Genomic DNA, 131,001 nt, shown 5'->3' with positions numbered 1-131,001 from the left:
CTATTTTTCAGACTCAAAGACCGTGGAATATAGAAGTTATATTATGGAAGTCTGTAGCTGCCATATTGGAAGTATGGAATCGAGTGTAATATCAAACTTTCATCTCGTTTCTCTAATTCCTCAACTTTTCGTCGCTGTAATCGAAGCTCGGAATTATACGTTCCAAATCCTGGATGCCAGTGTTTTGACGACCTCACTAAGAACTCTGCCCTGGGAAGGTTGCCAAAGAGGTCATTGATAACAAAATATGGCAACCTGTGAAACATCGGAGAATTGCGTTTTACACGCGATTATAAGTTACCAATCTCTTACAATACATTTTGAGTATAACCGATTCAGAATTCTCACGATTCTCCATCATTTAAACCCAATTTTATAGTTGACCAGTGTTCCTCTAAAAGTGCAAAAGTGTTATATAGGATGAATAAAGAAAAAAATGTGTTGATTTTTGTATCATTTCATTCGAATGAAGCGTTTATATAAATGTTGCTCAGACCCAGAAACACCTTTTATAGATCAGATACACAAAACGGTATCGGGTAATTCCTTGTCTTAAAATCCCCTATTTAAAAAAAAAGCAAAAAAAAAAAATAATAATCACCTTGCAAACGGTTCGAACTCACACCGCCTCCCTGTGACTGTCACGCCACCTACACTCAGCCTCCGCGCTCCGCGCTCCCCCCTCTTCGATCGAAGCTGCAGAGCAAGTAGCACTCAGCAAGGCCTTCTGCGCCACTTCCGCTACCAAATGGAACTGCAGTCACAACTTGTTGACAGACTTCATCCGGGTAATCCCACGGTGCTCTCCAGCTTCAGGAAAACCAGAAACGATCATGTTCCTGGCACTCGCAGCGACCCGAAGCCCGAGTCGAACCTTTTTTTTTTTTTTAAATCACTCGTAAGAGAGATTTCAGTTTTCGTTGTCGGAAATTGTGTTCAGAGTCCATTTGCAGGGTTCAGCTACCGTTCCGGATTTTTAAAACACCCTCGGGAAGGCATTATCAGCTGGTCAAACAAGCTGTATACATGGCGATTCTAGTTTATTTTTCTTCGGTTTTTGGCGTATTAAATACTGCTGTGTTACTCAACGCGGCCACATTCTCGGCGGTTGAGTTCTTTTAAGCAAATTTTATCAACGGTGTGAAAAAATAAGTTCTTTTTAATGAGATAGGAATATTTATTTTTACATTATTTCTCTGAACAAGAGGCGATCTCGAAGCATAAATACAACTTCACAAGCATGATGCCTGCGTTCGCGTGTACATATATATATAGAAAGAGTGAGAGAGGCAAGGATGAAAAGAGATAGAAAGGGGTAGGAAACAAATGTAAAATGGAGATCTCACAAAAACAACATCAACAAAAACTGTAGTGTCCTTTTTTTCTTCAGAATGTTCTAATCTGTTTTGAAGTACATGTACACATTTTTTTTACAGGCCACAGGAAGATTTTAAATAAAAGTTTGTGGGGTGCGGGATGGTGTTATGTTCCTTTTATTTCTAATAGTATCATTGCTGGAAAAAGTTTTTGGTGCTAGATTTATTTCCCACGGAAAGAAACTTCCTTAAACTAGTGAGCAAAGTATGAACTGTTCAAACTGTTGTTGGTGTCGTCTGCTAGTCATCCCTGACCCGGCCGTCAGTCTTCTTTCATTCTACTCCATGCCGAGCCTCCGCGAGGAGGTGAAAGGCTGATTCCAGACACATCTTGACGCCATCTTGTTTTGCATGGAAAAAATTCTTCCACACTTGTCAATTAGTCATTGGTGTGTACAGAAGTGACAGAAGAAACGGTGGGCAATCTTTTCATAAGCTTTTCTATTACAGAGAGTCTTAAATTCTTTTTTAGTCGCGAATTTTAATAAACCACTTCCGTAGCTTGGTTAAAGTTTATAGAACGGCTTTTTGTTCAACCTGCAGACTAAAAACTCTTCTCTTTCGAAGTACAAATACGATAAGCTTTTCTCTATGATGCCTGGTCCGTATTCACTTCATGCTGGAACTGACAGTCTTGAACCAGAAGCACCGGGGCCTTCCTGTGGAGAAACCATCGGGTGTCAACAGAATTCTGCAACGGGCTATCAGCTCTGACGCCAACCGTCAATAAACTTACATCATCTTTGTCCCTCTCTGACGCTCGATGCAGACTAATGTCAAAGGTCATTAAACTTCTGCCACCTTTAGGTTTTCAGTAGACATGTGATAGTCTTGCAATAACTGGACTGTCTTTATGTTTGTGTACCAACCTTGTCGTTGTCAGCAACAGAAAGACATCCCTCTTTGCACGGTGTGACTCAGAAGGGCAAAAAAAAAAAAAAATGTCCAGCGTTGACATCCAGTGGAGAACAGGCTGTGGGATTTTTCTCACCTGAAGTGTAGAAGCATCATCAGTTATCTGATATTCGTGATACTGATTTGTTAATAGTACTACTCATTAAAATACTGCAGATGCTTCTAATGACAGTTAAAATTAAGGTGAAGTCGACACCTTACATCTGTGACTTTTGCTGCTGCTGCTGCTGCTGCTGCTGCTAGTACCGATCGCTGATCTATTTCTAGTACTTCTTTTCTCTTATTTTCTACTACTGCTGAACTGCTACTATCACACATTTTAACTGCTCCTGACACGTGGTGCGTTTGACCCTGCCTAAGGGTATGGACCCATTTTCAGTCATCACGAGGTGATGTACCCAGTTTGAACTCGGCAAACGATCACGCTCCCATCCTGTGAGATCTCCTAAGGCAGGACAGATTTGACAGCGACCTAAGACAGTCCCCCAATGTGAGGGGTGGGGGATCTGTGAGGGCCAAAATGCCATGGCCACAAGCCAGTAATGAAGTCGGGCGAATGTCTGATCACCGCTTGAACTACTGCTGACGGTCACCCCATGGTCTCTGACCGTTATTGATTGTCTCCCCTGGAAGGGAGGTGTGTGTGTGTGTGTTTTGGGGGGGGAGAAGAAGAGGATGGTTGACAAAGTACCTCTGCATTAAACAAACCTCAGTCTCATCGACATCCTCAGTCCGAGGTCACCAGGATGGTGATTATGCGGGTATAGAGGTTTCCTCGCTCTCTCTGATGCTGCTTGGCGGTCAGCGGTTAGAACCTCTCCGATGATTGTTCCACACTCCCCCTTCCAAAAAAGAAAAAAAAACGGTAGCAACTAATTGATGTGATTTAGTCGAGGGTTTGGCTAATGTGACTCGTAGCAATTGACAATGGGATGTCGGCTGACTGGCGTGATAGGGTTTAATTTGTTGGGTACGATTATACTAGTCCTGTTGCAAAATCCACCCTTTTTTATATGATAAGAAAGGTGATAAGGAAAGGGAAAATCATCCCACAGTTATTTGTTCAGGAAAAGTAACTGTCTTCCCTACTAATGAATCGACCTTAGAGCAGAAATTAGGTTTACTGTTTTCAATGAAGCATGACATTATTCGATTGAGTTAGCATAATCTGAAGCAAATGGGTTTAATTCCTCATTGTATACCTTCTTTGTCTGTTGCTATTGTCTGCCTTCCGGTAAGAAAGACGAGTTGTTGGTGACTGAGTCGTGGAAATCTTCGCTTCGTTCTCGCTTTTTTAATTGCGCAAATATGCAGTACAAGAGAAACATATATATATATATACACACATACATTATTTAGATATAGTTATACGTATACACATGAGTCTCAGGTAGGCGATGTAGTGTAGCAATGATGGCAACTGATACCACAACTGTGTATCATTGCAGGAGGACGAAGCTCACAGCATTCTCCCGACCATCCCAATAAATTTTTGTTTGCACGACACCCGACTTAGTGAATCGTTCTCCAGAGTTGCCCTTGACTGTGCAGACGACAGGTATCCTGGCCGGTTGGATGGCTGCATGTTAGTCTGATGGATCATTGTATCACACACTGACACACACACACACCGACATCAGGCCCTGTGCACATACAGCAACCAGCTGCACGACAAAAGCACTTTACACTCAATTCCCTCCTCTTATCTCCATGTCCTCGGATATTTAGCACTGGATCACCGTGTCCACCTTATCTCTAGCATATTTGAAATTCTCTCCGAAAATCAATTTATTGTAGTATCAAGTGACCTTTCTTCTTTCACAAGCCAAACGCTGGTAGAAAAGCATGATAAACAGCTACCGATTTTGTTTCCTACTCCCCTGCTTTCGTGATTTCCCCCGCTCTTCCACAGAAATTGTCCTTGCTGTCGTTCAGTCTTTCATTTCAAAGACAAGAACCAAAGGGATGAGACGACAGAGTGGGAGGAAAGTCTCCACGATGTCGATGACCACCTTTTTTTTTTTAAATCCCGAAAACTACGGGAAATTTTTACAAAACAAAGACGCACAAAATGAGCTTGAAGAGTCAATTTTGCTGATGTGCCCTTCTAAGGGGAAATAACCTCTGCCTCTTTGATCTCTCATCGGTAGCCACGATGGCGGAAAGAGGCCGGAAGTGAGCCTGACAGCGTTTTGTCATGGAGCATTTCCTAGGTAGCCGTTCTCCCCGGCTGCAGAGGAGGGGAAGCCTCTATAGACGAGAGGTCGGCCGAGGAGGACTTACAGACAAGTGTGGGATGAAAGTGCATTCACTCCATGGATCGATAATTGAATCTTGTCTCAGACTCGAGATTTAGAGCCCTCGACTGCAAACGCACATCTTTATTACACGGTAATATGAAGATATCGCTTAGAAGTTGAACAAGGACCGGTCTAAGCTCTTCTGGGTATTAGCTCTTCTGAAGATTCTTTGACACAGGCTACATCTTGTTTAGGATTCGAGGAAGAAGAGTGAACAAGGCGAAAGTGAACAAGGATTCCAAATATCTCTCTTGGTGTTATGCAGGAAACACAAGTCTTAGATCTTTATCTGAACGGAAAGGAGTGGAGGAACAGGGTGTACAAAATATATAATAGGAAGTGATGAGAACGACACACAGGAAATGAAAGGAAATGCGTCGTCGGAATTTTGACAGGTGTTATTGAAAGTAGGAAAAATGTAGCCAAAAAAATAATAAAAATAAAATAAAAAAACAGGGAGGTCAGGGGTGAATTTTAGTCAGAGTATATTTGTGCCATAGCAGATTTTTTTTTTAAAGGAGTGAGAAGCTAATAGATTAATACAATCGAAGGTGAGATCAAAGAATTATGTAACATTGGTGACATTTGAAACTATTTTAACCCCAGAAACTTAAAAAAACAGGGTTAAAGAGAAACAGAAAATGAAACCCGCACACATGCTTAGACATTGTGGCGTGTGTTGACTTTTACAGGTCAAGCAGGTCAGGTCACTCGACTTGGCTGAATCTGTCAACTAGAGAGATAAAAAGTTGTGAAAACGTGGAAGTAACATCTTCTTGAGAATATTTTATAGTCTGCTGAACTTATGTACAGACTGTCTTAGAATACTGTCTCTTAGAGGAAAGTGGGTTTATCTTTCCGCTGTCTGATTTATCCTCCCCTGAAAGCCACACAAGTTACAAAAGTATGACAGTATGTTCCAGTTTCGACCTTCAGCCTCTTCGTATAAAACATTTCAGAAGTAAGACGGCATTGTATTCTTTGTTTGAACTTGCAAAGAAGTCACCAAGATTGTTTCTAGAAAGTTTTGCTGCCCTGACAGACCTGCCCAGACTTCCAGATAAAGATTCACAAATAATCATCATCATCATCATCATCTATATTGCTGGTGACGTCAGCCGACCGGCCAGCGCAGAAATAGCGACCCAACACGAGGCATGTAAACTGTTTTGCTCTTTCACCTTCCAAACTTCTGCAACCCCCCTTTGCCCACCTCCACCTTTCTTGCAGCCTTTCCCGAGCTACGACGTTCATGCAGTTTGTTTCTTCTCACGCGCACCGAACTGTACGCTTTGAAGCGCGTGCGTAAATTCTATCTTGTCGGCGGTTCATGAGCTGAAAATAATGTTCGACGTGGTTTTTTTAGCGTTGGATGCCCTGGAAAGCTGAGAAGAGAAGCGAACTTGGCGCTTGGGAACAGGAGAATGGGGAACAGTACATCTCTCAAGCGCAGTGGAAAGACGAACCTCGGGGAACAAGCGCGCGTGCGCGCGAGAACGAGCCTGAGAGGAGGATGAAAGCAGGCAGAGGACACACAGCACGCGGAAGGGACAAGGACCCAGTAATCAGGAAGCTTGTGATGGAAATATGTTTCGACACTTGCCGGCGTCCGGCGGAGGCTGGAACCGCTGGCTGTAACTAAAACAAGCAGCCCGCACGTGCTGCTAACGAACGCTGCGAGGACAGATGCTATGTCTGCAGCACGTGCAGTATGCTTTACGCACGCGGCCAAGGATTCACGCTGACATCATCGTCCATTCGCGGAGGACTTTTGTCCAAGGGGTTTTTTTTTCCTCCTCCTCTCCCTTTGCGGGATTGCGACTTGCACCCTATCTCTGTTTTCCTAATAGCCGCATTATCCAGTGCAGTGAAGCGTGGACTGCTAGCTGCTTCAGCTAATCACGTGTCGGCTGACAGTCATCGCCAAACTCCGTTGTCGTCGTCATCATCACCTCATCATTGTCGTCGTTGTCATCATCATCATCATTGTCATCGTCATTAAAATTCGTTATTTTTATATTTTTTATATTAATTTTTTTCTTTAATTCTCATTTTGCTACTTTTTCCTCGCTCTACCCTTCGTCACTGATATGTATGCTTTCTGTTGCTTATTTCATTGTTGTTCTTCTTTATATATTCAACTGTTTACTGACAGTTGGGCTCGCATTCTGACGGGGAAATAAGGAGAATAATAATATAATTTTTTTGGCTGCAGTTTAGCATCATAATAGTCATTTTTATATTCAAAATTATGTAAAGAGGTATCGTGGTTGTAATCATTGTGAAATCTCTAATACACTTGCTGTGGGCTGTGTCGACTAATAACAGATGTACCAGGTCTCCAATTTAACATATTTTTCACTTTTATCTAACTGCTGTCCTACCCTGGATGACATCCGAGCCAGAGTGCTTCTGCATGACACATTCTCTTTCTCTCTCTCTGTCTCGTTAAACGTCAAAAGCCTTGAAATCTTCCATCCATCTCTCTGTAGGCAAGCCGTCAACACAGCGCCATCAAGAGGACGCGCATTACAAGTATTATCTTTCATCTGACAAAATAATCTGGAACAACTGCCCAGCGTTCCCTGTCCGAACGCTCACACTTGCGGGTCAGAGGTCAGCCGCGCTTGCAGGGGGAGGCTAACGAGAATGGCACGATGGCCGCCAGCAGTAATCGAGGGGCGGGGCGGAGCTATTCAAATCCGCACGTGCCGATGACGTCGTGCCTGGCTATTGATTGGCCCAGGTGCAGGCGCCTGATTGCAAGCGGCACGCGAAGGCAGTTTCCTTGTCGTCTGAACAAACTTTTCTCGGGGTGAAGGGTTGACAATGGAAGAAAGAGCCGTTTCACTGACCCATAAAAAATGTCCCCTTACAGTTCCAGATCAAGTAGAAATATCTCATTACGCCTCCCACAGAAGACGAATGTGGCGAATAAATAAATACTTTTTACAGGTTTTTTTTTTTCTTTCCTACATACGGGTATCTAAGTTTATTTACTCTCGCCTTATACATGTGAAAAGAGTTCGGCTTGTTTATGTCGAAATCCAGCATCGTGTTCGATACAAGAATTTTTTTTTTTTTTTTTTTTTTGCCTCTCGTTTTCCTGCATGTTTGTTGTTTTCAATAGAAACGACGCTGGTCTCGCTTTCTTTTTGGTTCTAGCGTAATGTCACGTGACGCCAGTCAACAAAATGCCGGTCCACTTTCTAACCCTTTCTTTCACTTTATAGATTAGTTGTCAATAGTTGTGATTACAGTTTATTGACTAGTCCGCCTGGTCGTCTTCCTCTGCAGATTTATGACACTCTCCGTCCTGACTGTTTGTTCCCTGATCCCTCTTTGCGTCTTCAGTGTTTGTCTTTTATTACTTGTCTGCACGGTTGTTTCTCCTTCCGTCCTTTGTATGCTGTCCATCTTTCCTTCTTGTGTGCAGCGCTGAGAGCTTGCTCCTTCGTGAGAATGATCATGGGCTATATAAATCACACGTTTTATTGATATTATTATTAGTATTATTATTATTGTTGTTTTACTCCTGGAGCAGAATTTATAAAGCGATGACCAGGTGTTCAAAGATAAACAAACATAAGGTGGTATCCGGGTGGTCTACCTGAACACCGCTTTATAACTTTGGATACAAGGCGCTTCTCCTTGAGTTCCCCATTTTGCCCTGTGGGCAAGACTTACTCTCGTTTCAGAACTACGACCCCTGATGTCTGAGAATGTGTCATATTCGTCCGGAAGTATGTCTATCTTCATGCAAGCTTCAATCTTATACGTCCATCTGTTTGAAAATGGACGAAATTGAGGAAGTCATACAACATAAACTCGATACATGGTGGCGCCGTTTTAGCCAGTCTCCATTTCCATGTGTCATCCTCCTCCATTCTGTTCCACACACCCTTGCATGGTTGAAGGTGGAAATCAATAAGGTAAAAGCTTTTGAGATTTCAGTTTAGAAGCAAAACTAAGGGAGAAAATGATAAGCCTCTGGCCGAACTATTTTCGCAATCTGAGAATGGTTTCTGGAGTGCGTCGCAACATTAGGGATAAAAATGAGCATCTCTGCTTTATTTTAACTTATTTTTGTTTAATCTTTGACTTTGAGGCTTACTAAACATAAAAAGCTAACTGTGCACATTTTCGTATTTCGCGGAAACTTTTTAAAAGTTTCCTGTATGGGAGCAACAGGAAACCATTTTCTCTTGAACACTTTTTTGTTTGTTTCTATTCTTTCTTCTTTATTACATTTCGTCTTCGCCTCGTATCTCTTTCTTGCGATATTCCTGAGTTTTGCGACAAACGCGGATACTGGCCTGGGGGAACTGGACCCGGGGTGACAGTCAGGGTTCAACTCCTGTCACCCACGTCAACAGAATCTTGCAGGGGAGCAATATGTGAAATAATCACTTCTCAGTCGCTCTCAATTTCCACTACACAGTTCACGAGCCCCCGTCCCTGCTCTTTCCTGAACAAAAGACTTAACGACTTTTGATTTAAAGTAGAATGATAAATGTTTATTTAACACAAAAAACAGGCAACTGCATAGAATAAAAATGACTCATCTAGAGGGTGTCCCAGTGCTGTCCAGGTTAATCGTCCTTCCAATGTTACAGTGATGTTAATTCCCGTTAAAACTACCACTCGCTATCACAAGCAAGCGCGGGGGTGAGGCGGGGACAATACTCCAGTCGACAGTCGCGACAGCCGATGATTCCTCGAAGTGCTCGTCCGCCTGTTCGTCGTCACTTTCCAACCACGTCAGTGAGCGACGACTGCTCTCCCGGCGACACAGATTCGAGCTCTGTCCTGGTCCAGGGACACACACGTGATGTCTTCCACGACTGCATCGTAGACAGCTAGAGGACGACATAATACAAACTCGTATCATAAGCTTTGACTATTTTTATGTGTGGCCCCTTAGAACCGTAAGACGGCTTAATCACTGATTTACATTTATGATCGCTGGCCATGTCTGCGAGTGACTTCATGCCGCCATCTTTCTCGCGAAGTCTCGGCCATTTGCATACCATAATATCTCGCCGCTTTCACAGCCGACGGTGCGTCTATTCGACCGAATAGTTTCGTGCTTAATTAGCTTCAGCGACCGGCATAGCGCTGAAATGGCTTCATTAACTAAGAAAAACATCGAGTACTTTAGGATTCCAGCTCTTGTGCACTCGGCCTTCTCGTAACAGCCGCACCGACATCTCGTGAAGCAAGGAATACTTTAAATACAATAGGTCTAAGTATCTTTTTTCTCAATTAGAATAAATTTATGTGCATGACTCTTAAACAGTCGATGATTGAAAGACGAATGACGAATTTTCAGATGATTTCAAGCGGATTTTGTTTTCAAAGCATGCCCGAGGCAAACATGACAAACAAAACACAGTGTTGTCGTTAGTTCGTTAAAATGACAATGTTTTGTGTATTTTAATCGATTTTTTAAAATGAAATAGAGGGGTTGACCTAAATTTTAACAGAAGACATCGCTTAAGGCCGCAAACAATTGGGAGATTTTTGAGCTTATATGATAATGAACCCTTCTCCGATCAGAACGCCTTCTTTCTTGTTTTCACAGAGGTCTTGACCGCTTGCTAAAGTCCAGGGGAGAGCACAGCAATCTGCACAGGCCTCTACTGAGGCTTTCACTGGGTAATATTATCTTATAATAAATTAAACGAACTTATTTGAAAATAATGTTGACGAGGTGACATTTAAAAGCCCGTCAAGCCTCTTCCTTTAATAGCCACACGTTCCGCTCAGTAGAACATGTCCATGGTTTCTATTCTGAGACTTTTTACAAAGTGAAAATTTGAAAGAAATAAACAGAAAATTATTATAAAAAAACTTGTCATTTTCTATTACCCTAGATACATTATCATTTGCTCGATCGTCTTGTAACAGGCTTACTTAACTATCGTAAATGTTAAGAATACCTTGCTTACATTTCTCCTCAATGTATTCATCGTGCCAAATATTTGCTGTTAAAAATTTTGTCAACACAAAGAAAAACAAACTGTCGTTTAGCTATAAATCCCTCAACAAAAAGAACTTTGTGCATAATGATTTCGCAGTACAAATTAAAGGGGTAAAAATTACAAGTTCGTCGATATTTCAATACTTTCCCAGGATACGCGATCGCGCAGGACCGGGTGCGTGTGAAACTTAGGCCACATCTCCGATGTTTCCCACAAGCTGTCCCCACCCGGCACCGTGCCGAAAAGCAATTTCAGTACGTCCTAAAAAAAGAAAATTTAAAAAAAAACGTGTGCACTGCACGCGCCTGTACATGCACGTGCCGGCGCGGATAGTTCTCATTCTCGCCGCCGCAGCGAGGCCAGGACAGAAGAAAACAACTTGAAGACCTTCGCAAGCGCGACCGAGTCAAATATTTTCATTTCAATAACTGGGCTTCCCTAATGAAGCCTAGCCCCTTCCCCCCTGTCCCCCTAACCTCCCGCATCGCAGTGCCCTGGGCATTGTTAATCCAGCAAGCACTTTTGTTGCTCCTGTTTTTACCACTTAAAAGGAGCCAGCGAAAATATCGATGACCCTCGTCTCGCCTCGTGAAACCTCCCCCTAGGTTCTCGTGGGATCCCGCGAGAGCCAGCGTGTCAAGAGCGCCAGCGCACGGCAATATGGAACCAAGGGAGACAAAGCTGGTGGTCGGGGTTGGGGAGGGGAGACAATGGCGGTGTTTGGCAAGTCAAGCCCTTGGCATCGATCCGTGCATTGCTTCCCACGGTTACGGCCCCCAGGAACTTGTTGCGTGCGTTCGATAGATCGATGGCGGCCGGTGTCTGGGTACATTTAACCGGGGTGTCGAGCGTCATTAACCCTTTACTCTCAGGCACACCTGTGAATCACTAGAGAAGTCGGACTCAATGCAGCACAAGCGCTCGTCTTCAGGACCGCCACCCTGAACTTCTGCTGCCAAGTACCCGGCCACTCGATTCTGGCGTCAGCCTGATCACGAGCGATTAAGCATACGAAGCTCGGACAAACGAGGCTGCTGTGAGAGAATAATTAATGCGGGTAGACCGTGAGAACCGTTTTCTCTTGCTTCGGAAAAAAAAAAGTTGCACTGAATTTTCGAGCCACCGACGCAAGCTAATGTATTTTGCCATCTCTGTCTTCATGGTCGGGTCTTGCACGGAGACATTGATCCTGTGTTCTGAATGAAAACGCTTAATATTTCCAGGAAAAAAAGCACTTACTATAAGATGCGGACTGATCCATTAGCGATTACTGTTACTAAATTTTGTATAAGTGTAAATATTGAAAACGAGGCATTTCTAGGAATAGCATCTTTTGAAAAGGAGTCTGTTAGTGAGTGCTCTGTATTGTAGAGTAAAAGGTCCCTGGTTCGAGGCTAGGTCGGGTCTGCGGCTAGAAATTTTCTTTCCACACAGCAGCTGCTTGGAGGAAAGAGGGGAGGGCACCTGTCTGAGCAAGTCAAGAGGGCAGGAGGAGATAACTGTGCACTATATACAGTGAACCCCTGGCGTTCATAATCACTAGGATAAAAGAATCTTTAATGTATAAGGAAAAGGAAAATTATTTCCAGTCCGTGTGTGCGTAATCTTCGGCGTGTATGTGTGCGTGCGTGTGTGTGTGTGTTTTAAAGTGGGGCTTGCCTTTTTTTTTTTTTTTTGATCATGATAATAAATCTCGTTCACACAATGTCCTCTCTCGCTGACGAGGGTACTCAAGGAGAAAATTTCTTCCTTGTGTTGGTAGCATTCTTTCTACAAAGCCTCTTAGCATCTCTACATCTGAAGAGAATTAATATTTCGGACAATATGATATACTTCTTATTTATTTAATTACTTAACTTTTGATCATTGACTCCATTATCAACTCTAACCCTAACCCTTCATCTAGCACACCGCCGACCAAAACAAAAAGATAAAATAAACGCAACGGCCTCTTTCTCTGTGTCTACCCCACTGCACAATTCTTAAAGAGTGTTCTCCCACCCTGCAGCCCCATCCATCGGGGTGCGCGCGCATCGCAGCACGCGGACAGCGTGAACAGACGGTAATTAGGGTCCTTTGAAGGAGGACAGTAGCCGATGGCGGCGGTGGTTAATAACGGTGGTCTGTCCCTGATGCGTTATCCTCTACATCCGGGCCCCGAGTTCCCTGCCAGGAACCTTGCTTTGGGTCAACGTTCAGTTTCCCCCCACCATCTTCCCCCTCATGTCATCCGTGTCCCTACTATTCCCCCAAACCATTAACCCGCCATCAAACCTTCTTTTAACTCTCCTCCCGACATACTATCTATTCAAGAAGCCGCTTTTTAGAGCAGGGTTAGCAGACACAGGAGTAATGACAGCAACAACGAGCGGCAGTAGTAGCAACGGTGGTGGTGGTGGTGGTACGACATGCTGAAAAGAGGAGGCGGTCTATCAGCAAGGTGTCTAAAATCTTCAGATCCAATCATTTCCGGTCTGAACCTGGTTCGGGGGGATCGGCGATCAGCCTCGATCCCAGTTTCGTTCTTACCTTTGCAGAACAGGCGATCCAAATTTCCGTTGGATGATAACGGCGAACAAGGTTCAAGTTTCAAAAGGGCTCTGACAGCGTTAAAAAATAAAAAAACTTAAATTTTTTGTCTAAACAAACGAAAAATAATTTCCAAATATATTCATTTAGCTAAACATTACATCGGCAGCAGCATTGTTTCAAGTCGAATTTTGCGAAAGAATGACAGGTGACAACATTGATTAGTATCAACAAATTAAACACGTTTGATAAAATGTCAATGTACAGTAACCAGAATATTGCAATGTCAATAACAATGATGATGCAATGTTAGAGTCCAACTTACCATTTGTCTTGTGTTTACCTTTAAGATAGTAATGTTTTTAAGACAGTAATGTTTTTCAAGAAGTAATGTTTTTCAGACGGTAATTTTGTTCGATGATGTTTCCTGTTCCTTTAGTTTACAGCTGGTCAGAAAGTCGAGCGCATGTTGGGGGCAACCATTTTCCATGCTTTGGAGAAAATTAACAAACGAACCCTAGGTTACCAATCGGACATAAAACAAGTTCATCGGTAATCGATTGTAAATTAAGAAGAAACTTTAGACTGCCTGAACCAGGCGCAAACCGGAAATGATCGCAATATTAAGATGCAACTGTACAAATACCTGGTTCGGCGACGACAGTCCGGCAACGGGTTTCAAAGCCTTTCATCGTGTTTTGACTCGAGGATGACATCGAAGTACAAGGTCCTTAAGAGGACAAATGTCATCGAAAATAGCGAACGTTCGGGATTTTCGAACTTTAATCAAATTTCTTTGCTAATTAATTGAGACTTTGAGGCATATTAGAAGTTTTACTCTGGACACATATTGTCGGAAAGGCAGGTGAGAAAAGATAGTGTGGATGACAAGGACGTGTAAAGACATCAAAGGAATCGGTCACATGGTTAGCCATCGTCGGGGGGACACAATGAGATGTAGGAGTGGCAAAGGCATACCATCGGGGACGATCTCAAGCACCTGTACGTAGTTCCCCCTTTTGATGTCCTGACCATTTTTAATGCTTCCTAGTTAATTGTTAGTTTGTTTGCCATAACATCGTCCTCCTTCCACGCACCCCTGTCACACCGTCTGTGGCAAGCTGTCGATCCGAGCGACAACCAAACCAGTTTGCCGCTCCACTGTTGTGAGTAGGGTTCGTGGTGTCCTGTGTGTGTAACCGTGTGTTATGTTCTCTGTATGAGATCTGGAGTACCTTTCTCGTGCACTTGTTCTTAATGTCTACATTCCTTTCTCCATGTCGACAAGCAGTCCATGTTTCCTATCCATCCATCAGGATTGGCAGTAAGAGGAACTTACATAGATCATACTTGGTGGTCAGCCTGGTGTTATGGTTGTGCCAGGTTCTGTCCAGCCTGCCCGTTGCCGCTGTTGCTGATGTGGTGGATCTGCCATCTTTAGATGAGAGTAGCTAATGAACCGTTACCCAGTCGGTGTCGTTGCAGGAAATGCGGTCTGTCGAGCTTTTTTCCAAAACTCAGATGAGAGATGCAATGCTCAAAGCCTTGGAAATTGAGAACGGAACAGATTTTTTAATTGCTCAGATTTGGGAATTAGTGTCTTTAAATAGACCGAGCTCATTGATTTGAGCTCTGATTAACCTTTTAAATGTCAAGAAGAATGTCAACTATTGCTGGACTGACAAGGTCGGACGAGTGTCACTGACTTGATGTATCTTTGCTGTATGATCATCATTAACACTATCCTCAACCCTCCAGTATAAGTCAAGACGGGTCCGTAACATTCCTCCCCAAAAATTAAAAAAACTAAACTAGGGCAATCACCCACTTTTTTTTACATCGTTTGGTGACATGCATTAAACAATGAGTCTTATCGATGTCTTCATCATCGCCATCCAGTCTCACCCCTCCAGACTCTAGTATTAGTCATTGGAAGGGGGTAAGAAAGTCTCAGCTTCTCACGGTGACTGTCTTATTTCTCTCTTTCTTTCTCTCTCTCAAACACCGCCACCATTATCACCACCACCACCGAGAGAGAGAGAGAGACTGCATTAGTAAACAATATTAGACAAAGAACTTTAAGGTAAACAGGATATAAGATACTAAACCCATCCTGGTTCACTTCTTCGTTCAGGCAATGTGAACACATCACTACAAGAAGAGAAAAGGGAAAAGGACAGAAAAAAAAATGTGTGAGAGAGAGAGAGAGCATTGAAGTACCGTTACCCCCGCTCTGTCGGCCATCAGTTACTGCTGTCGCTAACGGTAATGGTGGAAGTTGGGGACCGGCGCACACGTGGAATGGCAGCGGCACACGTCAGGGAACACGCGGGAGGGAACCCTGACGAGATTCCCAGCGGCGATGGACACGGCTGGCTGTGCGCCGCCTGAAACTCAGCCCCGCCATGGCCGGGTGGTGTGTGTGGGGTGGGGGATGTTTGGGGGGCGGGGGAGGGGCCAGATAGCCATCGCTCCGTGTCGCTTCACGCTACGTTTGGCCGCAGGAAAGAGAAAGCAAGAGCTCGGCGGGGACGGACGGACGGACGGACGGGGGAAAAGGGGAAAGGCTGAGAGGTTGAGGTAGGGGCGGAGAGCGCGGCTGGGAGGTAGAGAAGGAAGGAGGAGGAGGGAGGAAACAGGGAGGGAAGCAAGCTCGCGGCGGGCGTCGCGGTGAATGTACAGTGACGCGTTCAGGCACGCGGCCGCCACGCGCCGCTACTGTCGCTACTCCCTTCCCTTCCTACTCCGCCTCCTCCCTCCCATCGTCCCCACACGCACGCGCTGCGCCGCTAAGATCTCCCAGCCCGCCTTTTCGTCTGCGCACGCTCCCCGGACGTGGAGGAGGTAGCCTTGTAATCAGACATTGATCAATGTGTTTTCACTGTGCGACGGGATCATCAGCTACAAACAGTGGAAGCCTGGGTTGTTGGGTGGTTTTTTTTTGGAGGGGGAGACCAGGAATAACTTGGACATTACGTCATTTTATTCAGGGGTCAAAGGGTACTGGAAACGATCATTTCAGTTCTTATACATTTCTTACCCTTAGCAAGCACCTGTAGATGCGGGGGGAGAGGAGGGAAGTCGAACATCTTACCCTATCGAGCTTGGCAGATTACTTTAGTCACAAGCTTAATGATAATAATAATACAAAATAATAATACAAAAGAGAAGAAAAATGTGTGGAGCGTATTTCCTCATATAAATGCGACTTAATGCGCTGTGCACGAAAGACCACAAACGAACTGACAGTTACCCATACAACAAAGAAACAACCAACAGCAAACGGAGGACACAATGGCAAAGACGAGCGAATTCATGAATAAAGATCTCGAGTGTTTTGAGCTTACAATTAGCATATATTCTGTAAAGACTGACAAAGACAGATTGCAGAACAGTTCTTTTTCTTTTACAACGATTTTGAACTCCGTTGAAATGTTTCCTTAACTTGACATCAGAAGATCTTTGAAGGTTTCTTTTCACTTCAGGTGTGAACTAAATGACAAGAAAATCACCGTGTGTGTCCCTGACATCTATACACCACCTTCCAGAATGTGTCTTATAATCGCCATCTGGCAGCTGTTCAAAAGTCGCAAGGAAGTATAAATATTGTCAATATTTACTGTAGCCTGGTGATATTGGTAACTTTGCTACTTTGCTACAAATAAAACTGAAGCTTTCGATGTTATTTATAATAGGTTTCAAAAATGTCATGGGAGGCTATAATAGTTCTAAATGTCTTTTGATGCTGATATCACTTTTGTTTTACAAGATCCAAGCAAAGGAAATGGAAGAATTTTTAAAACGCAATCACTCGGGTAGATTCTCTAAACCTCATACCTCTTCACCAGCCGTAAAAGTGTCCGTAAGTTTACGAACAAATAGGTGATGAATCATCGGTCAACATCCGTAGACTGTTAATGTATTTATAATGGCCTAGCTCGGAAAGGGTGATTTTTGTTTCACACACACATATCGCAACCCCTAGAAAGAGTAATTATCAAAAATCATCATAGGAAAATATTCGTTCATTGTGCTAGCTTTTACGATCTGTCAGCAACTCCATGATACCAGGGAGAAATAATTATGTTGGTAAGCTTGCAAACTCTTTCGGGGTTCTTTTTTGGGGTGGTGGTGGTGGGGTGGGGTGTTTTTTATATGAAAATAAACGACGTGTAGTGAAGCATAAGAACTTGCTCGTGCAGAAAGTGCAACCGTAAAGGGGTCTCGGCTTAACTGGAAGTTCTTCTCTTTCTCAATCTGTCTTCCTCTCGACCAACAGGCTTTCACGCGCTCGCCTAAACTTTCTCAGTTTGAGGATTAGTTTTCAAGGGTACAAGCCATGGTGTTCAGGACACGCAAACCTACTTGCCCCTGTGATATTAATTACTTTTTGACTTTCTTAGCAGGGGAGGCAACTCACGGTGGCGACGACTCGGACACACGCAGCTCACTTAAAAGCCTGGGCGAAGTGAGAGTTCGAATCTCCTAAAACACGTCCATTTGTGAGGTGACGTCATTCATTTTAATCATCCATCAACCGCCATCTGTCAACTCACCCATTAACAAGTCCAAGTACGTAGGGTTGTGCTAGATTTAAGGCCCCTGGAACACGAAAGCCGCATTACAACCTTTTTTTTTTCCACCTTGGACTCCAAGTGCCAACGAACTTCAGTTGCGGTTTTTACGAAGGCAAAGGAAAGGGGTTAGTGGGAAAGCCGAAGCTTCCTAGAATTCTACAGTGCAATTAGCTGTTGGTGATCAGAGATGAGACGTTGGAATGTGAAAAGAAGAGGGCGTAGGGGTTCCCCTGCCATCGTACCTCCCACCATAAAGACTCGACACTCCCACCTTTCCGCAACGCGTGTTTCCACAGGCTTTCCTGTTCAAAATGGATGGTGAACAGAACCGTTCTTAGTGATCAAATCCTTTTCTTATTCTTGTCCCCTAGGTAAAAATGTACGAAAGGAATTGTTGTTGTTGTTGTTGTTGTTGTTGTTGTTGTTGTTGTTGTTGTTTGTTTTTTTCTGTCTGTTACTCGCGATTATTTGCTTGTACGTGTGAGTAGTGTAGTTAGCCGTACTTGTACTCTCAGCAGTGTGTGTAGACCTCATCTTTGGGGTAGTGCTGCCTTCTTTGGTCTTACTTTCCACAAGTTCGTCCAGGATGGAGAAAGAGTCAGCTTCATCTTCTGGCATTGCGTGGTGATCTCTCTTTGCTGGTGTCATCGTATCTGACACCGTTGTTGGACTGGTCCTTACTGGCGCCGTCCTCGTTCCTAGAAATGCCACCGTATACTGGGATCCCTTGAGGACAACTCTTCTTTTGTGGTTAGAAAATCTATCATGGAGTAGAATTTACCCATAAATGAAGACATCACGAGCGTGTATATAAAACCACAGGAAACATGGGGCTTTCTTTTATCTTTACATTAAGAAGAGACAGACTCGTGTTGAGGAGGGCTGAGAGGTGAGCTGAAAATTTGTAGAAGCTTAAGGTAACCATTTTGGTTTTGTTTCAAACTTGAAATACCTGCAAAACCTCCACGATCATAAGTTCAGTAATAAATCTCCACGATCATAAATTCACAGAAGAAAGGACATCGTTTCACACTTTAGCCTTTCTGGTCCTCAACACTAAACATCACACATTTCCTTCCATTTCCTCAGTAAACGATAAAGGTATGTTAACATCTGCTTTATCGTGAATCTAGATGCTGTTTGTTTAAAGACAATGTTATTTTCAATCAAAATATTTTTCCTCGACGAATGACATTGGATGTCATATTTTTTTCATTCTACAAGCACAAAAATTACGAAAGAACTTGCATAAGGGCAGATAAAAGTGTAAACAAATAAACTTACTTGCTGCCATGCCAAACAGGTAATTCAAGGATAATTTCCACAAATATTGAATTAAACTAAACAACATTAACACTAATTTGAGGTAGTAAAATAAAGTTCTCTTGCTTATCATTGCTACAATACAAAATTGTGATCATTAAAACTCTGATACCTACATTTCTTTGAGAATAGTCCGGTTTTCTTGTTGTATATACACCCTTCCTCTTGTTAATTCTGGGAAGTCTTACATTTTCATTTTTACCTTCAGCAGCAGCCCTCGACTACTGATGATAATGGCGACAGTGATATTACATCAAGATGTCCCTGAGCATAAACAAACACTTGATGGAACTTTATTCAAAACCGACACCCAGCAAGTGATCAATACTGGAAGCTAAAGAAACCCAACCACAGCTCCCTGCTAAGCCATTCTTGTTAAGAGACCCTTTCTCTGGTGATAAATGCACACCTGAATGACATGAATTTCGCGTTTTTAAAAAAAAATCTTTGCTTTGATTGTCTTTTATTGGCGACATCGATCGTCACCTACAGACCCAGGCATCGAAAGGGCCTCAGCGCATGAGGCTGCATTGTTGTGAGAACGATTCATTCTAAACATTGGATGTTCTGACAATGTTGTGTGGAGGGTATTGTGGGGCTGCAAGGTGAGAGAAGTGGGAAAGCCGTGCACACCAGCTCTGCTACCTTCCTATACCTACAAGGAACCATTTGTATTCTAATTTTAGTTTTCATTGGGTTCAATCATAGCTTATTAGGCTGTATGGTGCATTGCTTTCAGGTAACTCACATTCAGTAAAAATAAATAAAGATATAAAAGCTGAGGACGAGAAAAATTTGCATTAAGTGCAATAATTACTTCTAGGTAACCAATAATAGTAACAACAACAAATTACCTTGACACCTAGTTGTAGCAGTGTATGTATGCAGCGAAGGATTTTGGGTGAGAGGGATCACACTTACATACACACATGAAAACACATACACATATAAGCTCACACTCAAAGAGAGGATTTTACCAAAGGACACTGCGACTAGCAGGCCAAGGAAAACGTGCTTTTATGCTCAGAACGCAACATGAAGAAAGAAAGGAAGACTGAATGAATGCAAGCACGCATGAAGGAAGAAAGAGAGTAGCGGTGATGACATCACAGAGGTTTTGAATGGTTCATTCAGCAGGGAATAGGGCACGAAGGAGAGGATGGAGTGCACACTGTACAACACTGCGTAAACTGCTACACCGCCGTGTTTGCACGCGGTCGATCAGTTGTCTGACCAAGAAAGCTCCTGTTGGGAACACTTGGAGGAACGAGTTCCCATGAACCGATCGTGTTGCTCCAGCACTCGTCAACAGACAATGGATGTTGACACGCTAAACGCTCGGACAAAAGCTACGTCTCCCCGAGCAATTCATGACCTGGAGAACCGGTGTGTGTGTGTGCGCGCGTGCGTACGCGCGAATAGAAGTTCCGTGTTCTCCTATTAAGTACTGTTACTGTGAAGAAGAAGAAGAAGACTCCAGGCGGGTGGAGTAGAAAAGGCCTTCATCGTATGATTCCCGAATGTGGAACAGCGTTTTCATCATTTGTATGTAAATGCTGTATGTTCGCTCTCTGAAATGTATATATACTCATACATGTATGGATACAAATTGTCACACAATCGCCCTCCGAGGCGCTGGAAACAGTCTGACACCACGAGATGTGGAGGGATTGAAAACCAAAAAAAAAAATAAATAAATAAAAAAAACTCGCTTCTGGAAAAAAGCCGCAAAGCTTGGTGGTCTTATAATCATGTAAAGATGATTGTCATCAATTATCACAGAGAAGCCTTCGATCGGCAGAGGTTTTTTTTTCTACTCTCCCTCTCGTGTTTTGTATTTTTGTTTGTTTTTTTAAGTCGGTAACTTCGTTCAGTGTTCGAGTTCTACCAGCCTGAACTGTGTGTCCGGCTGGTGGCGCAACGGTTAGTGGATGTCACCATAAAAAAGGATTGGCTGTCCGGAGTTCAGATCTCGTCTCGGGCACGCTGTTCTTTTTCTGCGTGTCCTACCTGTTTACCGGGCCTGCTGATTGGCCGTAATATAACATAAGTTGCTGACGGTGTAAAACAGCGATCCCGCCCGAACTTTTTCCATGTTGCACATTATAATATGTTCTCCTGAGTTATATCATTCTTCTGGATATTTCATCACTGAAGAATCTTTTCCCAAAATGTTGCATTTCCTTCTGTTTGCTAAAGGGAATCAGCATCATGTTTCTCAAATGTTATTGCCTCGTTATCCCATCTGTATTGTTGTTTAAACTTTAAAGGGTCGCGGTTGGTGACGCTGTGGTTGAAGTGCTTGTCGCCATATGACAGTGAGAATCAGGGTTTGCGAGTTCGTATCTCGGCATCGACGTACTTCTCTGTTGCGGCTTTCTCCAGATTCTGTGGGTGGCGGGGAGAGAGGGAAAAACAGAGACAAAAATAGTTATGATTTGAATTATGGTAAATGAATTTGTAAGAATGATTTGTGTGTGCTCGTCTGACTTTATGTGTGTAAGCACATCGAGTCTCCCCTTGTTTGTGGGATAAGGCGCTCTATGACTAACCAATTATTACTATTATTAATGCAAAGTGTTTGCTTGGTATTCTGTGTTTCCTTACAAATACTATCTGATCATTGCTTATGTGCCAGGGCCTGAGCAGGGTTTTCTCCAAATGCTCTAGTTTCCTGCCAGCCTACCCAACCCCACCCCATTATTCGTTATATCACACGAAATGACTGTTAAGTGGGAGTACTTTCTTAAAAAAGATCATCAAACCAGCTAACACTGCTTCTTCTTCTTTCCTTTAAGATGGCGCCATTCCTGATTCTTGACATTAAAGGTCGCATTCAGATTTCGTTCATTAAAGTATATAATTTCAGTCAATACCTTTGATCTCTCAGAGATGCTTATTTTTATATTTTTTAATATGTTTCTTACACCTGTCAAGCATCAAGATTTTAAAAATACGTTTTCATAAAATATAAAGATTTCCAAGATGATGATGGTGATGATGATCATCTTTACATCAAACTATGTACAATGACACAATACAATTAATAAAGTGACATAACGGATACTGGCAGCACAGTAAGCTATTAACCTACTAAATAATTGTTCATTTGTACTCAAGATACAAACCTATAAACAGAATAAGTGCACAGAATAAAAAAGTCAAAATCATGATTACTTTAGTAGACCTTTAACTAATAAACACCTAAAAATGTTTTCTCTCAACACTGGTGAGCAGTACACAAAGGAAACAACAAAACTTTTCAGCTTTGGTATTAAAACTGGTTACTAAACTGACATCCCCAGTTAGTGAAAAGTAAAAAACAATCTCTGTAAATTTCCAATATAAAACAAAGTTTAACAGATGTATGGACCCTTAATACTGCTGCATCTTTTGCAGCCAATTCACAAACAAATGTTGCTCCTGTACGCTAATTTTGAACGCACATTTCTGCAACTGTGCCATGCATATTCATATTTCCATATTAGTATAAAAATGCGGGAAATGCAAAAATAGTTTTAAAATAATATCATTCAAAATTGTCTTACACTTTGACAACCCTGCTGTAAAGCATACTTTTGAGCTCTCAACCATAGACTGTCAGCTAAAAATGTCTGACTGGAAAGTTAGGGTGAGTGAACATCCAGCTGTGTTCACCAAAGTACATATATACAGAATCTGTTCTTTCAGCCCTGAATTTATGCCACAGTCACATGCCTGCAAGTGTATACTATGCACATCAAAGAAACCAGCATAGAAGCCTCATTTATTGCCATTTTTGTTAGTTTTACTGCAGCTGGAAATAGCGGAACACCTGAAAACAAAGAAATGAGATATATAACAGGTGCCAGACATCAGTTTGTAACTAATCTTGTTCTTGTTCTTGTTATTTGGTTCCTTTTTGTGTTTTCTGTGTTTGATTTTATTCTTCATTAGTACTGTTGTTTATATGTTGTTTTCCTGTCCCTCGTATACTGTTCATGTTTCATTCTTGGTCTTAAGAGATGAGCATGCTTCTTAGGAGTGTGAGTATGCGCTTTATAAATTTTGCATTTTTTTAATTATTATTATTATTAACAGAAAAGAATCTTCCAGAGATGTATGACTCTTTGCTCATTTAACACCTCATTTAACATTGTGAGTAAACTAAGAAAAAAGGTTTTGTAATTCAAATACACAAGAGGAAATCTTTCTGAAAGCGATTCATTTGCCACTGATGGTGCAAGAATTTAATGTAGCTAAGTTACCTTTATTTCATGGTCCTCTGAACCAGAAAGAACATAGTTGCCACAAAGTGCCAAGGTGTTCACTTGACCTTGGTGTCGAGACAAAGTCTGAATGGGAAGCATTGTCTCCAAGTTCCAGATCTGAGTAAATAAATGTATGAAAAGCTAAATTTCCTTAAGATTACTTTTTTGTAGTCTTAAAAAAATTTTGAAATATAACGAAACTGTGAAAACTCTTATTACTGTATAACAGATGCTTATAGCAATAAAAACATGGGGAAATGTAATCATTATATAAGAATACAAAGAAATGAAATATAGAATAAAGAGAAAGATGTTCCTTTCTGGTCATTTTCAGTTTCTCTAACATTGATTAATAATTCCTTCTGTTCTCAATGTTTAATTTTGTAAACAAAACAGCATACCATGATATTACTGTCCTGAGAAGCAGAAAACAGAAATCGCCCTGACAAAGATGTGACCAGTGAAGTAACGGTGCCTATATGGCTACTCAGATGTGTGACAAACTCGTGTGTTGAGGCACTGAACACATGGATATTGCGGTTGTATGTACCTGTCAGCACAGTATATATGTATATAAATGCAAAGCAGTTCAAATACAAATCCAAAATACATCCATATACATTGTATGCCCATCCACACGCTCTCTTTCTCGACCACCCACACACACACATATGCCTGTGTGCATGCTTGCTTATTAGCTTTTATCAACCGCTTGACAAATCTTTTAAGCAGAGATGACATTTTATCAACATTAGAAAAAGTGAACACTGTGGTGGAGGGAAAGCAAAAACTGGTACATTCACCTTCGGTTGAGATAAACTAATCGATGGCTGCAATAGCCACAATCCAAATGGTTAGCATACAGCAGACAGCTAAACTATTTATAAAATATTAGCAAATTAACTGCAGTCTAGGCATTAGCCCAGCTTGCACTATTTATTATGCAGCTGGGTCCCTGGTTGCTAGCAACGGAGCATCCACTAAAGACTTCTACAATTAAATTTTGGCACAACTACTACTACTACTAATAATAATAATAGAAAAAAGAAGAAACACTGCTTGAAAGTGCACCTGAGCAAAAATGCAGCATGAGAAAATAGCAGAACAGTTGCAAACTACAAATGGATAGCAATAGATAGGTGGGTGAGAAAAGGTGAAAAAAGAATACAGGTTACTGGGGGTATACAGGAATGTGATAGAAAAGCTTCGAAGGTGGTCACAGGGGCCATGCATTCCACATACAGGTGCCAGAGAAGGAAAAGGAGTAGCTCCCAAAAGTTTCTTGTAGAAGACCAGAAGTGACTGACTTGTCCAATAGAAGACCATGATTACTGACTTGTCTGGTAAGGTTTTAACATCTCAAGCAGGTCTCTTTAAACCAAATCACAAAGGAGATAAAAGCAAACGATTGTAGCTAAGGCGATTCTAATTTGGCAGCCTGTGCAGTTCATGAAGGAATGGTGAAGAATGGTCAGTTTTGTGCAGTTAAGCAGGGACAGAACAGACGCAGACATGAGTTTTTCAGTAGATGCAGAGCTCAAGATAGACATGCTGAATTTAGTAATTCACCAGAGAGGGTGGTGCATTGATCATCACACCAAGATTTGTCTGGGAGAGTGAGACACACACCAGAGAATGTAAGAGTGGCGGATCATGGGACCCATTTCAGTTACAGTTGAAAGATATAATTTACCATAACCATGCAGTTTAAAAAAACCATTTTGTACCCTTTTTGAAACTATTAAAGAATATCCTCTTTAAAGGATAACAAAGGATAATAGATCAAAAGGATAACAAAAGTTTTACATAGATAAAAAATGCAATGAACAAATAATAGGGGTATGGAAAGTGTGCTCCAAAATATAATGTGAAGCAGAACTTTCTAGACAAGCAAAGAGGGCCTACCTGAATTACCTGCTATGACATATAACCTGGTAACTGCCAGTGAGTACACTGAGCCAGCATCATGACTGATTGTGCCCAGGGACTCAAAGCTGCCCGATGCTTCCCATATGTTGATGGCATTGTGTGAACCACTGTACAGCCTGTCCTATTAGCAAAGGAGACCATCAGAGCAAAAGAGAAGCAACTGCGCAGATGAATCTGCACAATGCATTGAGTAATGTCCCTTTGTCGTTGAAAGTCAATTTTACTCAACACGGGAATAAGCAGCGTAGCTCAATGATCATAATATGCATACAGCATGTTCTTTCACAACATCTGCCACATACTGTAATTACATTTAGACATAATTCTAATGTCAAATGTTTATAAAAATTTATTATTAATACTGATGATGATGATTTGAGGCAATACCCACCTTAGAAGGGCTTAGTACCAAGGCTCGCACCCAGTGATTAAGATCTCCCATTGTGTGTATCAGACTCAAATTCTCAATTTTCCATACCTGTGAAACAGTGTTGCTTTTGTTATTTTATTTGTGTGCCTAAGGAAACTTTGCAACAGCAACATTAATATGAGTGCCGTGTACAAGAGAAGTGACTATCAAGCCACTATGCCTAGGCATAATGGGCTGCCATAGCAGAATGGTGGAGCTCAATTTACATCCACTGTTTTCCCCTGTAGTTAACCTGGGGACTGATAAGTTAAAATTCCTCATTGATGAGAATCATCAAAGATGTCTACTATTTATAGAAGCCATTTTGATTCGTCCACTTAAGTCCATCACTCAGTGGTTGTTGCACATTATTTTGGCAAGATAAATTTGCTTTTCAAGTGCTTTTTACCTTGTTGCAAGGAATAAGTAAATCATTAATTGTTAAAAAAATTAACACAAACAGGTGAGGTAAAGCTATATCTGAATTTAAAGCACTTGTAGAAACAAGAACTGTCATCAAAATAGCCTAAAACATTTATTGAAAATAATATGTATTATCATCTTAAAGTGTGTATGAATTTAAATGTTAAATTTGCAAAATTACTGAAAATAATTTTTGTCAAATTAATTGAGTAAAGATGGTGATACCTTTATCACAGACAAAGAAGAAGTGAAGATAAAATCCCCTGTGATAGCCATTGCACAAATGATATTGTCATGGCCACCCTGTAAACAAAAAGTTATTCATGCTATGACGAATATCTGCACGTATTTCTGCTCCAACCTTTTAAAGATAAATTGTTCTAGTTTACGATTAAGTTTATTAGAGCACTGGCTGTCCGTAAAAGTATACCTATTCTTTTCACACCTGCTCACACTAAATCAGGTGTTTACGATAGCATTACTAAGCCAAAGATACTGTTTACCATAAACTTATAAGCATTACAAATGCTGATTTCACTAGTGTAATTGAGGAAAAAGAAACCTGAACTTTTCCATACCTCTCGAGTTTCTATCTGATCACCAGTTTCTGTGTCCCAGCATCGTATGGTGTAATCTGCGCCTGCTGTAAACAGCTTGCTTCCATATTTTGCCATGCAGAGTATCTGCAGTAATGAAGTACTCCTTTTGGTAAATGAATGCATCAGTTAAGTTACAACACATGCTAAAGAAAATAAAAAATTTAGATAAGCAAATAATTACATCCAGACCTAAATTTACAAATTTTTGTTTGTAAAATTGCTAGCATCTTACCCTGTCTGTGTGCCCATGAAAGCTACCCACACAGCCCTTAGCCAGTTGATCCAGGTTCCACACTTTGATAACGCAGTCACCACCTGCACTGAACAGTCTGCCTCGAAATGCACACAGGCACCACACTGCATCTTGATGTCCTCTGCACAATCAACAACTATGAATGTCCAAGAATACAATGCATGCATGCAAAAGGTGCTTACATAAAATACAAGATTTCAACAAACCACTTATCATCATTGCATTTGTTCAAATTGCAATTTTTTCTCTGATGCCAGGTTCTTATTTTATTCACAATAAAAACATGTCACTGGAAAAGTTGGAAAAATGTTTATAAAACGGAGTCAGTTGAATCTGGATTGCCATTATATGTGCTGTAAAATTCTACACAGAAAGGCACCTGGATCTTTTTACAAAATGGTCATTCAGCAAAAGTGTAAGATAACATATAGTTGATCTTAAGCATTTGTGAACATTGAAACTAGAAAATAAATAAGTAAATACATACATTTAAATCATCCACATAAATATTCCATATAAATATAGTAGATATTACACTTCACCTATGAACAATAAATGCAGGAACAACGGCACAAATCTGTCATCTTACTGACCTCAGTGTTCCAATGCACTTGAACTGAAAAGGCATTTCCCATCTCTCAGACACACCTGAAGGACTGGAGGATCTTCGAGCATGATGAGGCTTAAAGGACACCCCTTTTTAATAATGAAAATAGAACAGTATTACTCATACCACAGAAAATCTTGCATTTCTAGAGCTGAGCTGAAGCAATGTAAACTTTTGTTATTTCGCTCGGTTTCTTCTCCCAAAAGTACAAAGTACATATTTTCTATATTTTCATAAAGTAGTTTTCTACTAGTGTTTCTGCTTTCAAGAATATAAAAAGGGAATTAAAAGTGTTCGTTAATTACCATTTGTCAGCAAATCATACAAGCTTTATGAAATATGGGCTTCAGTATTATCCAATTTCCTATTTTTTATGCCAAAATAAAGTTTAATCAGAAAAACTTCCCGTGGTTGTCTTATGAAGACTATCCACAAATGTGTGTTATGTGTATGTATGTGCATGTGTGTTAATACTTGCCAGTAATTTCACTTTGAGAAGATATTGAAGGAGAGCGATGATGATGCTGAGGATTGCTGCTGAGTGCCTGGGGTAATCGAGAGGTTAACTGGTCAATCTGTTGTTGAAGACTTATCAGTAAGCTGTAAAATGAAGCCACAATAAGTCAGCTTCATGTATTTTGTGTGTGTTTGTGTATGTATGCACCTGCATGAACATAGTCTGCCACATCTAAAGCATAGCATGTAGAAATTGGAACCCAACGCTCACCTTCTACAGTTTGATCAATCATAGGAGACCACTATATGTAGTTTATGCATGCCTTATCTGGAAGCCATTGAAATATTCTGACCAGTTCAGTGCAGGAATTTCAACAATAATGTTATGACCATGTGAAGTACTTATTCATATAATTATTATGTATCAGATACAAACAATGGCATGAACACACACACAACCCTACCTTGTGGTCTTTTCAAGCTGTCTATTTGCATCCTGTTTAAATTTTTCCAGTTCATATACTCTTTCATTTAGCATCTTCATCTGGGACTTCAAAGAATCATTCTCCTTGGATATGATGTTAATCTTAAATGGAATATTATCAGAATTAGTAATTACTGACATACAAACTAATAACAAATTTCAAACAAAGATGACAAATGAGAATGTATATTTATCTACTTTGATGGATAAATTAATTTTACTCTCATCATCTTTACATCTATTACAGCAAACAACAGATTGAATGATCACAATGACTGATAGAAAAAACAGGTATATCAGATTTATGCAAAATTATACTCTGATAATAAGACCAATTTCTATTTAACCAGGGCTTCTACTAAGGCTAAATTCTTTGGGGTCCCAGGGACCCCTTCTTCAGATTTTTAAGGGGTCCCTGTTCTTCATCCAACTTTGGAGGGGACCCCATTGACAAAAATTGAAGAGGTCCTCCGAACTTTTAATGCGTACTGTACGCAATTTTTTGCGTAAGCAGAAGCCCTGATTTAACATTAAAAGATATTCTTTTTGGACAATCTTTGTAATGTCACCAGTTTCTAAATATGTGCACTTGTAGCAGTAATACTTCTTACCTCCTCTGTCACAGAGTCTGATAATGAGCCTCTATGGTAACATGTTAAAAGGTGCTCGTCAACCTCATTCTGGGCTCCCACAAATTCACAGCCTGTATGTACGATACATTGTAATGCTTTAAATGCAGTAATTAAAGTACAATTAAACTGTTGCTCTTTACTTTGTTATTTGCAATGCAAATTCTGCTGACAAATTTTTTTAAATGTAACATTCAGTGAAGGAAATGATAATATTAATATATATAATATATATAAAATTTCTGTAGTCCTAAAGCTAAAATGAACCCACTGAGAAAACATCCATGACACAGGTTAATAACAGAATGTGACATCTGAGATCTTGCTGAATGACAATATGAACTACATGAGACACCAGATATAATCACCTTTCTTTTTATGTGCACAAGCAATAAAAGTACACTGTGTGAGATGGAGATCCAGGTCTTTGTGCCTGATCCTACCACAGTTGGCTCCATTGGGGCAGGAAACGTATGCATATGGACAGGAACCCTCATGCACTGCTCTGTCCCCTGATATGGAATTCGGGAATTGAAGAATAATGCATAATTTCAAAGACATTCATGCACAACGTAAACAGTGCAGCACAAGTAATTACACCACTGATAAAACCTCATTATATATGAGATATATATATCATATACCCAATGTGGTAATCTCTGGACAACCAGTAGAATCAGCTATGAGTTCACCATTCTTCTTGATGACACCATGTTTGCAGTATATCTGAAGGCTCTCTATTTGTCCAACTACCAACCTGGAAAAATTAATTTTGTGTTTTAATTTTATTGTAAGCAATCAATTCTAATTTAGGTCGCTTTATTCAGGATGTAAAATATTTTTCTACACTTCATGGAAGTTCTCTTAAGAGAAATCTATATCCCTAATGACATACAAATGGAAGAACAATTTGCTGATGACACTGTGTTATATCCTATATCTGCTAAATGTAAAGCTGATCAGCCTCTTTCTGTAACCAGACCGATCCAGTTTAAAGAACTGATTTGCGGAGAACAGACTGGACACATTCTGTTTATTGATTCAGGGTTAGAATATTTGGATAATCAAGTGAATATATTATATGAAAATTAGTACATAGTTCTTATCAAAATGATAATTGTGGTTGTAGCTATATAAAGTCTCATATTGCTGTGATAATCAAAACTCAAGTTTACAAAATTACTTGTAGCTGATCACTTCAAAAAAGAACGTGAAATGTAACACTGCAGTAACAACTTTAAGTAATAACAGGTAATATTTATTTAAATTATTTTTAAAACTTTTTGGGGAATTTTTCTCCTGGTATACAGTGAACAGTAAAACTTTATCAATGTTTACATACATAGTATCTGCAAGTTCTGAAATGTTAACATTGATGTTTTAAAATGTTTACATTGATGAAATGATCAAGTCATTTACATCTGCATGTTAGAATTTCTTTTGCCCTGTTGACAACACATGTTTGCATTGTTCAAGGAATGAAATAATAATTTTTTAGCTAATGCATTTTGTTCGGCTTGTTCAGCTTCCATAATAAAAATTCCTGGTTCTAGTTTTCATGTATTAGCAGGTTCCCTTTTGAAATATTTTACAGTGAGTATATATGTAGTACTCATGTCCATTAAATAGAATACCAAATGGAATGTAGGTGATTTTTTTTTTAAAGTTGTGAAGCAGTAATTAATAACAGATGATTCAAGAAAAGTAAGCAGGAAATTTCAAGTTTCATATTATGCAAAGGCACTGTGATATTTCACTTATAGCAAGCAAACTAGACTTTCTGTCTCCCGTATTTAAGGAAACTAATGAGATATGTATAAGAGCAAAGGGCAATTTAATATATAGTTGTGGCACTGCAGTAAACTGAAAAATAGTGAGGAGTTGAATTAAAATTCTTAAAAACATGTGAAATACTCACTTACAAGGAAGAGTTTTTAAGTGCCGTAAAAATATAAATTCAATTTCCTTATTCATTATAATGTGATTTTAAACTTTGCTAGGTCTGATTGCATGGATGCATAGTTGGTTATTTCCCACATGTCAGTAATTAGATGAGCAGATCGATATACATGTATAACAGAGCTAATTCTCTCTCTCAACAGGTGCCAGATGCTGTTTGGAAAAAAAAACGGCTTTGAACAAAGATTAAAAATATAAGTTTGATGCACATACTGTACTTTTCTTATAAGCGTTTGGTAATGGCCGGTGTGTAATTGCTGTACAATATATCTTGACACTAGAACTCCATATATATATATGTGTGTGTTCTTCAAGTGGATATCAAATATTAAAGTCTGATTTATTTACCATTTACTGGGGAATTAATTTATAATCTTTTATGGAATAATTCAATTGTCCAAGGTTGAATCATCTCAAATACAACGTCATATTGGTACAGTTCCACACACAAATCTCTGTACTGATATCTATATATATATAGTTATAACGTATAGTATAGCAGTGACTGCATGTGTATCATATAGTCTGTAGTCTGTAATCGTCAGAATACCAGCAGAAATATCCTCCCTAAACCAGGATAAAATAATCAGCATTCCAACCGCGTAAGTAAATTGTTTCTCCGTTAAACTTTAATATTAATGTAAGTAATAACGATCGAGTGGCTAATTCTCCGTCATCTGCAAGTCTTATCAAATATGCTTTTTATTATGTGTATAAGTATAGTAAAGCAAGGGCAGTGGGGTAGGGTAAACCCACAATTCTCTGTCACTTGAGTGTCCAACAACCACAAAAAAGATCATTATGATTGTGGCGGAAATGCAGTTTCACTAACGATCGGACCGTTTGCTGTCCTCCACATGTTTTGCTGACGTCAGCAATTCCGCGTGGAGGTATACGCTGTCGATCTGTGTTTGTGAGTCACTGTCTACATATGCACATGCATACACAAAAATTTGTAAATACATAAATACACGCACATCCAGGCGCAAACACGTTAGACTATATCTTTCTCTCACTCCTTCCCTGTTAACTGTGCCTACCTTGTAACCTTTGACCCCCCACTTTCTTCGTATTCTCTCGAAACAAGGCATCTTATACACTCTTTTTACCTGTTTACAACAAGCTGGGTGTTGTCACATTGCACTGTGTCCACAGGGCAGTGTGTAATTGATGAAACACACTGGCGACAAAAAGTGTGTCCGCACTTGCTGATCACCGGGTCCCTGTAAACCTTCTGACATACCGGACACCTTAGGTAAGGGCTGACTTCTTCCACAAATTTAGTTATCCCCTCGACCTCTTCCATGTTGGTAGCATGATTTACACGGTATTGTCCACGATGTTCCACTGCATTTTCGGTGCACTGACTGTCTTATTATTTGTTTGAATGTGAATCTTCACTTTCAACCGGACGTATATACGACTTATGCTGCAAGTGTTTTGTCCTACTTTTAACAAGGAAGTGATCCAGCTAACCAAGGGTTTCTAACGGGATGGTTACTTGATGACTATTGTCTGTGCCCGAGCAGCCAAAAGTCCAAGAAAAATAACTCTTTCATTGTAGCAAAGACCGTAGATTATCTTTGTAGCAAAACACATTTTGACCACACTTTCCATGGCTAGTGAGCCTGTCTGTATAACCACGCGCATGCTCGCTCTGTCGTCACTAGCTGGAACCGTGTCGGGTATTTCAATGTTTAATGTACCCTATCAATGGCCGTGACAAAGCATATATTGCAATGGGATGGGTTGCATTGCCTCTCACCCCTTAACACGCACACACGCCGGCGAAAATACGGACAGATCATCAGCTCTTGACTGCAAATGAGCCGCTAAGGTTAATCAACCTTCAGAGTTTAATGATCGAATGAACATATATAGGTGCATAGAGCACACAGATATATCGAGAACAGTTTAAGTGCTGGCCGGTTTCCTCCCAATCCCTCCATTATTCCTTTATTCCTCTCATCATAGTGTGAAATCATCTATATAGGTGGAAGCACTTTCCTACCAAACCAACCCACCATGTAAAAGAAACCCCACTCCATGAGAAACTGATCATGAGGTGACAGTCATTGAAAGATACTTGGCTGTGCACAAAACTGGTGAATAAATTAAAGAATAATGATACAAGTTAAAAGAGCAATAGTGGGTTTTGCTTTTCTGTGTTTTTGACTTTGATTCTGTTTGTGTTGGTGGGGGGAAGGAATAATAATTATGTTCTAAATAATGCAGTAATGGTGAAGGCAAAGACACTAATGAGAATTCAGTGATCATCTCCATGCCTAGAAATTATATTATTCATGAAATAGGGTTGTTAACAATTAACACCAACTGAAAGCAGAATATACATACAAACAAGGGATATTTCATCGTCACAGCACGAACTAATATATATACACGTCCTTGGTTACAGAGACTGCCATGCTGAAACCCCGAACTTGTATTACTGTACTGCTGAAACACGATGTTATTTCAGAAACTACTAAAACGAGGCAAGTGTGTACAAAGCTTCCGGTTTAGTAACATTGATTGTTTAGGCTCGCCGAGACTAACAGTGGAGAACTTCGCAAGAGGCTAAGTGTTGGTCTCGGCAGACAGCAATCCACCTGTACATGTGATGAAACTATGTCAAACCCCGGTTTCCAAACTTGGTACACGTACCGCAACTGGTATGTGAAGGATTGGCAGGTGGTGCGCGAGCCCCATGCGCCAAAATAAAAGAATGCATATATATATATTACTTGGGCTGTATGTTCGCTGTTATTGCTGCGGATGGAGCCTTGCATATGGCAATCCAGAAGCAGGAATATCTTGGTGTCAGGCGCCAAGAATATTGGGAACCAGACCCATGTAATCCACACTGACAACACTCTGCATGTTTACTACGTTTATCCCGCGGGTAGGTGCGAGGGGTCTGAGGGTGTTGTGACAGCCGGGTCGCCAGGAGTAAAAAGTTTAATTGTCAGACGCGGACAGGCCTGACGCAGGCCTGACGAGAGGGGGGGACAGGGGGTCTGGTGTACCCGGGCCCGCGGCTGTCAAGGGACCCGGCCTTGGTCAGTGGATTTTTTTTTCTTCTTCTCCTTTTCTTTTTCTTTTAAAGAAAGGTCTAAGGACTGAACACCCAAGCATTACACATGCAGAAGTTGAGTTTCAAGTCTGTAGAATTGTAAACATACATTATATACTGGGAAAATAATTTACGATTACAAGTACAAGGGGCCCGGAGAGGTCTGTCCCGGGGCCCGGGCTGGCTCTCGGCGGCCCTGGCCTGACGAGAGGGGGGGACAGGGGGGTCAGAGCCACAAGTGTAGACTATATACTGTACATGGACATGTGGTCATGTTTCAAAATAACAATAGATGAATAAGTTCATGTATAAAGTGAAACCGTACAAGTGTGCTAGCAGCTCAGAGATAAAAGAGAGCGATATCGAGCAGACGTTACCACAATGATCAAAGGGTCATCAAGTTAAAAGTGCATCATGTATATCAATTCCAAGTTTTATTATTTGTCATTGAATTGTTATTTCCCCATGTGGGGAGTAAATCGATGCTGGCCGTGCTAAATACGAGGCCGACCAGTGAGAGAAGTGGGGTCAATGCCCTTGACGCTACGAGATGGTCTTCATCAGTCTAGATCCGAAGTCCAAGTGGACAACTTATCAGATCTTACATACACCGACTAGACCACGACAGCCATGTGTGTTGATCTGGCAGTCACGTTCACAACAGTATAGTCTGGCTTTTCGTGATATTCGGGTTGAGCAGCATAGCATGCAGTGTAAGTAGCTTTTAGTGTATAAAATTGCAAGTTTTGTAAGATTTTTCTTAATAATCTAATTACACATTTTTTAAAATGTCTTACCATATTTTTACATTTGTTTGTCACTAAGAAAACAGAAGAAACATCGTAATTAAAACGGTACTTATCTTTTCTGAGCATAAACAAGGGAAACAACCCTGCCCTCAGTAGCTTTAGTACTTATTAACTAGACACAAACGAGAACTTTTAGGAAAGCTAGGCTGTCACCTATAGTGCGCAGTCTATAGCTGTACTAAGCTGGTTGTCTTTGGCATGGCGCTCCTTGATCGTGGGTCGTGCAGATGGTGGGACTTGAGGGTTGAGAGGAGCTCGGGTTGTCTCCATTGAACGTATGTGGTCGTGTGGGTCAGGGTGGCGCGGTCGTTGTCTGCATTGGACTTACCGGTCACCTTCTGATTTGTTTCTTTGCTCTAGGCCAGTCTAGGAGATGTGCTCGTGAAGTTCTGTAGGCACACCTTGAACTTTTAGTGTGCGTGTACGGTTCTTTTATAAAGTTTGCTAAATAGTCAGCATTTGCTTACGGCCATACCAAGTTGAACACCGTACGATCACCGAAGTTAAGCAACGTCGGGCCCGGTTAGTACTTGGATGGGTCACCGGGTGCTGTAGGCAATCTTTTACCATTCTGTATCATACTTCTACATCATAGGCTGCATTTACTAAGACTTGGAGCATTCAGCTAGGTATAGTATTTTAACCTTCTGCCGTAATGAGAATAACATGCCTGCCACTTGGTTTTATTGACATTAGTGGGTGAAGGAGCTTCCGATTCTTTCTCTGCCAGGTCCGTCTCTGGCACAGGTGACGTTAAACAAGAATATAAGAATAACAAATATTCTAGGTTTCGACCTGTATGCGAAGACGATGATCAGAGAATGCCAGGACGTGTACAAGACATTTATTTAGTCACTTTTGCAAGGAATAGCGTGAACGCTGTCCGCCTTACTAATAAATTACACACTCGTCCCCCACATTTGGGATGATCGCAAGGGTCAATCCGCCCGAAGAGCAGGCCTCGTCCAAGGTTGTTGTTTGTTTTTTTTTAAATTGGTTTTGGTTTTGTTTTGTTGTGTTTTTTTGTTTTTGTTTTTTTTTAAATATTCTTGCAGGAGACTTTAACGGCATCACTAACTCTAAACTAGACAATATTGGAGGAAACCCACACAAAGGAAAAGCCTGTCAGGCCGAACTATCGAACTATCATATGCGGGGCCGAGCAGGCCTGACGAGAGGGGGGGACAGGGGGTCTGGTGTACCCGGGCCCGCGGCTGTCAAGGGGGCCCGGCCTTGGTCAGTGGATTTTCTTTTCTTTTTCTTTTAAAGAAAGGTCTAAGGACAGAACACCCAAGCATTACACATGCAGAAGTTGAGTTTCAAGTCTTATCCGTTTAATTATTTTTGTCTGCTTGGAATGAAATGGGTGATAGTCCATTATTTTAAGAATGTTAAATTAAGATTGTTAAATGAAACACTTTTGTGACTTTTAATAAAGAATCAAAGCAAAGAGATAACAACACAAGATTCAAGGAGAGTTTTGTTAGTCTAAAAGGTAATAAACTTGAACAGTTTGCAGTGAACTGTTTTATTACTTATCTGAAAACAATGAAGCTAAATTTAATTTTATGGTTAACTCTGCAATGATCTGTATAGCTTGTTTTTTAGTTGCCACATTTATGCTGTTTGTCTCTCACTTGTACATACAAATCACTCACACAACACACACTTGTTGATAGAAACACACAGATCTTCGTGAAGATATTCATTTACACATATAGATGTTTGTCAATTGTTTTTTTCAGTTGATACTTGTATTGCTATACTAAATACCAGCAAACCTAAGACTAAGTCATAGACTAGTATATATATATGTAGAGGGTAGGATTGGGAGGTGATACTCGGTCAATTCAAATTTTTGAAGTGGTACTTGTCTGGAAAACTCTGAAAACTAGGGATATAAAGAACTCAACTATTATTGAAACATGCCTTTTTATTTTTCCCACGTAAGCGAGGCAAAGGACTATTAATAACCAAATCATTAACTTTTTTTTTTTTTTGGTTATACAACCAAAACATGACAATTAAGTGTATCCTATTTATGCACACAAAAGCCACCTGCATTATGCACCATTATTTTCTTTTAGAGAAATAAAATACGCACTTCCATTCTCTGGTCAGAAATACACATGTAAAGTTCCTTCACCTAGACACTCATTTTTCTTACTCTTCACATTTTATGTGTCTTGCGGTCATTGTGTAAATACACTTACATATGCATTCACACACACTCTCACACAATCATCTTACAGTTCCAAAAGTTTTTTAAAAAATCATACCGATAGTAGATGAACACATATAGTTATATATGTTCATGTACACACAATTCCACCATATTCCACCACACTTTGTCACAGCAGTCCACCTCATTTACAAACCATTGATATAAATTATGAAAAAAAGCTCCATCACAATAAGATGCCAGTAACAACAGCATGTTAATACCTATCCAACCAAAAATTTATAAAGGAGACACATTCTGAGGCAGTTTATCAAACTGCACATTGTTGCATAGCTTCCCCATTATACTGCAGTCAAAATCTGAGATGATTCTCTGTATAAATAAAAACAAAATCTTAAACTTTATAACAGATACAGGAATGCTAAAACAACGCTTTGGAACAGTACAAGTTTTGTCTAAGCTAAAAGACTTTCTTTTAACAGCTGTGGCATTGTGTGCGTTGGGCTGGAGGTAGATGGCTAATTCACCAAACTAGAATTTCAGTAAGCAGAAACCAGTAATGCTATTTTTTTAGTTGGATCATCATATCTCTTTGGAAATGTCCGCTGCACAAATTTGCATGCAGTGTTGTAAGTTTTCTTGGTGCACCAATATCCCACTGGCTTCATTGCACAAAAAATTTATAAACAACCTCTAAAGCAATAGATATGAAACGCTAATTATTATAATTTTTTTGTAAAGCGCCATGAGCTTGCCTATTGGTTCAGATATGGTGCTATATTACTTATTATTAATATTATTAGGAGTTAAATGTCATCCACCATCTAATAAAGCAGTCTATTTGTGAAATCATTAAATCCCCTTAACGAAGGGGTGAGTAAGATGAGTTTGTGGAAACTTTGAAATGGTTTTCTGTCAATAAATCACCTAAACATTCCCAAAATTTGCTATCAAAACAGATTCTATTTTTGTGGAAGTATCTAATTTGTTATCAATAAATATAAATAGAAGAGTTCAGGTGTTTTTTTAATTAAATATTTAAATACTATATTCAATGCTATAATTACTGACTGAAAAGACTTTCGAACAAGGCAATTATCCACAGATCACCCCAAGTTAACACCTCACAAGCCATAACAAGAAATTCAACAGCAAAGGAAAGAAATATGAAAAAACACCAACTAAAATAATTTTATCATGAAATAAGACATCCTTAAAACCATTTCTGAGTTTTTAACCAATCTAACTCCCAGCACCTCTTTTATACTTCAGGCTCTTCACAGATATCTTTACCAAACACCATAATTTAGACACATTTTGAAAAAACCCTACACATAACACTTAGCTCATACAAATGGCACAGTAAACAACGACATCATACATACAAGCTAAAGCCCACAAGCTCCATATCTTACAATCAGCTCTGTCTCAAGGATCATGGGACTGGTTGCATTGTTAAAATTATTCCTTTCTTTTGGGCAGGCAACAGACTGAAGAAGTTCCAAAGCAAACCCTTAGACTACCACAAAAACGTTCTTTTCTACAAGGCATGTAAAAAATGTTCAGACTACTCTGAAGGGCACCCTAAGCAAGTAATAACTTCCAAACATTTTTCTACCTATGGGATCTTGTCTGTCAGCTGCTTCTCCATATCTGCTAAATATCGATATGTTGGGTTTTAAGTATATACAAGGAATGGGGTGAAGATGTTTCCTCACAGCTACTAGATTTGTATAAATAGGTATAAAGTCTACTGTTCTTTTTCTCTGAAGTTATGATACAGATATTTTTAATATGAATATGTACATACATTACACAACTGTGAATGTTTGTTGCATGAAGTGTTTACATTCTTCTCACATGTTAACTCTCAGAATACAAAAATATTTAGTTAGGATTGTTTGCATAAATTTAAGAAATTCTGCTCCAACCATTTTATTTCAAAAGCTAGTTAACAAGGAAAAAAATAGCTGTTGCCACGATGGAATGATAGTGCTGCTATAGGATATTCTTTCTTCACACCTTTTCAGATGAGAACTGTATCCTACCACTTACACCCACTTTGCAAGAGTAATATGCAATCATTTGAGACCATATTGGTCCCTATATAAAGCACGCAGATGCGTCAAAGAGTCTTGGAGATTTAAATCATGTTCGAACAACTAGAGTCTCTTTCTCTGTGTTTCAAGTCTCTGAAGATCTTATCTCTCTTTATTATCTTTTTTTGTATTGCTGTCTGCATAACCATAAAACAAATGAGCAAAATAGAAGTTACTCTTTACTTCCAGAAATACAGGATTTAGAGTCTTGTGTCTGTGCTCGCTCACATCAATCTGTACAAGAAGTAGCTTTCATCATCCACTTATTTACAAATGAAACATATTTACATTTTTCCTGGTCCTGGATCTGAGGCCTTTACCTCTCAAAGAAGTCTACAGAATGGCATCCTTCTTTGGGGTGTAACACAAGCTTTCATCTTTTGAAATTTCTAAGAAAGACTTGCAACTCTCATGGTCTCAAACTTAGAATATCCTTCAAAGAGACCTACAGATGAAGCTTTCTCTCCTTCTTTTGGCTGCTTTTGATTACAGGTTGCTGTTTCTCACAAAAATCTGTGGGCAACATAAATTTAATATCCTTCCTGGATTTTATGTTTGGCGATTTGTCCATTTTGTGTTCGTTGCACAAAACATTAGAAGCTCAACCACTTTTGATCTTATAATTTCAAACGCTTTATGTCTTCTCCTCTGAAGTCTATCCTGTAAAAGACCAAATCCCAGATTCAAATAAGCAATAAGCCTGTTTGCCTCAGCTATGCACTAAATAATGTGGCATTCCATATGTGACACAAGTTTACCGTCTACTAAAAATATATTTCTGTAAGATTTTTATTTAATAATTTGACATACATTTTCTTTCTCTTGAAAGGTCCTGACTTTATTCTGCAGTCAAATCACTGCAGTCTGACATTTGTGACATACAAATAACCAACCTCAGGGTCAGTGTCTGCCTCACTTCAGTAGGGGTAAGCCGCCATGTCAACGGTCCAGAGTTCTGTCCCCAGTAGTCCATTATCTCTGACACCTAGCATAACAAGCACCAAGTATTCAGTGTGATTACTGGAATAACATTTACTTTATTTTGTCATTTTTTCTGACAAAGAAACATTTGCTACTTTCTGTTTCAAAAAAAGTGTCTCAGTCTGTTTCTATTTTATGGACTAGTACAGGATGAAAGGTGAATTCTCTCATTTTCTTTTATTCTTTCTTTTGATTTCTGTTGGGATCATTCACAGTATAATCACCATAATCTAAATGGAAATTTGAGTAACACAAACCCGTTCAAGATTTAAGATGGTGGCCATCTGAGTGAGGCGTGCAAACTTATCCCGAATTGTCCAAGTGGTGACTGACGACAGATAACCAACCAGCCCTCTTAGTTCTTTGTCAAACTGCAGGCCACCAAGCTGAAAGAGACGACTTCATTGAAAATAGCAGTTTCAGTACTTCATGACAACTCTCATGTCCCTGTTATCACCTTAAATCATTTTTTTAAAACCACTCTTGTTCCACAAACTTTTCACAAGACAAATGTTTGTCTTTCTACAATAAAAGCTTGGTTGTAACTGTATTGTACCTATTTCTCTGGATGATTATTTTGGGGGGAAGAAAACCTCGGTGAAAAGTTCTACGATGATGTTTTAAGGTAAGAGTAAAAATGTAACCAAAACAAGTGATCATACTGATTACTATTTTTTAAACAGCTTTTCAGATGCGTTTAAACATAGACTTACTCTGTTAAAAGTAGTCTTACCCACAGCTTTCTCAAGCTGTGCAGTGACTTCTGTAGTAACCAAGCTCACAAATGCCTCGTAGTTTGCACTTGTCAATGAGTTCTGAAACAGTGTTTAAAAAAATGATTTTGAGCAGCATCTGTCTTAAAGAACATTTATTTTTTTGGTTCTGACATGACTTCACTCCTCAGCTCTCACTTATTCCTGAAATATTCCTCAAATAAGGCTTACCAAGAACTTACTTTGAAAGTACTCAGCATGTTGTCAAGAGTTACTATGCTGTTTTGCACCCATGGATCATTGGCCTCATAATTAGAAAAATCTTCCTGCAAAAAAAGTATATGTATATATAGACAAAATAAAATTACAAATTAAAACCAGATATCTTTCTAAATTCTTTTTTAGGTTCCCTTCAAATGACATAATCTTTGAGGTGTCATCACTTGTGACATAATCTTTAGTCACTTTGCCTAGTACCAAATTGTTTCACAATATTTTTCCATAAAGAGATCACTCAGTTCAACTAAAGCTTTATGACATACGGAAAACATTTTAATGTTTTAATCTTGAGTAAATAATATCAATAAATTTCATTAGTGTCATGCTGTTTAAAACTGTTTACAGAACTTTTTGTACATCTAATCTGATTCTTGCTACCTTAATTGAACATTTATACTTTGTGATATCTTCAGAATAAAGGAAAGCTAACCTCTGTGATATTATGGCTAGTGGACAGGAAGGCATCTGCTACTGGTTTAATCCGAGGCTTGATGGCACTGGTTGTTAGCTGAGAGAAGCCAAAATCCACTACATCTTTGAACCGACCTGACACTGTGCCAAGGTCTCCAAGACAACTCTGAAACATAAAAGCACTTATAAGTTCAAGGAGCACTCAAAAGACAACTAATGAAAACCAAACATTTGGTTATCACTTTTAAACACAACATTTATAAATACTTCCAATTAACTTATTTCAGTTTTTTTTTGTGCAAGGGGGTAAAAAGGCAAACTGACTAAAAGAAGAGTAAGGGCATTTCCTAAACATGTCCCTTTCTAAATTGAGATTTACTCAATGATGTGGACTTTATTTAGTCAACAGCATATTCATTCTGTGATGCAGTACAATGCCTTATATTCTTACCTCCAGTTTTGCTTTGCTTTGTTCTGAGCACTGGGTAAACAGTTTTGACACCTCATCCTGAAAACAAATTTAAAAAATAAAACGTTATAAAAAGTAATAATTCTAATAATTCTGCAAACACACAGAGATGATTTGTAACCTGTACATAACATTATGTGAGCCTGCTAATAATTGAAGTTCTCAACTGATAATTTAATTCTTTGGGGAAGCATTTAATTTTAAAACTACATAATTATTTATGCATTTAATGACATATTATTAAAAGATTTTCATTACTTCTATAAGCTTACTTCAAGATTATCTTTCAGTGCCTTGCAGTAATCACAGGTAACCTCTGCATTGTTCAAGGACATCTGTTTAGACAACGATAAAACAAAAGAAACATATTTTTCCATTTCACATATTACATATTACAGCAGATATAAGTATCAGGATAAAAAACACACACCAATCAGATGATGTTTGATTGCAGACTGATTAAAAATATTCAATAACATCAGTAAAAGATATGCAAATAAAACACTGGAGTTATATTGTGAGGGACAACTCTTTGGGGGTGGGTATGGACTATTTGTGCACTGTCAGCATGTCCTTCAAAAAAATTCACATCCCTATAAATGCCACCATTTCAAGCTCCAAGCAAAATTATTACTGATATTCTATTAGTGGTTAGTCTAAAAGATTTATTAGTTTAGTAGACTTACCAGAAAGTTAGCACGAGCCTTGACCTTCTCAGCATCAGAGCTTTGTAGTTTTCCCTGGGTGATGCTGGCCTGAACAATATTGTAGGCATGCTGTAAATCAAATCCTGATGGAAACCCTGCACGAAGACGAGAGTACAGCACTTCACGGAAATCCTGCTCCAAGACTGTGCATGCATGGTTGATCATGGCGCACACTCCATCTATATTTGAACTGGATATGGCTCTTCTGCAGTTAAAATATAAATATACATCAAGACCATGTATCATATTAAGAACAAAATTTTTAACTTAAAACCTAAAGCATCTTATTACTTCTGATAGGATTTTTTGTCTTTGTTTTATTGGAAGGTAATACTATTTTGAATAAAGAAGAAGATTGTTTTGACTCTTGACAAAACTGTTTTGACTCATAAATTATATTCATCCAACACACAAAGCAATAATGTGTCTCTACCTAACAGATTTCTTGACAATGAAAAAGGTGTCATCCACCATGCTGGAGGTTTGCTGACCCTCTTCTGAAGAGTCCATGCTGACTGCCTGCACAAAATTACTCATAATGATTGCATGAAATTTCTCACTACACCTTAGCTTTGTCATTTCCACATTCTTACTGCTTTTGTCTTTTTCCTCCTTGAGACTATGTATGAAAAAAGTAAGCAGCAGAGTATTCAAGAAGTTCAGAAATTTTAAATTTATTAAAGCAGAACTAATCTTTACTTCTCTGGCCATGTCTGCTAATCATTAGAAGAGGTTAAAATTAAGAAAGTCAAAATATTTTTTCCCAGTCCTAGAATGAATTCGCAGGTTACAGGACCATGGAATATATTTAAATACATAGCTGGATTCTTTCAAGTTCTTGATGAAAAAAGCCTTTGAGAATGATGAGTAAAGTATCAACTCCATACCTTTAGGATCATCTCACGCATGAAATACTCCTCCATCATGATGTACACATTGATTAGCTCCTGCACCAAGCGACTCAGCTCACAACCATTCCAGAACTTCTCAACTTCAGCCACTGTACCTACAGATAAAAACTGTGTCAAGTTCTAACAGGTCCTTGATATCTCAAATTACAATATTATAAACAAAACTTCTAAACAAGCTAGTACAACATGTTTAATGGATTCCATGCTTCCAACTACAAGTATGACTGCTAAAAGCAGGTTTTATACGCTATCAAGTCCTGATGACTTTGACAGGTGTTTGTATAGATATATATGCTCTTACTAGAAGCACATTACCCTTGGTCCAAAGAATGTGTACTTAAGCAAAATTATCTTCACTTTTCATGAAATATTCCTAATAACGAGACTAAAAGTTACTATTTGGTTCATTCACTTACTTTTACGATTCTCGACTTCTTGTATTGCAAGCTCAACATCTCCCTGTAACATAATAAATTTTTAAAAAAGACCTAAAAGTAGACTCCATTATCGTATCTTACAATCATCTCATTTAATGCCACTATATGTCAAGCATATGCACTTTAGTGTACTTCAGTAACAATAAAACATTTTCTTACTAGGGCTCGTCGTCGCATAAAGCGCATGTACAGCTCTGCTCGAGCACTAATAAGGGCAATTTCTGACAATATGACATCAAGCTCCCGTGGATCTAGCCTGCACAAGACACAATGAATTAACATAAAAACAAATAAAAAATGTAAATATTTTTAAGGATATCACAAAAGTCTCTAAAGAACAAATTATCATCTCAAAACAGAACAGCAAGCATGAAAATAAGTTAAATATCTACAGGCAAAATGCCTATTTTCACACATTCAAACTCTATATTAATTTAATGAAATTTTTATAGTATATTCTCTTTCTTTGAGACTTGGGACTATGTAAAATGCCCCACACACCAATCACATGCTAGCCTGCTGTCAGGGAGTCAACTTTTCATGGTTTAAGTGTAGCCTACTGTCTCCCATGTCATCTGGTAAAGTCAAAGAAGAAATGCCTCATGTGAACATCAAAGAGTGTAAGTACACAGCTGTTTATTATCATTATCAAGTATTCTGCAATACACACAATTGTATGTGCTATACTAGGTTTGTTTACACCAGTAGTATTATTATAAGGACCCACCCTTGCACATACTGGCTGTTGTTGAGTGAAATATCCTAACGTGGAAAAGTTCAGTACATTACATTTACAAAATCAGGGAGTAAATGTATGATGCTTCCAACATAGATACCTTTCTCCAGCAGTTTGTTTTTGTTGCAGTAACATGCTTTGCTGGACCTGCCTCACCTGAAATATGACAACAGTCTTTAGAGTTTCACTTTAAATCATCAATGTCATGTATCTGGGGTTAGATAAACAGTCACCTGAGCAAATATGTTAAAGAACTACAGGTGAGAATCACTTCTTCCCATGAATCAGTTTAGCTCACCTTAAGATGTTCATTCTTAAAATATGAGAAAATAACCCTCTTTTTATTAGTGAGATACAAGCTTTTTAACATCATCATACTCAAAAAAGAGGTAAAATCTCTGACAGCATTTGAAAATATAACTGTATTCATGGCTTGAAGCCCCACAACTGGGTGTATATGATAATTAGGCATATCCATGTTTAGGCATGTATCTTCTACACAGAAAGGATTATTCAGTCAGGTCTGACTGATTGGTATCCTGTAATGAACGAACACCAGTCATTTGAATAAACATTTTTCTCACATGTTTTGGTTTGTGAAGAAACAGTAAATAAGGGATATTTATGATTATTTACTTGTTTCCAAGAAAACTTAGGAAAAACTAATGCAGGTAATAGAAAAAAAGCTAGGTGTAAGGTCACCCACCAAAGCATCATATTTGCGCTGGGATTTAAATTCCTCAATAACTTTTCTGGCTTGCCGATCACATTCTTTCTGAAGAATTTGCAGCATTCCAAACAGTCGACCTGGCCCTGTTGACATTAATAGATTTCTGTGACTCAACTGTAATTTTGAAATGTCAAAACCGGATAGTAAGTGCTATATTATTTTAATTCTTACAAATGATGATCACTTGATTTGAGTAAAATAAGCAACTGCTTGACTAATAAAATAAAATGACGAAACGTTCCAAAACCTTTTCTTTGTTAAATATTAAATTTCTACAAGAATCTATTATTTCAGGACCAAATTACTGCAATCTTGTTGAAAATAAGTGCAGCAGACTGATTTACTGGAACTGTTATAAAAATGGACAAATGTTAACTGGGTTTGAGCAACAAAAAAAAAACCAACATTCAGACATAAAGTAAGCAAGCTACCCTTTGTCTACAAATATTTTACACACAGAACCTACCATAATAAGTCTCAACCAAAGGTTGGTGAATCTCAACAACACGAGCAATGCCTTCAAACAGTAATGTAATGGTATCAGCAAATAATACTGCCGCTCGTTTGTCATTTTCAGGAGTGTGCAAAGCTAATTTCAGATTGTTGTCTGCTTTTTCTGAGATCTAAAGCCAAAAAAACATTATCAGTGGGACAGTAAAATTTTCACAGCAAAGAAAACTGTACCAATAATCAAGACTGAAAATGAATACTAATAATAAATGTATATTTGTATAGCATTCTACAACAACATTAGGTCATGTTCTAAGCTTGTCAGGTGAAGTCAGTAATCAGAAATTAGTTACAATTTCATATATTATTATTTCATAAAATAATGTCAATAATTTGAAATGATGAACTATTAAATATTAACCAGTCATTTTTAAAAACATTTATTCCCTCCTTATTTGGACACACACCCTCTCTATATATACATATGGGAAGCTACTTATTCACCTGGGCTGCAAGATATTTTCCAAACTTTGTAATCCCTTCATTGTGCATGGCAAGAAGAGGAAATATTTTGAAAAACCGCTCAACTGAAGCAACATCTTGGCAATGAACAGCTGCATCAAATTTACTGTGTACAATGTTTTTGAGCTTCTCCTCTGACTCGTACAACTGCTTGAAAGATGTATCAAGTGTTCCACCAGGTACTAGAAAATAGAAAAAAACTTGGAAAATAGCAAATATGTTGCTGGTTTGTATTGAATCTTGAATGTATCTGATTTAACTGAAAAATAAATGTAACTACTTCTTATATATGTAATGTAAAAAAAAACAACTTGAATCTGGCTAAAAAGTCAAAATGAAATACAGTGTAGGGCCATTAAGCCACGATTCAGTAATCCGCTTAATCCCTTTTTTTTTTACACTATGGATCATAGGGACCTGGACATGGCCTCTCAAATACTCAAGACAGGTGTTGACAGCTGTCATTTTGGCATTTCGAATGTCCACGATTAACATGCTATGCACTATCATGCATTAAATATTTAAATGCTGGCTTATAACTTCAAAGAGGTATTTATAGAAGATTACTCTTTTATTTATCAATAAACAATAAAATAACTTACAATAAAATTCAAATATTAATCTGTATTATCCACACTGAGTGTAAGTGTTATGGAGGCCTCAATTATAACCAATCCACACCTTACAATGCTACGAAATGAAGAGAAAGGATTATGATAAAAAAACATTTATTTTTCATTATTTATTGCCATTTATGCATTATAAAAATATATTTAAGCCATGGACCACCTAAGCAGCGGTTAAGTAGTTTGGACCCCAATCATGGTTGCAGGAGACATACTGCTGGGACAAAAATCTGTAAAAGCTGTGATTACAAATAGGTGATTTTTAAACGTATGCACAGCTTAAAAAAAAATTAATACAAAAGCAGAAAATACCTTCGTTAGTCTCTGCACTGATTCGAATTACAGTCTCATCCAAGTTTCGAAAACGATGGACATGACCTGCAGCCTGGAAAATAATCATTTTACTAACTTAAGAATTTATCATTATTTGCATTATGTAACCAAATGACCATACAGCCAAGAAAAATTTTATTTTTAACTAAAATGGTCTAGAGAGCAAAAAAAAAAATTTCTTATAAAAGCTGATCACTTGACTTGCGCACAAGAGGAATAAATGTACTCACCTTTTCATAGTCTTCATTCTGAAGAGCTATTTGCACTCCATCTGTACAAAATTTAAGATCCAAAATGTCTTCAACTCGCTGGGAGCATTCAACAACACGACTCTGTAAAACAGAAGTCAAATCCCTGCCACCAGTCTGTTTGTCATTTGTACATGTTTACCTCTCTATATAATTAGCTCTGCTTTAAAATACTTTGATATGCTTTTAAAAAAAAGCAAACGAGGTTCCTACCCCCCCCCCCCCAAAAAAAAAAGATTTTAAGAACCCACAAAATCTTATCAGATCACATTGTCAAACACTGAGCCAACAATTTTATGATACAAAACAAAAGCAGTCAGCAGGGAAAAAAACATACCTTTGCTAAATCCAATTTGCGCACTTTACCACTAACATTTTCTGCTAAAGTGGAAGTAAAGGAGATCATGCTAGTCAGCTGTCTGGAATCTGTCTCTAGGATTTGCAGGTTTGGTCTGTAAGCAAAGTAAAACAAATGTGAATAAAACATGGTGAATTTCAGCTCTCTTAAAAATACATCATATCGTAAAGTTAGAGGTATAGTCAAAGAGGTACGATCACAAAAATTGTTGGTATCTCAATAATAGACCTCAACTAGAAACCTGGCATTTACTTGACAAGCTGTTGATGCTAACTACACTCTTGGACCAGAACTAAGGGAAGGGTGACGGAGAGTGTAGACAAGATAATGCTGTGCTACCATGCACTTTCTCTCTGAAATTATGTGATTGTCAAAACTTTTTCTGCATACAGCTTTCTAGTTTAGAACTACTTTAAGATCTTATAAGAATTAAAATAATAAAATAAATAAATACATGAACCCATCATAAGCCTATGACCTTCATGTAGAGGAAAATCTGCATAGGTTATGATGAAAAATGTGGATTTGAATAAATAGCAATGTAATGCATTTTCACAGCACTCTGTTTTATTTAGAAAAACAGAACTATAAAACTTTTGAAAACTGTAAAATAGTTTAAAGATATAAATATTATACATGTTTCATCCAGTGTAAGCACTCTCTCTCTCTCACACACGCAAACATGAATTCAACAAATTGGCTATCCTCCCAGCGAAAAAGATTGTGTTTATGCATACACCTTGTTTTAATAAAAAAGTAAGTCTCCACATCCCTATTTCACTAACTGCATTGGCCAAACATGATGGCCAATGCAAAGTACAGAATTTATTACGTATCACTGCATTTTTTTACATTTACCCATCAATCTGCATTTATTTATTTGGATATCAGCTATAACACACCTCTATGACAATTGCTTGCTGAACTCTTAATGGTTTTGTCCATGGACTCCAGTTTCCTCCAATATCATGTGCACGTTTGTGTTTGGGAAGGAAAAAAGGAAATCATAGTGACTTTGACTTGATGCCTGTTTCCTGTGCTATGTACTTATATACCTTTGCCTATGTAAATTAAAAAACCATAACAAGTTAAGTCTGCATTTATGATTGGGAAAAGATACTGTTTAAATAAAAACATATTTGGAACTCCTCCCCCTCCCCTTAAGATACTGGCATAAAAACACCAACATGCATAAAAAAGGTAATTATCTTTACAAAATAAATGTACCTGGATGTGTTTAGTTTACACTGTAGACCACAGGCAATGGGAGACCATATGCTAATTAGATTATCTGTGCACAATCATGTCACCAATGTGTTAGCTAAGTGTATCCAGGGACAATCATTATGCTGCAGATGCTATTTAGATATATCCAGTCAATCATTGTATCACGGATATAACCTAGCTATCTCAGCTTGATGGTATTTGGTATAACACTACTGTGTGTGAACAAATTTAGATCATGTGTGAGTCTGAATTGTGGTTGTATAACAATCTGCCAGGTTGTGGAGGTATGAATGTGTGATGGCTCTGTTGATTGTTGTAAATGGTCAATGGTTTTAACCATTCCTTCTTTATACATCTACTTATTTCCCACTAAGATAAATCTATGATAAAGTGGTATGTTATTTTAAAGACTTATTGATTAAAGTAGTTTTATTTTCTCCTGAAAATGCTAAATAACAGTTACAAAGATAATCTGTCAAGCAGATGTTAACTGTTAACTCTTTGAAAATGGACCATCATGTAACCACCATTAATGATCAAGAGCACAAAATAAAATCATGCAAAAGTAATGCTATTTGTTGTAACACTATATTAAGGATTATCAATCTGCAATCATTAACAACAGCTAAGGTGAAATGGTAATAAACATAGCCTCTGCAAATTATATATCATTGCATTAGATTATGGTTCATATTATGGAATAGAGACATTGAAGCTAACATTATTTATTTCAGTGGTGCATTAACCCTTTACAAAGAGCATTAAAAATGTCAGACAAATAAACTACATCATTATGTACATAACTGTTGATACTAAAATTTAAAACAATATGATAAAACCCAGCAGGTAAATAAAAAGGTATTTAAATGAAAAACTGACAGCATCTTGTGAAGTCCATTCATCTTGCTCTCCAAGGTATCCTGATGTTCAAGTAATGCTTTAAGCTCCTGTTCCACATGTTCCTGTGATAATAACATGAAATGATGTTAAACACAAAATCTCTGTTCAAAAGATCATGGTTGTTATTATAGGTATGTATCAAGTACACACACAAAACGAACTGTCATTATAGTAAGGTTTATTTCAGTTATATACCGTAAACTAATGCTGCTTTATCATCCTTATTTTCTGCAAGTCACCCCAAATAAATTTCTGCTCTCAAGTTTTATTGGGAGTGCGATTTTGCGGGGTTTAAAACCTGAGGGACTCCATGAAACGGTATATTGTGTACAGATGTAACGTCCCAAAATTTAACCACCCATTGATTGAATTTTAAATTCAGTCTCATCAAACTAGTGGTTTTCAACTGTTTCCAAACTATTTTCTGACATTTCTTTTCTAATAAAAATGACTTGGACAGAAAACATGGCTTAGGGATCACAACTCTCACGGTATAATCGACGACTGTACGTACGATTGACAATCGTCAACATACACTAAATTTAAAATTCTGGGATGATTTGAATCCCGTATGGGAGAACTGTGCAATCAATGAATAACCAAATATCACCTCCTGTTTTCCAAGTTGTTCTAAAGCCTTTTTAATTTCATCAAGTTCTGTAAGATTCTCTATGGAATCCATAGACGCCGAAGACGTGGCATCGACTATGGACGTCGCCATCTTGCCCGCGGCGTTGAACTATGGGAAACAGGAAGTAGGTTATGGTAGCGTTGAGGCGGGAGGTTCTTATGCGAGAGTCGATTATGGCCTGAAATCCAGAACATCACCGTCAGCTGCAAAATTTGTAAATACATATTCTATTTTATTTTTCTCTGCACTTCTTAAAATAATGTTTTATGTATTTAGTTTTAAGCAGTATTCGGTGTTTGTGTAGATTTTCTTCGTTCATGGAGACTTGTCTCTCTTTTTTTGGTTTTCTTGAAGTTATAGATGTCCCTACCAATAAATTGGCGTTTTACGAGTGAATAATAAAAAAGCATTGAAATTTATCATATTCCGTTCAGTCTCTCAATATTTTAAACACGCTTTTCCTAATGCAGCAGATTGAATTTTAATCAACATGTAATTTCACAGTTGGAGTTTGGTCCCTTTGTTGCGAGCTACTAATTCCAACGTTGACAGAATTCTCTTGTCCTGCTTGAGATCTTATGAAAAGTTTTTATGTGCTCTGCTTTATTTTTTGAATACTAAAGGTGACAAAATGTTTACATAGCGTTATGTCATTAGGAAATTTGCAAGATTTAATGGCACTAATTATGTCTGTAGTGCAGAGAACCTTAAGACAGCACTAGAGGTGGTTCATTTTAATTACTTATGTATTATATTTATACATTTAGTGTATAAATTATTCAATTTGTGTATTACATATATACGTTTATCTATTTATATGTAATATATGTTAACATTCATGTACATTTTTTTGCAGCCAAATCACAACCATGTATTTATACAACCTAACACTTCAGAGATCTACAGGGATTGTAATTGCTATTCACGGCAATTTTTCGGGGTCCAAATTACAAGAAATTGTTGTATCACGTGGTAAGATCTTGGAACTATTACGCCATGACCCCAACACAGGAAAAATTTATCCAGTTCTCTCTGTTGAAGTGTTTGGAGTCATTCGATCACTTACACCTTTCCGGCTTACAGGAGGCACCAAAGGTCAGTGCTATTTTATTTGCAAAAACAGTTTCTGTTTGAATGCTGCACACACAAATGAAACTTAATGCCAGTAATTCGTTTCTAACATTTGATGAATTCATTATGGATAGGTTTTTCAAAATGTAATTTTGTAAAATGTCTTTTTTCAGTTAAAATAACTATTATATAATAGCTAACAGTAGGATTTATTATACCACATTTCCTCACACAGAGTCAAGCTCAATGCACTTTACAAGGGAAAGAGTAGGTAATGATGCCATATGACATCACAATCAGGCAAACACACAAGAACTGTGAACATTGTCAGGAACATGAAGCATAATTTTTATATGTTTTTAAAAAAATTTGAAAGGTGGGTGTTATTTTTTGCGCTAATTTTTGTATCGGATGTGAGCACTGCATTTGCTTTTGTATCCTTTTGCAGAATATTGTTAATGTGTTTATAAGATAAATATTTGAATGGCTTAACCAGTGTATTCCTTTGAGTAACAAGCTCCTACATTCTCTCCCCCCCACTCTCACTTTTTCAAATTTTAGATTATGTTGTGGTTGGCTCTGATTCTGGGAGAATTGTGATTTTGGAGTACATTCCTTCAAAGAACCAGTTTGAAAAGATTCATCAGGAGACCTTTGGAAAGAGTGGCTGTCGCCGCATTGTTCCAGGACAGTACCTTGCTGTGGATCCAAAAGGACGTGCTGTGATGATTGGTAAGTGTAAAAATAGTCAACAGACTTAAAAACAATATTTCATATATTTTTCTGCACTGGCTTTTACAGATTCAGATTTGAGTTCATGTGTCCATAGTTGGTGAATTTCTTGTTTATCCTATATACATAAATATATGTATGTATGAGCTGGGAGTTATTTCATGTCTCAATCCATTCTGATTGAGGACTAAATAAAAACAATCAAAATCATATTTGTGCAGATTTTGCCATGGCTGTTATTTTAATATCCTTCAGACAGCAGCATATTTCCTAGTCTTTGTGCTGAGATAAGGTATTTTATGTGCATTTATATATAATTTATTGACTTCAGGTGCTGTTGAAAAGCAGAAGCTGGTCTATATCTTAAACAGAGATGCACAGGCCCGTTTGACCATCTCTTCTCCTCTGGAAGCTCACAAATCAAACACTTTGGTGTACCACATGATTGGTGTAGACATTGGGTTTGAGAACCCCACTTTTGCCTGTCTTGAAATTGATTATGAGGTAAGGCCATGGTGTTTGTACTTGAATAGCGTTGATTTACTGCACATTTTCTTATGTTCTTCAATTATTTTTGAGCTAGTGCTGAAGGGTATCAGTTGGAGATTTCTGTCATGTAATATTTTCTGATGACTTAAGAAGAGTGATGGAAAAAAAGTGATTTGTCTGTGGTATATTATAGGAAGCTGACAGTGACCCCACTGGAGAGGCAGCCCAGAAAACACAACAGATGCTGACATACTATGAACTAGATTTGGGGCTCAATCACGTTGTCCGAAAATACTCTGAGCAGCTGGAAGAACACGCAAACTTTCTAATATCAGGTCTGTGTCTTGCATTTACTTCCTGTTATTACCCCTTTGTCTTTTTGCTTTTCTGGCATTGTCTACAGACTAGGTTAATTGCAGGAAATTATATGTAACCAGTAGATCTTGACTAGAAGGATGTAAGCAAAGACTTATGACTCATTTTTATAAATGAATTTTAGAGGTTAATTTGATTTAGCTTGTAATTCCAGTCCCAGGAGGAAATGATGGTCCCAGTGGAGTGCTGATTTGCTCAGAGAACTATATCACATATAAAAATCTTGGTGATCAGCCAGACATTCGCTGTCCAATTCCTCGAAGACGGGTCAGTAGTATGTTTACTGTCATGTAATTTTTGTCCTTTATAAAAAAAAAAAATGCTTAAAATGAACCTAAAACAGTTAAAGCATGCTATAATAGAATTTTTAACACCAGAAAACTTCATTTTTAACAGTGAGATGGTACGAAATCGGAAGTTTTCTTCCATTTGATAGCAAGATAGATCTTAAGTTACTTCTTGGTGATTTGAAAGCATTTTGACAATGCACAAAACAAATTTTATAAAATTTATTTTGTTGTTTCTAGACAGATCTTGATGACCCTGAACGTGGCATGATTTTTGTATGCAGTGCTACTCACAAAACAAAGGTATACCTTATAAAATTTTTATTATTTAATACCAAATAGCACTGGTGTCCTTAGCACATCTTGGTGGAAAAAACTTGTGCTGTTTTATGACGTTTGAGTGGTTTTGGTGGCAAAACTATGTTATAAAATGCTATGATATTCACATTTTAAAACTGGTTTTATTTTGTATACATCATGATTAACCTTGGTTTGAAAGTGTTCTGTGTTAATGTCTTATAGTATTTTCTTTTTATCCTTATTTGAGAAATTTTTCCTGATTTGCCAAATAGTAATGAGATTCATATATTGTTTTTGTGCAGTCTATGTTTTTCTTCCTTGTGCAAACTGAGCAAGGAGACATCTTCAAAGTCACATTAGAAACAGATGAAGATATTGTAAGTGCCATCCTTGTTTTGGTGATAATAGATGGTGGTTATATAGCCATTTTAAATTGGGATAGATTGGTTTTCATAATTGTCAGCAGGGGGTGTGACATTTACAAGTGATTATAGATGTGAATGTTTTCCTGTTACAGGTAACAGAAATTCGACTGAAATATTTTGATACCGTGCCTGTAGCTTCAAGTATGTGCGTTCTCAAATCTGGCTTCTTGTTCATTGCTGCAGAATTTGGCAATCAGTGAGTACATAGGAAATGCTCTTTTGAGACTAATTAAAATACTTTCAAATGCTTCCATGTCTACCACCAGGAACTGCTCGAGTATCTTGAAACCTAGAAGAGAACTGAAACCTTTATGCTTAAGAAAAAAGAAGCATTTGGTTCTTTTGGCAAATATCGGCATGCCTTTGTCAGCGACTATAATAAGCTGAATCACTGGCATATTCAGTACACATTGGTCTGAGATGAACTGACAGTTATCTTCATTCTGTACTTTAAAATTTAAAATACTTCTTTAAAATTATTTTCAAAGATGCTTAGAATTATGGTGCTTAGGTGGGCAGTAGTTTTAGTTCTGTTTTGAGAGAAGCATAAGATCTTGCCCTGCTTCCCCGAAAACAGAGACATGTACTGTTCTTAATTGTCTGATAGCCAGTAGTGCCTTTCTGAGTGAACTAAAAGCTCACCTTTGCAATGAGTAGGGGAGGTATATTTAAAAACAGTGTAGTCCACAGATTAATAAAATTGTCATTGTAGCCATAATTATAGTTTTTGGGCTTCTGACTTGGCGGGATGACAGAATATATTGTTTCAGGTCCATTACATGACCTTAGAACATTTGTGGTTATATACAGTGCTTTTTTGCTAGTTTAACCTAGTGTGTGTATATATATATCCACATGATACATTTTCTGTTAAATTTCTAGCTACCTATATCAGATTGTGCATTTGGGTGAAGACGATGATGAAGTAACCTTCAGCTCAGCTACACCCATAGAGGAGGGTGATACATTTCTGTTTGCACCTCGTGCCCTGAAGAATTTGGCCATGGTGGATGAAATGGATAGCCTTTCACCAATACTTACTACACAGGTATTAAACTGGCTTATTAACAATTTTTTTGTTATGATACCTCCATGATGTATTTAATGTTGTGTGCCCTACATCAAAGTACACGTATAATGTTTACTTTTCTCCATGGCTTTTTATAGGAGAGCTGATTTTTTGCTTTTGTGAAATTTTTTTTATATAGCTGATCGTCTGATTTCTAGTTGATTTTGGTTGCTGATTCACATATGCAACACCTGTATCAAAATTGGCTTCTCATTTTATTATAGAATTGGACAATTTCAGATTGCTGATCTGGTAAATGAAGACACTCCCCAAATCTACACCTTGTGTGGAAGAGGGCCTCGCTCCACCCTAAGAGTGCTGAGACATGGTCTTGAGGTAAGAACTGATGTCTTGCATAAAGCCAGCATTTTGCTTTATTGAAACTCTCTTTGAAGAGATCAAGGAGGTAAGAACTGATGTCTTGCATAAAGCCAGCATTTTGCTTTATTGAAACTCTCTTTGAAGAGATCAAGAAGGATGTTAGTAATGGAAAGATTAGCTTTGATAAACTGATAATTTATGTCCACTTGCCAAGTATGGTATCAAGGGTGCAACAGTTAGCGCCTATTACCAATACAGTGACGGTTGGCTCTCCTTGGTTCAGCTTTCATCTTGGGCATGTTATTCTTTCTCTGTGTGTGGCATCTGTTTACAGACTCCGCAAAAAAACACCATTTATCTTTCACTCCCTCTCCAAGTGTAGTATCACATAGCTTTTGAGAATAATCACCAATTTGTTTGAGAAAGCAGAATAATGAAAGCATCATAAAGCATATCAGTAAATAGAAGAAATAGCAAGCCTGATATCGGTTATGTGGTCTGTGTGTCTTGTTTGTAGGTGTCTGAAATGGCTGTGTCAGAACTGCCTGGTAACCCTAATGCAGTATGGACTGTAAAACGGCACATAGATGGTGAGTTCTTTGTTGTTTTTAATTTATTCACCCTCTTTGGTACAAATGTGCAGGTAAAGCTTCCTGACTTGGCACAGTGTTAGAACTGTGAGAAATTGCCATCATTGCTTTAATGTATACTTCATTAAAGCTTTCAGAGTCAAATAAATATTAATGGTAGTCGATTTTTGAATATTAATGAGGATATTAATAATTCTACATCATCTGTTTCAATGAGCACAGTAGTAATATTACATTTTCAGTTTAAACTTTCCACACACCCCTTCTTAGGATGCAGTTGCAGTACGGCAGAATCAACTTGAGACTTATTTTTTCGAAATAAAAATAAATGTGGCTAAGTTTGATATTCTTAAGCAATATTTTAAATTGTAGTGTAATTTAGTTTAATCAAAACCTCTCGATAATCATAGTGACTGTTTTGAAGATTGCACAAATGGCTTGTGATATATGATGAAATAAATTTAAGTCACCTACTATTTATGCTGCTTTGATGAAAAATGTGGCACCTTTTTCTTCAGAATAATCATTTTCTGTTAAGGGATCTAAGACTTAAGAATTATATTCTTTATGTACTTTGCTGCTGATCTGATAATCATGTCTTTGCATTGTGTGTAACAGGGGTATTATACAAATTACAGGACAATCTATTTGCATATAAGTTCTTGCTTTATACCAATTAGAAGGCATTAAGTCGTCATGTGCCAGATCCACAGTAATCATTAGCAGGCTAGCTGGCTCATCAGAATCAGCTAACTTGCTAGTAGCATACTGCAGTCTCTTCTATCTGATGCTGGCTTAATGGTTAACAAATGAATAATTGGAAGCATCTTTGTCAGTCAAAAGATTTATAGCATGTGATGGCTGTTGTTGATTTGAAAAAAGAATTACTCCCACTAATATCAGGCTGGGTGGATTGCAAGACAATCCAATGCCATGCCTGCTTTCTGTTGCAGGTGATGTCACATTCCACACCTGAGGTGAGCATCATCTTTGCTGCTGACTCTCGTCAGCAATCAACAACAGCCTAACACATGTATTGAAACTGCTAATATGTTGAGCAGCAAGATTTTGTGCATGTCTGCTGCCTGTGTACTTGTGAAGCTGTCCTGTTTTTGTCCACAAAACTTTAAAGGAGAATGGCTTGACAAGCGAGATTAGTGTCAGTGGAGAGCTAGAGCGTGCACTGTGACAAAATTTCTTTTACTTAGCCATCTCCCTTGCATATATGTTAGTCATATTACGTATTTGAAGCTTTTTTGATTTAGACACATTTGAGTTTCCATGTGTCAGTTTGTGAATTTTGTTTTTAATTTTTTTTTGCCCACATACTATTTCCTGTGTGCAGATGAGTATGATGCCTACATCATCGTGTCCTTCGTCAATGCCACTTTGGTTCTTTCCATTGGTGAGACTGTAGAAGAAGTAACAGATTCTGGTTTTCTTGGGACAACTCCAACCATCTCCTGTTCACAGCTTGGAGATGATGCACTTGTGCAGGTCTGTATTGGCCATTTAAATTACTAATGTATGTTGCATAGCGTTTTCCTTAGTACCTTTGTGCCTTTAGTTGGCCTGAGGGTAACAGCAATCAAGGTGCAAAATATGCTGCATATTGAAATTAATTCCAGTATTTTATTCTTTGTTCATTGACAGATCTATCCTGAAGGTATTCGTCACATTCGCGCAGATAAGCGTGTAAATGAATGGCGCACACCAGGAAAAAAGAACATCACCAAATGTGCTGTAAATCTCCGTCAGGTTGTTATAGCCCTTTCAGGAGGAGAGCTGGTGTATTTTGAAATGGATCCGGTTAGTTTCTGATTCTTGTTTCTTTTAACTCCTGTTTAGTAACCAACAAAATACTAGGTTGCTATTCTAACTGCTGAAAGAGTGACAATGTTTCAGGCATAATGAGAGTGCCACTCATTGATCAAGGCATTAATACAGTGCATCTATGAACCATGGTTGCTTTTTTCAGCAAATGGCATATTTGATTGATTGCAGACAGGACAGTTGAACGAATATACAGAGAAAAAAGAGATGTCTTCAGATGTTGTGTGCATGGCACTGGGGCGTGTGCCAGCTGGAGAACAGCGCTGCCGATTTCTGGCTGTGGGGCTGGCTGATAATACTGTGAGGATTATCTCACTTGACCCCAATGTAAGTAAATTTTCAGTATTCTCTCAATTTTTCAAAGCAGTAAAGTTAGACCGAACTTCAAAGAGCTAGAATAAGAATGCCATGCTTAAGAATGTATGTATTATGTGCTTAAAATGTTGAATAAATGTTTACCTTTACCTTGCAGTCCAATATTAAAGCATTATCTGCTATCTTACCACCTAATAATCACCCATTTTCTTGGTATAAATGTTGTATGTAAATAAGTGTCCTTTATAACACTATCCTAGTGATTTTCCTGATATAATGAATCATCATAATACAGCATTCTTTAATTAAAATCTTTCTGTCAGGACTGCTTATCACCACTAAGCATGCAAGCTCTACCCGCCCCATCTGAATCTCTGTGTATCGTGGAAATGGGTGGCACTGAAGCCAAAGAAGAAACTGGAGAAGCTGGAATGCAAGGAGGTCTCTATTTAAACATTGGTTTGCAGGTTAGCACCCTTTTTATTATTTTAATGTTTTATTCCTAAACAGCAGCTGTTGTCTTTTTGTCTTTTGTAACTGATGGCATAGGGACAACGGGAAACAATACAGAGCTGTTTGTTCTTAGTTGTGTGAACCGCAGGTGAGCTTTTCTTTAGCTCTTTTCATGTGGATGTGTGGCCAAATGGGGCGGTTTATGAGAATGGTTGCAAGTTGTTGTTTGTTTTTAAATATATAAACCAGTAATGGTAGGTGCTGTGAAGAAAGTGTTAACTTTGAAGACCTTGTCTTTGTTCTCAGAATGGTGTGTTGCTGAGGACTGTTCTGGACACTGTGACAGGCGACTTATCAGACACTCGCACTCGATATCTGGGATCTCGACCAGTAAAACTCTTTCGCATCTCTATGCAAGGATCTGAAGCTGTGAGTATATCTCAAAGCAGGCATGTCCAATACGCAGCCCTTTGCAAGCACACATGCAGCCCGCACAAAGGATACAGTATCGATTTGTAAAATCTGTTAACTTGAAATAATTTGGAATTTCGAATATCGTGTGTGGCTGCCTTACGAGGTGTGATTGCTTTTGAATACATCTTAGAATTGTCCATTGTCAGGCCCAGCCTACAGCTGGTCAGCACACAAGCGGTCAAACAAAAGTCCGAGTGATACAGCTAAGCACTGTCAAGAGTGAAAAAGAGGAAGGCCTGGCGGAAGCCACATGACCATGTTTGTCACGATGGGTATAGGGGAATGTAGGTTGCTGTATTGTTCAGTTGAAAGAAAAAGTAGGAGAGAGTGTGCATCCCTTTGTGAGCACACCAGCAGCCCTTATGACAACACAAATGTGACCCATGCTGCCCTCAGTGGACCCTCAGTTTAACATGCTTGTCAAATTTTAGGACATTGCTGTAATGGTTTCACCGTGTGCCCCTTTTTTCTATTAAAGAAATTAATACTTATTATTGTTTTAATCAGGTATTGGCCATGTCTAGTCGCACATGGCTGAGCTACACTTACCAGAGCCGTTTCCATCTTACTCCTCTGTCATATGAGACTTTGGAATATGCTTCTGGCTTTGCCTCCGAACAATGTCCAGAAGGCATTGTAGCTATATCCACCAATACTCTTAGGTAAGTGTCAAATCATTGTAAAAATGGGAATGGTTTGTGTGAATTTCATGAGCCATGTAAATGAAATATAGTTTGCTTTTGTGTGTTACTGGAGTTTGATGTGTGTGGAACTTTTTGAGACTGATGTATTTTCTTTTTGTGGGGGTGGAGGTGGGACAGCGGCTAGCATGATCAATTTTCTACAGCAGTCATTGATATGTAAGCTTGTCCACAGGATTTTGGCATTGGAGAAGCTAGGGGCAGTGTTCAACCAGGTGTCTTGGCCCCTTCAGTATACTCCCCGAAAATTTGTCATCCACCCAGAGTCCTCCAATCTTATCATCATTGAGACTGATCACAATGCATACACGGAAAAGACCAAGCAACAGCGCAAACAGCAGATGGCAGAAGTAAGCAAGAAGAGTTTAGTTCTTTGACAGATTTCTTTTTAAAATGTGTTTCATATATTCAGATTTTCTAAGTTTGCATGGTGAACTTTGCAGAATCTTGACACCAGAGATCACCAAAGTTTTTTATGCTGTTTACAGGAAATGATTGAGGCAGCACAGGAGGAAGAGCAAGAGCTTGCTGCAGAAATGGCAGCACAGTTTTTGAACGAAGAGCGCCCAGAGAGCATATTTGGTGCACCAAAGGCAGGAGCAGGCATGTGGGCTTCTGTTATACGCATCCTTAACCCCATCTCTGGCCAGACCCTGCACAAGGTTTCTTTGGAGCAGAATGAAGCAGCCCACAGGTGATTTAAATCTGAAAATTTCATTTTGGCTTGTCATTTTCTTTTTCATTTTTTTTAATTTAAAGTATGATGAACATAAGGTAATTTTAGATTTCTTAAACAACTATTTGTCTGTTGGCTTTTTCTGCAACATGGGGTATCTTAAATACTTTCATATTTGTATTGATTTTATTGATTATGATCATGTTTCGTATAGATGAAATGTGTAATATAGAGGAAATATCCTTACAGTTCAGTGGGGAATGGGTTATAGTAGTAACTTTTTTCCCTACTGATTTGTATTCAGTTTGGCACTCGTGAAGTTTGCCAACAAGCCAGATGACCAGTATCTCATTGTGGGCATTGCTCGTGACCTGGTTCTGGCCCCACGTTCTTTGACTGGAGGGCTGCTGCATACATATAAAGTCACAGAAGGGGGCAGCAAGTTGGAGTTGCTGCATATCACCCATGTTGAGGATGTTCCGGGTGCCATAAGCGCATTCCAAGGTCGAGTAATGATAGGGGTCGGCAAATATCTTCGTATCTATGACCTTGGCAAAAAGAAACTTCTGCGAAAATGCGAAAACAAGGTAAAAATGTGTTTAACATTTCACATTTCATCTTGTTCTGCCTTTTACTGCAACATGATAAAATACTATTATTTAGGTTAAGCTATCCTCTTTATCCATGCTTTTCAAAGTGTAATCTAAATAATCATGTTTAAAAAATAATTACTCCCTCAACATTCATAAGATTTAGGGAGTAAACTTGATGGATTGTAAGGTTTACAGTTTTATTTCATTGTTTGTTCTGTTCAAATCTGGATAATCGCAGACAATCTTAAACACTGTTTATCCTTTAAAACTGTTTTGAAGTGTTGATAACTTTAAGCTCCATTTTATTTTCTTCTTTTTCAGCATGTACCAAACTTTATAGTCAGCATCCATACATCGGGCCATCGTGTGGTGGTAGCAGATGTGCAAGACAGTTTTCATTTTGTGCGATATCGGCGACAGGAGAACCAGCTGATTGTGTTTGCCGATGACACCAATCCGCGTTGGGTCACTTGCTCAACTTTGCTGGACCATAACACTGTTGCAGGAGCAGATAAATTTGGCAATATTTCTATTGTAAGGATCCTGCATTCGTCCATGTGAATTTTTGTTTTTAAATGTTTAACAGCTATTTTTAGGCCCTAATTGATGTCACAATAATCAATGTTTTTAGAGGGAAGAAAAATGTGGTCAAATAGTTCCTTGAGTATATTTTGTGAATTTTGTTCACCTTTGATAGCGCAGGCATGTATGGTGAAAAGAGTAGTTTTTATTTTGTCCAGCGTTTATTAACTGTTAAATAAAGTTATTGTTTCTTTGATTGCCTGTAGTTCATAAAATTATCACATTTGACGATAATTAAATTGTCGTGCGTTTCTAGGTTTTCCTTGGTCTCTTCCTAACAGATTCGCTTGCCTCCTGAGCTGAGTGATGATGTTGATGAAGATCCTACTGGAAACAAAGCTTTGTGGGACAGAGGTGTACTCAGTGGGGCATCACAAAAGGTATGTATTAGATGCCTGTTGATGCTCTTGTGTTAGGGTAGTCTGTCCGCTGTAAAATTTACAAATTTCTTTGTCTTTACCATGCAGACTGGAAGAAAAAAGGATTTTGAGCATTACTTTGCAGCATCTTGCTTGTAAGAACACTACATCAATGGGTCAGGTCATTCCTTGCACACAGAAAAATTGTGGACAAGTGATAAGTATCAGATGCTTGTGGAAGTGATGGTTTCCGTGTTTCACCTGACATATCTGTGATTATATTGTGTATATGGCTGATCCACAGCATAAATGTGCAAACAGGTGCCAGAACGATGATTCATCTATGATTAATAAAAACAAACAAAAGTATGTAACCCTGTTGTTTGACCTGAAGTAGAAGAGTTCAGCATAGATCGAGGAAGCAGATAGGTGGTTAAAGCAATGACATACCAATTCGGAGATGTATTGTCTTGATATCCATGTCGCACATTGAACCCAGCTGTCGTGAATGGGGAAACATTGAGGGTTAGGTAAAGGCAGAGCAGTAGGAGGAGATGGGATGAGCCTTCACAAAAAGCTTACAAGTGTAGTCTTGAACACCTCACCCTCATATGATCATTTTAAAACAAAAAATTAAAGTAAAATAGTTTGCAAAAGTCATCATTTCTTCTTCATACTGTAACAGTTGACATGAGTTATGTAGAGATCACCCTCTAGCTACCCGAAAACAAGCTGTTCCATTCAAATGACCGCAGAACCATGGATTTTATATATTTTTTATTAATGCTCTTGCAAAAGGCTTTTTAAATAGTGCAACAAAAATTCGCCCAAAAATGCACTTTAGTAATAGAGATCTTTAGACTTTAAAAAGAAAATCATTAAGGCAGCTTTTAAAAAGTTACAATGTATTCCTAGAGTGTTTGAGTAGAGGTTCTGATGCCACCTGACATATCTTAAGCGATGGCGTTTTGTGGAGATGATGTTTTCCGTGTTTCACCTGAGATAACCATGATTATAGATATTTTGACTGCTGATCCACAAGATATGCTGACCAAAACGCCATAATTTTTTTTTTCTTTCCCGGGGAATTGTTTATTTATCTGTTTTATAAAGGAAGAAAGTTGTCATGCATTTTTAGAGAGCCAGAACAAAATCGTTGTACCATAATGGATAAGGAGAAGAATGATCACTGAAATGGTTTTAAATGTCTTTTGAACGTCTCTAAACTCTTTGCAGGGCTGGTTGCCTTGCTATGATATTGCCTTAGTTGCTGGCTCATCTTGAAACACCAGTTCCACCACCATCTCTGAACTCATTAAGGCAGTCTCAAAACAGTTAAAAATAAAAATATTCCTAGAGTGTTTTAGCTGAGGTTATGATACCATCTGACAGAAGAGCCAAAAAAAAAAAGATACAGGCTGTGAATAGTTAAGTACCATAATGGATAAGGAGAAGAATGATCACTGAAATGGTTTTAAATGTCTTGGAACTTTTCTCTGAACTCATTAAGGCAGTGTCAAAACAGTTCAAAATATAAGTATTCCTAGAGCAGGGGTCTCAAACTCATATTAGCATGTGGGCCGCAGTGGAAAGTAACAGCCAGTCAGCGGGCCGCACCACGAAAAGAAAATGTTTTTTCATTAAATTTTACGAACACTACTGTCACTGCAGTTAAATGCTAAAATAAAGTTTTTATAATTATTAATTACATTTAGTGTACTTTATTACATGCACAGGCAGTTTAGTTTATTAAAATAAGTTGACGTTGTCTCTGTCACTAATAACGGGGGTAATTTTCACTGCGGGAATTAATCACCAAGCACAACATACATATACACCGCGGACGTGGCCGAGGGCCGCACAAAAATGTTTCGCGGGCCGCATTCGGCCCGCGGGCCGCGTGTTTGAGACCCCTGTCCTAGAGTGTTTCAGCAGAGGTTCTAAAGCCATCTGATGTATCTTAAGAGATGGCCTTTTTGTGGAGATGATGTTTTCCGTGTTTCACCTGAGATAACCATGATTATAGATATTTTGACTGCTGATCCACAAGATATGCTGATCAAAGCGCCATAATTTTTTTTCTTCCCCAGGGAATTGCTTATTTATCTATATTTTTTTTTAAGAAAGGAAATTTTGTTGCATTTTTAGAGAGCCAGAACAAAATCGTTAAGTACCATAATGGATAAGGAGAAGAATGATCACTGAAATGGTTCTAAATGTCTTGGAACTTTTCTCTGAACTCATGAAGGCAGTGTCACAACAGTTCAGAATGAAAGTATTCATAGTGTGTTTTAGCTGAGGTTATGATACTTTCTGACAGATCTTAAGAGATGATGTTTTGTGGAAATGATGTTTTCCGTGTTTCACCTGAGATTAACCATGATTACATTTTCGACTGCTGATCCACAAAAAAGATATTGAATGGGCATAAAGTCTCGTGAAGTTGAGCAAGAATGTCTGAAGCTGCATTTTTGTGTACTGTTGGGCTTTTTTTGTGTGTGAGTTTCTCATTCATGGCTGGCAGTAATCTTTAGTGTAAGAGAAGCACCATGTGCAGAGTAGTTGTATGTTTTACTGGCATTTACATGTTGAATCTAAGATTACAGTGATTAAGTGTTTTGACTTCTGGTTTAGTATAGGTGAAAGAGGAATAACAACATTTTTTGAAGTAACAAGGGAAAAAATCACGTATAACATTATCAAAATAATAAGGGAAAGTGAGCAGTTAAGTGCCATAGTCGATAAGAGGAATAATTATACAATAGAAGCACTTCAGCTTTAAAAGTCATCATAAGTATGTTGTTGGGTGTATGAATGGATGGTGAAAGCTGTTTCATTATTTATCATGTTTTGTTCCGTGTGTATATGTGTGAAGCTGGCAGTCACCAGGCTAAGCTGTTGTAGAATTTAGCCTAATATTGAGGTCCACATATGTTGAAGAAAGAAAAAAAAGCTGGGATTGGTGGATCGGGGATCAGTTTAATTTTCTTTAGGTATATTTGACTTAACTATATCTTTTTTGTCATTCGTGGTTGGCATTAATTTTACATGGCAGTTCATGTCCAGATGTGTGTGTTTGCCTGACAGACGGTGTCGAACATGAATGTGGAGATTGTCATTGTGGAGATATCATTGTTCATTCTGATCTAGTGATTATATCATGTTGGTCCACATCTCGAAGCTATACTTTAAGCAGACTGCCGGTGGAACCAGTTTTTCATGTGTGACATAAATGAAAGTATAATATAAGGGTATTATTTAAGTTAATAGAGACTGAAATTACCATTCACTTCATCTTGCTTACATCCTAGGTGGAAGTTATTTCCAATTTCCACATTGGAGAGTTGGTAACCTCCCTGCAGAAAGCTACACTCATCCCTGGAGGATCCGAGGCCTTAGTCTATACTACTCTTTCTGGTGGCGTTGGCATGCTTGTGCCATTTACTTCCCATGAGGTATGGTTAACCTAAAACTCAGTAACTGTCATTCTTTCAGAAGAGCTGCAGATTATCAATTTTGTCCAATCACAAGACAGGAATCTTGTGAGTTTTAGATGCCCATCTGCAGAGATGATTTTTATGTTCGATTTATTTTACTCCAACATGGTTAAGGAAATCTAGTGTTTTCTCTTACATTCAGAAAAAAAATAATAGTATGAAAGTACTTATGGGTTGCCTTTTCTTGTCTAGGACCACGACTTTTTCCAGCACCTTGAAATGTACATGCGCTCTGAGTACCCATCATTGTGTGGTCGTGACCATCTAGCATACCGCTCATATTATTTCCCTCTCAAGGTAAGTTAATCTTTGTCATTGTTGTCAAACTCTAATGCTTCATATTGCTGTCTAGAAACTGGATGTACTTTATTTGGACTGGGATGTATATTTCTCTCAAGTCTTTTTAATTTACAGAATGTCATTGATGGAGACCTCTGTGAGATGTTTAACTCAATGGACATCAGCAAGCAGAAATCTGTAGCTGAAGAATTGGAAAGAACACCTAGTGAGGTAAGATAAGCTTTAGTTTGTACAGTTCTGTGTAAATAATTGTTATAGACGTGAAGAGGTAATAAGAAAATTGCATAAAAGGAAAAAAAAGGTAGTGCAAATAAATTTTCTGTTATCTTGTAGTAGTTATTTGTATCTATTATAAAAAGTAGAGAATCTATACTCTGGTAACACAAATGGAACTGCGTTTCAGGTATCAAAGAAGCTGGAAGATATTAGAACTCGTTTTGCTTTCTGAGTGCTTGTGAAGATTCATAAGGGAAAAGACAAGATACCTTCAGGCTTCAGCTTTCAGAATTGTAATGTGTGTTTTGATGATCCAGAGGGGCAATGGTTGTGGCACAATCCAGCCATCCTTACCTTCTGAGATCGGTTGATTTGTAGGTAATTCAAGATGCTGAAAAGACAGTCTCACAAATGATTGTAAGGTACAATGTGTGTGTGCATGCATGCGTGTATGTTTTGTTTTGTTTTTTTGTTTTTTTTAAACAGAAATAATGTTATATTTTGTATTGTGAAGTTTAGCATTTTCTCAAGTAAGAATGCAAAGTGTTTCAAGTTAACTAATGTTTTTATATGTACAATGTTTCTTATTTAAAGTTATAATTCCTTTATCATAAAGCATTGTGAATATGCACTTAAATGCTCTTTGGCAATAGTCTCACCATGTTTATATTAAATGAAAGAAAAAAGTATTGTGTGGCTTTTGTGTTTTATTTTCAACATATTTACGTCCTTGGTGTGCAACAAATAATCAGTACTGTCTGTAGCAGCAAGATCTCATGCTCTTTTAACAATGCCTGGTGTTCTGGGATTCTTTATGATAAGTGGAATGCTGTTGCGTCTCAACCCTCAGGGCTGTCACTAAAAGAAAGCCAAGATTTTTCTGGACTTTGAAGGCGACAAAAGACACAAAGAGTCACGTCACGGAAGCTGTCTAGTTGTGACATGGAAAAGGGTTTTTCACACTTTGAACACTGAAACAAAGCAGTATAAAATAAATTCTTGCTGGGTTTTGATGTTCTTTAAATCTTGGCATGAGATTTTTTTAAAATATAAAATACTAACCTTAATAATCTTGAGACCCTGGGCTTTCTTATTTTCCATGACAATTGGTATTTTGTCTGATTCTTCGATGTTCCACATGCGAACAGTTTTATCCTGCAGGTAAGATACATTTAGGTGAATTAAGTGATTTGTCTTGCTTCATTGTCACCAACGATGGGTTTGGCTCCATCCTGACAACAATCCTTACAAACTTACCTTTGAACAAGACAGCAACCACTTTTGGTCCAAGCTGAAGTGAACATCTGTCACCCAGCCAGCATGTCCCTGCATAAACAACAAAATAGTCTTTTGGGACCGAGAAAAATTAGATGTTCTAATCTAACCCATTAAATCAGAAAATAAATTTTAAGAGATGATTTCTAGAATAATCAAGATTGTAGTTGCTGCTCACCTGAAGCTTTAGTTTCTGCATTTTGTTTTCCACATCCCACACCACAATGCTCAAGTCATACCCTCCTGACACCAGCATCAAGCCTATAGTGGGGAGAAAAAACAGTTTTCTTGTAATTAATGGTTTTTGGCAAATAAACTCTTATTAAATGGTAAATGTATTTGCAGCAATGGTCAGGGTTTTGTTTTTAAAGTGGTTGACACATGCAGTCAACATAATTTCTCATTATGGTAACATTCATTTTGAGAAAACTATTACCAATATTTAAATGGTATATTCTTCCTACTGAGGACTTATTTTTTTCTACATATAGAATGAAAGAGTTTTCTCATGCACTACTATAAAATATGTTCCACCTTTAATTTATAATGAATATGATGAACTTACCTTCCGGTGTGAAGTCACAGCAGCTGACTGAACCATCATGACTTCCTTTCAGTGTTTGTGCACCTTTAGATCTGCAGAAACAGAAAGCATGAAATAAGCTGATGATGCATTGCTGAAGAGATGGCTATTCAAAGAAGTTATTGAGGGAGTGTTTAGTTTTTATATCTGATTATTTTTGAACAAGTTGTATTTACATCAGCTTACACAGTAGTAGCTGCAAAATTTTGCAAGTCACTACTTTGAAGGGATGATGAGGAGTTATGTTGGCAAAAAGAAAAAATGTTGACTTGCTATAATATTTCATGAAGTACCCAAATTCAGCTCTTATATGGCACTCTTTAAAATTTTGTATTAAACACCATTTGTAATACATAATTAGTCAAACATAGTCAGGGCTTCTGCTAAGGCTAAATTCTTTGGGGTCCCAGGGACCCCTTCTTCAGATTTTTAAGGGGTCCCTGTTCTTCGCCCAAATTTGAATGGGAATTGACAAAAATTGAAGGGGTCCTCCGAACTTTTAATGCGTACTTTACGCAATTTTTTGCGTAAGCAGAAGCCCTGATAGTGCTTGTAACTTTCTTTAAAAAAGAATTACCTATACATTCCTGTGGAAATATCCCATATCTTTATGGTCTTGTCCCAAGAAGATGTTGCAAACTTGCGGTCATCTTGTGTGAAGGAACAGGCAGAAATGACATTGGTGTGACCCCTGAATTATGCACAAAGTAGTTCACGTTTAACTGTTTTCTTTTTAATTATTGATTTGATTTTTTTCTGGCAATTTGTGCTGAGACTTTATTATTATCTAAAAGCATGTGCACTTTGAATAAAACTACCAACAGTAGACATACACCATGTTCAATAGCTAGAAAACCAAAGTTTGATCTTGAGGCAGTTAATATTTTTTGGTGTCTTAAAATCTGCTTCTGATGACTACACATCTCCTGACACTAAAAACTTTTATTTAAAATGAAAGGAAACGCAGGATATATTGTGTAAATTTTACATTATCCTGTCCTGGACAAACTATGACGTGTTGGGCAAATCATTCCCATGTTCTTACCATGTAATAAAACTTACTCCAGTGTGATGGTACATTTACTGGAGCGCAAGTCAAAGAACTTTGCTGTTCTGTCCATGGAGGTGGTCACAATACGTGTGTTATCAGGGGAAAAGACACAACTTGTCAAGGAGCTCTTGTGATGGTCTGCACAAAAAAACATGCATTTCATATCCACTGTCTTTTGCTGAAGTGTTCATTTTGATAAAGTTTACAGGGTTTGAAAGAATTACAGATAAGCTACCTGAAGTACTGTAAAATGTATGTAGAAATGTAGAATTTTTTTTATATAATCTGTATAGTATGGTGTTGGTAGCTCTAATGTCAGTCTAAGTAAAACAGCACTGCATTCATTTTATTTCACATTCTGCCCTCGGACTGTTTACTGTGCTTGTCAAAGTACAGTACAGATATAAGTGAACATCATAAATATCAAGATAAAACATTACACCCCTGAAGCATGTAAGGTCTAAACCCTGACCAACGATGCCTAACAAGCAGGGTTAACAAAAGTTATCTTTATAAATGATCTTACATGTGTTTAAATTTCTCAGTTGATGGTATTTAAAGAGGAACTCATTTTTGTTCACCAAGTGACCTTCATGAGGAACATATCAATGATGGCCACTGCTTACTTGATACCAATCTTGCAGATGCTACTATATCTAAACCTAAAAAATGAAATGCATAAGAATCTTGCTACACCATACCCTCCACTGACGGCATGCACAGACATACCCAAATACATGCAGGGATGCTAACACTAAAGTGTTCAAGTGCTTGAATGATTAAGTCGTAAAAATGCATCGAGTCTGCAGCCTGACAAGATCATCAAAGCAAGAGTTGAGAGCAATGGGCAAAGATGCTAGAGACATGCTGATACCAGAGGATGGTTTATATTTCATACTGTGGATGAAAGGGTAAGTAACACGGGTCAAACAATATTTCCATGGAAAGTGAAGAAGTGCAAGTTTATTCTCATTGATACTGCTTTCTTCTTTACACTTGAATTCTCTATTTAAATAAACCCTTCTACGTGCTAGGAGTGATGTGTTCCACAGCTCTATGCAAAAGTTGATCTCCTAAGTATGAATGTCCATTTGTATTTCTTATGCACAAAAAAACAAAACCTCAAAAATACATTCGCAGAATTTATATCGATGGCTTTGCGATGTTACAGACCTTTAAAATCATGCAATATTTCACCAGAAGATGCATCGAAGACTGTCAATCCATGATCTAGATCTGATCCAACACAAACCAAGCGTCCATCACTGGAAATTTTGCAGCAGGTAACTATACTGCTCCGAGTTGCTGACCACTGGATAAAATTTGACAGTTTTTAGTTCTGTGCCCTCTACTGACTTGTCTTCAACATGTAACAAATAAAACATTTACATTTTTGGTTGCCACACAGCAGACCAAAAAAATAACAAGTACAACATCAAGAGGTAAGACCAAGAAATCTTGATACAAAGCACAAAAAGACATTTAACTCAAATATGCTTTTGGCAAGAAAATTTAGTCCAAGAGTATCATACTCTTACCAGCTTTTTCTTTGTTTCCATGTCCCAGACATGAACGTTTTTATCCCATCCACAGCTGGCAAATCTGGGACGTTTAACATGCAAATCAATCAATGAGACATATATATATATAAGCCTGACACAGGATTGTATGAAAGACTATTTGATAAAACAAATATGAATATGTTGTAGTATTGTTTTTCAGTTGTGCTTCCATTTAGAGCTGCATCTAATTGCCTTCTGTGGTAAATAAAGCCTTATCATATCTAAGATTATCACATCAACATGTTCATTAACATAGTCACAAATAATGATGCTGGTGTTATTGTGCTGTTGTAAATCTGTTTCAAATTATTTTTTAACAAGGGTGCAAAAGCAAAATAAAATATAAAGCAAGCTACAAATGTAATTGATGTTGAACATGGTTATTAGGATTTTGTGTACAAAGGTAAAGAAAAAATGTTACAACTTGCACAATGCTCTTTTTTTACCTCTGCACTTTTATTCATTTTTTTCCTCAACTTTGGGCCTCCCTCAACCCGGCCTCCCTCCTTGTAGAGGATTGCCCTACACCATATTACAATTTATGATCATAAATTACTTTTGCCAGGAATTATTTTGATAGATTTTACCTGGAACCATCTTGTACACAATGTGCCTCGGCTGCATTGATAGTATGAGCATCATTTAAGCTGTGTAGTACGCTGCCTTTCTGTGTGTCCCATACTTTAATGCTGCAGTCAGCAGAAGCACTCAGGATATGTCTGTCTCCCGCGAAGAACTGACATTTGTTTACTGCATCCGTGTGACTACGTAAAACTTTAATACGCACCTAAACAAACACCGCATGAACAAATAACACGTTTTATTATTATTATTAAAAGACTTGCACGCACTGAGAAATGTTCGATCGCTTGTATTTAAGGATTATTAACCGACATACGTGAAAAAGGCCACGATGGCAGTATTATAATAGTTGAATGTTACTGAATAATGGAACTTACTTTTGCAAGGTCTTCATGCTCCCATTTGGCTACTTCATTATTGGATTTGGAAGTTTGAAGATTCATGTCCCGAGTGATCGCCAAGGCTAATGGATCGATTTCCTCACCCGGCGAAGGTTTAGGCATTTTCTTCGTAGATATTTCTAAGATCAGCGTAAATCTGATTTATTTGTAAAAGTATTTTAAATAGAAATTCTACATACGTCTAAGCAAAGGTAAACTAGGTCAGAATCTGACTAGCGTCTTTGGTTTCCATGTTTTCCAATAACTTCCGTTGAGCGTTCTTGTAACAGACGTAAAATTTACTTAAATACTTACTACCAAAATAAAGTATCATTTATTTTAAAAACTCACAAAAAGTCTACTCTAGGTTAGTATCAATTATTTTGGTTGCGTTCTTTTGAGAGCACTATTTACGACTTTATCAAAATGGACGACCTAGACGGTCAGCCGGGTGAGCGACGGGAATAGAAATTTACTGAAAATGTTATTCTTAACGAAATTTCCCTGTAGTTTAGTATTTTATACACAGTGTAAAATCCGTATAGTATAAATTTACGTGACTCAATGATGCTTTGATTTCTGTTGGTTTGGTTGCAATAAATATGTTTTTGAAAACACCTTTAGTGAGACTAGTAATGCCAAAATAAACAATACTGTGATAGATCTTGTCTCCAAAACTAGACATATTTGTTGTTGCATCATTGTTTCTCATGCATCTTTTTCTTCCACATTCGACGGATATTGGCCTATATCCTCTTTTTCGGGTGGGAAGCAAACTCCGTTGATCCCCAGAGAGTGACATCAACGGCGGTGTTTGGGAGCCAGATTGTCGTTTATGTTGGTAGAGTGCAGAAAGTGTTGTGGTGTTTGATCTTCTTTTTTCAAAGAACCGAGGCTTTTATCCTATTCCTCATGAGATAGCTGTAAAATTTGCTATATCTAGTCTTCAGGCGGAAGATCAACGTTTGTTCAAGGTGTCAGTTGCTAGAGGATATCTCTGGATATCATATAACTGTTTTGTCTGTTTTGTTTTGTTTGTTGAAAGTTAATGTGCAATTAGCGTGACAGACATGATGTTGCCTGCTTTTTATTGCTGCTGTCCTTTGTCATCGGATCTGCTGTCTGCAGTCCCTGTGTGTGTTAGTATAAGCACTGCAGAACAATCTTGGTTGTTTGAGTCAGCTCGTTGATGCAGTCTGGCTAGAGGTGAGCGCTTGTAAGGCTGAGAGCAAATCAGTGAAGAATGCTGCTTTCTTGAGTTTGTCCTTCTGTAGAAGAGTCACTTCAAACAGCTGAGTGTCAGGACTTGTGCTTTGTAAATGGAACACAATCTGCTACTGGATGCTGATATGAAGACTGTGATTGTTAAAGGCTTTCGATGTAAATCTGCCATTTTGTTAAGCTTTTTCAGCTGAGCCAGTGTGTGCACAGCTTGCTTTAGGGTAGGATGTTGAATAGCTGCTTCATAAAGTGAGTTCACACCACCTGATTCCCCAGTTTTAATCACAGATTTAGTGCTTTGATTGTGTGTTTATGTAGCTGGCAACAGATGCTGCAGATGATGGCAAATTATATTCTGCCCTTGGTATCTTTATTATAAACATCTCATTTAGTAGAATTTGTAGACATGTCATTAATTTGTTTCCTTTATAAATATAGAGTAAACACACACTCTCTCTTTCTTTCTCTTTTTTTTTAAATAATTATTTTAACAGCTCATGTATTTTCATGATACCTCTGTGCCTCTACTGTTTTTCAGATATATGTCGAGTGTGCCGATGTGAAGGAACTTCTGATAAGCCTTTGTATTATCCCTGTGTGTGCACCGGCAGCATTAAATATGTACACCAAGACTGGTTAGTCATAAATTCATCTTAACACAATCTTATATCTCATTCTGAGAATTACAGCAGCTGTCTCTACATTCTGTGCAGTTTCTTTCATCTTGGTTTCATTTGTCTTTCCAGTAAGTAGCTATGCTATTTACTGTTTGATGCCTTACACACAGAAGCATTATTTTGATTATTAAAATAGTAACAGTTTTTTAATATTGTTATTATTTATGGTTTGATCTGTTTAACATGTTTCAGCCTTGTACAGTGGCTCAAGTATAGCCGCAAGGAGTACTGTGAATTGTGCAAGCACAGGTATTCATTTACTCCAAGTACGTAAACATTCTTTTTGCTTTGTTTTCTGCTGAATGGCAGGGCTTATTATAGTGGAGAAGCTGTTGAAGACTTGCTATTTTTCTATGCTGAAGAAAAAGATAATAATGCTTAATTATGGTAATGCTACTTTATATAGAAGTGACTATACAGCAGGCATGTCCAACTTAGGGTCCCATAAGGGCTGTATGGGTCACATTAGTGTTGTCACGAGGGCTGCAGTTGTGCTTACAAAGGGCCACATGCTCTCTCCTACTCTGCTCTGTATTTCTCTTCAAACTGAACTCTCTAACTAAATGTGGTGATCTACTTTCCCTCATACCCATCTCATGATGCACGCGGTCACGTGGCTTCTACCAGGCCATCCCCTTTCTCGCTCTCAATAATTCTTAGCTTGAGGCATCACTCAGACTTTAATGTTAGTCAGACTGCTTGTCTGCTGGCCAGCTGCAAGTTTGGCCTGACAATGGACATTCCTACATGTATTCAGATGACCATGCCTTGTAAAACAGTCATGCGCAATATTCAAAATTCTAAATTACTTCAGTTTACAGATTTTGCAAATCACTATAGTGTCCTTTGTGCAGGCTGCAGGTGTGCTTGCAAAGGGCCACATGTATACCGTGTGTTTGACATGCATGATATACAGTGTAACGTTTGGTCTGCTTTGTATATTATTCATGCATGTTCGATTTCTTGGGAATCTCAACTGATTTAAGTAAAACTGTACAGAGTTTTCAAAGTAAAAAAATGCATGGGGAGATTGGAGCACAATATGCATCAACAGCTGTATTTAGTAAGAATCAATTACTTGATTAATTACTTTTAAAAATTAACTATGTGTATGTGTATTTGTTATTTCTGTGATCATGGTATTCTGTGATGGCAAGATATTTAAATTTTTCTAATGTTTATCTTACCTCTGCTTTAAAAGATAGATGCTGCCTGTATGATACATATATTTTGTAAATGAGTAATACATTTGTGTCACTTGCTACACACACATGGTCATGACATTATGTTGCAAAATACTAGTGGCTATCAATAAAGGGGAAGAAAAGTCAATCTTATATAAGAATTTCATGTTTATACATGCAGTGCTTTCCATGTAGGAAACGCCTAGTAAGCTTCACATAAACGTATGGGTTTTTTTTTTTTCAGTTTACTCACCAGATATGCCGAAACGTCTGCCTATTAAAGACATCGTGAGTGGACTTGTAACCAGTATGGCTAGAGCTGTGCGCTACTGGTTCCATTATACACTTGTTGCCTTTGCTTGGCTGGGTGTGGTTCCACTCACAGCATGTAAGTGTCTTGATTTATTCTACATTCATGTTGGTTTAATTCTGATTTTATTAAGTCATTTTTGTTTTGTTTTCCTGTTTTTAGAGAAGGGGTTTCTAGATAATTGATCTGCCGGTGTATATTTATTATCAGTTGTAGGGCAATAAAACATATCAAATCTAAGAAAAGTTTCATTATAAGCAAATATTCAAGGTAAAGAAAAATGTCTAAGTTCATATTTCAGTTTTGATAATTCTTTAATAATCATTCTTTCTAATTATTTCCTGTCAATTTTTAATAATTTCTTGGTTTTTTTTCCCCTAATTATTTCGTATCTGTCTTTTTATTTTTTCCTCCTTTTTTAAAATGTAGTTATTTTCCTTTTGTCTGAGTTCTATTTCTTGTTTTTTTTAGGCTTTAATTTTATTTTGTTATGTGAGGTCGTTGCATTTTGTTGTATTGTTGGTGTTGCAGGTCGAATATATAGATGTCTTTTCACTGGATCTGTCAGTTCTTTGTTAACCCTGCCACTGGACATGCTGTCAACGTAAGTCGTTGACTATCAGCAGTTGTATGTTTATTTATGAAATATATCAAGTGATTTACAAACTGGCCCCCAAAATTGTTTTAAGATATTTCAAGGCTGATTTAAGAATCATAATATCAATTCTTGATATTTCAAAGTGGAACCCACAACTATTTAAGGGAGAGGTTTTGTGGAGTCAGTGGAGTGTATTAAATAAGTTATTAAATGTCAAGATTGAATTAATTAGAATGGTGTAAGTTAGAAGAGTGAACAAGTTTTCGTTTAATCCCATAAACAATTTATTTCAAAAGATTTTTAGAGTATATAAGGCTCTACTGTGCCGTGGAAAGATTTATTAAGGTACCATTTTAGCCAGTCTTTAACCTGAGTCTGGTGTTCAGAAATATGATTTTGTGTGGCCTACTTGAATGCTGCAGGGAGAATCTAGCCTCAGACTGCTTTCAAGGCTGTTTTGTTGTCACCTGCACTTTGTGTGCTTTCATCAGTCTGGTGTGGTTGCGAGAACAAATCCTTCATGGTGGGGGACCTGACTGGCTTGAGCAAGATAACCAGCAGGCTAATCATGGAAGGGTAGGTCATGTTTGTCTGTGGGGTTTTTGGTGCCATGGGATTTTACGTTTAGAAGTAGGGTAGCTGTTTTTGTGTTCATTGCATTTGTATCTTTGTCCTGTTAGTTTGATTGTAAGCAGACAGAAGAAGTGATGAGATGAGTTGTTCACCATGGATGGGGTTTCAGTGAAACTCATTTTTGTGACAGTGTATAGTAATGTTGCAAATAATCTTATGGAGGACAATGTTTGTCTGTCTTAGAACCTCTTGGATGGTGGAGCCATGAACAATCTTATAGGTGGCTTAGCAGGAGGTGGTCACAGAGCTGCAGCTAACGTACAGCCAAATGTTGCTGAAGGGCCAGTTGTGGCTGCTGAGGAAGAGGCAGAGGCAGGAGATTTGGAGAATGATGCTATGATGGATGGTGCTAATAATGGCAACAACGCTGCACAAGGTAGAAACACCACTTTATGATTTCCCAGCTTAGTCCTAATTAAGCATACTGAAGCGGTCCTATGCTCCTCTAGGAGTAAAAAGGAACAAACGGCTACTACTAAGCATACTGAAAGATTTGTTAAAGAACTCAGACACTCTCCTACACAAGCACATGTATTATAATAATAATAATTATTAAGTGCTTTATATAGCACATAATCATGCTCACAAAGAAAAATCCACTTAAGTAGGAGTAGGAGACATGGACAGATTTCAAAGGACAGCAGGAGAAACAATTATGCAGACAAGTAATTAAGGACAAACATAGAAGCCACAAAGAGGAATCAGGAAACAAGCAGTAAGTATGGAGAGGATTATAAATCTGCAGAGAAAGAAAAGCTGGCAGACTAGTCAGTTGACTATAATCACAGCTATTGACAACTATGTTGATTAGTGTAAGGAGTTAAACACACACATATTCACCCATTTTACTTTTATTCATTCTGTTATCTTTGTTTCATGAACATTTTACAGATGATAACAATTGGAACCCAATAGAATGGGACAGAGCAGCAGAGGAGTTAACCTGGGAAAGGGTGCGTAAAGTAAACATATAGTCGTCTTAAAGTTTCTGTGTCTCTTGAAAGAAGTTGTATGATGATTAGTGCAAAGAGAATGAACTTTGTTTGTGTTGTTTAGAAGACTGTTTAGAAGCAGTGTGTTCTTCAGTTTTCTTTATAAGGTTTCTTGTGATTTCAGTTGCTGGGGCTGGATGGATCGCTGGTCTTTCTTGTAAGTGTTAAATGAGGGTGAAGAAGGGAAGCATGCCTTTGTGTATGTATGTGTATATGCATGTGCTCATGCATGCACGCGCTGGTATTCTTTGAAGATGTATTAATTTGTACATGTTATAATGTAGCAAAGTTGTTGTCATAGCTCCAAGTTCACTTTTAATACCGGTTTGTTTGACATAAATATATACATGCCAAAAATATATATATTACAAGCCAAGGATCAGAAGTCTGCCTGTGGTAATATTTGTACAGTGAGAAACATGGTGGGAGAACCAGTTGATTTGAAATCTTAGTTTAAGGGATGTGAGTGCAAGGAATGGAGAAACAATTACTCCTGCTTTGAATATGATGATTTTTTTTATTGCAGGAACATGTTTTTTGGGTTGTTTCCTTGAACACTCTTTTTATTCTTGTGTTTGGTAAGTACCCAATGAAGATGGAGCTAGGGTAGTATAGTGGTAGAGGTAGGAATTAGAAGGGGGAGAGATAGGATGTTAATCATACCAATAGAGAGGGAGAAACTAAACATTTTCTGCTAGGATTTGGTGGGGGAGCTGGAAGGTTGATGTTGATTTATTTAAGGAACTTTTTAATTAAGAGCAAGGAGTCTCGGTGAACTGAGGACTTTTAATTGGTTGTCATGTGTAGTAACCTTTACACACCTCAGTTCCATATAATGACTGCATATGACAGCATGCACATGTGAACATGTTTGCAAGCTGGAGCATAAGAACATGATTAATACTAAAGAGGTGGACAAGGTAATGAAGATAGTGCTGTTTGTTGAAATTTTACATTGAAAAAGAACAATACAGGTAGTCCTCGACTTACGACGGGGATCCGTTCTTAACGCGGCGTCGTAAACCGAATTTCGACGTAAGTCGGATCATACGTTCATACAGTACTGTACCATCATAAACCAACCCCTATACTCGCCACAAATTCTTCACTTTCACTTCCTTCCCCCTTTTCTCTTTTCAACGCCTCAAACAGTCGCCTAGCCTTCTCCTGAATAACCATAAAACTCACAGGGATACGGCGTTGACTTTGGTCTTCCAACCAAAGCGCCAATAATCTGTCCATCTCAATAATAAGCCCACTACGTTGCTTTGTTATCACTGTCGCTGTAAGTGGGAATGAGTGTCGTAACCACGAAAACGACGTAACTCGAGACCGTCGTAACCCGAGGACTACCTGTAGTTTGCTATTTAAAATTACTTAAAGGCATGTTAAGATTGAAGCCTATGATCTTGTTTCAGCATTTTCACCATATCATATTGGACACTTTACTGTGGTGGGATTAAAAATTGATGAGCTCGTAAGTTTTATCTCTTTTAAAGTATATGTTTCTTACGATTATGTTGATGAAAGAAAAAAGTAATGCTGATTTTTTTCTTTGTAGTGTTCATGGTTTTCCACTTTACATTATTCTATATCATTGTTTGATACTAAAGTTCATAAAAGGTCACTGTTCTTTGCAATTTTTTTTTATTATTATTTTTTAGATTGCTGCATCCCACTTTGAAGGGCTTTTGACAACCCTGGTTGGCTACTTGGTTATAGCAGTGTCCTTCATGACTCTTTATCTCCTGTGTTCGTTCGCTAGATTGAAAAAGTGAGGGAACTCTTGCTTTTAGTCATTAATTTTTGTGAGAAAATTTACAGCTTTCGGTTTCATTTCCTGTTAGTCTAAAATGTAGGAAAACTAAACAAGAGTTGTTTGTAATGTTTTAGTTCAAGAGAGATATTTCCAGTTTAGATGAAAACATTAATGTAAAATTGACTTGCAATATCTGAATCCTTTACAGTCATTTTGTTTCATGTTGTAACATCACTTTATTATGTCTCTCAACATTTGACAGATTCAGAAGAGTGGTGGGACTTTGCTATGTCGTAGTCAAGGTGAAGTTGCTAGTTGTCATGGAGATAGGCGTGTTTCCTCTCATCTGTGGCTGGTGGCTTGATATCTGCTCCCTAGTAAGTTTGTTTCATACATATTTCAATAAAACAAACCATATTAGAAATCCATATTGGTAGCAGTTGCCTAGAGTAGACATCGTAACTCACAAAAACCCCTGCTGACAATGTTGTGAATAGTGCACTATTGTAATGTAGTGCACTGTTATCAGTGCTTGCTGATCGCAGGTGCAAATACTAGCAGATAATTAATGGATGGGTTTTGAAGGCTGAATTTTACAGGTTAGTTTATTACTATCTACTGATATCCGAAAAAAACACAAACCATTCAGGTTGGTCTTTATGGTTAATAATCCTAAGCTGTCGATTTTGTTTTTCTCGGAGCAACCTATGGTTGCAAAATGTTGTCATTGTGACCTTGTCATAAAAAATGGCAAGCTTGCAAAGTTGCAACAAAATTTTTAAAATCTGATGAAAACATAAATTCATACCTTTGAAGTAGTGTATCTATAGAAATGATAGAATCTCTTTTTGGTTGTGTTTTTCTTGTATTTTCCTACACAGCACATAAACACACTTTCAAAGTGGTCTACAGCAGTGGTTTTCAAAGTATTTTGGACGGCAAACCACTTTACTAGAACAAAAAATACAGCAGACCACCAAGACCTAAAATCACTGTACAGTGAATTTCAGATTGAAATTGCCACATTTATTTTATTACAATTCAAAACTAAGTGTACTTTTTTGACAGTAGTATAGTAATAAGTTTACACAAAATTACATTGCAAAGTACACATAAAAATTAAAAATAAGGAACTGCACTGCATTACTAAGGGGTAATGGATGACGTGGTTAAAAGACGCTATGCTTGCACTGTGACATAAAGACAGTTGATAAGCGAGCAATTTTATGCGAACGAACAGTTGGGCACCGATAAAATTAAAACTCGTGTGAAATTAATGCTGGACTAATTAGCGTATCTGCAATTTAAACATCATTTTGCTGACATATGATGACTGTCAGCCGCAGACCACCTGATTTATGCATGCGGCCTACAAGTGGTCACGGACCACACTTTGAAAACCACTATATAGGAAATAAAATTTTGACTGCCGCTAACTCTTATTAGAATCTTTTCATGTGTCACATTTGGAATGAAAGTCATTACAACGCTAGATATACAGCATGAATTTTGTACACAGCTGTTATACAAGTATTAGCAGAAAGTATTAAAAATACTCTGTTGAGCAGCAGTATAATTCAAACAAATATCGTATGTAGTATAATTGTTCAGCACATTCCTAGTTTTCTTTACATTCCCATCAGTCACTCGACTGTAGTACAGTCAGAAAACTTGAACTGGATGCCCTTTACAAATACCATACTCTTTAATTTATATCCTTTAATGTGTATAAACTGTCAGTATAAAAATTCAGCATGCCAGTCATCAAAATAAAGTGTTATACACCTATTGTCAAAATCTGACAGAATTTACAACAAAAAAAAACTGTTTTACTAGTTTAAACTTGTCTGATTTTGACTTTTCAGTCTATGTTTGATGCGACCTTGAAAGATCGTAAAAACAGCTTTCATCTGGCACCTGGTACATCCATGTTCATTCACTGGCTTGTGGGAATGGTCTATGTATTTTACTTCGCATCTTTCATCCTTTTGCTCCGTGAAGTGCTGCGACCCGGTGTTCTTTGGTTTCTGAGGAACCTGAATGATCCAGAGTTTAACCCCATCCAGGAGGTAGGCTTGAGGGTTTTTTGCTTATTTTTTTAATTAATTTGTGGATTATACCTATACTCATACAGCAGAGCTCGTTCATACTTTCTAGATACTAATAACAGCACACATATATTTGCATCCTTTTGTTGTAATGTGCGTTTTGGCACCAAAGGCAAACCACATCATCTCCTTCCTTGAAATTTCATATTTTAGTTTTTACAATCCACTGGATGGTGCTTTCTGAAGCAGGATTTGCAATGGATTGTTATTTGTTTTAGTCTAGTGGGTATTTATGGTTTTGTCATGCTGGATGTTGCAGATGATTCATCTTCCTGTTCATCGACATATAAGGAGATTCGTTGCCTCAATGGTGGGTTTCTAACTTAGATGTAAAAGTCAAAAGTAGCATTAAGCAACTACAGCCTTCATTTCAAAGCTAGAACTACAGGCCTTAGTTTTTTAATAATAATAAAAAATAAAAGTTTGTATTTTTGTAATCACTGTAGTTGTTACTGATACGCTATCTGTATGTAACTGTTACGGGGATATTACTTTTTATTCTGTTGAACAATAAAACAAATTATTTTGAAAATATACATGTATGAATTTCTCTATGGTGTATGTGGGCAGATAATATTTGGCAGTACAGTTTTGCTGATGCTGTGGTTACCAGTACGTGTCATCAGAAAAGTTCTTCCAGGTTTCCTTCCATACCATGTTATGCTGTCAAGGTGAGTACTTGAAAGCAAGTACAAGAATCCATTAGCAGTACCTTTTAAAAAAGTAAATTTTTTTCAGAGAAAATGTTCTGGAGAAGTTAAGGGCATTGTGGTTTGTCTGTTTACGAGTACCTGTAATTTGCATGATTTCCCCATCACATCAGAAAATAGATTTTTTTTTTGTAATAACATGCTGGCAGCTTCTAACATAAGTATATTGTGGTTGATTCTGCTTGCCTGTTAATTTTTGAATGATAATGTTATATATTCATAGCACAAGAATAAAACGAAATTTGCAACTACATGTTTATCAGCATGATCTCTGACATTGGTATGTACAATGTCGGGAAGGTATGTTTTGATACTGCTGCTATGGTAGATTAATGATACAGTGTTGTTGATCCAGTGGTGTGTCATCTGTGACCTTTGTGATGTTGCAGTGATGCACCAGTCAGTGAACTTTCCCTCGAGCTTCTCCTGCTTCAGGTTGTGCTGCCAGCGTTGCTGGAACAGGGGCACACACGTCAGTGGCTGAAGCGCCTTGTAGCCGCCTGGACTGTCGGAGTTGCTTGGCTGCTAGATCTCCGATCCTACCTCATTGGTGATGTTCAGCTGAGGGAGGGGGTAAGCTCAATCTTTTCTGCTTGCGTTTTATTTCCTTTCTTTCTTTTTTCTTCGCAAACTCCCATTAGCAGCATGCAAATATAAGGTCTCATTTGTCAGGTGATGGGGTTTCTTGCAGTTCTGTGCTTATTAGTTTCTGCTTTATAGTTGTCAGTGTGTTTTGATTGCATTAGATAGAAGAAAGTGAAGTAAATGAATTTTTGTGACCTCATAATCACTCTGCTAAACTGGACACTCTCACACTCCTGACAGCATTCTTTTGATTAGCATTTAACACTTTCACTGAACAGCTGAACAGAATTATGCTTAGAAGGTCATGATTTGCCATGGGAAAACACTTGCTATGTGTATTATTTTTATGGGTTAAAGTTAGTAATGGAATTGTGGCAGTCTTGTGTCTTTATGCTACACATATTACACCAGTGCAACATGAAAAAAAAAAACAAGCATCCGTTTTTTTAAGATTTGCTGGTTACTTGACAGGATAACATCATTCGTGTGGAGGAACAGCCGCAGGGTGGAGGAGATGCTGGGGGCGTGAACAATGGAGCTCCTGCCCCACAGGACCTTGGGGATGGCTTAGGGGCTGCACACCAAGCCATGCTGCAGGGTGGGGGTCCAGTGGGCTTCCAACCCTACAAGAGGCCCTCATTTTTTGCTGCAAGGGTAGATATTGATTTCATGGTTCATTTGATAGGGATTATAGTTTGGGTGGAGGTGTAGGGTTCCCATCTTCCAGTTTGTATACAGTGTTTTATATATTATGTTCTAGCTAATGAGTTTTTAATAAACTTTTTTTTAATCGTTAGGTGATATGTCTGCTGTCACTGATGTGTGTGACATTATTTGCTGCCAGCCTTCTCTCACTTCTTGTACCAGGTAAGATTCTGTACAGTCTGTGGACAGACCATATAAAAATAGTGCTATCTTTTTGCTCTTTCACCATTCATCATAAAATCTTCAACTTTGGGCATGTCTTTCTTTGATCTGAATTAGATCTTTTATGCTTTTTCTGTGTTTTATTCTGTCATTTCTAGAGGCTGTGCTGTTTTATTAATGTCTAACATGTGAGGGGAATCGTTATTTCAGTCTTCATTGGACGTCAGCTTATGTCTGTGTGGATGGGGAATTCTCGAATCCATGAGTTGTATACGGCAGCCTGTGGGCTTTACATCTGTTGGCTGGTGCTGCGCATTGCCACTGTCCTCTACAATTGGATTCCACAAGGGGGCGCTGTCATAGCCCACAAACTGAAAGAATGGGCAGTCCTGGTACGTTGACTGAGCCAGCATGACGATGCTTTTGTGCAGCAGTTTTAGAATTGATGCTTTTAACAGTTCAAACATATTATTTTAAATCAGTACATTTAAGTAAAGGAAAATGTTGTCAAAGTTAAACAACTTGCTTTCCTGAACAGTGATACTTGCTGCAGCCTGACATTCTCTACATCCTTTATAGGCCCTAAAGTCTCTCTTTGTGGCCTTTTTGCTGATTGGACTGGTCCCACTTCTCCTGGGTCTGCTGTTTGAGCTGGTGGTTGTAGCCCCACTACGAGTTCCTTTGGACCAGTCACCTGTGTTCTTCCCCTGGCAGGACTGGGCTCTTGGAGTGCTTCACGCCAAAATCATCTGTGCCATAACAATGATGGGGCCACATTGGTGGCTGAAGCGTGTGATGGAGCAGGTAAGTGTAATAATAAGATAATTTGTAGAGCATACTTCCTGATATGAGCTCAGTGCACTGCACGTGAATGACTACAAATGAACCAACAATCAACTACACAAGAAAGTGTCAGCAAACAGATGACACCACGACAAGAAAAAAGGTGCATAGATGAAGAATTGGGGAGTGGGCAGTACTTTTGATTGTGAAATATATTTCTTAAAGAGGCCAGATATGGAGGCATCATATGTAGGCATCAAAGAGCAAAGAACTTGGAAGAAGAGCTTATGAATTTACAACAGTCTTATTATTCCTTTATACCCCCAGTGGAGCATAGGGCCCCAACTGCAGTTGCAGTTTCTATAGCATATTTGTTTTTTTTTACAGGGTAGGAATGTTAGCCCCATGCCCAACCTTCCTCCTTCATCCGGGCTTGGGACCGGCAGGTTACCCAGGGGGTTTCTAGGCGGAGTTAATTTACAACAGTACGCAAGCCATCTGTGATCTTATAAGCCTTTTAATGAATTAAGAAGTAAGAATGCATATGCATTTGTCCGCAGATGCCTTAAATGCCTTTGTATAAGCATGCATGCTTTTACATTGTGCAATAGAATTAAGGTGAGTTTTTTGTGTTTTTATGATGTTACAGGTCTACAATGATGGGTTGCGAAACATGAACCTGTACTACATCTTGAACAAGCTGTGCCTGCCTGTTGTATGTGTCCTAGGCATGATGCTTGCATTGCCATACATTATTGCCAAATCCTTCTTGCCTGCTCTAGGTAAAAACACTCTTATGCTGTGCTGAAAAACTGTATTTCAGTTATTATAACTTTCAGATTGTGCCTCAACTCCTGAACAGTTTTTTAAAAAATCTTCTATGACTTTATTGTGGTTTCCTGTAAATGGCAAAACTAGCAAACCTGCCCAATAGTAAAGGGTAATTTTGCTGAAAGGTGATTATATTTGCAGTTGTGATAAACCAGCCTCTAAGAAACATACCCCCCCTTGCCCCCCAAAAAGAGAGGAGAACAGATTCTTATATTTCCTATTCTTTCTCATGTAACTAGAGCAGTGCTGTACCCCGCTCTGTAGGCTATATTCAGTAAGCAAACCATTTTCTTTCAGGCTTCAGCTTTGAGATTCAGAACCTTGTGCTGCGGCGAATCTACCCCTTCCTGCTAGCTGTGCTCGTGATGGTGTCAGTTCTAGTCTTTCAGGTGCGGCAGTTCCAGCGCCTCTACAATCACATTAAGGACGACAAGTGAGTGGTTTGTGGCAGTGCTCGGGTAGATTTAGCCACATCACCAAGTATTGAAAACAGGGGAGATAAACAGCAGTAGAAGATAATAAGTAAAAGCTTCCACACCAAGCTGATACTAACAACCTATATTAAGATCCCGTTATCAAGTTATCAATAGGATAGAACTTGGGATTCTATCATTCCATCCTTTAAGGCTCTAGTTTGTCTAGCTATGAAAAGTTTACACTGACAGAGTATAAGAACTGTGCAAAACTTAAACATTTTTCTTCCATATTTGTCTTAAAAATGTAGTTATTGTACAATGCTAATTTGTCACATGGTGTTTACTTGTTACAATCTTTCCTCTTTATTCAAGTTTTTTTAAATGTTGATTTATTTTCTGTGCAGGTATCTAGTGGGGCAGCGGCTAGTCAACTACATGCCAGTTACCCAGACAGTAGTAGATGATTCCGCCTCATGATCTGTTCGTTTGGAAAATGTCACTTGTGGTGTTCATTTGTGACCAGACACTTTGAAACATTTGTACCAAGCTGTCTTGCTCCAGTAGTTGGATTCTGAGTGAGACCTGCTGTTCATGCTTCTTAGTTTTAACACTGTGAAGATTTGGACGGCTAAGAGAGACTGCGACGTCTGTGTTAACAATATCTGGACAAGTTAGGTGCTTTGTGCAGGTGATGGACTGTGTTAATGCATTGTTGATTTTGTGGTGGTCAATTTTCATTCCTGGCATTCAAAAAGTATGGTGCATTAGTTGGACAAAGGTGGTTTTTTTTCCCTTTAACAAAATTAACTTTCCCCCCACACACACAACCTTCTTTTTGCTCATCTGCTTTCTTGCATCTTCTCTGCTAGCAGTCTACATAACAAGTTCTGGTGTATTCCCTCCCCCCTCCCAAAAAAAGACAAAAGGAATGCACCACTTAAACGGGAAATGTAAATATGAATGACAACTTACCTGGCTTTGTGCTCTATTATCAAACCTGCATACAATTTTATGCATCACTCAGAAACTTGATTATTGGTTGCATGTGAAATGAGTAGGCCCGTTAAGATTGGCATTCTTTGTTCCACAATTGTTTATCAAGGGCCTGTTTCAAGTGCTACATTGAAAAAAAACATTTAAATGTCTTCTATTTTTATGATCTTCATATCTTTTCTTTCTCAAACCCTCCGCTTCCAGTATGAAGAAAATGGCAGAAAACCCTGGCTACCATTTTACCTAAAGAGATGTTGCACAATTTCTCACCACAAATTTAGCCAGACCCATTGAAGTGCTCTTGATCAGCAAAATTAAAGTGGATAGGAATAGAGTTTTGTGAAACTTTTAAATTACACCAGGATCTTTATCCAAACTAACTGGCCCAATAAATGGTTGGATGACTAATAGCATGAGAAGGGTAAAACTGTCTTGTTGATATATATAGTAATGTTGGCTCATAAATTCGAAGTCATAAGGTAAAGAACTTTATATGTGTGTGTTGTCTTCCTGATTTATTGGTCTTCACTACAAGGTCTCTTTATCACCACAGCAGTTGGGTTGTTATGCTTTGTATACAGATGCTGCTTTGAGTGCCTTGATCCATTCTGTGCGGCTTACTAGGTCCAGTCTTGACCTTGTATTGTCACGCGAGGTGGGAAAGACGTACTACCCATGTCGGGTTGCACATGATAGTTCTGATTGCCATTAACAACATTTGTAGCATGTTACCTTCATTTGGTTTTACCAGTCCTCAGGAGTTTTAATTTTTAAAATATAGATCATTATTCTTAAAGCAGATTTTCTTATTCAAAACTTGGTTTTGCATTCTTTAATCATTTTCTATTCCTTTGCCACTGAGAGTCACTAAACTGACATCATACACCAGTCCCCAATTACTCCTCTTTTTTTATTTGGTCCCAGTAGATTTTTGGCTGTTCCTCGTTTTTGATATGGGATATGTACAGTTATTTATAACTGCTCACTTTAAGAGGCAACAAAAGATACAAATCAAGTATTAATAGAAGTCACAAACATAAGTTGCATGAATTTATAAACCAGATTACACTATCCAGTAAGTTGACCTGTTGCTATATAATTTACCTAAAAGGAATTATCAATGCATTGATGTTTATGTCATTGTGTTGCAAAGATTTAAGTGTATTTGTGTACTGTATGTGTTGTGAATGTGAAGTAACTGATCTAGTCTTTCACAGCCTGAAGGAGAGTTATGGCATCTTGATGCATTAGTTTCCTTTGCAGTTTTCCAGAAGTTTTTTTTTTTTTTAAAGTCTGTTCTTTTTCTAGTTACAATGTTGCAGTTGTGCACCATGTTTAATCAGTGATAACATCTTTCCTGTAAAACAGCAACATGCCACAATGATTTGAACAATGCTACTTTGTATACACTATAAATACCATGGACAGAAAAAAGAAAACAGCCAAGTGCTATTCATTTCCTAGATAAAATATATCTTTGGATGTAAAAGATCTTTGAAGATACAGGGACAGCCCAGTACAAAGTTTTATCATGAAGACAGAATAGGGTTCCATTGCCACTATATTTAATCTCTGAATATGGCACCCTTTTACTGGGGTGATCTTACTTGCCATGATGAATTAAGCTTGGTTTAAAACATCCAGCAACTTAAAAGTCAAGATATGCCTTTAAAAATATTTATTCTCTGTAGGAGTTATTACTAAAATTCTTGAAAAATTTTTATTTCTTGCAAATCCAGCCTAACAGTTTAAGAGGTTTTTGTTGCTGGGTTGAAGTAATACTTTTGTTGCATATTATCAAACCTACAGGTCATCACATTTTAAACCAGGCATGTCAAACCTGGACACTGTACAGGTGTGCCGCCCTCATGACAACACAAATGTAGCCCTCAGTTTGACATGCATGTCAAGGGTCTGTTAGTATAAAATGAACAGCATTTCAATTCTTTTGGTTGCTGCCCTAGCCAATTGTAAATACATTCAAACTCGTACAAGATTTCAAGTACGTTATTCATCATAGCCACTGCTGTGACTCTAGTGAACGTTGTGCTACAAATGGGCTGCAAGTTCTTTGAATGTAATGCAAGGTCTATGTCATAGCACAGAATGCTGGTGTGTAGTCTTTTGATGGTGCCATAAAAATATTAAAAACTGTAATTTCACCACGTGATCATCGATATATATATATACACCCAATATCTGTTCTGGATGCATTTTCTTCCAGTGAATAGCCACAGAGAAGTGTGGTGGTATTTTATGAACATTGCAACATTCATGTTCCAGTAAGTGAAGATCATTAAATGTTTTTCATCATCATATTGCATTCCTTTTATGATTTAATCCTAATTATCTTCAAGTCATAAACTAAGATGACAAATACATTACCATGGTTGCTTTCGGAGAGACCTGAAGTAGAAGGAAATGATCAAGACCACACAGGCACACTGACACATACACATATGTAAAGAACTTCAACAGGTCAATCACCTAATCTTAGCTTCCTCACATCCTAACCCACCTGGCTAGCTCTACTAGTCACAAAATTCATTAATAAATAGGGTACAAGAGATTTCATTACTGAAAAGAACTATTTTCAATATAATAAAGGTGCCAGGAATGTCAGCTGTCTTGCAACCAAAACAATTTGGGTTGTATTGTTAAATAATGATGCTCAGTCCCCATACATCAATAATACATAACATCACTCTGTTCTATAACCAGTTTTGTTGCTTTTTATGCGTAGGCTTTTAACAAAAGTAAAAACCAGAAAAGAGGAGAAAAATTGCTGAAGATATGAACGTCAATAAAAATTATAACTTCAAATGGAAAGGTATAATCTACTTAAAATCAAATTGCACTTTTAATAAGTATCGCATGCAGATCTGTCGTGTATCGTAGACAATATATTCATTGTAATTCAACGTAAATCCAGAAGGGTTCTTTGCACCGGTGTTCACTCCCTTTCCTACTGGCACCACTACACCATCAGGCCTGAAAAATAACCACAGTTGCAGTTGATGTCAATAGAGCAGTCACAATCAAGTAACACCCTCTTACACAAGAAGAAATTCACAAACAGTTCAGAGAATTAATAAAATAAGCTACATAAATAAAGCTAGTTTCTCCTTTTTGCTAATACAAATTTTGAAGTTAAACCTGCCATGGTTTACAAAAAAAAAAAAAAAAAAGATTTTTAAAGTGCAAACAGTAAAACTGTATTTGCGATTTACTAATTAAACAAAGGAGGACAGGCACTTACAAGTTTTTGTATGTGGATGGATCAGGTCCCACACTCCCACATCCACGAACACTGTGCTTTCCCTTGGGGAGTTTGTCTGCATAGTAATCGGCTGCAAATTTGTCATTCATACTGCCAAGAGACACCTGTAAGGCAGTAAAAATATATTTAAAAAAAAAAAAGAAAGACGTGTGCACACACACACACATGTGTAAAACCACTTTTTAATGCATATGTGTGATCTCTTGTCATAAGGCAATATTGTGAGGCATGCACATGTATGTGTGTGGTGGTACTTTAAACCAATACAAATTTACATTATTTGTCTAAATTTAGCACAAATATTCTTGTTATATGGATTGTTGTATGCTGTCCAAGAGCACGTTTATTTTCTCCGCTCTATGATGTTATTTGAGGTCACAAGCAGGAAAAATACCATGCAGAAAAACTTTTGACATGCATCTCCTGCATGGAACAAACTTGGGACAACTTTGTGATTTGAGGAAGTCTCTTATAAAAAGTGAAATACATTGAAGAAATACAGGAAGAGAACGGGGAAGTAAACAGGGAGTCAGTCACGTGACAACTGGCATCAACAAAATGTCTACAAAGCATTTCCTGCCTTACCACCATACTTCCCTTAATATTCTACCAATGTTGAGGTGATAAACAATTTAATAGTCTAAAAACTTATGAAAACTTTAAATATTGGGTAGGTGCATAGAAATATAATTTTTTACTGTAAATTCCTTCCTTAAAATGCCAATGTCAAAAGGGAACCAAAAAAGTCTAGCAATTTACTTACATCACACAGCAACATTAGGCCAATATTCTTCTGCTTAGAAGCAAAGCAGTAGTTTGCACTCTTGCTTGACATGTCAGCAAAGTATACTCCCTTGCCAAACTGCACAGAAATGCACATACACAAGCTACCAGTGGCTGATGATATAAGTTTTTAAGATACAAAGCTGACCATGTTAAAAGTAACAGCAAGCCTTCTAAACTAACGATTCTCTATATTTGCTCTTCATTTATTTTTTTTTGAGGATGTGGGAGTTATGTTTCAATCAATTATGCAATAAATAATCAGACAGTGAGTTTACTTACCATGTAACCAGTGACAGGTGCTTCAGGTGGTGCAATTCTTAGACCCTGACCTAAGATGCCCGCCCAGTTGGTTAAGCGTGAGCCATGCCACAGCAACATTCTGCACACAACAGCATCCTCAATGTCAAAGGAAGAAAGCATCATACCCAACCTCATGTTTAAATGAACTAAGCCACAGCTAAGGCAAACATTACTGATAATTATGAGACCATGAATGATTATTACAAAATTCATAAGCAACGATAATGATTGCGACCATTTATCATTTCTTGATTTAAAAAGAATACCTATGTTGAACCTTTTGGATTCTAACAGAAAGAAAGAAATTTATTTTGTTTTGTAAGAATGAATCCACTATAAAACTTTTCTGACCTGTTACCACAGTCAACAAATCTCTCCTTTTCTCCTTGTTTCTGAACTTCAAAGACGTCTAGCAGTTTCATTTTGTACTGATTATGAGTAGCTGCATGTGTCTTTTGCAGATATTCATCCAAGAGCTGGCATCAGAAAATAGAGTACAGTCTTAATTGAGGAAAATAACTCTTTGCATAGAAGTACATAACTAAATGAGCGACTCCAATCATCACCTCAGCTCATCCTATCTTCAATCTGCTGTGTTTTACTGTCAATCATAATTTTTTTCTTTCATAGCCTTATACCTAGCTTTAAAAATAGAGACCACAAGATTCACTATCATCATATCTTCAGCACTGAATTTGTTTAATCACCAGTCTTGACAAGCCAAGAGAGAGACAGCTAAAACCAAAAAGAAAACTTTTGAAGTCCGGCCCGAGTCTCTGAGTATTGTGCTAATTTTAGTGTGATGGCCTTAGCATCAAGGGAAGTCACCATGAAGTAACATAAGAGTGTTGTGCCTATGCGTTTAGGGGTGCAAACTACAGTTGAAAGAGCTGCATTTTCATTGAACTTACTGACATTGAACTGATTCCAGATCCAGTTCTGAAACTGTGGGTAACAGTTGCTCTACAGCAACTATTAATATTGTGTTTTCTAACAGACACCTATTCATACAGTATAATAGAATACTGGACATTTGCCAGATGGGGTGACTGTGCAAGATTTAGTGAGTGAGAGAAAGATTGTATTGAATGCAAATCACTAGATGGATAAATTATGTCATGTTCAAACAGCCTAAAGGGAAGATGCTATGTATAAAGTTGTTAAAGGCAAATAATCGAAGTGTTGCTTTATGCTCTGCCATTGATATTTTTGTATGAGAATATTTAATTTTGTCTATAGTTTGGACTACATGTTTCCCTAATTTCAGATAAAAAAAAAAAACTATAGTTAAAATCGGTCAAGATTGAGCTAAGCCTAATATGTTATGAGAAGCCAACAGGCTGATCTCTGCTATTTGTTGAGCAAATGAACATGTCTAGACAGTGTTTGCATGCATGATGTTGTCTGTGAAAACTGAAAACTTTAATTATAATTTTTTTTTATTTAGACATGATCTCTTACCATTTTTGAAAATACTTAAATTCATGAGTATCTGAGCATCAGAATCAAAGGTCAAGACCAAGACTCAAAGAATGAATTACCTTGAATTCACTGGAGTTGCGATCAAGGACTGACAAACCACACGTAAGTGCATGATAATGGCGATCAACTGGATTCTCTGATTTATCTCCAGTCTTCAGCATCTTGATGGCATACTCAATGTCTTCCAGAGCCTAAGGCAGAGCACACAAAAAAAATTTTTTTATCACACTGCATCACAATCTGAAAACAAAAAAATGTTTTAAAAGTTTGTAAGTGCTAAACATACAGTGGCATTTTTTGGGAAAGCAGTCACAATTACTCCAAAACAAAGCGACTCACCTCAAGCAGTTGCAGCTTTTCTTTCACCGCTTGTGGCGTCTTAATAACAACTGGAGCTCTCATGCTGTGCACAAACATCAGCAGAATATCCTTAGCATGCAAACAACAGAAAACAGTCATATGATTACATTTACTAATTACTTAATTACTGGTGACCAATCTTTTTGTATGGTAATTGTTTCTTTTTACTAATTATTTATTTTGGTGGAACTGGTGACGCTTTTGCTATAAATTTGATTTTCAGTGAACATATTTAAATGACAACATTTATTGATTTGTTTCTTAATTAGCGCTAATATATCTACATCATATAGAACTGTTTCAATACATACTGCATCTTAAGTCAGCATGCATAACTGTCTAGTTATGTCAAGGGAAAAAAAAATCACAAAATGCCCTCAGGTCACTTTTAAACACTAACATTACTGATCTCTAACCTATCTGATTAACTTTATCACAGATTAACAAAAACAGAAAACCAAAAAACAACTGAGTGAACAAAAAAGAAACAAAGCTCAGCATTTAACTCTTATCACAGACAAAACTGGCTAGAGAACACTGTCATGGTCTTTCTTAAAACCTTTAACATTTGACTTGCCCAAAATCATGGGGTATCCTCGTGTAAAAGTTACTGCAGGCCTCAGTCAATCTGGAACCAAAGTCCTTGTTGTTGATCAAAGTCTCTATTTCCTTCAAAGCTTCATAGCCAGCTTTAATCTGTTCTTTTGTCAACTTGCCTGTTACAGAATAAAACACGCTGATGTAGACAGTTTTAGTGGTTACAGAAAAATATCAAGTTGTCAAAAGAAAAAAAAACAACCTCAAAAGCTAAACATACTGACACACTAATATTTACTCTGAAGAGAAAATCTAAACACACAAATAAAGATTTGGAAGCAGTGAAATTCTTACTGCAAACATTTTTTTTAATTTTAAGATGCAAGATAATTTGTTTGAAAACCTATTTGACCTAATCACAACTGTCCATGTTACAGATTGCACGTGCTGCAGATGCTTACCAAGTGGTGCTTTCTTAGCATCGTACTTCATCTCAATAACAGCTTCTTCCATTGACTTGACATCACAGATTAACTTGATGAGATCCTGAAAAAGACTGTATATATCTACAAGACTATTTATAAATCTTAAAAAAGTTCCGTTGACTGGTGCCATTTTTCAGCAACAAATGTAACAGTTGAGCACCAACAATGCAACAGTGCTCTCATAAGTGTTGACTGCTTCAATGATATCTGCTTAAAATATTCTCATAGATGTATTAATCTCTCACAGGAGGGTGGAGGGGAACTGTGTAATTAACATACTTGCACTTTTTCTGGAAGTTTTGAATCAGGTGTCTTGAGATTTTCATCTTCATCGTCTGGTACTAAGGCAGCATCTACTTGGTCCTCCTGTATGAGTACACAGACTTTAATAGAGGCTACCCACAATTGATATTATGGACTTGGCCATGACTAAACACTTGTTTAAGGTGAAGGTTAATAACGTGTAACAAAAATGTGCTTATATTTGCCTGCCAAAGTAGTAATACGCAAATGAATCTTGTTGAACTTTACCAAGACACCCATGGCCACCCCATTCTGTAGCTTCTCACTACAAAAATAAGTAACACCCATAATAACACTTGCACTGCATTTTCAAGTTACCTTTGATGTAATATGGGGAGGAGGAACAAGAGTATCCCAAATTTTTCAACAGCTGCCTCCCTATCAACTTCTATTTTTGTATTCCTTATGCTTAGCCTGGTAATGTGAAGGTGATACTGGCCACATGCTGCAGTTTCATGCTATACAAGCATCCTAATTATTATTATTAAAAACCTCAGTTGGTCACCAAAGCTAGAGTCTTATTTAGGAGTTGCAAAAGAGGAATGTACAGTAGTTTCTTACAAAATCTTTCTGTGGATCATAATCTACATTTAAGATTAGTGTGTGTTACTAGGAAAGAAGTGCCAAAAAACTGGGGTTACATTAACATTCAAACATCTTCCCAAGTATGCAAACATACATTTCCTTTTTTTCAAAGCTACTATATGTTATCTAAACTACTCTTTTGTCATGTATGGAAACACCTGACAAAGTACGGACAATGACAATTATAGTAAAGCACATTTGTCATCAAACCTTAGCAGAGTAGTCCATGTGTAAAAGGTCATATTTTCCTGGATGTTTAACAAATTTCTCCTTGCAGTTCCAGCTGTTGCCAGTCTTATCTTGAAATCTGGAAATTATGTCAACAATGTCCTCTGCATGTGACAGCCTGCACTGTATCACTTAATAATATCACTATAGGTCTAATAAATAAAAAAATGCAAGATATTTTAAGAAATGCTTTTATTTGTATCTTTACTGCAAATATAGAGACCTCAATGTTTGAAAAAAAAATCATGTGCAGCAATCTGGCCAATCTATACAAAAATAAAATGTATCCTCTCTACTGTTTTTCTGCTTAGATTTACTGTGATTTGAAAGCCACTGTACTGACACTGTACTTGTACACTTTTGATGGTGCCCTTGGCATTGGGTAGGACTGTTTCTTTGGCTATGGCTTTTTGTTTTTCATCTACTGATTTTAGTTTTTTAAACTAATGCCTTAACAGTTTCTTTGTTTGTAGGAGTCCTCAGTGCAATGGACCTTACATCATCACCAAGCAGTCACATGATTTAACAATTTCTGCATGGTGATCATGTCAATACCAGCAATCTCCTGAAGATTTTACCTATGTTCTTGATTCTGATCAATCTATAATGGTTTTGTCAAACGACTGAATCTAAACTGTGACCCACCAACATCTTGGTCTAAGAACAGTATGTCCTTTTCAGAGCACAATCCTGGCATACCATTTAACTTATTTAGCATGTGTTGTTCTTTGTAAAGTACTCAAGTTTGCCAATAGGACTGGGTTATGGCTCTTCTTCTTCTTCTTCTTCGTTCCTATTCACCCCCAGTGGAGCATAGGGCCGCAACCACACGCCGCCATCGGACCCGGTCCTGGGCATCCCTTTCTAGTTGGGTGGGTAATGGCACTATATAACTTTATTACTATCATCATTACTGTGGAAATAAACACAATCAACAAGGTAGAGACCAATGCATATCTGTTCCATGAATAACAGCTACTGGCAATGTCTTATACCAGCTTCTACCAGTACCAAATGACCATGAAATGACGAAAGATTAATTTGTTTTCAGATATAGCCTCCACACTGCAGCAAACTACCGCATTTTACCATTTATTTCAGGAATGTGATGTATATACCACTTGAGGCATCTAAACAAACTGAAAGATTTCATAAAGCTGGATACTGCCAGAGTGAATCAAGAAAAATAGGAGCCATTCTTACTTTTTACTAAACACATTTATTGCCTTGTCTAGGTCACCGCTACAGTTGACAATGTTGGTCTGTCCCTTGTAACCAACACGACCCCAGCGCTGCCAGACATGAAACGCCTTCTTCCCATTTTCCTCCAACAACTGAATGATGTAGTACTTATTGTTGTTGTTCCCAACATTTGTCTGAAATGTCAAGCCATAAAAACTCATTCAAGTCTCCATTTTTCTTACCAAAGGTAGAGTGGTTGATTCTTTGAAGCTGATTTTACTGTTTCTGATGACACCAAATGTTCTCACTTTTTACGCTTTTTAATCTCTTAATTTCATGACAGAGACATCAACCTCTAGACTCAACCATACAGCAAGAACTAATTCCATAACATACTTTATACCATGCATTTGCAGAATTCTGTTTCCTAATGGTTTACCCCAATCTAGAGAATGCTCAAATACAAAATTTTGAAAATCAAAATCACCGTAATATACAATACCTGGTTGAGCATGCAGTCCCAGATAACCTTGGCCGTTTTGTATACATGGCATTTTTCAGCAAGAGGGCACTCGGCGTCCACTGGTGCACTGCCCTTGTCGACCACTACTTTGCGGACTAAAAAAAAAAACCCAACACTTTATTATTTTATCTTGGCTGTTGGTTTAACAATAAACTAATAATACAAATTATTATGGAGATATGAAAAGATATGATATGAAAAGACAGATCTGTAGCAGAAAATGGTGGAAAATATATATATAGGCAATCAGTTTATCTTGCTCTGCTCACCTTATGTTAGCTTCAGATCATATCAAAGGCAGTCAAAATCACCTGATATAGACCTGTTTTCAAATAAGTAGTGCAGTGATGTAGTAACAAGCACAAACAACCTTGATGACAACACAAACATCCATACCAACAGATTTTGTCTGTAATTCTCCGTCCTCTTCTTTCTTCTTTCCTTCAATCTTGCCCTTTCCACCTGATTTGCCTCGTCTTTTGCTTGTTTTCACAGGTTCTTCTTCCTCTTCTTCCTCTTTCTTTACAGAATCAATCATGGTTGAAGATGATGATACGGACAGAACATTTTCAGCATCAGCTACTGTGGCATCTGCAGGGATTTATAAATGTGTAACTTTTTCCAAAGTGATATGTCCAGAATATTTATGCTTCTTGGGTTTCCTAATTAAAAATTGTTTCTTACATGAACTTAGTTCTGGTCACAGAATTCTGTTCTAAATGAAGGCACAATTAATTAGAAATTATGCTGCCCTTTCTTTAAAACTTACAGGAAGAAAATACAAAAGAAATCTTTCACAAAAGTGAAAAAAGAGAAATATTTTCGAAGGTTTTTTTTTTTTTTACTTTACTGAACTACATATGATAAATGCAAGTACCTGATTTGGTTCGAGCAACTTTACGAATGACATTAGTAGATATGTTCACTTGCTCCAGTTTGAGGAGATCCACGCGGTATGTTCTGCCACAGGCTTCAAAATCAATGCTTTCTTGCTTGTCTTCCCGTGCCTTTTCCAGTTCAAGGCAAACTGCAGCAGAGTATGGGTTCCACTGACCCTTCTCATCTTCCCACTGCCATACATAGAAGTCTGGAAAAATTAAACAATAGACACCAGATAAGCTTGGATTATTAAGCGCAATACGCATAAAACATGGCTTGTAAAGATTAAGGGATAATAATAATAACTTATAACACACAGCATCACAACCAAGATAGATCACACTCTCCTCACAGACCAATAATGATAAATGAAAGATAACAGCCAGTGGACAGTGAGGTACATACAGGGACACTGAGCAACATAAAGATGAGGTACAAGTGTAGAATGTAAAGCAACAGATGAAGGTATGAAGGGATGTAGATATAATAAATAGTGTAAGATGAGTTGTTATATGATGGTTAGCATAGATAGTATTGCCAGGAACAGTAATTCAGGGATAGTACTTTGTGAACAGATATGTTTTCCGAGAACATTTGAAGGTAGGCGTGGAGTCCGAGTGGAGAACGTGATGTGGAAGAGAGTTCCACTGCTTAGCAGCACATAGAGAGAACATCCATTGTCTGTATGTGACTGTCTTTGTGGGAGGGAGGGGCAGAATACGGGAGTCTGATAAGGAGCGAAGGTTTTGAGCAGGAGTCTTTCAACAGCAGAAAGGTAAGGAACTACTTTTAACCCCCTTTTTTTCAATCTCAATGTTAAAAGAAAGAGGTTACTGCTAAAGTAGCCCCAACCTCCTCATAGGCTGAGTAGCCATAGTCTGGTTACAATATGATTAAGTTTAAATCATCCTTTGCATTATTCCCATGTATTCCAAGGTAGAGGATGTTGAGGTTTCTTAGACTGGCTACTCACCATTGTCTGCTTTGTCCAATATAGCCATTCTGATTCTGCGTTCAAATCCCGTCTTTTTGTTTTTTTGCACCATTTTCTTCATGTGAAAAATCATTGTCATCTTAGGTGCAACTGCAATGCTTATCTGAAAAACAATAAAATAAAGAACATCAAAGTTTCACAATCTGATGTCTATTTTGAAAAGTGCTTTACTTTTTCACTTGTATGTTATGTTTATGTCCAAATGACATCTTTCAGTTCACTTCAAGTCATAGACTGTCCACTATTAGACATTCTGCATGTTTTCCTTGCGAAGAGCTGAATTTTTAGTGTTATTATTTCACAATTTACTCACATAATTCAGATGTAAATGAAGCAAAAAAAACTATGTCAACATGATGAAATTGTTTAAGATGCAAGCGACTCAAACAAATCATGGTCTCCAAAAAGGTTATTAGATACTGTAAGTTTTGGATTATAAGCCATGACTTTTCTTCCCCAGGTTTAAACCCTGTCGCTTAAACAGCGATGTAACTTGTTAGTGGATTTTTCTGATTTTAGGAGCATCATACCATCATCTTTTCTTAGCTTCTCTATAACTCTATAAATTTGCAGCTTACTTGTAAATAGAGATTTAAAAAGAAATGTTAGTGGTGCAGCTTATACACAAGTGTGCTCAATAGACCGAAATTTATGGTAGGTTCAAATGTCATGAAACAATAATGAAAGTCTTGAACAAATAATTCTCTATAAACAAATAAGGACAAAAGATAGATATGTCAGCAACTAAGTAAAGAAGAAAAGTAAAACAAAATTGGTTTTCACAGCTGATACAGTCATTTCTTGAAGAAGATAAAAAGAATATTACCACAATGTATGTTACAAAACTTAACTCATGATTTAAACAAAAAATCCAAAGACGATAGTTTATTTCTAACATTGCTTTAGATGAACTTGCCTCATCTTTATTTTTGGACCATGCTCCTGTCAATAATTTGTTCTGTTCACTGGTTAACTCGACCCATTTTCTGTTATCTCCTTCCAATTCCCATCGTACCAGACCATCTGCAATATCCACGTCTGCTGAGCGGGCCTTTTTACTAACAGGACAATCGCCAGCTGATCCTCTAGCTGAAAGTGAACAGGTTTATATATCTACTTTTATTAAAATTGTATGTCAAGGTTTTAGATATCTATTTACTTTGATATTGTATGCCAAGTATCTCTTTATATCCACTGTTTCATTACCTACTAGTAACAAAATATAAAACCCCCCGAAAATACTCAAAATCACAAGTTAATCACTGTATGAATATCTTCATTGAGACACGAAGAAACATTTCAATAAATAGTATCACATTTTTTTTTTCCCCATTAAAGAACAACACTTGAATTCAATTTGCAATTTAATAATAATTTATGAAGCGAGTGCTCTTACTACACATACACACAAAGACAGAAAAAGTCATAATGATGATAAGCAAAAAACAAAAGAAAAAGGGAATATCAGGATTATGAAGAGATAAAGATTTCAAAGACATTGCAAGATAAAAAAGTTTCTTTTTATTTTAAAAGCTATTACTGGATTAAGAGCTAGTAAATAAACTGAATGTTTCCCTTATTTTTTGCTCTCAAGGAGAGGTCTCGTTAGGTGGTGGTAAAGCACTTGTTACCAATACACTGAGAGACAATGGTTCTGGGTTGTGAATTCATGTCAAATGTATAGATCTGTCTCTCACACACACAGGTGCATGTTACTTATAGGTCTATTATTGTGCACACAGAATTATTTCTGTACTTGTCTTTTTAGAGGGAAAAATACTTTAAAGGGTGATCAGCAAAACCCCTAAGCAGAGTGAAGTACAAGCTTGCATGTTAGTTGTATGGTAGTTCACTAGACTGGCCCTTCAGATATCTGACTTAGTTCATCAGTATATCCCAGCAAGAATACTCTGATTTTCTGCAGATAATTCTGTTCCAGAAGATCTTTGATCAAGATTAAATGTCAGTTATGAAGTATACTATGTTTGTAATGTTTTTGTGGGCTGTTATTATGTTACATTCTTAAGACTTTTATGATGTCTTATACTGGTATCTGGTGTAACTGATATGTTTTTAAAAACATGGCAGTATGTTCAATTTAATGCCTTTTTTAAAAGAACAATGAGCATGGTTCATAAAGCTGAACTATAAAAAAGTAGTATGTTGTTAATTAATTTGTACTGCTCCTAACATACTTTACAATACACCCGTGTCAGTAGTTGTGCATACAACAAACGTCTATATGAGGCCATCATTCGGTTCACACATATACCAAATCATAGACCAAATCTACCTTACTTCAAATGGCAATGGTACATGTACTGTATTCCTAAGAAATCAAATCGATCTATATATAATGTCTTAATGGACAAATCCGAACGCAATACACTTAACAAAATCATTTAACACCGAAAGTGGATACAAGTCTGTTTTCGTGGTAGCTCTCCTCAGTCACGTAGTAAACAAAACGTGACTAATCAAAGAAAAGACGCTGAAAACCTTCGGCTTTCGCTTTTACCATGACACCACCTATTAACTATCAACTTTCGAATTTTAAAGACCGCATGAATGACGAAAACGTGGAATACAATTAACCATTACTATACGATTTCTCTATGCTTTATTTTTCAGTTACCTGAGGTTCTTTTCCTAGGAGGCATGCTTTGGACTCGCAACTCGCTGTGAAAGTAAGACCTGCTGATTAATCAATAAAAGCGTAGCGAAGTCTCTCAACTTTACAGCGATGAGCGTGCGGTAACCCGCCTTTACGCGAGTCGGTCAAAAACTTAGAATGAACTCGAAACGGGAAAAGAAGAAAAAGAAAATTTTGATCGTATTTTATTAGATATATCGCCTAGAAATTTATCTGTGAACCAAACTATAGCGAGGTGGCAAAAGGAGAGAGGACAGTGAGAAGCTGCCGAGGTTGTCATCCATAATACAAGTTCGTGATGCTACCGTATGCTCCGCGAAGCCGCCTAAAAATAGAGTATGTCGTCTGCTAAAGTCTCTTACGTGGTTTTTGTAAAATTATGTTACTAGGTAATGCCACTGTGAGGTACAATAGCCATTAACAATACATACAAAACAAATTTTTACAATTTCTTTTTTATTTCATGATCAATCCAGCAAAAATACATTACTAATGCATGATTTCCTTGTGAATGCTTTTGTTAATCTTAGGACCAGAATGGTGGGAAATTTAACACACAACTCTTCTTCCCCTTCCAAAAACCACTCAGTCGGGGGAAAGGTGTGCTATAAATTTGTTGAACAATGATATTAAAAAAACACAAAGTCCATTTTCAACAACTCCACCCCTAACACACACACACACACAGAGCTTATATCTTCTTTTTTGCACCTAGTATGCAATGAAGTACTGCTCTTCTAAGGTGAATTAATCCAAAATTGTTATTATTATATACGATGAGTAATTAAGCTATTTCATTTCTCACAAGATTATCATAGTATAATATGCAAATTGTAACCATGGGATTTTTCACAATAACTGCTATACATTTTAATGAAATATGATTAAACAGATACTAATCGCACAAGCACAACTCATGCAAAAATATTGGTAGAAAATCCAAAAAAGATCAGTATTATATACATATATAAACTCTATTAGTGGTTCACATTCGCAAAATGGTGGATGCTACATCATGCTGTGAGGCAACATGCCTTCGGTAGGAAGAGCGAAAAGCAAACCGCTGACTGCAGTAGGCACACCCATAGCGTTTGATGCCAGCATGACAGATGGTATTGTGGTGATGAAGCTCTAGGCTTTGACTGAATTCCTCACTGCATAGTTCACAAACAAAAGGCTTGATGTCAGCCTTGTGGTGAATCTCCGCTAAATGGCGGTGCAGAGAAGTTTTGTTTCTGAACTGACTTGAGCATATGCTGCACAGAAGCAATGCAACATCTTCCTCTAGGTCTTGGTCTTCATGCCAAGAAATATGCTCTCTCAACGCCTCTTTGTCTTCACATATCTGGAAACAGTCGCTGACAGGACATATGTAGACAACTGGCTCAGTGCTTTCATTGGCATCTGCCATATGAGTCAGTTTGTGATCCTGATATGCCGTCATATCCAGAAAGCACTCAAAGCAAGAAGTGCAGACAAACTGGTCATGAATTGTATGGTAGTGATTCATTAAGTCTGAGACATTTCCTTCCAGCTCCATGCTGCAGACCTTGCAAATGTGTGATATGGACTCAAAATCATCTAGTTCTTTATCTTTTTCTGGTTCTTCTAGACTATGCTCTAGAAGATGCTCCTCCAGTTCAAAACTATCCATACAATCAATGCCACAGATGAAACAAAACTTTTTGCTATTATTTTCGTGGATGCTGAACACATGCATATTTAGCTGATGTACCCCATGAAATTTATCTCCACACAAACTACAAAGCACATTATCATACCTTGCCACTTCCAACTGATGTGCCTTTAATTTTGAAACTGTTCCAAAAGAAGCATGACAGGTTCTGCAGAACACAGAAGGATTACTCTCTTTTTCAGATGGACACTCAGCATATGGTTCACTAATGTCTCCATGTTTTTCGATGCCAGCATTCAGATTGAAATCTGTATCAAGATGGCAGTTTTCAGGGGGGCCAAGGGATTTGTGCTGATGGTGAAGAGAATGGTTACCTGACAGTTCTGATGAAAGGCGCCTGGTTTCTGGTGGAAGTGATGTGGTCAAAATAGCAGGTGTTTCAGAAAGTAAGAGAGCAGCTGGAGCTATGTGAGAATCAGTGTGCGTAAGTATTTCAGGTCTCCCCGGTGTCCCAGGTGGATGATATGACTCTGGAGGAAGGGGTGTTTCAGGAGGAAGTGGGGTTTCAGGTGGACCTGGTATTTCTGGAAGAAGAGGTGTGGCTGGAGGAAGTAAAGCATCAGCTTGAAGAGAAGGAGTCTCAATTGAAAGAGGTGGCTCAACATCTGTTAGTGCCATCTCTGATTCCACAAATTCTACAGCATCAGCTTTCTCAAGGAAAAGCAGGTACTTTCTCTTTAACAACTCCTTCTCAGCATCAAGCAAATAGGGCAGTGGGATCTTAAAGGAATCTTTATTCTCTTGTGCAATACTTGTTTCCTCCAGCTTTGGTGTCTTAGCAGCTGCACTAGAAGCCTCAAGAAGCATATTATCAGAGCTTCTTGTTTTACGTTTTCTGGGAGATCTTGGCAGTAAAGGCATTTCTTCTGTTTCAGTGTCTGAGGGCTCCAAAATGTGTGATCTCCTTCCCCTGCCTCTTGAAAACCCCCTTTCTTTACCCCTAGTTCCACTTCCTCTGGACCCCCTGCCCCTGGTTCTCCTTGCTCCCTGTCGTCTTCTCATTGTACTGGGTGGAGATTTTGTTATCTGCACTCTCCTGTTCACTTTAATCCTACCCCTTGTCACTTCCCTGGCATGGGCCCTCCCTCCACGTCCCCTTCTTGATGTTCTTGACAGTGTGGAAACAGAAAAAGGAGCTTTTTCAGTATGACAGACTCGTATGTGGTTGTCAATACTAGTGGACCGAGCAAAATGCATCATACATGTGACACAACGCCAGTGCGTTTTGCCAATTAAAACCACAGCCTCTGGAAACTCTACATCATCAAATGCCTCCTCTACATCTGTATCAGCAGCATTGGAAGAAGCAGGTGCCTCCACTGCTATATCTGCCTCTAAAGGATCTCGTGATTCTGTAAATGCATCATTTGATGCTTCAGCAACGGCCTGGTCATCGTCAGGGATACTTTGATCAGCTAGGTTTTTTACTGACTCTTCCACATATTGTTCAGAAAAAGAAGCATCGCCTTTTTCAGTTTTCCTTCGAGGTCTCTTCCCTGAAAATTCTAGTTTACCTCTTAAATCTAGTTCTGCTTCTGACCCACTATCTTCTACAGCAACATTGTTTTCCTCATCAGGTGAATCTTCCAATGCTGAGTTGCCTGCTACACTGCTGTGGGCAAATCTAGTCGAGGAAGAACTGTAAGAGGTAGCTCTTTTCATCTTCACACTCTTGCCTGCTTTGGCGTTGCGGTATACAACAGATGACACTGGCTGATCATCATGATGAAATCCATTACCCCTCCTAGTCTCAGCATCCATGAGCTGCAAGAAGCATCGAAAGAAGTTAGAAAATTTCAGATAAAGAGAAATTCCAAGTTTATGTTAGAAAGTAACAGACAAGACTAGACAAAGCCATTCGATCATTACGATATTAGATCCTGTATAAATATACAGTTTAGAACTAATGCTATCAATAATCATGTTCACTTTGTCTAGTCTAACTGAACAAACGTATATCGTTAGACCAGATGTATTTACTATTTTAGTGTTCACGATTAAGAAATTATCAGCTGTGATTTAGCCTCAGTAGCTATCACTGCGTAAACCTCAACAAACATCAACAATGCTTTGACTATTGTGCTGTTGCACTTATTAAGCTAGGAATGTTCCAAAATATTTTATGTGTACAAAAATACCTGAATAAGCTGCAAATCTTACTTTAGCAGACGTCTTTCTATGAGTGGCATAACAACCAAATAGTTTGAACCGTAAGACACTTACAATACAATGGGACACTACCCTTGGTGAAAATCTGTTTTGCCCGGAACAATTGTTTTAAAGTGAATAACATCAAATTTTCCCTTACTCTATAGTTTACATTCATATTGTTTGTTATTATTGCTTTTCTAGTCATTTTGTAACAGTGCTTATTTCATTGCTTTTATTTAGGTTTTCTTAGAAAGACGTCTAGGCTGAGTTACATCCCCTTCTGTCTTCAGTTAAAAAAGAAAAATAAATAAACGGGTGCGTTTCTGTCCCGGCTTAATTTGACAGTGTTCGGTGAGATATTCTGCACTATCCATTTTATTGTCTTAATTTAATATAAGTTTATTAGTTGGAAAGTATGTCAAGGCTTAAGTTTAGCTAAAGATTATTTCATTTCAGACTTATAATTGAGATCAATGTGAGGAATGTCATCGTAGGGGTTGATCAGGTTTAGCTCTTCGATATATGAAATAAACCGGTATAATCGGATCGTATAAATAATGATTTTTACCTCTATTAAAAATTTAATAAAGTTCATATATATACAAAAAATGAATGGCATAAATATACGAGCAGAAAAGGTTAAAATGTCAAAAACATTGCAGTTATTGTACTACATGTAGCAGGGACTGGCTATCATTGCTTTGGCTCATCTTAAAGTCACTAGCATTGTCTGGGTCTAAGTTTTACATGCACATTTTATTATTCATCAAAACTGTAAACCAGATCATTAAATTTTGGAATGCTATCTAAAGAGTTCTTAATATTAGCTGAAAGTGAATTCCAATCAGGAATTTTGTGAAAATTAGCATTTGCGTTTAGTAGCACGTCTGATACTTGTTCTTTTGAATATATAGTTATGTTAGTTTGTGGTCATGATAAAAATATCTGTACATCAATGCCATCACATCCACGGAATATCTTAAACATCTGAATAGGATCTCCCCTGATTTTCCTTTCCTTATAAAAGTAGAGTATGATGTACTTCATTCTATTTGAATAATACTACATATGCTACTATAGCAATTTAGCTGCACATCTTTGTATGCTTTTCTCTGATATTGATTGCCTGTGTTAGATCACATATGTTCCAAATGTGGATGCGCAGATGTTTTGTACAGTTTTAAAAACTGTCTCTTTGCCAAATAATTAAATTTAATTGTGGTCTTGGCTTAAAAGATTGGATGCTTTTTTGTACAACATATCCTTCCCATAATTTATTTGTGCACATCATTATTCAAACTTATTATGGATTTTATGTGTACCCATCATACTTCGCTTTTTGCAGGAAAAACTGTAAGAAAGAAGTTATGGAACTGAAAGAGAGGTAGCTTTTCAAGGGGAAAAAAACATGATGTGTTCCAATATTGTTATAGTGGTGAGTAGGACTCACTGGTGCTGCGTTACATGTAAGATATATTGTAATCGTCTGGAAAGTATTGATCGCCATTTACTTATCCAGCATCCTGTCTCCAAGAATGCCAAGAAGGCTGAATTTCAGTCTATGGCACAAGCTGAAAAATTCAGTTACAGTGATGGAGAACTTGAAACATGCTATAGTCATAATCAGTACAAATGGCACTTGGATATGCTGTCATATAAAATGGGTGATGAACAGTCACTTGAAACAAATGGAATATTCACACCGACATATCTGAAAAACAGCTTTGACACTGACATCAAAAACAGAAGAAGAAACTGTAGAAAGCAATCAAAGAAAACCATCAAAAGACAAACAAGAGGGGACATTCATGAAGATGTCTCCACAGTTTTAAATTCTCCAAAGTACCAAACTGATCAAAAAAAGTTAAATACTACTCAAGGAGATTACTCTTGTAAAAATAACTCTACTGACACAAACTTAAAAAGTAAAATTTCTCTAAGAGTTTCAACATCTTGTAAACGGACACCTCTTGACAGTAATGTGGATAGAAAGGGATTTGAAGCATCTTTACCAAAGAAAAAAAATGTTTTGTTCTCCATGCCATCAAACCAAGCATCTTTACAGAGAAAAGGAACTGATAATTTAAAACCAGTTGACTTATCAGCTTCCATTAGAACTTCTAAAGTAATTCATGTCAGCAGTGTTCAAGACCATGTCACAATGGATAAAAGAGACAACACAAGAAAAGTAAATGGACGAGCAAAGATAGGAGCCTTCAAAAAATATAGTAAAGTGCCTTCTTACACCAAAAGGAGCAAAAGTGAAGTAGATAAATCTAAAATTGCAACATGTTGTGCACCATGGCTGTTTGATGCTGGTCGGAAAGCAGGAGAAAAAGTGAAAAAAAAACAAAGAAGGCTGATGATACCAGAAGAAAAAGATGCTGTGAGAGAACTGTATGGAATACCTTTAAGTGGGCAAATGGCTACTGATCATTCTTTGTGTGGTGCAGCTGAGGGTCACAGCATCAATGCGAAAAGTCAGATGGTGATAGCTCCTGCCATTCCTTTAGATGCAGATACAAATGGCAGAAACACACTTACAAGTATATTATCACCAAGCAGTCATAATTTTTTCATAGATATCTCAAGACCTCAAGATAGTGCATGCTCTGTGAATTCTAATAGTCATCAACAACAGCAAAATCACCATAATGAAACTCAAACATCAGGTATCTCTTCTACTTTAAATGCACCACAAACTGCAGATTCTATAGGCTACCCTTGTTTTAAACAAGGCATGAATAGTCGATTTTGCAGAAAAACTGATTTAGCAAGGAAAACAGTTGATGGTTCCTCTGAACAGCATTCTGTAAGTGGTAATCTACCCCAACAGCCTGATCTTCCTTCTCATGTTAAAATTCAACCAAATATACCACAAAATCCTGTCTCCACAAGCAGTTCTTGCTTTGAGGAAAATAATTCATCATGTTTAGAAAATGGGAGGAAGAATATGGTGGATGAAAATAATGACAACATGTGCACCATTTGTCAGAGAAAGTTTTTGTCAGCTTGTGAAATGCACCAGCATTTGCAAGAGATGTCTAGGTTTTCTGTTGTTATCTGTAAGCTTTGTAGACATAAATTTCATGGTATACATGAACTGAACTTGCATATATTCAGTGAGCATGAACTTAGCAAACAAGTATTTTGTTTTATTTGCAATGAGGATGCCATGGGTTTGGAGGATTTGGAGAAACATGTGCACAAACATGCATTCAATGATAATCACAAAATGGCAGATACCAAGTTTCATGACTGCAGAATCTGCAAAGAAGAACTTGAGAGTTCATACACCGTTGTCAGAATCCATTACTATCAGCACCATATTTCACACGTTTGCTGTCAGTGTTTCTTACACTTTACTGATCTGATGTCATACACTGAACACTGCAGAGTGCATGAAGGCAAACCAGTTATGTGCACCATCTGTGGAAAAGAATTTGTTGCACCTGAGGAGCTCAGCTCTCACTTTCCCTGTGCAGAAGATGTATGGGCAGAGGATGGGAAGGGCGCTCAGTGTTCTAAATGTGGGTTGTGGTGTCCAAACAGGGCAGTAGTAGAAGCTCATCGAAAGCAGCACAGAAGTGAGGATGATGTTGAAGCTTATAGGAAAGGTGCCCAGCAGGGATTTCCTTGTGTGCTATGTGAGAAAGTATTTAAAAACAAACATGCTTGTCGTCGTCACATCAAGATGGTGCACGAGGGAGTGACTTGCTACAAGCATTACTGTGAATATTGCGGGAAAGGTTTTCTGACCAAAAACCACATGCGTGACCACATTGCCCTGCACCATCTTGGTATCAAGCGTTATAAGTGTGAATATTGTGATCAACATTTTGTGTGTGCTCCAACTCTTCGTCGCCATGTCAGGAAGGAGCACACCAAGCACAAGCCCTACACATGTGAACACTGTGGAGAGCGATTCTTTGAAAAGACACCCCTTCAAAGGCACCTTACTATACATACCGGGCTGGCACCATTCATGTGTGAGCAATGTGGCAAAGGCTTCTATACAAAACACAGCTTTACAAACCATGGTACCATCCACACAACCACCAGGGATTTTATCTGTAGTGGTTGTCACAAAGGTTTTACTCGCAAATACAACCTGCAGGCACATATGAAAATTTGTAAACTGGTGTAATTGTAATGAGTTACAATGTGTTTATATTTGTAAATTAAGTACAAGTATTCAGCATTATAGTATTGCATTTTAGATCTTAACATTGAAAAAAAAATTTTTTCAGGGTTTTTTTGTTGTTTCTATTTATCTAAATTCTCTAGAATAAAAGTTCTAATGCCACAGTTAAATATTACAACTTAATGGGAATAGAAGAATGTTTTGCAATTTGACTGCTGAGTTAAGACAAAGGAACCCCTGGCAAATTCTTTTTTATTAACACCTTTTAAAGTTGTAATTACATCTTTTTTTATAATTAAAAGATTATGACTTTTATCAAGTGTATTGATGTCTTAAACATTGATAATTTTACAAGTCTCAGTCCATCAACAAAACATTGTGTTTAACAAGAATCTACCTCTGTGAAATGAATCATTTTATTTTATATTTTCATTTGAATATAAACCACTTTTTTTTATTAACTGTTGGTGTTATTCTTGCAACCAGCTGAATGCAGGAATGATATGCTAGTATGGATTATTATTATTTTTTTATCAGGAGTCTAGACTCCCCTGATACAAGATGGAGACCAAAAAAGATTGTTTAGTTTTGTCATCATCATTGAAAGTTTCATACACTGAAAATGAATCACTATATCATACAAGCAGAGACCAACAAACCTGGACCAAACATCATGGAATTGACACAACTGAAAGAGATATTCTCCAGAACCTCGAGTAATCTCAGCAGATCACCACCTTCCACTTAAGAACATCACTGCAGGCTGTTGTCATATGTGTACAATCTGATGTTGTAACAGAGGGTCAGTGTGGCTCACATATCCAGAACCCACTTCATGCATCCAAGAGATCTGGCCTGTTGCCTAATAATATGTTTATTTATATAGCGCTTTTCCCATCCATTAAAGGTGGGCTCAAAGCGCTTTACTAACAAGAAAAACACACAAACATAATAATAATGGATGCTGATCTCAAAAATAATCTCTGAAAAATAGCTGAATTATAATCAATAAGATCATCAGGTTAGTTTTGCAATAACTGAGAAAAAGCCAAATTCTATTCAAGAATTTCTGGACTGAAATAAAGGAGGCAACCATCAGCATGTTTGGGTAGTCATAGACTGTTCACAGGTGCTGGTCTCCTTTGACTGTGGAGAGAGTTGAGGAGGCCAGTAAGACATACTTGTCCACTAGGTGATATTAAAACATGGCTAGTCTTCACACCCCTATGTATGACACCTTTGCTATGCAAGTAATCCAGAGCATGCAGTACACCCCGCAAGATATGTGTGACTTCTAGCTCCATCAGATCGCTGTAAAAAGGGGCATGCAGCAGGTGACAGCAAGAACCATAACTCAACAGGCATGACTGTCCATAGTGGGAGAACAGTCTCATGTTGAGGCTGCTTGGTTAATACAACTTCTTTCTGTACATAAGAGAACTTGCGATCTAAGTTTTCTACATCAATCTGTTTAACAGCCACATGCAGTCCTATTGGCGAGTGCTGAGCTAAATGCACTGTGATTGTATCTTTGTGACATTGTCTATTCCTGTATATGACACTGTCAAAATGCACGATGACCACTTCTTATGAGAACAGACGTGAAGGATGTGGGGGAGTTTAGATGAACTAGAAAGAACTGCGTAGTTTATCAAAAACAAGTCCAGTGGTATATAGTCATGATTATAAAGACATTTGAATGTAGAATACAGTGTTGACGTATGATATGAAGATATGCTTATAAGTCTTAATCTGTAAGCCCATCTGGATAATCTTCATAGTTATCATTAGCATTATTCTTCTTATTTCTATTCACCCCCAGAGCATAGGGTCGCAACTACACTACGCCATCAGATCTGGTTCTGGGCGTCTCTTTCCAGTTGGGACCATGTCATGCCAGTTGCCTCCACCTTGCTGTGGACCAATCTCAATGTCATTATTATTATGCTTGTGCTGCATTACATTACAACTTTTACTTTTCTTCTATGTGTAGGTGTATGTCTGCATGCATGCCTCTTTATAAATACATCTGCAAGCACAGGGAATAACATACCTGAACAGTTCAACTTGAGAATGACAGAAAAAAAGGGAAGAAATACCTGTATACAAATATACATATTGAAAAAGTACAAACAACAGTTTTAAAAATGATACTGTATTTGTCTATGAAATCTAAATGCCCGTACATATAACTGTTGCTGTAAAGTTTGCATAAAATGGATATTGTAAATATATAAACAAGATCAAAAGAAAGATTTTATGATATGTCCAAGACTAGGTAAACACTGAAATTTGTCTATAAATACAAGAAACCCCATAATAAAAAACTACATTTTACACAGTGACAGCAAAGACATTTCACATGAAAGAAAATAACAGAAGTAAAGAAATTGGGAACCAAAGTGTAGATACTCATTACAAAAAACCCTACAAAAATCTCTGGCAATTCTTTGTCAACAACAGAATGGCGAATACTAAGAAAGTAGACCATGCCATAATATTCAGCCGTAACGATAAGAATTACACAAAAAACAAAGAGGGGACAACTTGTTTGGTGTCTGGACCATGAATTATTGCTGTAAATCTTCCACTGGTTGCATTCACATTCTTCACTATATAATAATGATTACATTACAGAGATAATGAACTCCTTCCTCAAAGTATGATGAAGCACAACCAATGACCGACTAGTATTGTTATGGGTAAATAAACATAAAATACATTTATACTGAATTATTCAGGGTGGATGACATGGCACATCCCTGTTTCACACCTGAGCTACTCTAAGAATGTGCTTATTTCTTGTTACTCCTCAAGGAGCATAGAGCCGCAACAACACCTCACTTGCGGACCCGGTTTTGGGCAGCCCCCCTCAGTTGGGCCCATATGGTTCCTATGTCCTTTGTCTCGCTCTCAACTGTTCTTTTCCAAACTACCCTAAGAAACTTGATATTCATTGTTTTAGCATTAACCCCCCCCCCCCCATCCATCCACCCTCTGGTCTCTTCTGTGAAGAACTAAATTCATAAAACAGGCATTTGTGTAAAATGTTTTGTTTCACATATCTTCTGTGCAGCTGGAATGATGCTTGTTTCACTGGAAAGCTAGCTGCAGTTTTGTGCTCTAAAACAAGAACAAATGCCTAAAAGTCATAATGAACCCCTATCACCCTGTCTTTCAGACAAAACCATCACTGCAACCCAGTTAGATATAGCATGTTGTCTAACAGTAATGGAATTATAAAGCCTAATGTGATAAGACAGTAAATTCTCTTGAATGCAACATAGTTTGATTTGTAGATCATATGTAAAACTGGGTGTAACTAACACAGATATTGCCTTCTAGTAGTGATTCACCATTCAATAGAAATACTTCAGACACACATGACAATAAAAATACCATGAACTGCTAAACATGAATCAAATAGTGAAAACTGGCAAACAATGGAAATTTCTTCAACACAAAAAAGTAGCCTTTCACTGTATAAAAAAGAATCTGAAAATTGTATACTAACTGGTAAGTGCAGTTTCTTCTTATAGAGCAATGAAATGTACAATATTTTAGCATGTGAATAAAAAATAATAACATCTACACAAGTTAAATATATTAAAAAAATAAAATGTTCAAAGATTTATATGCAAGCTGTAAAAATTATCCATGTTCTACACAACATCTTAATGAATGTCAGGGACATCAATATTATTTACATTGATACTACATGATATATCAAAGGTATCATTTTAAGAAAAACTCATGTTTTGTCAATAAGCAGCATCTATCTTTGGGATCAGCAGATTATCATTTTCATTTCCAGCTTTGCATAAGGTAGTGAAACATTCCGTAAATAGTATGGTAGACAATAAGTTAACAAAAGTATAAAATAAATTTATGTGCAATGCTCTGTGGTAAAACCCTTGTACGGAATAATTTACTAATTAAAAGCTATATCAACAAAATACCCCACTAAGTGTATGGTGGTCAGCAACTTTTTTTCATGAAGCTTTTTTCTTAAACTTATATTAGTTTATTATGTGCCAAGTCATGCTTTGTAATTGTGTAATAAACAGGGAGCAGAATAATAATCAAGAATAACTGTCCCTCACACCTTTTATGCATGTAAAAGAAACTGTTTCAAATTACTCATAAACATGACATCTGCAAATGAAAATCAAATTTTCAAAATAGTTCCTTTTACTGGCGAGCAAAGCTCATTGCTCCACGCTAAAGATAGCTAAGTTTTCTGGAGGGAGGATGGCTCCAAAATAAATTTAATTCATCTATGAACACAAAATTTCTATATAAAAAAAAAATCCAGCCCAGAAGAAAACAAGATGTCCCAACAGAAGCAACTGCTTCTTTTAACATGTTCTACATGAACTGTTGAACATTTTAAGTAAATTATACAGCCATACTTAATCTGTTGAAAAATACTGTAAATTTCAGTCTACTGAGCACACCTGTACATAAGCTGCACCCGCTAATTTAAAAAAAATCTCTACTTTTTCCACAAATAAGCCGCACTGGTTTATAAGCCATAAATATACACAACTTGAAAGCTGTATCGTAGGCATGTTGTCCCTTTTTCAGCAAGATGAGGGTGTGTGCTTTAGCAACTGATCTAAATACTTCAATTGTATGTGGCTTTGATTTAAAAATTTGAACAGTTAACACTTTAATGTTACCAGTTAACACTTTAACACAAAGCTGAAAAAATTAATCGGAATCAGAAAAATCCATAAAAATCTGCATAACTGTTTAAGCTGCAAGGTTTAAAGCTGGGGAAAAAAGTCACGGCTTATAATCTGAAATTTATGGTATACATTACACTTGTACATGTGTGCCCCCTCCACAACATTTCACACACACAATCTTTCTTATTTGTATTTGCATGTTTACATTCACATTACTGGCCATTTTTATTGTTCATTCTTGATGCTAAAGTCATTTTGACATCATACCCCAAACTTTAAAATCTAGATAAAAGGTGATAGAGATAGAGGTCCTTGCCTCTAAAATGTACATTAACAATTGCCATGATATAGCCGCATTCTGATTTTACTTCCAATCTGCGGGATTTACTTAAACTCTTTACATAGTCCTACTACCATAGAGAAGGTAAATTGTGTCAGCCACCATAAAATCTTATGCTACTGTACTGAAAGATAGTTAATTTATATTTAAACCACACAGTAACCTACAACTCATCAAAGGGAATGGGAGGGAAACATCACCCCAATCATCATCAACAGCTGAAAAATCAGTTTGAAAAATAATCGATTCCTGATACTTTCGAGCTATCATTAGAACAAGAAAAAAAAAAAAGAAAAAAGAAATGATGGACAACTTCTAACAGCAGGAATCAATTGAATAAGACAAGCAGGCTTCAATTGTTGTAGAAAATAATGTCATCGTAATAAAACATTACTAAAATCAAGGAAAAAGCCCTTAGATATTAATGCTGAGAGTTTAACTGCTTTGCTAAGGTTTATAAAAATCTAATTAAGCAGCCAAGACTTATTTAAATTCTTTTGTTTTTGGAAACTGTCATCTTCATGGGCATGCATTTGTTGATTAGAACACATCAGCATATTTCATACTCATCTATTGGGTAAAGCATCTAAAATTTTTAGTATGTGAATCTAACCAGTTTACAAGTCTCCTGTCCTTGAATCCTCTAACCCCTGGTGCCCAACCTACGGCCCACAGGCCACATCTGGCGCTCAAAGGTGCCTCATCTGGCCTGCTCATTTTAACCAGACACAACATAATTTCGTTTTTTGAACATCATGATTCTGGCAAAACCGCCATTTTCTGGCCCGCAAGATTTTATATCATGTAAATGCTCCGTCAACGAACTAAAATACCTGTTTGTTAAACACACTACTGGCTTTGAGGTTTAAACTAAGGTGAGCCTTAAAAGTACCTTTGAAAACTAATTTCTGGTCTAATCATTTATACAGATATGAAAGTCATACATGTTCCATACAGTTTTACAGCTGATTTGTCATGCAAGTCAATCCCTTCTCCTCTGTGTGTCAGTTAATACATTAAAGGCTAAAGAGTGACTAAAATTAGTAAATGGATCTAAAGTGATGGTATTAATAATCCATTACCAACTTTCACCTTCATAAAACCAAGCTCAATGTAAATTCCAGTTTTGGTCTCAGCAAGATCTCCAGAAAAATTGACCTCATTAATTTTGTAATGGTAATGGTGAATCTGTGTCCTCTACACTTAATCTGAGACATTTTGGGGTCCAACTCAATGGCTACTACATTGCTGCTTGTAAGGAGAAAAAAAAGCAATGTCTGGTCATTTTACCATTCACAGCATCGGCAATGGTGGTTGCATTAATGCCCTTTAGTTTTAATACCATACCCAGTAAGACAACAGTCCCAAAAAACTTATCAATTAAACACAGTAATCAGAAAGGACTGTAGGAGTGACTATGTTTCATCAATAATTCTATAATACTGATAATTGATGCTGTCACAATCCTTTACAGATGCAAAAATTTCTTCAGCCAAGACTTGACATTCACAACTTATTCAAAGCTCAATGTCTGAAGAGTAAAAAATGACCGTCAATTAAACAAGATCAACATCCTCCTCCTCATCATCATCATTAACATCATCATCGTCATCATCATCATAGTCTGGTCCAGAGCTTTCATCATTATAATTGGCCATATCAGCATCTTCATTTAAATCATCATTGTCCATATCAATGTCTGCATCATCATCACCATCATCATCATAGTCATCTCCAGGTATTAAAGGAGCTTCAGAAACAACTGAAGGAACATTTTCATCAAATCGTACAAGTGTCTTTTTACATCCCTTTTCTATGTGTCTTTTAAGGTGATAGCTGCGTTTATAATCCAGACCACAGTTAGGACAGACAAAGTCCCGTGTGTTGGTGTGATTTTCAACATGCTTTTTCAAGTCAAACTTAGTATGGAAGCCCTTACCACAAAATTCACACATAAAACTAGCAATGCCAGTATGCTTGGAGACATGGCGTAACATCAAGTTTCGCTCATAAAACCGCTCCCCACAAATATGACATTCATATGGCTTTTCATGTGTATGCTGCCTGCGTACATGGCGCCTCAAGGTAGGAGCACAGACAAAACGCTGGTCACAATAGTCACAAGCATAGCGCTTGATGCCAAGATGGTGCAAAGCTATATGATCTCTCAGCTGCTCTTTTGTATTGCATCCATGAGCGCAATATTCGCAATGAAAATAGAATGTACGATTTGGATCAGCCTTGCAGGAATGCTTTTTCAAATTGCTCTTGCTGCTGAAAATGTGTTCACAGCGCATACATGGAAAACCAATGCTTGCCTCTAGAGCATAGTTCTTCCGGATGGCCTCATTCTTGTGCTCCTTCTCATGCATCAGCATGGCACCAGCATTTGGCAACCATTTGTCACATTTGCTACATTTGCTCCCAGTTCCATCATCTGTTTTGTCATCTGCATGTGTCCACATATGAGTTTTCATTTCTCGTGCTGTAGGAAACACCAGTCTGCAGATGACACACTCTGCTGGAGAGTTAGCATGCATTTGCTTGTGCTCTGCATATAAAACTGTGTCTGTATAAAAAAGAAGCTCCACATTTTTTCCATAACACTCAGGACAAACATAAGCTTTGTGCCTTCGATAATAGTGATTTTTGATCAGCTGAAAATCTATGTTCAGCTCCATGTTACACAGCCTGCAATCATGGAATCTTGTGTCTCCTAACTTACGATCAGCGTTTTCATTGTGCCTGTATAAATGTTTCTCCAATTTCTCCATGCTTTTGAAATCTTCATTGCATAAAAAGCATAAGGGCTGTTTTTCATATTCATGGTCACAAAAAATATGCATATTGAGATCAGTCATACCATGGAATTTCATGTCACATTTTTTGCACTGCATTACATCATCCTGTGCCACCTTTCTTCTGTGTTCTATAAGCTGTCGATCTGAGCTAAAAAGAAACAGGCAAACATTGCAGCGAACACTTCTCCTCTCCATGCTGTCTCTGGAATTCTCCTGATTTTGGAATCCTGATTGTGTAGTATCCTGGGAAGACAAACTATCTTGATTTATACTAAAACTTTCTCCGTTCCTGTTTTCCCCAAGCTTGCCGAAAGGATCACCAGCCAAAGATTTTCTGTGAAGACTTTCTTCTCCACTGCTTAGTTCACTGTGATTCAACAGCTCACCTTTGCTTATCAATTTAACATATTTTTCTCCTATTCCTAATCTTTCATTTGTTGCTATTTTCTTTCTTGTATTAGCTTTCCTTCCCACATTCCTAATCTTAAGAAGCATTTCACTTGGGTCTGGAACTCTTTTTCTATAAGGTCGTTTAGGTGGTTGTTCCTCACCTTCCCCTGGAGGAGGTTTTGGTTTAGGTGGTCTGCCTCTCTTTCTAGGCTGCTGGCTGGGCAGAGTTCCCAGGTCTTGTGCTTTATGTTTTCCACGGAAGGCCTTAACCTTAAACTCTTGGTGAATGCCAGCTTCTGCAGCTCTGCTTCTAGTCTTTTTCTTTGGCTTAAATTCTTCTTCTTCTTCCGTTTGTTCAGGCTCAGTTGGATTTTCAGTCTCTGATGGTAACTCAGGAGAAATAACTATTTTCTCTTCTTTTCGAGTGACATGCACTCTAACATGTTTAATTGTCTTTTTTGATTGCTTTCTCGTTTTACGTCTGGTCTTTGGAGTCGGTTTTGGTTTTTCCTCATATTCTGAAGGTACAAAGTCTTCATCGCTGTCATTATCATTATCTACATCTTCATCCTCTTCCTCCTCCTCATCATCAAATTCTGATTGTGGTAACTGCTTTAACCAAGGGCTTATTGGAGAAAGTTCACCAGGCTTATTCTCTTTGTCATTCTGATTGACAATGTGATGGTCAACATCTGACTTATCTTCTCCATCACTTAGTTGTGACATAAAGGTTGAGGATGGGTGAAGGGGTGGTACATAGGGATGCATATGCAACAAATGTTGGTCAAGACTTACAGTTCTTTTGTTATGTGTCTTACAGGTGACACAATGCCAGTGAGTGCCACTCACTACTATGACAATTTCAGGAAGCATTTTTACAGTAAAACTGTAAATTTTTATTTACAGATAACAGTAATATAAAAGTTATTCTCTAATATTAAAAATTAAAAGAAAAATATTATTTTTCTATTCATAAAGTTATCTAATATGGAAGACATGGTTAAGTCTACAAACATTTATCAAAACAAAGAAAATAATCAGCTGAAATAGCACCCCAAGTTTTGTTCGAAGCTGAAGAGACAGTCTTTTCCTTGCACTGAATGCCGCCTTGATAATTTGGGAGTGCTTTCATCACACTCTGGAAAAGTGCCATGTCTGTGTTCTGCAAGAAAGCCAAAACAGTTTTATTTTCCAATGTAATTATTTAAATTATATATGTAATCAGCATTATTCACCTCAAGACATAAAACCCAAAAAAGACATAAAAGAAACCCAACAAATAAGTTTAAGCTAACAATGTTTCAAGACAAAAACAATATATCAAAGACAAAAACAATATATCAACATTTTATTGTTTTACTTACATCTGCATTATCACCACAGCGCCCTGCCTGCAGCTGTTGGCTGTTTCCTTTGTGTCGCTCTTTGACATATATTCCAGTCAAACTGATTTCCGCTGAACTTTCTTGATTGCGAAACGGGCATGCAGCCTGAAAGTTTTTTCAGATATTGCAAGATTCCAAACCTGCAGCATTTCAAGAATGCGATGATAGACTTGAGAGCCAGACACAGATTGATGAACTGGACAATGGACTGAAAGGACAAAAGTGGACGCAAGCATTAACTATGACAATGACGTCACGAACAAGCGAACACGAACACTGACTAGCATCTCGGTATGTATACCTCCCGAAATTAATTGTGGCGTCTGCATTTTTTAACTGCACACTGTAACTAAAATAGTCATAAACGGATGAGATAACATGCCTCGACTTCTCGACTCTCCACACGAAATGTTCACCTGTCCGGCAATGTTTTTCCAACCGTTTGTTCGTAGTAGGACTAACGTTAGCTAGAGTAGCTTCCCCTGTGCTTTCTTTGGGTTCTGTGTACTAGGGTTAATTAGTCTTTACATTTCTTTTAATTTCCTTTTATTTGTGACCATATATTACTATTAAATACTTGATTTTCTTTTCTTCCGAACTATTGTATCAGCTTCAATCTATTCCTTAATGTAATGCATCAGCCATTACTAAAATCTTGCAAGGTGATGGGGGTCTCACATTTAGCAGTTGTGGACACGGTATTTCATAGAGGTGGAAAGTTTATTTTGTGACGCACTTTTAGCTTTCTTATTGTGTGGACACAGAAGCTAGTTTTTCGCATTGGCCTATGAATTCGAAGCAGGTGTTGACATTCTTCCAGTTTTTCATCATCGTTTCTTGTACATCATTTGTGTTATCGAAACTATAAATGGATCTCAAGAATATAAACAAACAGCGTTGCACTGTCACTGTACAGCAATGGAGAAGTGCGGCTATAAGAGTTATTGAAAGCATTTTTAGGGGATGGGGTCGGAGGAGACAGCATACATATTATACACTAAAGGGAATCTGTTTAGATGTCTGTGACTTAGTGGTAATGCTCTTGTCAAAGCACCATGCAATTAAGGTGGTGGATTCAGATTTCGCCTCCTTACCATTTTCTATCTGGATAAGGCATTTGGCTGGACTACATCACCATGATATAGCTTTAATTTTGTAAAGCACCATCAGCAGTTGAGAAATACAGTACTAGGAATGCATCATATGAATAACCTCACCTACACAAAATGCCTTGCTGGAAACAGTTTTTCAGTTAAACCTAACAAGAAACATACCCATTAATTGCAATATGGCTGGCCCAGCTTAGGGAACGGATACATGTTTTGGCCTAGGTTCTATGCTTTAGTTGTGTGAGCATTCTCTTGTTTTCTGCCTTTGCCACTTTATTTGCTGGTTGGAGTTCCCCATGTAAATTATGTATATAGTACGAAACATTTAAAGTCACAGCTTGGACAGCAAAATTTATCCCCACTAACGGACCACATGATGCCTGCATGCACACACACAGACACAAACAGTGAGGTTTTAACCCAAAATGATTAAGGTAATACATTTATAAAAAAAAGTATGTCAGCAATTGCTATGATATATCCACTTCAGCAGAAGTCGAATTTCCTCTTTAGTAAAACTTCACACAGCATAAAAGAATTTGTAAATCATTTAAATTTCACAGTTCATTACTGTTTTTAATTTTGACTATCTAAAATGTTCATCTCATAGCAACACGCATGTTTAGATTAACACCACCACCCGTACTAGACAAAAAGTACTAGTGCTCTCTCTCTCTCGCACACACACAAATTTGCTTTATCACATCCTTATAAAGAAACAAGAGAGAAACAAATACATGATTTTATATATTTCCTACAACTCAACAAAATTAATTGATGAACTTATTCTGCATATTTTACAAGTTGCACAGTACACATAACACTGCACGTATATGTCAAAAGTGGAATTTCAGACTCATTGGAAATGTTTAAAACATTCTGAATATTATGTTGTCATTTGGGGAGAATGCTTTATTTATAATTTAATTTTAATCACCAGATCCATTTTAACTGAAGTAAGATGATAACAAACTGAAGACAAAATATTTGCTCACAGCACAGCAATCACAACTGAGTGTCCTGATTGACAGGTTCAACAACTACTACACAGTAAACAGATGGCTTACACTTTCCTCTTTTCAAATGGCGATCTAGATGGTATTTGTCAAAGTAAGCAACGTTGCAAGGTTCACACTTGAATGGACGGGGCCTCTTCTCATCATGAATTAGCATGTGATGCCGCAGCGCCCCTGCTGTAGTACATGAGGTGCCACACTCATTGCAGCGGAAAGGTGTCACAGCTTTGTGCACTCGTATTTGATGAGAGACCAACTTTACTTTTTCAGCGAATGCCTCTTCACATTCACCACATTTGTGAGGGAAGAATTTGGTGTGCTGGACCCGCTCGTGTCGCACAAGAGTAGGGCGACAATTGAAACCTTGGTTACAGTACTTACAAGTGTACAGAGTCAACCCTTTGTGGCGGAATGCCATGTGGTCACGAAGCTCACTTGGGAATGAATACATGGCCGGACATTGGTCACACTTGTATCTGTGCAAGAAGGTAATCATTTAATAACATGACAAGGCATTTCTCCTTTAATGATCATTGCATACAACAAAAGGTTAGCTTGTTCATAAAACATGCAAATACTTACAGAAAGACTGACTCTTTTGAATTCTCATGATTGATGGCAATATGATGAAGAAGTGGTGTCCTGTTCATGTAGGTTTTGCCACAATACTCGCAAGTGAAGATACTGTCTACATTATTATGTTTTTCCATGTGCCTCTTGAGCCGGACTTCATACAAGAAGGCTTTGTTACACCTGAGGCAAATATAAAAAATAACCCCATGCCCTTGTCAGATATGGAAACATTGATGCTGCGGACACATGTTGCTTTTCAATGAAAGTATAGCCAGATGGATTTTATTAGCTATTAGCTACATAATTTTACAGAGAATATGCAAGGCATATTAACTAATAAATCATGCCAGAAAGGTTCTTCAGCATTAGTAGGGTTGCAATGTTTCATGAAAGAAGAAATGTACTCTGATCGATGTTTACATGCATGGTTGGTATTTACATGATGGTATTTACAAGAATCAACAATAAACAATAATGGCACAAAGACATTTGTTCACAGTATGGGTAACGGCATACACTAATTAAATGCAGGGCAAGGTTCCAGTTAAAACCATTTTTTTTAAACTGACCACTTCATGTGAAACACAAGAAGAGAGCTGAGGAACTTCATTTTACATTAAATTAACTGTAAAATATTGTCCAAATGGTGTCAAGAGAGAGGTAAAAACCCCACCCAGCGTGGTCCATAGTTCTACACTAACCTTGTGCAGGGGTAATGCCCCACTCCACCTGTATGCAAGAGCCTGTGCTGCTCCAGGCCTTTCTTGGTTTGTAGTGTTGTACCACAAACTTCACAAACTCCACCATGAGAATGGGATGCTGCATGCTGCTCAAGTCTTTCTTTGGAAAAAAAGGATCTTTCACAGTGTTCACACTGATGCATCATAAGACTGTGGACAAGCATGTGTCGTTGAATGCTGTGAGGCTGATTAAAAATTAAACCACTACACTTTGTGCAGCTGACAAATTCTTCTTGACTTAACTCATGCATACCACCTTCTGTTAGGCACTGAGCCTCATTATCAAGTTTCAGTTTTTTGGGTTCTGCAATTGAAAATGTTATGGAATGTAAATCAATTCTGCAGACTGTTGTTGAAGAGAGAAAATATAGTTATTTATATCACATGCATGATAAACAAAAAATCAAAAGTATATAAAATGGTGTTAAAGATGAATGATGCATATATATATATATATTTTTTTTACCAGTAATTTTGTAGCAAACTGCAGTTAATGTAAACAGGCGTATAAATGATTCAATGTAACCAAGAATGATCAAAATAATGAAAAATTCCTAGAATAAACAGAGTAGTATGCAATTAACAATACCTACAGCCTACAGTCGACCAAAGAGATACATAATCGCAGCTTTCAGAACACTGTGTAAATTGTAGTAATGAATGTTCAACAAATACCTGAAGGTCCATCACCAGAAGCATTGGTGGGCACTGTTGTTTTGGCATTGCACTCTACAAACCAGCATGCTCGGCGATGTTGTCTGTACTCCATAGGGCTTCTGTAGGCAGCTGAACAAAGGCGACAAGCAAATTTCCATTTGTCTTTTGTATGATTTTTCATATGAGACATAAGACTTTGCACACTGTCAAACTTTTTTGAACATGAAACACACTCCAGGTGTGTCTTTTCTGGATGTTGAATAGAGTGCTGCTCAAGACTCTTCATATCATCAAGCAGATCCAGTTTGCACACAGAACACCTTACTTTCTTTTCTTGTAAGTTTGGATGCAAGTAATTAGTGGCTTGTAAGGAAGAAGATTTTTTATTGTCAAAGTTTCCTACCATTGATATTGGGTTACTTTCTAGATCGAGTTCCACCTGGTCCTGGTTTTCTATGGTCATGTTAATCTGGACATCATTTTCACTGACAGGCATTACAGTAAGGTCTTTCTCTGAACACAACATGCTGCCTTCCTGATTAGACAGCTGAACTGTATCTGATTTGGGTGACTGAGACCATAATGCTATAGCATCAGTGCTGTCAAGATCCGATGTATCGTGTATCCCTTGCTGGTGATGCAAAATATGCTTCACAAAAGTTTCCTCATCATGAAAAATTTCATCGCATACAGAGCACGAGGTCTTTTCTTGAAAGTGCATCTTGATATGGGACTGACGGTCATGACCATGTTGTGAGAAAAAGTCTCCACAGAGAACGCACACCTGCTTATTGTGCACAAATACGGGGCCTTGTATAAGAGATGCTGGCAGCAAAAGAGAAGGGTTTCGTTCTTTCTGATGCTCATAAATGTGTTCTTTAAGTTCTACTTTATGCAGGATTTCTATATTACACAAGGGGCATGTGGTCCTTTTCCGAACATGAACAGAATAATGTGCAAGCAAGGCTGATCGTCTGGTCCTATAAATAAGTCCACAGATTATGCATCTAGCCCTTCGCTCAGACATTCCTTTACGTTTCATTTTTATAGGATTAGGAGATTTGAGGTACTTTGCTTTAATCTCAGAATGCTGTTTGACTGCTGTAGAGGATCTTACTATAGAAAACAAACCTGTTTTGACATGTGGATTTTGTTCTTGCACTGGTTTTATTGTTGGAGATGATGTAGTGGTTTCTAAAGAAAAATCCTGGTACCCCAAAGGATGGTTCTGGATTTCCAGACTACTCTCTTCAATTTCTTTGGCATGTTCTTTTATGAATGAATCAGAATATTTGGATGAACCCTTTGCTGTGTACTTCAACTTTTTTCTTAATGCTGAGTCTGAAGTTTGGCACTGCTCGTCTGTCATTGATTCTGAACTTTTGTGCTGTTCTCCTATCAGCGAATTGGAGGAATCCCAAGTAAAAGACAAATGGTTTGATGCAAGTGTATCCAAAGGAACATCGAGGTTATCTGTGAGCTCCCGCTGATGCTGAAGAATATGTAGTTTTAATCTATCTTTGTTAGGTATCTTTTCCAAGCATACAGGGCAGCTTTTGGTACAGTTAACATGAAAATTGTAATGTCTCAGTAATGTTGAGTCACAAGAGATAAAAGCTTGTCCACACACAACACAGTTTACTCTCTCAGCAATATTTTTGTTATTCTTTCTTTCTGCAACCACCATCGTGCTCTTAACATTCTCTCCTATTACCGCCACAGTTCTTTTGCTATTTTTCCTTTCCCCTACTACAGTGTTTTGGTTCTTTCCAACTGATGATGACTGGCAATGTATAGGAGTCTCATTATTATTCTTAACATTCTCTCCTATTACCGCCACAGTTCTTTTGCTATTTTTCCTTTCCCCTACCACAGTGTTTTGGTTCTTTCCAACTGATGATGACTGGCAATGTATAGGAGTCTCATTATCATTCTTAACATTCTCTCCTATTACCGCCGCAGTTCTTTTGCTATTTTTCCTTTCCCCTACCACAGTGTTTTGGTTCTTTCCAACTGATGATGACTGGCGATGTATAGGAGTCTCATTATCATTCATAGACAGTGTGGATTTTTCACTGTTTAGCTGGCTTGTTTTTATATGTCTTTGCAATTTGCTGGTTTCTGAAGAAGTGGACATATTAACCTGTACGGTGTTATGCGGTTCACAAAGGGCCAGCTGGTGTTCATAAACATGAGCACGCAAGTAGTTTGGATGAGGAATACTTTTGTGGCACACAGGACATGTTGTGACTTTCTGAAGGTGCACCCCATAATGGCGTTTACACAAGGAGGGTCTCTTTAGAATTAAAACGCCACAGATAACACACTTAACTCGTGCCTCTTGGCTCTTTTGAGACATTCTCATAGATGTTTTTTCCCTGCCATTACTTATATCCACTGCCAATTCCTCTCCAACTGTACTGACTGCTTTTGCAGTAAAAGACTCTTTTTCTGTCTGCAGTGTCTCTGATGGACCATCAAGGACTGAGCTGTCTGATATAGCCAGAGATTTACTTGTATCTACTGATATCTTAAAATATGAATGATCTCTGTCGTCTTGATCTTTTTCACCCTGCAGTTCACTGCTCTTAATCTTCTTGTGCATGTTTAGTTTAGACAACCCCTCTTCTTTGCTCAAGCTTATCAAGTCTGAGTTAGCAGAAAACTGTTCCATACTGGAAACTTCTGAATCAGTATTACTTGCTTCATCATTTGATGGATGAGCCTGCCGCATATGACTCTCGTACCACTGCTTGTACCTGAAAGTTTTTGTGCAAAATTTACACTGTAAAACAGTTGCTCGTTTAATGAAGTGTGTCTTGCAGTGCCAGAGAAGGGCTTCTGAGGTATAGCCAAAGACAGCTTTATTGCATATTTTACAAATGAAAGCCTTCTTTTTCTCTTGAGCATCTGTCTTTTTATTAGTTTTTTGGTATGTCAATGCCACAGATGTTACACTCTCTGCTGCAGCGGTGCCACGACCTCTGCATTTGGCATTCTTATACTCAAGTGCAACCAGTGAAGTGGTAAGAAGGATGAGTGCCTCTCTAGAATTTATATCTTTAAAGTATGCTGCTGCTCTTCCAATAAGGTCAAACAGTTTATGCTGCTTTTTTACTTTTTCTTCTTTATCCATGTCCGACTCCTCTGCCTCTGAGCATGTCTCCACAAAGGAACTATCATTTACTCTAACAGCAACAGGTCTAGGAATTTGTGTTGATGTATAAGAACTTCCAGGAATGGTAGTGACTAAGAAACTTTCTTCTTCTGGAGCCTCTATTTTCACTTCCACTGTGTTTTTTCTTTTTACAGTACCAAATGATTCTTCTCCTGTTTCATCTGAGATGCTGGGTGAGCTTGCTGAGTAATCATTTTTTATTATCTGAATGGTTTCTCTGTTATTGAAGGCTGACAGCAAAATGTTGTTTTTATCAGCAGTAAGCACTCCATCTTCAAAATCTTCTTCTCTGATACCCTCGAGTTCTGGAGATAACATTTTCTCTGATGTTGCTGCTGCTTCAGCTTTGTGAACATCAGCTAAATGTTTTTTAACACTGACATCTGGCCCGAAGTCCAGGGAACATGAACAGCAAGTCCATCCTGCATCTCCAGAGATAATCACAATGTCTTCATTTGGATTCTCAACACAGGACTGTGTTGGCACAAGAGCCAAACCTGATGTTTGAGAATACATCTCAAGGAGCCACACGTGTTATTTCATATGTGAAAATGTTTTGATCCACCTGCAATACACAATATTAAAGAAATCCGATCAAAGAACTGAGCACATCTATTATCATAATTCAATTGTTCAATTCCAATGCTAAATACTATTTGTACCTGCCATGGCCAAGTAAGTACATACTGTAATTGGCTTTGAGGACCAATAAAGTTCTATTGTAATATCCTTTCCATATCCCCCACATACGCACAACTGAATCTTTTACATGTGCACTGAAAACGTACTTCTTCCTTAAACATTACTCCTAACAGTAGTCCACACAATGCTACTTCTTTGTCACGCCATTCGCACCCCCAGCCATCACTTTCCGCTTATTGGTACTTCCAAACTAGTTTTCCTTTGCAAAATCATTATACTCTCAGTTCTTGCCACTGGGTTCCTATTAGCATTTTCTGTATTTGTCTTTTATTCGTACTTTGTTTATTCTTCCGTCGGTCATATGTTATTTGTTTAATTGTTCTTCAGTCCCTCGTCTGTTGTCCATACCTTGTTCGATACGAGCATTTTAAGTGCGAGAACTCTTCAAATCTGGCGTTTATTATTGTTGTTGCTATTTACAAAACAACTTTTAAAGTGTTCTTTGCGCAATCATAGTATCATATTCACATAAGAAACTTACAGAACACAAGATATAACGTGGTACACATTTTAATTCTTGAGCGAGTGGGAGTACAGTATCGACATTTTGTGTGTAAAATATCTGATTATTTCCTTTGGGTTGAAAATAACTAAATAATTGCGAAATGTTTTCAAAATAATTATGAAAAGAAAAGAAGGACTACAGTTTTAATACAACACACACTGAATTTTTCTCAGTAAGTTTAATTTGGTCTGCTCGCTCTGAGGAAGTTACCCTAAATCTGTTTTGAGGAACGACGCGAACGATAGCCTATGCACGATTTCAAAATGGCGAATCTCTAAACGATTTAGCTCGCGTTACTGAACGCAGCGCAAACCAAAAAATGGGTTAAGGTTTAGAGATAAGTAAATTCATTTTACAATATTGAGCTCAATATACCACTCCAGATACCTAGTTAAGCTAGTACTGGAATTTTCTAAAAAAAAACTTAGATAAAAATTTCACAAACAAATTTTACCTTCTACTGGAGACGCGTACAATATGGCATCCAGACAGACGAACGACAGAAAAGTCACATGGTGCGCATGTCTGAGTTGACGTTCATCTGGACCGACATACATGTCCTTGGATAAGCATCTTAGAGCTATAAGTCGAAATATGAAAACCGCTGCTTAGCTTTAAAGCAATTAGAATTGTTTCAGAGATATTCGTTGTGTTTGGTGTCGTGAAGTTAAACGGGTTTAATAAAGCTGCACATAACGGGCAATATTCCTCCGACCCGTACGATCCTCCCTTTCTTGTTCCGATCGCATCTCAAAAGTACACAAACTTCAACGTGTTATCGCTGAAAAGATATATCAAATCATTATTTTTTATTCGGGTTTTAAGGGGTTGTGGACTGCCTGATTTGCTTGGTTTCCCGAACACAACAGACGTTGTGAACGGGAGAAAGCATCGTACGTATACGTGTGATTTCGTGGCTCTCTAATGCCATCCGATTTCACTTTCTCAGTCTCTTCCTACCCCAACTCTCTCTCTTTCACACACACACACCAACTGTTCGGAACACTATTCTAAATACCGAGTGACGTGACCCTCGATCCTTATGCAAAAGATCGAAAGTGCAACACCAGTGAGTTAAATTATTTTTGGATCACGTATTCTCGACATAATACGTACCTATAATTATTGTTTGTCGATCAGTACCAAAGTGTGTGCCTTCCAAATTAAATCGTGTATTTACAAAGATTCAAAGCAGAGCGGAATGTTATAATAATATACAAATTAGTGTGCATGATTATCTGGGGAGAGGGGGAGTGGTTTTGCGCTATGCTGTGCAAATATACACCATTTGTCTGATTCTCACCTGATTTGGCTTTGGCAGGCATATACATGTACTTCTTTCGTCTGTGGCAAGGATGGGGGACCTCTTATCCTTCGAGGGACTTTTGGATAGTTATAAGATCATTCATGGGCCATACAAAATAATCAGCTGAAAAATTAGCTTGCCATATTTGGTCAAACGTACAGTAATTTTGCTGCTTTGGCAGGGCTAGACCAAAATAATGATTTCGCGGGCCTTATGGGAATACCGTTTAGACCAGCGGTTCTCAACCTGTGGGGCGCGACCCCGAGTAACCGAGTGGTGCGGGGGCTCAAACTCCAAATCTCTTCTCCCTATTTAAGTACACTGTCTCGGCATGCAGTGACTTCTCACTTCCAAAACTCAAAACACAATCCCCCTCTCAACAATTAAGCCTCCAATCTCCATCCTCTCGCCTTTTGCCCTCTCTCTCCCCCAATTTCTCATCGCTGACTCCCCTCTCCCTCTCCAGTCACACCTCTCTTTTTTTTTAAACATCTAAAAGGCACGCATTCAGGAAACGTCCATCATTCACACCCTTTCATTCGCACGTGCTCAGTCCTAGTACTCTAGGTCCCTGACAGAAGGCCATGACCAGACAAGGGAAGGACACCACCATATTACAAACAACTGACAAGATGAATGCTTTCGTCCGAAAAATTTCGTTTTGGACGCAAAAGATACGCCAAGAAAATATTTTTGATATGTTTCCGTGCTTGTGTAAGTGCAAGGCTGACAACTTGAATCTTGATCAGGTGAAGAATGTAATTATTGCCCATGTAAACGGACTGCAAGAAAGGTTTCAGCATTATTTCGCTGAAATTGATGTGACTAAATACGATTGGATTCGTAATCCATTTCTGGCTGATCCTAGCACAAGCGGGTTGTCCACAGAAGAAGAGCAGCTCATCGACCTTTCGAGTGACCAATCCCTGAAAATGGTCTTCCAAACAACACCAGTGCCAACATTCTGGATTAGCGTCAACGGTGAATATCCTCTCCTTTCTGAGAAAGCAATGAAAGTTCTTCTGCCATTTTCAACTTCATATATGTGTGAGCAAGGATTTTCAGCATTGGCAGCACTGAAGTCGAAATACAGAAATCGTGTGGACGCAGAGGCTGAGCTGCGAATAGCAGTGGGAACGAACATTGCACACAGGTTCGCTTCTCTATGCAACAGCAAGCAGGCTCAACCTTCTCATTAATCAAAGTGAGTGTCTAATAAAACTAATAAAATAATATTTATTAGCACCACAGAATTTGCTTTAGTAAAATTTCATTAACAGTTATACTTCTTGCAGATACGAACTTTGTTCTTCCGTTGTTGATTTCCTCGACGCGGCGTTCGAGGTTAGCTAAGGCTCCCCCCCCCCCCGCTCTTCCACCGACCTAGCTGGCTAAGGGGGTCGCGGACGTACCGGTGTTCGTCAGGGGGGTCGTCACATGTAAAAGGTTGAGAACAGCTGGTTTAGACTGTTTGGTTAGTATCTAACTGAAAAGAAAGTCGTCTACTTGGAGAAAATTGCATGTGAGGAACTTTTACTAACCTAAGCAATTTTTTACGTCCTAATTAGAAGGTACCTCGGGCAGAAAGGAATAATTGTGGAGGATATCCCATGAGAAAGAAAGGGAAGAGGGGACGGGATGTGCACATACATTGATACATACCTTGACCGGCACAAACGGACGCACGGTTATGCTGTTTCGCCAATGTTGGTCGTCGGAGGGAAAAGTTGGCGGTCATGGGTTCAACTCTCGTCTCTGGCACGGTGTTCTTTCTCTACGTGTGGCATCTGTTTACAGGACTGGCTGCCTTGTCGCGATACAGCTGAAGCTCAGGGTAAAACAATTTCGATAGTCTGTCTTGCAACCTCTGAAGTCCTTTTAGAGACATGCTGGGGTGCAGCAGAGGTGAACGTATGCCAGCGGAGCCAGTTTTGTGCCCGAATGAGGTCCCCCCAGTGGTCAGCCGATCCACTCTACATCACCCAGTTGTTTTGTTACTTTTTGCTTGTCACGGCGTCGACCGCCTTCAACGCACTCTTGCACGTCGGAGTTGCTGCCCGCTATCAGATTGATGTACCAGAGAGCCTTTTTGAAGTCGATAAAGCACTGCCTTCTCATCTGCTGGCTAAGAGAAAGGGTCTTTGGGCAGATATACTTCAAGGTATATTTCACCACTAGTCTTCTTTGCTTAAGCTGCGGCACAGCTACAAAACTGTGGAACACCTAGAGTTCATGGATGCATTAAGAACAGCCAGATACTACAGGAGTGTTATGTAGTTGCTTATCACCATGTCAGCTGCAAAGGCCAAATCACGTCTACAAAGTTAAGCAACAGTAAAACAAAGATAGAAAAAAAAAAAAAAAAAAAAAAAATTCAGAAAGTTGTGCTGATGGAGCTGTGAAAAAAGCTGTAGGAAAACCAGTGCAAGCTGCAATGGAAGGGAAGAC

At 37.9% G+C, this 131,001-nt stretch overlaps 10 protein-coding genes across 16 annotated transcripts; 3 read left to right on the top strand and 7 right to left on the bottom strand.

The window, feature by feature from the left end:
• Nucleotides 1-21,900: 21,900 nt before the first annotated feature.
• Nucleotides 21,901-32,702, bottom strand: LOC112576699 (E3 ubiquitin-protein ligase TRAF7-like). Of its 3 annotated transcripts, none has more exons than XM_025259348.1 (15): nucleotides 32,112-32,702; nucleotides 29,688-29,800; nucleotides 29,412-29,555; nucleotides 29,026-29,117; nucleotides 28,395-28,516; nucleotides 27,953-28,074; nucleotides 27,461-27,563; nucleotides 26,847-26,988; nucleotides 26,594-26,698; nucleotides 26,241-26,318; nucleotides 25,575-25,661; nucleotides 25,160-25,304; nucleotides 23,656-23,804; nucleotides 23,252-23,371; nucleotides 21,901-22,818 (listed from the first exon to the last, which is right to left on the bottom strand). In XM_025259348.1, exons 1-15 carry the CDS (start codon nucleotides 32,306-32,308, stop codon nucleotides 22,792-22,794), a joined length of 1,746 nt encoding a protein of 581 aa, XP_025115133.1. In that variant the 5' UTR covers nucleotides 32,309-32,702; the 3' UTR covers nucleotides 21,901-22,791. The 3 variants fall into 3 exon arrangements, with proteins under 3 accessions (XP_025115133.1, XP_025115134.1, XP_025115136.1); XM_025259349.1 differs by having other exon boundaries at nucleotides 25,169-25,304; XM_025259351.1 differs by lacking the exon at nucleotides 32,112-32,702 and adding an exon at nucleotides 31,759-32,079.
• A 4,095-nt stretch (nucleotides 32,703-36,797) lies between these two features.
• On the bottom strand, nucleotides 36,798-50,961 carry LOC112577084 (conserved oligomeric Golgi complex subunit 4-like). 2 transcript variants are annotated; one of them, XM_025260010.1, is made up of 22 exons: nucleotides 50,814-50,961; nucleotides 50,183-50,265; nucleotides 48,056-48,170; nucleotides 47,701-47,802; nucleotides 47,450-47,522; nucleotides 46,494-46,693; nucleotides 46,006-46,162; nucleotides 45,516-45,622; nucleotides 44,910-44,965; nucleotides 44,233-44,329; nucleotides 44,053-44,095; nucleotides 43,613-43,731; nucleotides 43,159-43,244; nucleotides 42,705-42,930; nucleotides 42,291-42,353; nucleotides 42,001-42,057; nucleotides 41,569-41,715; nucleotides 41,102-41,185; nucleotides 40,860-40,961; nucleotides 40,404-40,532; nucleotides 40,059-40,150; nucleotides 36,798-39,825 (listed from the first exon to the last, which is right to left on the bottom strand). In XM_025260010.1, exons 1-22 carry the CDS (start codon nucleotides 50,922-50,924, stop codon nucleotides 39,783-39,785), a joined length of 2,292 nt encoding a protein of 763 aa, XP_025115795.1. In that variant the 5' UTR covers nucleotides 50,925-50,961; the 3' UTR covers nucleotides 36,798-39,782. The 2 variants fall into 2 exon arrangements, with proteins under 2 accessions (XP_025115795.1, XP_025115796.1); XM_025260011.1 differs by lacking the exons at nucleotides 50,183-50,265; nucleotides 50,814-50,961 and adding an exon at nucleotides 48,979-50,126.
• On the top strand, nucleotides 50,934-67,181 carry LOC112577079 (splicing factor 3B subunit 3-like). The gene is made up of 27 exons (XM_025260001.1): nucleotides 50,934-51,048; nucleotides 51,691-51,929; nucleotides 52,467-52,637; nucleotides 52,969-53,141; nucleotides 53,320-53,461; nucleotides 53,656-53,768; nucleotides 54,029-54,091; nucleotides 54,391-54,465; nucleotides 54,606-54,709; nucleotides 55,396-55,561; nucleotides 55,823-55,918; nucleotides 56,421-56,493; nucleotides 57,839-57,990; nucleotides 58,147-58,302; nucleotides 58,498-58,653; nucleotides 58,965-59,108; nucleotides 59,401-59,523; nucleotides 60,076-60,230; nucleotides 60,445-60,619; nucleotides 60,758-60,963; nucleotides 61,250-61,532; nucleotides 61,860-62,072; nucleotides 62,402-62,500; nucleotides 65,791-65,934; nucleotides 66,169-66,273; nucleotides 66,391-66,486; nucleotides 66,680-67,181. The coding sequence occupies exons 2-27, from the start codon at nucleotides 51,704-51,706 to the stop codon at nucleotides 66,722-66,724; spliced, it is 3,654 nt and encodes a 1,217-aa protein (XP_025115786.1). The 5' UTR covers nucleotides 50,934-51,048; nucleotides 51,691-51,703; the 3' UTR covers nucleotides 66,725-67,181.
• A 3-nt stretch (nucleotides 67,182-67,184) lies between these two features.
• On the bottom strand, nucleotides 67,185-72,208 carry LOC112577086 (WD repeat-containing protein 88-like). Its single transcript, XM_025260013.1, has 11 exons — nucleotides 71,923-72,208; nucleotides 71,551-71,750; nucleotides 70,940-71,003; nucleotides 70,575-70,713; nucleotides 69,413-69,539; nucleotides 68,928-69,041; nucleotides 68,333-68,403; nucleotides 67,946-68,028; nucleotides 67,750-67,818; nucleotides 67,555-67,647; nucleotides 67,185-67,463 (listed from the first exon to the last, which is right to left on the bottom strand). The coding sequence occupies exons 1-11, from the start codon at nucleotides 72,046-72,048 to the stop codon at nucleotides 67,332-67,334; spliced, it is 1,218 nt and encodes a 405-aa protein (XP_025115798.1). The 5' UTR covers nucleotides 72,049-72,208; the 3' UTR covers nucleotides 67,185-67,331.
• Nucleotides 72,209-72,299: 91 nt separating this feature from the next.
• Nucleotides 72,300-87,732, top strand: LOC112577081 (E3 ubiquitin-protein ligase MARCH6-like). Its single transcript, XM_025260003.1, has 24 exons — nucleotides 72,300-72,376; nucleotides 73,685-73,781; nucleotides 74,016-74,089; nucleotides 75,252-75,395; nucleotides 75,849-75,921; nucleotides 76,338-76,491; nucleotides 76,732-76,924; nucleotides 77,440-77,501; nucleotides 77,665-77,697; nucleotides 78,067-78,118; nucleotides 78,959-79,017; nucleotides 79,205-79,314; nucleotides 79,562-79,676; nucleotides 81,165-81,368; nucleotides 81,667-81,717; nucleotides 81,978-82,078; nucleotides 82,507-82,690; nucleotides 83,174-83,356; nucleotides 83,500-83,569; nucleotides 83,780-83,961; nucleotides 84,149-84,373; nucleotides 85,002-85,134; nucleotides 85,481-85,616; nucleotides 86,004-87,732. Exons 1-24 carry the CDS (start codon nucleotides 72,352-72,354, stop codon nucleotides 86,074-86,076), a joined length of 2,733 nt encoding a protein of 910 aa, XP_025115788.1. The 5' UTR covers nucleotides 72,300-72,351; the 3' UTR covers nucleotides 86,077-87,732.
• A 1,099-nt stretch (nucleotides 87,733-88,831) lies between these two features.
• LOC112577085 (poly [ADP-ribose] polymerase 2-like) lies at nucleotides 88,832-101,465 on the bottom strand. Its single transcript, XM_025260012.1, has 18 exons — nucleotides 101,152-101,465; nucleotides 99,433-99,605; nucleotides 98,496-98,619; nucleotides 97,521-97,730; nucleotides 97,040-97,234; nucleotides 96,623-96,738; nucleotides 96,142-96,314; nucleotides 94,921-95,017; nucleotides 94,102-94,188; nucleotides 93,799-93,883; nucleotides 93,378-93,516; nucleotides 92,780-92,843; nucleotides 92,500-92,631; nucleotides 91,310-91,434; nucleotides 90,938-91,037; nucleotides 90,636-90,734; nucleotides 89,852-89,976; nucleotides 88,832-89,583 (listed from the first exon to the last, which is right to left on the bottom strand). The coding sequence occupies exons 1-18, from the start codon at nucleotides 101,174-101,176 to the stop codon at nucleotides 89,430-89,432; spliced, it is 2,223 nt and encodes a 740-aa protein (XP_025115797.1). The 5' UTR covers nucleotides 101,177-101,465; the 3' UTR covers nucleotides 88,832-89,429.
• Nucleotides 101,466-101,606: 141 nt separating this feature from the next.
• LOC112577083 (zinc finger protein 710-like) lies at nucleotides 101,607-107,524 on the bottom strand. 4 transcript variants are annotated; one of them, XM_025260008.1, is made up of 2 exons: nucleotides 107,425-107,524; nucleotides 101,607-104,629 (listed from the first exon to the last, which is right to left on the bottom strand). In XM_025260008.1, the coding sequence occupies exon 2, from the start codon at nucleotides 104,624-104,626 to the stop codon at nucleotides 102,155-102,157; it is 2,472 nt and encodes an 823-aa protein (XP_025115793.1). In that variant the 5' UTR covers nucleotides 104,627-104,629; nucleotides 107,425-107,524; the 3' UTR covers nucleotides 101,607-102,154. The 4 variants fall into 4 exon arrangements, with proteins under 4 accessions (XP_025115793.1, XP_025115794.1, XP_025115791.1 ...); XM_025260009.1 differs by lacking the exon at nucleotides 107,425-107,524 and adding an exon at nucleotides 105,089-105,226; XM_025260006.1 differs by lacking the exon at nucleotides 107,425-107,524 and adding an exon at nucleotides 105,004-105,119.
• Nucleotides 105,281-114,482, top strand: LOC112577080 (zinc finger protein 136-like). The gene is made up of 2 exons (XM_025260002.1): nucleotides 105,281-105,367; nucleotides 106,362-114,482. Exon 2 carries the CDS (start codon nucleotides 106,425-106,427, stop codon nucleotides 109,161-109,163), a length of 2,739 nt encoding a protein of 912 aa, XP_025115787.1. The 5' UTR covers nucleotides 105,281-105,367; nucleotides 106,362-106,424; the 3' UTR covers nucleotides 109,164-114,482.
• LOC112577082 (zinc finger protein 23-like) lies at nucleotides 111,300-119,122 on the bottom strand. The gene is made up of 3 exons (XM_025260004.1): nucleotides 119,069-119,122; nucleotides 118,747-118,907; nucleotides 111,300-118,544 (listed from the first exon to the last, which is right to left on the bottom strand). The coding sequence occupies exon 3, from the start codon at nucleotides 118,253-118,255 to the stop codon at nucleotides 115,748-115,750; it is 2,508 nt and encodes an 835-aa protein (XP_025115789.1). The 5' UTR covers nucleotides 118,256-118,544; nucleotides 118,747-118,907; nucleotides 119,069-119,122; the 3' UTR covers nucleotides 111,300-115,747.
• Nucleotides 119,123-120,604: 1,482 nt separating this feature from the next.
• Nucleotides 120,605-128,179, bottom strand: LOC112577078 (zinc finger protein 808-like). Its single transcript, XM_025260000.1, has 5 exons — nucleotides 127,702-128,179; nucleotides 122,881-126,605; nucleotides 122,167-122,509; nucleotides 121,475-121,645; nucleotides 120,605-121,368 (listed from the first exon to the last, which is right to left on the bottom strand). Exons 2-5 carry the CDS (start codon nucleotides 126,554-126,556, stop codon nucleotides 120,882-120,884), a joined length of 4,677 nt encoding a protein of 1,558 aa, XP_025115785.1. The 5' UTR covers nucleotides 126,557-126,605; nucleotides 127,702-128,179; the 3' UTR covers nucleotides 120,605-120,881.
• Nucleotides 128,180-131,001: the final 2,822 nt, after the last annotated feature.

This window comes from Pomacea canaliculata, linkage group LG12, assembly GCF_003073045.1.
Source record: "Pomacea canaliculata isolate SZHN2017 linkage group LG12, ASM307304v1, whole genome shotgun sequence".
NCBI classification, from domain to species: domain Eukaryota; kingdom Metazoa; phylum Mollusca; class Gastropoda; order Architaenioglossa; family Ampullariidae; genus Pomacea; species Pomacea canaliculata.
This window is presented reverse-complemented; position numbering and strand designations above follow the sequence as displayed.

What these genes read in the sequence shown, in the direction of transcription:
- LOC112576699 (XM_025259348.1), bottom strand. Translation starts at nt 32,308, where the DNA reads ATGGAAGAGGTCGAGGGGATAACTAAATTTGTGGAAGAAGTCAGCCCT. An exon ending in TTCTCAAAGTGAAATTACTG is followed by an intron (nt 27,564 to 27,952) that starts GCAAGTATTAAC and finishes ATTATTAAAAAG; the next exon opens with GGGTGTCCTTTAAGCCTCAT. An exon ending in CAGAGGACCATGAAATAAAG is followed by an intron (nt 22,819 to 23,251) that starts GTAACTTAGCTA and finishes CTTTGTTTTCAG; the next exon opens with GTGTTCCGCTATTTCCAGCT.
- LOC112577078 (XM_025260000.1), bottom strand. Translation starts at nt 126,556, where the DNA reads ATGTATTCTCAAACATCAGGTTTGGCTCTTGTGCCAACACAGTCCTGT. An exon ending in TTCTGGTGATGGACCTTCAG is followed by an intron (nt 122,510 to 122,880) that starts GTATTTGTTGAA and finishes TTTCAATTGCAG; the next exon opens with AACCCAAAAAACTGAAACTT. An exon ending in TCAAAAGAGTCAGTCTTTCT is followed by an intron (nt 121,369 to 121,474) that starts GTAAGTATTTGC and finishes CTTCTTGCACAG; the next exon opens with ATACAAGTGTGACCAATGTC.
- LOC112577082 (XM_025260004.1), bottom strand. Translation starts at nt 118,255, where the DNA reads ATGCTTCCTGAAATTGTCATAGTAGTGAGTGGCACTCACTGGCATTGT.
- LOC112577083 (XM_025260008.1), bottom strand. Translation starts at nt 104,626, where the DNA reads ATGGATGCTGAGACTAGGAGGGGTAATGGATTTCATCATGATGATCAG.
- LOC112577080 (XM_025260002.1), top strand. Translation starts at nt 106,425, where the DNA reads ATGATGTGTTCCAATATTGTTATAGTGGTGAGTAGGACTCACTGGTGC.
- LOC112577084 (XM_025260010.1), bottom strand. Translation starts at nt 50,924, where the DNA reads ATGGCGACGTCCATAGTCGATGCCACGTCTTCGGCGTCTATGGATTCC. An exon ending in AATGGACTTCACAAGATGCT is followed by an intron (nt 48,171 to 50,182) that starts GTCAGTTTTTCA and finishes CTTTGCTTACAG; the next exon opens with ACCAAACCTGCAAATCCTAG. An exon ending in CACTGAAAGATAATCTTGAA is followed by an intron (nt 42,058 to 42,290) that starts GTAAGCTTATAG and finishes ATTTGTTTTCAG; the next exon opens with GATGAGGTGTCAAAACTGTT.
- LOC112577079 (XM_025260001.1), top strand. Translation starts at nt 51,704, where the DNA reads ATGTATTTATACAACCTAACACTTCAGAGATCTACAGGGATTGTAATT. An exon ending in TGTAAAACGGCACATAGATG is followed by an intron (nt 56,494 to 57,838) that starts GTGAGTTCTTTG and finishes TCCTGTGTGCAG; the next exon opens with ATGAGTATGATGCCTACATC. An exon ending in ATTTAAACATTGGTTTGCAG is followed by an intron (nt 59,109 to 59,400) that starts GTTAGCACCCTT and finishes CTTTGTTCTCAG; the next exon opens with AATGGTGTGTTGCTGAGGAC.
- LOC112577085 (XM_025260012.1), bottom strand. Translation starts at nt 101,176, where the DNA reads ATGCCTCCTAGGAAAAGAACCTCAG. An exon ending in ATTACAGACAAAATCTGTTG is followed by an intron (nt 96,739 to 97,039) that starts GTATGGATGTTT and finishes TTTTTTTTTTAG; the next exon opens with TCCGCAAAGTAGTGGTCGAC. An exon ending in AAAAGCTGCAACTGCTTGAG is followed by an intron (nt 92,632 to 92,779) that starts GTGAGTCGCTTT and finishes GCTCTGCCTTAG; the next exon opens with GCTCTGGAAGACATTGAGTA.
- LOC112577081 (XM_025260003.1), top strand. Translation starts at nt 72,352, where the DNA reads ATGGACGACCTAGACGGTCAGCCGG. An exon ending in ATGGATCGCTGGTCTTTCTT is followed by an intron (nt 77,698 to 78,066) that starts GTAAGTGTTAAA and finishes TTTTTATTGCAG; the next exon opens with GAACATGTTTTTTGGGTTGT. An exon ending in ATGTTCAGCTGAGGGAGGGG is followed by an intron (nt 82,691 to 83,173) that starts GTAAGCTCAATC and finishes GTTACTTGACAG; the next exon opens with GATAACATCATTCGTGTGGA.
- LOC112577086 (XM_025260013.1), bottom strand. Translation starts at nt 72,048, where the DNA reads ATGCCTAAACCTTCGCCGGGTGAGGAAATCGATCCATTAGCCTTGGCG. An exon ending in AGCATGAAGACCTTGCAAAA is followed by an intron (nt 71,751 to 71,922) that starts GTAAGTTCCATT and finishes GTGTTTGTTTAG; the next exon opens with GTGCGTATTAAAGTTTTACG. An exon ending in TGTGTACAAGATGGTTCCAG is followed by an intron (nt 71,004 to 71,550) that starts GTAAAATCTATC and finishes TAAACGTCCCAG; the next exon opens with ATTTGCCAGCTGTGGATGGG.